The following is a 107,521-nucleotide window of genomic DNA, read 5'->3' as shown; positions in this document are numbered from 1 at the left end:
AGTGACAAACTGTAACTAGTGGGGTACCACAGGGATCAGTGCTGGGGCCCCAACTACTTATAATATGTATAAATATGTTATTCAATCAATTATTATCTGAAAAGGAAGAATGTGCAGGGGGGAGTTGGCTCTAGACAAATTGCTCATTCAGAGAGCTGGCGAGACATGATGGGCTGAATAGCCTTTTTCTGTGCTGCAACATTTCTGTGAATCATCTGACAATCTTTAATGTTTATAGAAAGTCACATTTCACCAAAGCAAATTGTTCCGAAAGACTCACTATTTTAGATCCATTTCCATAGGGATAGCATTCAAATTCAAAGGGTGAGATTTTAACTCATTCAAAACCCATTCACTTGCACAGAGTTATTGAGCCTAAAGTGTCAGGCTTCTGATTACACAGCAGGACAGACTTTACTTGCTGCCTCTAAGTATATAGCAAGAGGCTATCACTCGCATAACATAAATCAGGCTCCTTATTAACTCCAGCTTCATATTCAGACAGTGTGGACTCTTTGAATATTCCCTGTCCAGAATGGGAAAGGTTCTGATGAAAAGTCATACGGACTCGAAACGCTCACTGTGCTCCTCTCCGCAGATGCTGTCAGACCTGCTGAGTTTTTCCAGCTATTTTTATTTTTGTTTCCAATTTTGACTTTGGCTGATGCCCATGTATGTGTATTTTACAATAGAGGCCATTGAAGAATGACCAGGAGCAGGCACGTTGAATATTTTCTTAGCTTAGGGACAAAGAGACCAGTTATTGCATGACTAGCTGGGATCAGCTAATGAGGACAGGCCAAGAGTAGCATCTCCATGACTTGTTCATAGAAACATTAGGGACAGGAGTAGACATTCTAGCCTCTTCAGCCTGCTTCACCATTCATTTAGGTTATGGCTAATCCAAGCCTCAACTTCATGTGCCTTCCTTAGCACCTTATCCCTTACCTAACAAGGATCTATTGTTAGAAAGCTCCAATTAGTGCAGTATCCACAACCTTTCGGGGTGGGGCATTACAGATGTCTGCTACACTGTGAGTGAATCCGGATTTCCCACCTAAATGGCCTAGTTCTATTTTTAATGTTATGATTTCCCCCAAACATGAAATTTGTTTTCCTGTATCCCCCCTTTCGAATCCTCTTAGCATTTTAAACACCTCGATCAGACCACCCCTCAATCTTCTATACTTTAGGGAAGATAAGCCAAGTTTATGCAAACACACCTTGTAATTTAACCCTCTAAACCCCAGGATAATTCTATAGTCCACCCTCTGAGCCTTTGTGGAGCTTCTCTTTAATGATTTTTATTCGAATAAATAGAGCTGTGTTTGAATATGAAAGCAGTTGCTCCACATGCAATCACTTTTATCGTGGCTTTTAAATTGGAGCAAAGGGAAAATGGGATGAACTACAGTAAGATATATAATGGCTGAACTATCAGAGGACTGAGGTGGTATTTCTTTAATGGGCTATTTTACCAGATCATCAGTTGATAACTTAAGGCAGAGAAGGAAAGATTTAATAGAAACATAAAATCATGAAGGGTTTTGATAGAGTAAATAAGGAGAAACTGTTGATGTTCATCTCTGATGCCCTAGGGGGAACATTTGCTAGAGTGGTTGGGGAGGGTTTAAACTAAAATGGCAGGGGGATGGGAAGCTATGCAAGGAGTCAGAGGAAGGGGAATCAAAGACAAGAACAAAAGACAGAAAGCGGAATAAGAAAAGTGATTGTCAGAGAAATCAAGGACAAGAATCAAACAGGGCCTCAGTGAAAAATAGTGGGAATGGGACAAATAATGTTAAAAAGACAAGCTTAAGGCTTTGTGCCTTAACGCAAGGAGCACTCGCAATAAAGTGGATGAATTAACCGCGCAAATAGATGTAAACAGATATGTTATAGTTGGGATAACAGAGACATGGCTGCAGGGTGTCCAGCGATGGGAACTGAACATCCAGGGGTATTCAGTATTTAGGAAGGATAGACAAAAAGGAGAAGGCGGTGGAGTTGCATTGCTGGTTAAAGAGGAAATTAACGCAATAGTGAGGAAAGATATTAGCTCCGACAATGTGGAATCCGTATGGGTAGAGCTGAGAAACACTAAGGGGCAAAAAACGATAGTGGGGGTTGTATATAGACCCCCAAATTGTAGTGGTGATGTTGGGAATGGCATTAAACAGGAAACTAGAGACGCATGTAATAAAGGAACATCTGTAATTATGGGTGACTTTAATATGCATATAGATTGGGCAAATCAAATTAGTAACAATACCGTAGAGGAGGAATTCCTGGAGTGTATATGGGATGTTTTTCTGGACCAATACATTGAGGAACCAACGAGAGAACAGGCCATCCTCGACTGGGTATTGTGTAATGAGAAAGGAATAATTGGCAATCTAGTTGTGCAAGGCCCCTTGGGGATGAGCAACCATAATATGATAGAATTCTTCATCAAGATGGAGAGTGACGTAGTTGATTCTGAGACTAGGGTCCTGAATCTTAATAAAGGAAACTACAATGGTATGAGGTGCGAGTTGGGAGATGGATTGGGAAACGTTATTTAAAGGGATGATGGTGAATAGGCAATGGTAAACATTCAAAGAGTGCATGGGTGAACTGCAACAATTGTTTATTCCTGTCTGGCGCAAAAGTAAAACAGGAAAGGTGACCAAAACATGGCTTACAAGGGAAATTAGAGATAGTATTAGATGCAAGAAAGAGGCATACAATTTGGCCAGAAAAAACAACAGACCTGAGGATTGGGAGCAGTTTAGAATTCAGCAAAGGAAGACCAAGGGATTGATTAAGAAGGGGAAAATAGAATACGAGAGTAAGCTTGCAGGGAACATAAAAACTGACTGTAAAAGTTTCTATAGGCATGTAAAGAGAAAAAGATTGGTGAAGACAAATGTAGGTCCCTTACAGTTAGAGACAGGGGAATTTATAATGGGGAACAAAGAAATGGCTGACCAACTAAATACATACTTTGGTTTTGTCTTCACAAAGGAGGACACTAATAACATATCAGAAATGTTGGGGAACACAGGGTTTAGTGAAAGGGAGGAATTGAAAGAAATCAGTATTAGTAGGGAACTGGTGTTGGGGAAATTGATGGGATTGAAGGCCAATAAATCCCCGTGGCCTGATAATCTACATCCCAGAGTATTTAAGGAAGTGGCCCTAGAAATAGAGATTCTATAGACTCTGGAACAGTTCCTACAGATTGGAGGGTAGCTAATGTAACCCCACTATTTAAAAAGGGAGGCAGAGAGAAACAGGGAATTATAGACCAGTCAGCCTGACATCGGTAGTGGGGGAAATTCTAGAGTCCATTATAAAATATTTAATAGCTGAGCATGTGGAAAACAGTGGCAGAATCGGACAGAGTCAGCATGGATTTATGAAAGGGAAATCATGCTTGACAAACCTACTGGAATTTTTCAAGGGTGTAACTAGTAGAGTTGACGAGGGGGAGCCAGTGGATGTGATTTAATTGGACTTTCAGAAGGCTTTCGGCAAAGTCTCACATAAGAGATTGGCGTGTAAAATTAAAGCGCATGGGATTGGGGGTAGTGTATTGAGATGGATAGAAAACTGGTTGGCAGACAGGACACAAAGAATAAGAATAAATGGGTCTTTTTCCGAATGGCAGGCAGTGACTAGTGGGGTACCGCAAGGATCGGTGCTGGGACCCCAGTTATTCACAATATGTATTAATGATTTAGATGAGGGAATTAAATGTAATATCTCCAAATTTGCAGATGACACAAAGCTGGGTGGGATGGTGAGCTGTGAGGAGGATGCAGAGAAGCTTCAGTGTGATTTGGACAAACTGAGTGAGTGGGCAAATGCATGGCAGATGTAGTATAATGTGGATAAATGTGAGGTTATCCATTTTGGTAGCAAAAACAGGAAGGCAGATTATTATCTGAATGGCTATAAATTGAGAGAGGAGAATGTGCAACGAGACCTGGGTGTCCTTGCTCACCAGTCGCTGAAGGTAAGCATGCAGGTGCAGCAGGCAGTAAAGAAGGCAAATGGTATGTTGGTCTTCACAGCGAGAGGATTCGAGTACAGGAACAGGGATGTCTTGCTGCAATTGTACAGGGCCTTGGTGAGACCACACCTGGAATATTGTGTGCAGTTTTAGTCTCCTTATCTGAGGAAGGATGTACTTGCTATAGAGGGAGTGCAGCGAAGGATTACCCGACTTATTCCTGGGATGGCAGGACTGACATATGAGGAGAGATTGAGTTGGTTAGGATTATATTCGCTGGAGTTCAGAAGAATGAGGGGGGATCTCATAGAAACCTATAAAATTCTAACAGGACTAGACAGGGTAGATGCAGGAAGGATGTCCCCGATGGTGGGGGAGTCCAGAACCAGGGGTCACAGTCTGAGGATATGGGGTAGACCATTTAGGACTGAGATGAGGAGAAATTTCTTCACCCAGAGTGGTGAGCCTGTGGAATTCGTTACCACAGAAAGTAGTTGAGAGCAAAACATTGTATGTTTTCAAGAAGGAGTTAGATATAGCTCTTGAGGTGAAAGGGATCAAAGGGTATGGGGAGAAAGCGGGAGCAGGCTATTGGGTTGAATGATCAACCATGATCATAATGAATGGCAGAGCAGACTCGAAGGGCCGAATGGCCTACTCCTGCTCCTAGTTTCCATGTTTCTATGTTTCTATGTTTCCACTGGCATAAGGTTCTGCGACTACAATACACAGGCAATTGGAAAAGGAGAGATGTGGAGAATGATTTTATGCAGCCAGTTGTTATGATTTGGAAGAGAAGTGAAAGCAGGCTCAATGGCAACATTCAAAAGGGAATTAAATATGTACTTGAAGGCAAGAAAATTGCAGGACTAATGGAGATTGAGCAATGGAAAGGGGGACTAATTGGTTAGCTCTTTCAAAGTGCTGGCACAGACACAATGGGCTAATGGCCTCCCTTCTGTGCTGTAAGATGCTACAGTTCCACAAACGGGGAAAGCAGCATTTCAGCTCAATGCATGAACAATGATCTCTCGATTCTGCTTAATACAGTACCCTGTGAGACACCATCTGCATCTCGTTTTAATACAAGGTCATTTGGACTACATGCCATCATGTTGCAGTTTTAAAATATGCTTCACGTTTCACTCTGAGTTGACAGCAAGATTGAGAACAGATGGGATTGTAAGAAGAAATAGCATTGGAACCAGCCCACAATCCCATTCATCACACTGAAAATTATTATTTATATCTAATTCTTGTAATTTTGCTTAACGACTATGCAGGAGAAACAGATCAACAATGAGTAACCAAGGAATGTAATTCACATGAAGGTCTTAGAGTGTAATTAATATCCCACTGACGCCACTCGCTATAATTCGCTTACTAGGTCAGGGCATTCATAGAGAATAAATCACACCCCAGGACCTCATCATATAACCTCGGTTTATCAAACCCGGTCTTTCAACTTCTCTCTCTTAACAGTGCTAGTCAGCTGCAACGACTGTGCCCCAGTCAACAGCAATTATCACCGAGAGCCACAACTATTGAACAAATAAAGTGGAGATAATTGTGGGTGCCAATCATTTTAAATGCAAACGATGTTTTGGGCACAAGAGGAATTTTTGACCATCTTCCATGTGGATAGTTCTTTTCATTTCTGGAAACCGCTTCAGGGTTCAGTGCTGTTAGCTTTTAGACACGCAGAGAGAGTGCTGTAGGGTGGTCATTGACACCGTACAGTGGGAGAATAATACTTCTAGCTGCAGCTTTTGCAAAAGGAGTGTTAGAAAAGGAGCATTTTAATCATTACCATTTATTCTGCCTGAGAACCCACAGCACAATTGCACAGATGACCGAATTGTTGGACTTTTTTTCACAAATGACCTGTGCTCCCCTGTGATGTTCCAATTTCTGCTCTTGCAGCAGGTTTGCAATGCTGATTTGAACAACACAGGTACAACATCATGTTCCCAGAAAGCAGAATGAGACATTTTATTCTCAGTCCAGAGTAAGCAGTGCTCTTTTAAATTTAGCATTTCTGAACTAAGACCTTCGTGCAACTTTGAACATGGAGATGTCCCACCCCACATCCAGTATGAATCAAACATCTTGATTTTCATGTTTGAATTCCTGAATTGTGTTCCCACTGCACTGGGGACATCAACTCGTACTTTGACCTCTGTATCAGAGCTGTAACAGAGGGCAGAATTTAGCCCTCAATGGGCAAGCGGGCCCCACCCGCTCGGAGGTGGGCGGGCAGCTGAACTCCCCTGCTGAAACGGGCCCCGCCGCCATTTTGAGTGGACGGGCCAATTAAGGCCCGCCCAGCGGGCTGCCCGACGGGAAGCGCTATGCACTTCCTGTGCGGGGGGGGAGGGATTCCCCAACTGTCAAAGTGCGCTCTTTCGCGCATGTACTCAAAAGAGCACACTGCGCCCTGAGACTAAGCGCTGTCTCAGGGAGAGCACTGAAAGTTTAATAAACCTAAAAAATAGCAAAATAAAAAAATTATTAACATGTCCCCCTCATGTGACAATGTCAGACGAGATAGGACATGTTAATAAATATTACATAAAGTTTATTAAAGTTTTTAAAAACAGACATGAAATGTCAGCCTGCCAGTGGATGAGGTTTTATGTTTTATCAGAAGCCCGCTGGGGCTCCTGGCCTGCCCGCCAGCCTTAAGGTTGGATGGGCGGGGCCTTTAATTGGCTTAATTATCCTGTCAATGGCCTCAATTGGCCATTGACAGGTCGGCGGCCAGACAGCTGATTTCGCTGTCCCCACGCCTTCCTCAATATTTAAATGATGCAGGATGACGTTGGGGGTTCCTCCCAGCGTCATCCTGCGTCATTTTCGCGTCGGCGAGTTGGCGGTGGGGCCCGCTCGCCGACGGAAAAATTCTGGCCAGAGTCTTGTTTCTTGCACAATACAGTGGAATTTTCCTGGAGGTTACCCCAATCCCCCATCATATAATTGGAAGAAACTTCAGTGTAAAATTACCTGTTCAGTCCAAAAATAATATGGATTAGCACCCTGGTTTCCATGTTAAATGGACCTAACTCCCACCTGATTCATGAGCTGCCCAGTGGTAGGCCTCAGGGAATATTGCTGTGGTCATGGTGACGGAGGTAATGGGCCATTAAATCATCGGCCACCACTTTTGAGGTGCTTACACCCCTGCACTACTCCTCCATTTCCACTAGGCAAGAGACTTGAAAATCTCAGTCCTTCAAACCCTGTCAGTGGCAAAAAGCAAGAGGTTGGTTTCTGGCATCAGGAGATTGAATTATACAGAAACATTAGAGAAACATGAACTCTTTACCCTTGAAAAGAGCCAACCTTTCAGAGGTCCATGTAGGATAATAGCTCACGAAGGATCTCTGTGAAGCAACTTTTCAAGGGGCATAGGTTCAAACTGGCAAACTGCAAATTTAATACAGCTTTCAGGAAGATCTTCATGCAAAGAGTGATTAATATGTGGAGTGGGTGGAGTAAAAATCTTGAAGCATTTAAGAGACAGTTAAAGACAGTTGGCAGAGGTCTGGAGGGTTATGGACTAGGTGCAGGTCAATGGGACTAGCGGAATAATATTTCAGCACAGACTAGAAGGGCCGAATGGCCTGTTTTCTGTGCTGTAGTGTTCTATGGTTCTATGGTTCTAATATTGTGATGGAAGCATTATAAATTTTATTTCAAGGGATGAACTGAGATGGGCTACATTACTTTTCTCATTTGCATTTCCCTGTGATTTGTTTTGTGATATAATTGTTTTGTTATTCTGGCTGTTCTCTATGCTCTGTCAGTTGTTTCACTGGAGATTTGAAGGTCCTTTGAAGAATTTGACTTGCAGGGATACCCACAAACAGTGTGCAACCCATGCCCCAAAAAATAAATTAAAAGAAATGTCAACACTTCAGAACAAAGTAGCAGCTCCACACGCAGGAGTTTATAATTACAGAAAGAAAGACTTGCATTTATATAGCACCTTTCACAACCTCAGGATCTTCCAAAGTGCCAACGAAGAACATCTGCAGTATAGTCACTGTTGTAATGTAAGAAAATACAGCAGCCAATTTGCACACAGCATGGTCCCACAGAGAGAAATGTGATAATGGCCAGATAATCTTGTCTTAATGATGTTGGTTTAGGGATAAATATCAGCCAAGACACGAAAGAGAACTCCCCTGATCTTCTTCAAATAGCTCCACGGAATCCTTTACAACCACCTGCAAATGTAAACCATTCACACCAGCACTTTCGGTTATAAAGGCAGCTGTAGGAATTTATAATGGCAATATAAAAAATAAGAACAAAATTTTTGATTCAAAATGGAGACTGAAGGATGTCTGTATGGCCTGGATCAATGATTGCCTGGCTTCTAGTCCTCCTTCACATTAAAATGTACATTTGAACTGGCCACTGGTCCTTGATGTTGATTAATTATGATATAAGCTTTGTAATAGAAATCCAATCTCTACACTCCTATTAGCAACTATTACATTTAATCAATAATTGACTTTTCATTATGGATCAAGCTGTCCTCTAAGAACATTGTTACAATGTCAGGACCTTAATGAGACAATGGGCAGAATTTTCCATTCTGGAGACAAAGTCCAATGGCAGAAGCAAAATTCGGAGTTACTTCCGCTCGAGAGTGGGGCAGCTGAGCACATGAGATCTTGCACTGTTAAGCTTATTAATTATGCAGCCACGATGAGCACGTCGAATCTCGTGGCAGGGCAGGCAGGATGTGGCCCACCCCCACCATCACCTCATAGGCTCCAACATCCAGGCACCATATTTGAATGGCACCCAGACAGCCAATCACTCTTCCACTCTACTACTTGACTCCCCACCCCCTCCACAGTACTGCCTCGGTCTCGCCTCTCCCCTGTGCCCAACCTTGGTGCAGCCTGCCTGACAGGCAGCTGATATCTCTCAGTGACAGAGTGAAAGGAAGGCGAAAGCAGCATCTGCTGACGTGAAAGTCCAGGAAGAAGTCGACCTTGCCAGACACACGCACTTATTTACAGTCAAGAAACACAATGTTCTAAATTCCCACTGACGGGCATTAAATTTGGAGGGGGGACAAGGTTGCGGTGAGTTGGGCTTTGTAGTAATTATAGTTTTGGGAAACGTAGGACTGTAGCTTTAAGAATAATCCTCTGTTGTAAGATCACATGATCTGTGTAAACCAATGTGTTAGCAGTGCAGGGAACCTCTAGTAGGAAGTTCTTCTTTAGTTACGGAGTTTGATGCAATGTGTAGTTGCTGCTGCTGTCTTGTAAATCAAGTTAAATGTTTCCACTAAGCCAAGTTATCAGAAGATCAACTCTATAACAAACTGGCGATGAGGATAGAAGAATATATATTCATCCGAAATGCTACAGTTTGGCAGAATCGATCCCTTTGAGCCAGCGACAGACTATTCAACGTCTTGCTTTCTTTTTTCTTTTTAACGTTCTTCTTTCAAGCAAACAAAATCACAGTGGAGGAAAAGAGGAGAGCGATTCTCCTGAGTATTTGTGGAAGCAAGATCTACAGTTTAATTCAAAGCTTGATGGCCCCAGATTCAAAGACTTCCAGTGAATTAGTAGACCTCATTAAGGGACATTTGCAACCCAAGCCCTCAGTCACAATGCAGCAGTTCAGGTTCAATTCACGGAATAGAGCCCTAGGGGAGACGATTGCTAACTCCGTCGAAATTAAAACAACTAATGGAATATTGCGATTTTAGTGAAACTCTGAATGACATGCTCAGAGATCGTTTAGTATGTGACATGCAGGAAGACACTATCCAGCGAAGATTGCTGGCTGAAGTGAATCTTGATTTTAAGAAAGCATTAGAAGTAGCGTTGGCGATGGAAAGCACTTTAAGGGATTCACAAGCAATTCAAGGGGTGCAAAATGGTGCCATTCTCCTGGTCTGGCAGGAACAAGCAGCCAAAAGTGGTGCGAAAAGCCGGGACTCCACCGCAAAGTGGGAAACAATCCCCGTTAACCAAAAAATGAGAGGAAATCGCTTAGCAACTAAATTGAAAAGTAATTTTCATCAATGTGGAAACAATCAGTCTTCTAGCAATTGGTAATTTTAAAAAGTAGAATATTATTTTTGTCGCAGAAGTGGACACATAATGAGACAGTGCATAGTGGGATTTAAACTGGCCTCCAAACAACAAACGAAGTCCAGTAAAGTCTATAGTGTAAAAGAGCCAGAAGAAACCAATTATGACATTTATTCATTATTCAACATGACAGTTGGGAAGACAGAGCCAATATTTGTTACAGTGCAAGTGAATGGTAAACCATTAAAAATGGAAGTAGACACGAGTGCTTCTATCACTGTAATCAGAGAACACACTTTCAGATATTTAAATAAAGGTGACCAACAATCAAATTTGGAACAAGCATCTGCCAAGTTGAAAATGTGCCTCTACCAGTGATGGTATTAGAAGGCAGAAGACCAAGCCTTCTAGGTCTAAGTTGGCTGAGGGGAATTAACCTTGGTTGGCCAGTGAGATTTCAAAAGGAAGCAGGAAGAGCTCCTGAGTTGAAAAATGAACAAGGCAAGGTACTTCGGAAGGAGCCTGAAGGGTCCAGTGACCGCAACTGGATGAAAAATGAGTGCGTAAGGATTCAACAACCTGAAGAAATGAAGACTGTCTTAAAAACAACATGGAAGAGCAGCAAAAGAAACTTAAGGAGACTCTATGCTGAATGACAGAGTTCAAGATAAAGATAAACTTCACAAAGAAAAGGAAAACCTGTTGACAGACCTTCACCTTCGCACACTACAAGGTTGCCTCAAGTCGAAGTTTGTGCCTTTGAGAAAGTACAAAGGGAAATTCTCTTAAAACTTAAAATTTAATACCTCTCTGAATAAACTGAAGAACCAGTTGGCAGAGAAGACCCAGCAATATTGAAGTTTACAGGAGGAAGCCAACAGATACAAGAAGGAGGCAGAACAGCTGAAGAATCAGCTGAATGAAGCTTAACAGGCTTTGAAAGCGAAAGTCAGAGAACTTTCCAAGATGCAAGTAGGTAACGAAGTCATGGGTAGCTCAACCACTGAACTAAGACAAGTTGAGATTACATCTGAGAGAAGACAGTAAAGTCAAAAGGAAGGCCGAGACTAAATTCTGTGGTAAGAAGACATGTAGAAAGAGGATACAGAATTACTGATGAAGCACCATCTTCATATAAGACTAAGCATAATACTTCCCAATTTGGAAGGGAAGGTGGAGAACAATCAAGAGAACCAAAAAGCGACTCATGATTTGCATAGTCGTGAGTGACAATTTATTGTTGGAGAAGCAGTATATGGAAAGACTTTCAGTGGAGGACCAAAGTGGTTACCAGGTAAAGTGAGTTCTGTAACTGGACCATTGCCGTACCACGTGGATGTGGAGGACTGAATCGCTCGTAATCATGTGGGTCATTTAAGAAAAGGAGAGAAACCCCAATAAAATCATACTCCACCTGTAACCGTGGCTGAACCAGTGGTTCCTGTTGAAGCTGTTCAGCCAAGGACAGACATGCTTGATATCTTTGTCGGAGTGAAAGACACTGAGCTGCAAGTGCCTAATGAGGTACCTGATGTTAATGCGGTTCCACAGGTTGTGTTTCCCGACAAAGAATCAGAAGTTGTGGATCTGCAATGTTCCACACGGATCAGGAAGCCAACTGAAAGGCTGAACTTGTAATTTCATGACCTGTGTAAATATTGTAATGTCATGAGATAAATATCCTTGCAAATACGAAATATACAGAAAAGTTAAAGGGGAAGGAATGTAGTAATTATCGTTTTGGGAAATGTAGTACTGTAGCTTTAAGAATAATCCTGTGTTGTAAGGTCACATGATCTGTGTAAACCAATGTGTTAGCAGTGCAGGGAACCTCTAGTAATGAGTTCATCTTGAGTTATGGAGTTTGATGCATAGTTTCTGCTGCTGTCTTGTAAATAAAGTTAAATGTGTCCGTCGAGAAAATTTGAATGAAGATCAACTCTATAACAGGCTTTTAATGAGCATTCATGAGATGCAAATGGGGTTCCCAACATTGCTCTGCAGGACACTTGACCCACCTTTAACCCACCATGAAAGTCAAGAGCACAAGATTCCAAACTAATTTCCCAACTTCGGGAAACTGATTTTTAGCCTCCTGGCAAACCTTGCTCTGCCGCCCACCATGATTCCCGCTGCTGGCGGGAGTGGAAAACACCACCCAATACTGCAACCACCATCATCGTGTTTGGGTCTGGACTGAAGTTCAGTCCCTCCTTTAGCTGGGAAACTACAAACTCACAATCGTCGCCAGTCCTCCTGGAATTGAATTCATCAACTGAGCGGTCATGCAGCAGGTGACAGTCTATTAGATAGAGCTCTCACTGCAGAGCCCCTCCCCTGTGAAATCTGAAAGCAGTGCTGGGTTTCCGTGTAGAGTGCTGAGTGGGGAGCGGGGGATGGTAAATCCGATTTAATCCAACAAACTGTTGAAAGAATTTAAGTGAATCACCACATCCATTTCAACATCTGAGTCACAAGAAGATGATAACATTTAAAGCAATGCCGGCAGCATTAACTTTCATAGTTAGTCTTGCCTCTTTGATGTACGATAGCACCAAGAGCAGAAACAGCCAGAATTGGGATCTGAAGAAAAATAGAATTTCAATTCCATTTATCTCTGTCTATTTCTCATCTTCTTTGCTGTCAAGTAAGCAGCTTCTATCAGGAGTCCCAAACCTCATACTAAGCTGGTGGCACATCCTCTCCCACAACAGATGGATGTTCTGATGCCTCGGTCAGTTCTCATATTATTTGAAACGCTCTATTGAATACTTGTCAAGTCAGAACCCACTTAACATAAAAATAGAAGCAAGGTCCAGCAGAAATATCAATGTCCACTTTCATGTTGTTCAAACCTTATTTCAGCACTGATTTTCTGTGCCTTTTCTCTTGCTATAGTTTTGCCAGTCCTTCTGTATACAAGTATAATTTCATTTCACAAAAATAAGACTTCCTTTTGTAAGATTTTATGTTTGGGAGCCACAGATACCTAAGATAGGCAGTCATTCATAAGTAATTTTAAGATAGTTTATTAAGTTCATTAAGAAGCAACAGTTTAGTCACAATGCATTAGCTAAACAGTTAGAAGTATGCAACCCATAACAGTGGAGAATGGTTGTGGTAATTATAGTTTTATTTAGTGTGTAATGTACCTATAAGAATAAAACGTGTTAGGATAGATCACATGATCTGTAGTAACCAATAGGAGAGTAGCATGTGCTACCTCAGCAGACAGTCTAGAGATAGAGTTGGAGCTGAAAGCACATGTGTAGTTGCTACTGAGTATATTGTAAATAAACTTAATGTTTCCACTTAAAAAGCATCTGCAGTTCAACTCTACTACTAATAGTACAACTCAACCACCCTTACAACAAATTGGCGATGAGGATAAAACAGGGTTGAACAGAAGAAATCAAGTTAGAAAGAAATCGGCATTGTACGTCGCCCAGTGATTGTAAGTAGCAAGTTCTGTTAGAATTGAAGAAGTTATCCTCTCTCAAAATGCCACAATTTTGGAGAATTTATCCATTTGAACCAGCCTCTGACGATTGGTCTCAATACATAGAACGCCTCACGTTCTTTTTTCAAGTGAACGAGATAACAGGGGAAGAGGTGAATGATCCTCTTGAGTACTTGTGGGAGCAAAACCTGCAGTTTGATTCGAAGTTTGATGGCACCCAGTGCCACAGATTCAAAGAATTTTGATGAATTAGTGGACCACGTGAAGGGTCACTTTCAACCCCTCAGTCACGATGCAGAGGTTCAGGTTTAATTCACGAAATAGAGCCCCAGGTGAGACAATTGCATGCTACATGGCAAATTTGAAGCATCTAATGGAACATTGTGAGTTCAGTATGACCCTGAATGACATGCTTAGAGATCTAGTGTATAGCGTGAAAGAGGACACTATTCAGAAAAGATTACTGTCCGAAGTGAATCTGGGTTTCAAGAAGGTGCTAGAGATAACATTGGCCATGGAAAGCGTGGTAGGAAATTCAAAAGCAATGCAGGACGTGCAAAATAGCGCCGTCCTCCACATCGGGTGGGAAACCTCAAGCGAAAGTGGCGCGAAAAAGCGGGACTCTACCGAGAAGCGGGAAATAAGAAAAATAACTTAGCAGCAAGGTCGAAGAATAATTTTAAAAGAGGTCTTTTAGCGATTGGCAGTTTTAAAAATTCGAATGCGATTATTGTCATAGAAATTGACAATGAGGCAGTGCAAGGAAAGATTCAAGCAGGATTGTAAACAAAAGAAGAAGCCCAATGAAATTTACAATATTGGAACAGCAAATTCAGACATTTACTCGTTGTTTAATCTGAAAGTTGGAAAGACAGAACCAATATTTACCACAGTGAAAGTAAATGGCAAATTTGTTAAAATAGAAATGGACACGGGAGCTTCCACTACAGTAATTGGGGAACATACCTTCAGATATTTGAATTATGGTGAACATCAATTAAGTTTAGAACAAACAGCTGCCAAGCTAAAAACATACACGGGTGAAGACATTCAAACAAAAGGCACAAGCAGAGTAACTGTTCATTATGGAAGCCAATCGGCATACCCTTGATGGTGGTAGCAGGTGAAGGGTCAAGCCTCTTGGGATGAAATTGATTAAAGGAGATTAAGTCAGAATGGTCTGAAATTTTCCAGTTGAGAGCACGTGGGTTACCAGAGCTACTTAGAAAGTACGCCACTGTCTTCAAAGACGAACTGGGGAAAATCCAGGGCCTGCAGGCTAAGACTCATGTGGATCCAGAGACAACCCCTCGCTTCATGAAGGTGAGACTGGTGCCACACACCCTGCGAGAAAAAGTCGACACAGAGCTGAACGGACTTGAGAAATTGGGCGATATACAACCTGTTCAGTTCCCAGAGTGCGCAGCACCCATAGTCCCCATCCTTAAACTTGACCAAAGCATCCGAATTTGTGGGAACCACAAACTGACAGTCAATAGGGTAGCCAAGCTGGATAGGCTCCTCATTCCAAAAATCGAAGACCTGTATGCCAAGCTGGCAGGAGGGACATTGCACACAAAGTATTGTACATGAGTCATCCTTATCAACAGCTAGAACTGGATAATGACTCCTGGGAATTTGTCAATACCCACAAAGGGTTATACCAATATGCACGATTGCCTTTCAGTTTCTCTTCCGCTTACAGAGAACAATGGAAAGCTTACTACAGGGGCTGCCCCAGGTTGTAGTCTATTTAGACAATGTATTGGTGACAGGCTTCACTGAAAAAGAGCATTTGGCAAACTTAGAAGTCTTAAAACGTTTCTTGCAAGCTGGAGTGTGTCACAAAAAGAAAAATGCACATTCCAAGCGAGGGAACTAATCTATTTGGGTCACAGGGCCTCCACCTAGTTGAGGAGAAAGTGAGAACTATAAGAGAGGTGCCTGCATCAAAGAACACCTCAGAGCACAAATCATTCCTAGGGATGATCAACTATTATGGGCAGTTCTTACCCAATTTGTCTACAGTGCTGGCCCCCCTGCATTCTCTACTCAAAAAGAACCAACGTTGGTCTTGGGAGGCGCCCCAGAAAGAAGCTTTCATAAAGGTGAAACAATTGTTGCACTCGTCCAATCTATTAGTGCATTATGACCAGATGAAAGAATTGGTACTGACATGTGATGCATCTCCCTACAGAGTGGGAGCAGTGCTGTCTCGTCAGATGGACAACGGCACAGAACAGCCAATAGGTTACTTTTCACCACAGTGGAAAAGGGATACTCACAGAGAGAAAAAGGTCTGTCCATCATCTTTGGTGTCAAGCAATTTCACCAGGATGTACATGGCCGCCATTGTACAATCGTTTCAGACCACAAACCATTGCTAGGGTTGTTTAGTGAGGACAAGGCTACACCACCCATAGCCTCAGCAAGAATATAACGATGGGCTTTAATTCTGGCAGCATTCAAATACACTTTCATTCATAGGCCTGGCAATCAAATCACAATTTGTTGTTTGCCTTTACAAGAAAATGATGAGCACGTCCCAGTTCCACAGGAACTTGTTTTATTGTTAAATTTCTTAGAGTCCTCACTGGTATGTGCTCAACAGATCAGAGACTGGACAAGTCGGGACCCAGTCCTATCTCAAGGACAAGAAAAGTGCTACATGGTTGGTCAAAGGAGCCCTTATCTGATTAAATGAAACCGTACTTCGACAGATGACATGCAATAACCAGCCAGGAAGGCAGCTTATTGTGAGGTGCATGCGTGGTAGTTCCTCCAAGGGGAAGGGAGCCACTTTTAATTGAACTACATAGCGCCCATCCAGGAATTTCCCGAATAAAGACCATAACACGCAGCTATTTGTAGTGGCCTGAGATGGATGGCGAAATAGAGAGTTTAGTGAAGCATTGTGTGCAATGTCAGCAACTGCAAAAGTTGCCAGTGACAGCTCTGTTACACCCATGGGAATGGTCAAGTAAACCCTGGGTGCGGTTACACATTGAATACATTGGACCCTTCCTGGGAACAATGTTTCTGCTCATTGTCGATGCCCATTCAAAATGGTTGGACGCATATGAGGTGAAGTCACCAATGTCAGGTGCTACAATTGAGAAACTACATCAGAGTTTTGCCATTCACGGACTACCAGAAGTAGTCGTTTCCGATAATGGCACGGCACTTACGAGTGCTGAGTTTTAAGGGTTTGTCAGCCTCAACAGTATCACTCATGTAAAAACTGCACCACACCACCCTTCCTCAAACGGACTGGCTGAAAGGGCAGTACAAATGCTCAAATAGGCATGAGAAAGCTAACTGGTGATTCTTTGGCAACCAAGCTAGCACAGACCCCTCACACAAAAACCTGTCACACCTGCAGAGTTATTGTTGAAACGTCATCTCAAGATGAGATGGAGCTTAATAATGCCGAATTTAGAGGGTAAGATAGAAAGGAGTCAGGGAAGCCAGAAAACTAGACACGACTGGCATAGTCGCGAGAGGAAATTTACCATGGGAGAGCCGGTATACGTTGAAAAATTTGGGGAAAAACCAAAGTGGTTACCAGGTAAAATAAGTGTGGTGACTGGACCTCTAGCTTACCACATGGAGGTGGAAGGCCGGATTATCTGTAAACATCTGGACCATTTAAGGAAGAGAGAGACAAATCACCAAGATTTGGTTCCACCAGCAACTATGACCAGGTCTTCGTTTCCTATTGAAGATACTCAACCCAGGACTGACATGTCTGATGTTCCTGTAAGATTTGAGGATACAGAACTGCAAGTGCCCACCGAAGCACCTGATGTTCAGGCAGCTCCGGAAAAGGAGGTTCCTGACAAAGAATCTGAAGTTGTGGAGCTACGACGTTCCACACGGACCAAGAAACCACCTGAAATACCGAACTTGTAAATTCCTCACTCAGTGTAAATATTATGTTATCTTGAAAAATATGTACTTGTAAATATATGTGTGACCGAGTTAAAGGGGGAGGAATGTAGTAATTATGGGGAGGATTTTCCCCTCGTTGGGTGGGCGAGGCAGGCGGGCCCGGGAACGGTCGCAGGAATGAACGCTGCCTGCGATTGGGCTCTGACCGTGATTTCACACTGGCTGTCCAGTTAATGGCCAGCCAGCATGAAATGCTTGCTAAGAGCCTGAGCACTGCTGGGGTGCGGCGAGTGGAGCGAGCGCTGAACTGTGATGGGCTCTTCATGTTCTCATGAACTGCCAGAATCTTACTTCAATGTCACCTCCACAAAACAGTGCGGCCCAGATTTTCACCATGACAGAAGTGTCTGAAATTTCTAAGTTCCGCCCTCAAACCCAGCATTTACTATCCTCGTGGGGGTCATGGCTGGAATCGGGCCAGGGCTCACACATGTGTGATTCGCAGAGGCAGCCGGCTATTTAAGTCACCAGTTGCCTCCATTGACTTCCAATTTTTGAACCCTAGCTGCATGAATGCCAGTGTGTATAAGTTAGAACAGGTAAGAGGATCTCTGAATTTGGTAGATTCTGATGGATAGTCAGGGTACCCCTTTGGAGAGGTAAGTTGCCCCTTTTGGAAAGGATCCCAGGACACCTTTGGGAGAGGCAAGGCACCCTTTGGGATTGTTAGAATTAAACATGATTATGCAATTTTTATGTACAAACTTATTGGAACTGTCAAGCTGCCAAGGAACTGTCCAGGAAGTGTCAAAGTTGTCCAGGAAGTGTCCAAGGATACTAGGTGAGTTGGCATGGAGGGGGTAAGGGTGAAGGGTGGTGGGTGGGGGGGCATGGTTTGGCATGAGTTGGCACTAGGTTGACATAGGGGATGTGAGGGGCCATGGGGGAGGTGGGGAGTGGGGCATGGGTTGTCATGGGGGTGTGAGATACCACAGGGGTGAGTGGGGGGTATGGGTTGACATAGGTTGGCATGGATGGGACAAAGGGAATGTGTAGGGGTTAAAGGGGTTTAGGGTGAGGGCTGGATGGATGTTTTTTGTCCTATTATTACCTTTTATTTATTTAAACACAATGGCGGAGCAGAGGCAGGCCTTGCTCCCAGCCTGTTTCTGTACCTGGCAGCCCTCGCTCACGGCCTGGGCTCACCCGCCTTGACTCCTATTTCACCCCATCCCTCCCGCTGACTGCAAATCCGAGCAGCAAGTGGACATTTTTAAAGGTCAGGTTTGCTAAGCCGGGAAACCTGCTGGACTCTACACACCCGACGTGGGGATGAAAATCTAGGCCTATTTGTTCCAATTAGCACTCTTGCAGTGATCTGCAGGAGTACTGAGGAAGACTTAGGAGATGGCTATCAAAAGTAACTGGGGCATGTAAAGCAGACAGTTGACCAATCAGCACACAAAATAGGTGAGGCCTGGGATATTTTAACCCGACATCTGCAATTTTGGAGGGAAAGAGTTTCAGATTTCCACTAGCCTTTGTGTGAAAAGATGCTTCCTGATTTTCACTTTTATTTTATTTTTTTATTCATTCACAGAATGTGGGCGTCGCTGGCTAGGCCAGCATTTGTTGCCCATCCCTAATTGCCCTTGAGGAGGTGGTGATGAGCTGCCCATCCCTAATTGCCCTTGAGGAGGTGGTGATGAGCTGCACCCCTGCATTCCATGTGGTGTAGGTTTCAGTGTTCCAGCTTTCATTTTAAAATTCTGCTGACTCCACCACCAGAGGAAGTAGTTTCTCTGCACTTCCTCCTTCAGGTCCCATGCCCCTAAGAGAGGGTTGGTGACCATGGACTTGTCCATGATGATGCTTGACAAATTACTGCAGTGGTTTGCCATTGCCTTCTGCAGTATGGCTGACCAGAAAACTCTCCCACTCTTACCGCCTGCCATCAGGCATATTGGACGGATTTACATAGGAGCAGGGGTAGGTCAATCAGCCCTGCTCTGCCATTCAATATGATCATAGCTAATCCTCCACCTCAACACCGTAGTCCTGTGCTCTCCCCATACACCTTGACAGCTGATAATCAACCTGTTTGGCCACATAATAAATGCACCTTCTGTGGCCATCAAGTCCTGTAACGGTAGGTACACTATCACTGTGCTACAACACCACCCTCTCTGTACTGACCCTATCAAATTCCTTTACACTTCACTTAGGTCAGCCTTCACTCTGCTAAACTCAAGGGAATACAAACCAAGTTTATGCAGGTGATCCTAAGCCTCAGTATCATTAAATCTGCCTGGCTTGTATTTCCCACTAAAAATTCGAGTAATAACTATTTTCCCTTAAAATGAACATTGTCATTCACTAAAAAGTAACCTATCTAATCACCAAGTAAAGGGTGTTTTGAGCTGCTATACTGGGCCACCATATGCCACAAATAAATACGTGCATCCCATATTTCAGTCCATTTGCCTTCTGCTGCATCTCCTGAGCAGGGATTGTTTAATTGGGCTTTTGAGCCTAATAGTTCAGGTCTCTGCACATACACAACATCAGGGAACACAGAGCTTCCCTCAGGAAGATGTAGCTCTAGATCCAAGACAACATGATAATGGGAAATTTTCGATCAAATGTCCTTGCTACTTGATTTATAAAACATCCTTGCCATGTATCACAATGTGGTAACACACCCTGTTGCTCCTGACTCTGCCCTTGTCGCCTGTAGCTTCAGGCAGTTGTGCTGAAGTCTCTACCTCCGAGCAGCTGTCACGTAGACATGCAGTCCACACAAACAGGCCGGAATGTTTTGCCCCTCCCCGTTCTCAGGCACCAACCCTTCCAGAACAGGCTGGCAGGCAGGGGTGGGGTTTAAAATCACATGGCGTGGGTGATGCACAATGCCTGTCACGGATCCATCCTTGCTGAAACTTTACCAGCGGAGGGTAGGTGATGGGCAACCCATACACCTTTGGGCCAATCGAGGGTCTTAAATAGTCAATTAATGGCGACTTAAGGGCCTATCCCCTCTGACTCTGGTATTTTATCAGCAGCAAGGGGTGCCCAGACCATGTGGCAAGGCGCTGGAGAGCCCGCCCAATTTGTGCTTACTCTGGGCCCACAAGCACTGATTCTGATTCGAGACCTGTTGCAGTCTCAGCAGTGGCCACCCGACCCGGTGGCGCTGCTGGGACTGAAGAGCTGCCAGTCCTCTGATTGGTCAGCAGCTCCTGAAGGCGGGGCATCCTGCCTCTCGGGGGCAGAAGCTATGACCTTAGGCAACTAACTGCCCGATAAACATAAAATCCGGTCATAGCTTCCAGGGCTAGCAGAGGCAGGCTCGCCCCCAACTTCCTAGCCAGTTGCGCGAGCCCACGAGCTCTGCCACAATCTCACCTCCATGCCCAATAGGGTTTGCAAGCAATAAAGTGGAGACAATATTGTAATGAAGGGAAATGATTAATTATTTCTGAATTCATAGCTTTATGATGGATAGAGAAACCGCCCCATTAAGTAGACAGTATCTTTGAATTCACAGCATGAATCCTGATCCTGAACTGAAACAGATTGCAACAATTTGAATATCCAAATAGGACACAATTCTGAATATGTATTGATTATCGCAGCTTTGGAAGAGTAGTTTGGTTTGATTATTTTGTGGTAAAATATCGTAAATTTACTTAAAATGATAAGAACAAGAACCGTTTTATCTGGAAGAGCAGAGGAGTAACAATTGGGAACAATGAGGGTTTGTACTAAAAGAAAACTTCAAACAGGTTAAAGTAATGTGGACTTCCGCCTAATAATTAAATTAATTTGGTAATGAATCAAATTACTGACAGAATTGAAATAATTAAGCTAATGATTGAAGCTGGCAATTAATTGTCATTTACTGTATTTAATAATTAATTGTTGACTCAATTTAAAGAACCCAGGAATTAAATGCATTTTATAAATGAGCATAATTCTCACCACAATTTATAATGAAAACAGAAAGAGATTGCATTTAATACTGTACAGCACCAATCACACTCTTGGTAGTGATGTGTTACAGTTCACGCCAGTCATCCAAGTTGCTGTGATAACTGGCACTTTTACACACATGGGGCAGAATTTTTCGCTCGGTGTGCAGGCACGCGCCCGACAGGCTCGAGCGTAAAATAGTGCACAATGGCATCAGGTGAGCGTCCCGACATCATCTCGCACTCGCGCGATATTTTGCTTGGCGGGCATGCGTGGGTGTTGGAGCTGTGCCTTCCATTAATAAAGAGGCCAGATAAGACCATTAAAAAGTCAATTGACACCTATTTTTCGTTGCCTGTGCAATTTTGTGTTTGTCGCACAGGCAAATCAAGCAGGCAGCCAGCCGACTGTTTCAAAAACCTCATCCATGGGCGGGATACCAACAGAGGGCGCTGGGGAGAAGTGACTGAAGCATTCTGGGAGAAGTCAGTGCAGACACCGTGACTCAGGAGGGAATCGAGGAGGACCCACTGTCAAAGGACGGAATAGCCCCAAACATTACATTGCTGCAGTGTTTCCATCCCTCCCCTCCTCAAACCTAAAAAAAAAGAGAGAGGAAGAGGCAGTGCCTTCAGGAGTGCACCAGACTTGCGAGGGACACACTTCTAAAAGTGGATTTTAAAGAAAAAGCAGCTGATTGGTGAGTAAACCTTAGGATCAAACTCGGAGGGAGGAGTACCGGAGCGGTGAGTATAAATCTAGCTTACCTCGGGATTCGCGGGCTTGTCTCCAGGGAGCAGACTCAGAGGGAGGAGCATCGGAGCGGTGACCTCGGGGCACAGAGTAACTGAAGCCAAAACTGCAAAAGTGAAGTCACAGGAAAGCTGTGACCTAAACACTGCAAAGCTAATTAATAAATTAATTAACTAAGTCGAGATGGCTGGGCAGGTGATGTGTTGTAGCTGTATGATGTGGGAGCTGGCAAATCCCATTGCGAGCCGCAGTGACCACATCTGCAGCAAGTGTTGGTTGCTGGAGGAACTCCGGCTCAGAATTGATGAGCTGGAGTCCGAGATTCAGATGCTGCGGCTCGTCTGGGAGGGGGAGAGTTACCTGGACGCTTTGTTTCAGGAGGCGGTCACACCCAGTAGATTAAGTACCTCAAATTCGGTCAGTGGTCAGGATCAGCAGGGTGTGACAGCAAGTGAGGCAGGTAGAGGGATCCTGTGTTCTGGAACAGAGGAGCCTCAGCTCTTGACCTTGTCCAACAGGTACGAGGTGCTTGCTCCCTGTGTGGATGAGGAACAGGGCTGTAGGGAGGATAAGCCAGCTGACCATGGCATGTGGCACAGGAGGCCATTCAAGAGGGGGGAGCAAAAAGACAAGTGGTAGTTGTAGGGGATTCTATAATTAGGGGAATTGATAGCATCCTTTGTAAGCAGGATTGAGAGTCCTGCATGGTATGATGCCTGCCCGGTGCCAGGGTGAGGGACATCTCTGACCGGCTTGAAAGGATATTGGAGAGGGAGGGGAACGATCCAGTTGTTGTGGTCCATGTCGGGACAAATAACATAGGTAAGACTAGGAAAGAGGACCTGTTTGGGGATTATCAGGAACTAGGAACTAAATTAAAGAACAGGTCCTCAAGGGTTATAATCTCCGGATTACTACCTGAGCCACATGCAAATTGGCATAGGGACGCGAGAATAAGGGAAGTAAACACGTCGCTAAAGGAGTGATGCGGGAAAGAGGGGTTCCATTTTGTGGGGCACTGGCATCAGTATTGGAACAGGAGGGATCTGTACCGTTGGGACAGTCTCCACCTGAACCGATCTGGGACCAATGTTCTAGCGAAAAGGGTAAATAGGGTGGTCAACAGGACTTTAAACCAGAAAGTGGGGGGGAAGGGAAGGGTAAAACTCCAAGAAGTATAACTAATGGGAAACAAAGCAGCAGTTTAGCATGTGGGGGGGTGGATTCAACTTCATGGAAAATTATGAAAAAACTGAAAAGAAAGGAGAGCCCAGGAGAGGCTATATAAGTCCTCAAAACACAAAATAGGACAGAGTGTTTGGAAAGGGCTAGGAATCTAACTTCAAGCACATCAGATAAAGGGACAACAATGAGAAAGGGGACGGGAAATACAGGACTGAAGGTGTTTATCTGAATGCACACAGTATACGAAATAAGGTAAATGAGCTTGTGGCACAGATTGAAATTGACAGGTATGATGTGGTGGGCATCACGGAGATATGGCTGCAAGGGGATCAGGACTGGGAGCTAAATTTCCAAGGATATACATCCTATTGAAAAGATAGGCAGGTTGGCAGAGGGGGTGGGGTTGCTTTATTAGTAAGAAATGAAATTAAATCTATAGGAAGAAATGACATAGGGTCAGATGATGTAGAACCTGTGTGGGTAAAGTTGAGGAACCGCAAAGGTTAAAAAAAACCATAATGGGAGTTATGTACAGGCCTCCGAACAGTAGTCAGGATGTGGGGCACAAGATACACCAGGAAATAGAAAAGGCGTGTAAGAAAGGCAAGGTTACAGTGATCATGGGGGATTTAAATATGCAGGTAGACTGGGAAAATCAGGTTGGTAGTGGATCCCAAGAAAAGGAATTTGTAGAATGTCTACGAGATGGCTTTTTGGAGCAGCTTGTGGTGGAGCCCACTAGGGAACAGGCAATTCTAGATTTAGTGATGTGTAATGAGGCAGATTTGATAAGGGAGCTTAAGGTGAAGGAACCCTTAGGAGGAAGTGACCATAATATGATAGAATTTACCCTGCAATTTGAAAGGAAAAAGCTGGAATCAGATGTAACGGTATTACAGTTGAATAAAGGCAACTACAGAGGCATGAGGGAGGAGCTGGCCAGAATTGACTGGGAGATGAGCCTAGCAGGAAAGACAGTGGAACAGCAATGGCAGGAGTTTCTGGGAGTAATTTGGGAGACACAGCAAAAATTAATCCCTAGGAAGAAGAAGCATACTAAAGGGAGGACGAGGCAACCATGCCTGACAAGGGAAGTCAGGGACAGCATAAAAGCTAAAGAGAAAGCATACAATGCGGCAAAGAGCAGTGGGAAACCAGGGGATTGGGAAGCCTACAAAGACCAACAGAGGACAACTAAAAAAGAAATAAGGAGGGAGAAGATTAAATATGAGGGTAAACTAGCCAGTAATATAAAAGAAGATTGCAAAAGTTTTTTAGATATATAAAGGCAAAAGTGGACATTGGGCCGCTGGAAAATGACGTTGGAGAAGTAGTAGTGGGGAACAAAGAAATGGTGGAGGAACTGAATAGGTACTTTGTGTCAGTCTTCACGGTGGAAGACACGAGTAACATCCCAAAAGTTCAAGAGAGTCGGGGGGCAGAGGTGAGTATGGTGGCCATTACCAAGGAGAAGGTCTTAGGAAAACTGAAAGGTCCGAAGGTGGATAAATCACCTGGACCAGATGGATTACACCCCAGAGTTCTGAAGGAGATAGCTGAAGAGATAGTCGAGGCATTAGCGGTGATCTTTCAGGAATCACTGGAGTTAGGGAGGGTCCCAGAGGACTGGAAAATCGCTAATGTAACCCCCTGTTTAAGAAGGGAGTGAGGCAAAAGACGGGAAATTACAGGCCGATTAGCCTGACCTCCGTCGTTGGTAAGATTTTAGAGTCCATTATTAAGGATGAGATTTCTGAATACCTGGAAGTGCATGGTAAAATAGGGCAAAGTCAGCATGGTTTCATCAAAGGGAGATCATGCCTGACAAATCTGTTAGAATTCTTTGAGGAGGTAACGAGTAGCTTAGACAAAGGAAAGCCAATGGATGTTATCTGCTTGGACTTCCAGGAGGCCTTTGACAAGGTGCCGCACAGGAGGCTGCTCAGTAAGATAAGAGCCCATGGTGTTAGAGGAAAGGTACTAGCATGGATAGAAGATTGGCTGTCTGGCAGGAGGCAGAGAGTGGGGATAAGGGGGTCCTTCTCAGGATGGCGGCCGGTGACTAGTGGAGTTCCGCAGGGATCAGTATTGGGACCACAATTTTTCACTTTATACGTTGATGATCTAGATGAAGGAACTGAGGGCATTCTGGCTAAGTTTGCAGATGATACAAAGATAGTTGGAGTGACAGGTAGTAATGAGGAGGCAGGGAGTCTGCAGAATGATTTAGACAGGTTCAGCGAATGGGCAAAGAAGTGGCAGATGGAATACAACGTGGGGAAGTGTGAGGTTATGCACTTTGGTAGGAAGAATAGAGGCATAGACTATTTTATAACTGGGGAGAGAATTCAGAAATCTAGAGTGCAAAGGGACTTGGGAGTCCTAGTCCAGGATTCTCTTAAGGTTAACTTGCAGGTTGAGTCGGTAGTTAGGAAGGCAAATGCAATGTTGGCATTTATTTCGAGAGGACTAGAATATAAAAGCAGGGATGTGCTGCTGAGGCTTTATAAGGCTCTGGTCAGACCACATTTAGAATATTGTGAGCAATTTTGGGCCCCGTATCTCAGGAAGGATGTTCTGGCCCTGGAGAGGGTCCAGAGGAGGTTCACGAGAATGATCCCAGGAATGAAAGGCTTAACATATGAGGAACGTTTGAGGACTCTGGGTCTATACTCGATGGAGTTTAGAAGGATGAGGGGGGATCTGATTGAAACTTACAGAATACTGAAAGGCCTGGATAGAGTGGACGTGGGGAAGATGGTTCCATTAGTAGGAGAGACTAGGACCCGAGGGCACAGCCTCAGAGTAAAGGGAAGACCTTTTAGAACAGAGATGAGGAGAAACTTCTTTAGCCAGGGAGTGGTGAATCTATGGAATTTATTGCCACAGAAGGCTGTGGAGGCCAGGTCACTGAGTGTATTTAAGACCGAGATAGATAGGTTCTTGATTGGTAAGGGGATCAAAGGTTACGGGGAGAAGATGGGAGAATGGGGTTGAGAAACTTATCAGTCATGATTGAATGGCGGAGCAGACTCGATGGGATGATTGGCCTAATTTCTGCTCCCATGTCTTATGGTCTTATGGTCTTATGATAAATAGAGTCAGCGGCATTGCCAGTGTCAGTAGTGAGGAGTTTGGTAGATAGTTTGCTGCTGGTGACTTATTGGCATTTGGCAGCTTCACCTCAGTTCAGGACTTCATTGTTAGCATTTCCAGGCTTAATTTCAGGACTCCTGGGTGTCTCCAAGGACCCTGGAGGATTCAGGCCGTAAGGATCCTTCCAGGTATCAGATAGCCTTCCATTACCCTGGTAATGGGGATTGTGGTCTCTGCTGGTGGCACCTCCTCTGAGGAGGAAGAGAGGAGCAGAAGGGAGAGGAGGCCACGTGTCCCAATGTAGCTTCCAGGAGAGGGACCTGTGGGATGACAGGCACAGGCACAAGGGGGGCAGGGCCAGCAGGAAGTCCAAGGTGGAAGGGGCCGCAGAAGACACCACAATCCTGCTGCCAGGGTTTACAGGCGGCGATGCAGCTACCTCAATATGTCTGAGGTGCAATGCCGAGAGGCGCTGCCTCTCAAGGGAGACCGTGACCTCCATTTGTTAGAGGATTGGCCCTGAGATCAGCTCCAACTGTGTGGGTGGACACCCCATGCTAGTGGCGCTGAATGTCACAGTGACCCTCAACTTCTATGTCTCCGGCTCTTTCCAGGGGTCAGTGGGGGATCTTTGTGGAGTCTCCCAATCAGCTGTCCACAGTTGCATCAAGCTGGTGACAGAAGCTCTGTTCAGGTGGGTAATGACATTTATTCTTTACCGTACAGACGAGGCCAGCCAGGCTGAGCGAGCCAGGGGGTTTGCAGCGATTGCTGGGTTCCCCCACATCCAGGGTGCAATAGACTATACACATGTAGCCATCAAGGTGCCAGCGGGTCAGCCGGGTGCCTTTGTCAACAGGAAAGGATTCCACTCCATGAACGTACAGATAGTTTTTGACCACAAGATGCAAATTCTGCAAGTCTGTGCAAGGTACCCAGGCAGCTCCCATGATGCTTACATCCTGAGGCACTCCCAGGTGCCGAGGCTCTTCAGTGCTCCAGCCTGACTGGATGGATGGCAGCTGGGTGACAAGGGCCATCCGTTGAAAAGGTGGCTTATGACGCCTCTCCACCACCCAAGAATAGAGGTGGAGCAGCGGTACAACAAGAGCCATGGCTCCACAAGGGCGGCAATAGAGAGGACCATAGATCTTCCGAAGATGCGCTTCTGATGCCTGGACCGTTCAGGGGGAGCACTACAATACCCCCCAGAGCGGGTGTCACTGATAGTGGTTGCATACTGCGATCTCCACAATCTGGCCTGGCAAGGGAGGACCCACAGGAGGAAGAGGATCTTGATGCAGCTGCACAGGCCACAGAGGATGAATCCAGTAGTGAGTCAGAAGAGGAGCCGGTGAGGAGAACACTGAGGGTGTGGAGGCAGATCTCAGTAACCTCCAGGGAGACAGAGACACCAGGGATACCTTGATCCAATGCTCCTTTGGCTAGGCTACCAAAGATCTGCTTCCACCTCATGCCCGGGCTGCTGCCTCCATTCCAGATTTCTGACATGGTCCTTTCCTTTGACCCCAAAGTCTACTCAGTGCCTGTGCATTAAAGTTTTGAGCCACCCATGTCCAGCATTACATACTGGCGTACCCTGCACTACATTAAATAAAAAAGCTGAAGCATACTCAGGCCATTACGACAAAAGGAAATTTATCTCACGTTGATACTCAAAACAAATTAACAGAACCTTCTCTGGTCTTCAACCCCAGACTAGTTAAATTAAACAAAACATTGTATACCAGAAGATCACCCGTGACCAGTCCCTCCTGTGCTCATGGTGCCTTAAAATTACGTTTGTGAGTGCTACATCTAGGTGCTCCCCCCTCGCTGGCACCAGTGTTGGAGCCAGCCTGCTGACTCTGCTGTCCTGTTGGCCTTGATGACCTTGGCAGTCATCTTCTGGCCAGTGGAGCCTGTGCTGGCCTTGCCTGGAAAGGAGCAGTCTGTTCTACGGTTGGCATCTCCCCAGTCGTTGCAGCTTCATCAGATGCCACGGTCACTGGCAGAGGGGCGGAGGAGCTGCTGCCATCATCCAGAGCGCCCTGAGAGGAACCCGCAGATATAACAAGCAGCTCGTGCGCCAACGTGAGGTCGCTCTGGACCTCCCTGCTCACCATTGTTGGACGGGCACCTAACTGGGACACTGGATGCCTCACCCATCTCCCACACAGACACTGACCACCTGAGGTCAATGCCTGTGTGAGGGTTTGCAGGTCCGAGTGCACCCCAGGAACCCCTGATTCTGTTCCTGAAGCTGTCTCTCCATGAGAGTCGCCACTCTCTCCATGGAGGAGGCAGCGCGCTCGGCCATGAGGGTCAACGCAGTGCTCATGCTCCACATGGGCTCCTCCACAACACAGACCATGGCACAAATATTCTCATGGATCTCCGCCAGATTCTCCCGCACATCCCGCTGGACATCCAGCATCTGCCACCTAATGGACGACTCCAGAAGCTCATCATCTGCCTTTGACTCAGCATCGTCCTGGTACCTAGCAGTCCTCCGACTGCTGGCGCCCTGGGCACTCTCTGCCTCCACCTGCACCTCAAGTGAGTGTGAAGTGCCCTCACCGCTCTACACCATCATTCTAGCCAAAGATCTAATGTCCACCGAGGTACTTATATCTACGCTGGTGCCTGGATCAGAGAGCGGGTGTGACGCAGGTGCATCTGGAGCCTGGTGGTCCTCTGGCATCGAGGTCCTGCGACTGGGTGCGTGGTGGCAAATCTAAGGGAGAAGAAGGACATGTCATTAGTTTAAGTCATCACACTGGCACTGTGCATGCCAGGCACCCTGGTGAGACAATGGAGATCTGCATCACGGTGCCATCGTCTTTCAATGATCAACGGGGAATCCAGTTTTGAGGCTCCCATCAATGAAGAGACGACACTAGAAATGTTTGCACCATCCGAAACTCTCACCTCTGTGCACTGCGCTCTTATCTTCATCTGATACCCCAGCCTCTCCACGGTCGGTTGACCGAGGTGCACGCTGGCTCTCCAGCTCAAGGGAGTCCTGTCGTATCTGGTTAGTATTAGGAGGATTGGGGGGGGGACCACTGCCTGTCCGCAACCTTTCAATGCTGATATGGCTCATCTTCTCCTGAAAGGACAGAGGAGTATTGATTAGTCCACTCTCTACCTGTAGCGGCATTGCAACCTGGCCAACCCCACCTGAGGAACACCTTGCAGGGCATGTCTGAGTCATGGTATTAATCTGTAGTGATTTAAGCCTGTAAAGGCATTTAAAATTTTACCTAAAATACTTGCCCTTTTAAAGGGCAAGTTATGAAGATCATAAGAATAAAACAACAATCAGCTAAATTATTATAAGGAGAAAATGAAGAAGAGCCCAGAATGAGGGGAATAAAAGCAAAACACTGCGGAAATTGGAGATCTGAAATAAAAACAGAAAGTGCTGGAAAAACTCAGCTGGACTGGTAACATTTGTGGAGAGGGAAACATTGATGTTTTGAGTCCAATACGACTCTCCTTCAGAACATTCCGAAGAAGAGTCATATTGGACTGGAAACGTTAACTCTGTTTCTCTCTCCACAGATGATGCCAGACCTGCTGAGTTTTTCTAGCACTTTCTGTTTTTATTCTAGAATCAGAGGGCACAGGTTTAAGGCGATTGGCAAAACAAAAAGAGATAGAGATGACGTGAGGCAAAATCTTTTTATGCAATGAGTGGTTATTATCTGGATTGCACTGTCTGAAAGGATAGTGGAAGCAGATTCAATCTAGGTTTTCAGTAAGTACCTGCAGGGAAATCATTTGCAGGGCTAGGGGAAAGGGCAAAGGAGTGGGCTAGCTGGATTGCCCTTGCAGAGAGCTCACACAGGCTCAATGGGCTGAATGGCCTCCCTCTGTGCTGTAACCATTTTACAATCCTATGAAAAGGGGCATCAGCTGAGGCTTAGGGTTGCCAACCCTCCAGGAATCTCCAGGAATTGAAGATCAATCTCCCCAGGACACTGCTGTGTCCAGAAAAATCCTCAGGACATTAAATAAGATTTTTTTTTTCATTTTCTTTGAACATATCTCTTTATCAGATATGAAATACTGAAAAAATGGGGGGGGAAAGGGCTGTTTGGCTGACAGTCAAGCATCATCCAATTGGGTAATGAGTCTTTTTGCTTCCCAATTGGAATAGGAAGGCAGTGTGTCACAAGGATGGATGTGTTGGTCGATTAATGGCTGGAGCTTGGGGACAAGTCATGTGATGAAACCTCCAGGAATTGATTCAATCACAGTTGGCAACCCTAGTTTACAGTAAAATTTTCAATTGTGTTAGATGAACAATTCGCAAGGCCATTTGTTGGCAAAATAGTAGTGCAACTTGATCAATAAAGCTGATCTATATAGATTAAGAAATAGGTAGAGAAAAAAAACAATGTTTGCCCCAACAGGATGAATCTGCAGTTCATCCCTCATTGAAACCTGAAATGTTTAATTTATGTTCCTCTCTTTTTTTATTCAAAATCAATTAATACTTAAATAATATTATCTTGTGTCAGTAGCGTAGTAGCACAATGTGTTGGTCTCTCAGTGGGTCATGCCTGAAGTTCAGTTCAAACTGAAAAGTACAGCACAGAGGGTCTGGATGAATGCTGCCAAAGTTGTTCAGGGCCATCTGGTGGTCAGGGATGGGAGTAATATATAAGCACCATTTCCAACATTCAGACCTGGGAATATGCTGAAGCTGTTGGAACAACTATTTAAAATGGCTACTGCTGCAAAGACATGTTCAGACATTTTGGAGATTCATTTTTAAAGGGGAATGCCATAAGTAGCTATCAAAATTTAGTTGTTGAAGAGTTAATTCACTTTTTTTTTGCATTATTCTGTTGATTTGGTGATCTACATTGGCTCCCAGTCTTCCAGCCCTACAGCCCTCAGAGATATCTGCAGTTCTCCAGTTCCAGCCTCTTGTGCATCCATGGTATTTAACCACTCCCCCATTGGTGGCTGTGCCTTCAGCTGCAAAGGTTCTAAGCTCTGGAATTCCCTCTGTTATGAACAATGTATAATTTTAAGTTGAATTTATGTATATATTTGTGTGTTAAGAAAGGTAAAAATGGTTTCAGTTTCATTTAGGTTTTGTTTATGAACCTTGGTGCCTGAGAGCCTGAATAGATGTGTGACGAAAAGGTTTCAGGTCTTTTGGGTTTGTTTGTGTATGTACATTTTTAATGAGGTCTTTCAACCCCTGAAGTTATAGAGATAGGTTAAAAGGGGTTGAAAGTTCAGTGATTCTAAAAAAATGTTAGGATCTATCAAGCCAGGTTTCACTCTGGGATCTGACTTGTTCAGTATTAACAACAGCTGGGATTGTAACACCTCTCTAAACCTCTTCACCTGTTTCCTCCTTTAAGATGCTTTAAAACCTACGTCTTTAACCAAGCTTTTGGTCATTTTTCCTAATATCTCACTTTGGTGTCAAATTTTGTTTGATAATGCTCCTGTGAAACACTTCAGGATGTTTTAATATGTTAATGACACTAAATAAACACAAATTCTTGTTGGTGCAATTTAGGTGTCACATTTAGAATTATCCTCCTTTTTTTCATCTGAGACTTCTTGGTAGTTGCAATTTAAATTGGCTGAGCCATGATCCTGCTGGGAGAAACCTCTCCAGTTCCCTTCGGAAAGTAGAGGAAACAGGAGGCTGGAAGGAAGATGCGCCACACTTGCCCTTCCCCACTTAAACTACAGGGAAAGATGTTAACACATCTGAGGAGATCTTCCTCACGTTACCTTGAGTCAAACTTTCCAATAAATTTTGGAATAATATTGATGTCAAGATGACCATGGCCTATGCTACTGGATCCTTTCAGGTAATAGCAGGGGTATATGCTAAATTTCACAAGCCAATTGTGCATTGATGCACTGTTTGTCAGTATTAATTCTTCCATCATGTTGGGAGCAGCCAGCAGCATGAGAGAGCATGCACTGTGTTTCCCTAGTGTGCAGGTCATTATTAATTCATTAAGGTTGTGGCCCCAACTCCAATCTGACACCTTTCATGAATAGCAAGCAGCTGGTCTATGAATGCCTGTTACCTCAGTCAACGAAAACAGCAACAAAAATGACTTGTAGTTCAATATAACCTTTAATGTAAAATGTCCCAAGGTATTGCACAGGAGCATCATGATGATGATGAATTATCATGTGTGCTTTGCCAGAAGGCAGGTCCTTGGTTCACAATAGACTTTGTTAGACATTGTAGACATAGTAGTGTTTGCTTCCACTGGCCGGGGAATCTAAAACACAGGGGCACAGTCTTAGGATAAGGTGCCGATCATTTAGGACTGAGATGAGGAGAAATTGCTTCACTCAATGGATTGTGAATCTTTGGAATTCTCTACCCCAGAGGGTTGTGGATGGCCTATCGTTGAATACATTTAAGGCTGGGATAGACAGATTTTTGGTCTCTCAGGGAATTAAGGGATATGGGGAATGGACAGGAAATGGAGTTGAAGCCCAAGATCAGCCATTATTGTATTGAATGGCAGAGCAGGCTCGATAGGCCGTGTGGTCTACTCCTGCTTCTATTTCTTGTGTTCTTGTCTTCTTGTGTTTCCATATCTCTCTATCCTGTGCCAGTCTTTTCATTTTCCAATAACTTCCTTTAATTCTCAAACCATCCAGCAGTGATACTCTCTTCCTTCCCTCTTCCTCTTTTTCCTTGAAATCTTCCTCTAAAATATCTCTCAGGAGTGTTTTTCCTCATAAAATTTGTCCTAGCCAGTTTCCCTATCTTTTCCTGATTTCATTCAACAAATGTCTTCGTTCATTCACTCTCCAAAGCACTTCATCATTTGTATTTTTTCTGTCCAGCTGATCCTTTCCATTCTTCTCAAACCCACAATTCAAAGTTATTTAGCAAGTTAGTGTCCTCTTTCCGTAAGGTCCAGCTGTCACATCCAAACAAAACAACACTCCAAATCAAGCTCTTTATAAGTTGCTTCTTGAGTTGTTTATTCATCTTTCAGGTTAGTAACTGTCTCTTACCAAATATAGTCTTTCCCATCACTATCCTTGATTTTATTTCTTTGTTGCATCTTCCATCTGTAGATATTATGGTTCCTAAATACTTGAATTTTTGAACCTGGTCTAGTTGTCTTCCTTCTATGAATAAGTGAATATTTCTTGGTGATTTTGAGATATGCATCACTTTGGTTCTGCTAATGTTCACTTTTATTCCAAAGTTCATGGTTGCTGTTATTAGTCTTTCTTATGGTTCTTGTAATCCTTCTTCTGTGCTTGTTACAAGTGCTCTGTCATCTGCAAGTCTTACTGATGTAACCATTTACCACCACACCCCCACCCATCCCAGCCCCACCTTAAATGCCAGATTCTGGGTTTTCAAGCACTTTGATCATTGCTTCTGCATAGACATCGAAGAGGACTGGTAATAAATAATACCCTTATTGAGCTCCTCTTCCAATTACTCTCACAGTTGCTGCTTGTCCCATGTACAGATTTCTTACGAATTATCTATCTCTCCAGTCTACTCTAATGTCTTTCAGCACAAGCAAGAGCTTAATCCAGTCAACCCGATTGAGTGCTTTTTCAAAATCTACAAAACAAACATAGAATTCCTGTCCAAACTGCATTAACTCATTAATCTTATAATGCCGATTGCTTCTCTCATCCCTCTTCCTCCCTGGAATCCAAACTGGTCATCTCGATATAGTTCTGTGCCTTCCCACCCGCTCTCTTTTTTACAACTCTCAACACAACTTTCAATGCATGAGCAATCAGACTGACTGTGTGAAAGTCACATCAGCATGCTTTGGCTCCTTTCTGAGGGTGAACATTATTGTCTGCATGAAGTCCTCTGGCCATTCTTCTGATGAGTAAATATGTTTGCACTGTTTGGTAAACATTGATATTAAGTTTGTTCCCATGTTTTTGATTAACTCTGTAGGAATTTCATCTATCCTAGCTATTTTTCCAGTTTTTAACTCATTTATTGTTGCTCTTACCTCACACTCCAGTATTTCTGGCCCAATGAAATCAATGTCAACATCTTCTTCTATCTCAATCACTTCAGCTTTTTCATTTTTTGCATCTAGTTCTTCAATATGCTCCTTCCACCTTTTTCTTGTTTCATCAACTTGTTAATGAAACACCTTCCCTATCCTCTATTGCTGTCATTTTCAGTCCTTTTTTCTGAGTGCCACTGACTTCCTTTGCTTTTGCATACATAAGGTCGACCCTTCCTAGTCGATCCAATTCTTCGAGTATATCACACTGCTCTTTTAACCATTGTTCCCATCCCTTTCCCATTTCTCTTCTTAATGCATTATTCAAGCATCTATATTTCAGCTTGCCTTCTTCTGTATTGATTTTCTTCCATTTTCTCCTCCCTTCCATCTTTTGCAACATTGTGGTCATAAACCGTGGTCTGGAGATCCTTTTTCCTCTTAAAAACCCTGTGTTGTTTGTCCCTCTTTCCTTGACATATTTGTTACTCTGTTTCCAATGCTCATTTGTCTTGGTGGTATCCTTATCTTTGCTAGCTATTGCTTTGTTTACGGGGTCTTCATTTACTGCTTTCCAGCCTCTCTAGGTTCGACCGTTTTCTACGCATAATACCTTGGATGTTCTTCAGCCACCAACAGAGATGGTGACCAAATGTTCGGTCAAAGTGATAGCTTTTGAGGAGTGTCTTAAAGGAGGAGAGAGAGGCAGAGAGGCAGACAAGTTCAAGGAGGGGTTTCTAGAGCTAAGCAGTCTTCATTTAGTGCAGTCCGTGGTGCCAGGAGGACTGGGTAAATGATTCCTTGAGGAGGGAGAATATCTTTTCATTGCAAAATCAGAAAATGATGGAAACACTCGGCAGGTCAGGCAGCAACTGTGGAGAGAGAATGTTTCAGGTGGATGACCCTCATTCAGAACCAGATATGAACAAATTTCAAACAACTACAGAACCAGAGGAAAGGGGTGGGAGTGGGGAAGAAAACAAAAGGGAAGCTCTGTGATTGGCTGGAGGGCTGGAGTGATTAAATGACAGGGCAGATAATGCTGCAAGGAGGTGACAATAGGATTAGTATAAAAATAAAGAGGTTACAGCAGAATTACAGCAAGGGAGGAAAGCATCGGTAAATCTGGCAATGAGGAGATGGTTACCATGATGGATAAAGGTGGGTAGAACTCAGACATGCGGACAAGGGTGACCAGATGCCTCAGATGCGCCAGGAGAGTCTGGGTTTTTCACTAAACATCCCTGTGCCCCAACAATTTTTTTCCAAATTGCTCAAATGTCCAGGTTTTCAGCTCCACTGAGGCCCCTCCCCCTTACCCCACCCCTCAGGTTCCATTTTCTTACACGTGGTTCACCTTTCAGCGCTCTGATTGGTCATTCTATCAGAATGCTCTGATGGCCAATCAGGGATTCAATAGAGGAGGCCAGTGGGAGAAGTTGAGTGGCCTGCAGGAGAAAGTGGGAGGTCAGTGGGGGAAAGCAGGCAGCGTGAGCGGGAGGCCAGTGGAGGAGAGTTGGAGGCCAGTGGGGATGAACAGAAGGCCAGTAGGGGTGAGCGGGAGGCGTGAGTGGAGGAGAGCGAGAGACCAGTGGGGGTGAGTGGGGAGGCATGAGTGGGGACGAGCAAGAGGCATGAGTGGGGCTGAGCTAAGCAGATGTGAGTATAACACTGCTCAAAAGTTGGTACTAATTGGCAAACTTACTCATAAGGTGAAAAGAATGGCTGTGTGGGAAGTGAAAATGTCACACTGATGTAGCAGAGATGCCCTTCATATATATTGATGAATCAGAATAGAAAGAAACTTGTTCTACATTTAACTCTTACTGCACCTAACCTTTGCCTACAATTCCGTTAGTGTATATCAGAAAAAAATTGTTCTTCAGAAGATTTTGACCAAGTAAAAGATTATACAAATGCAAATTTTTGTTTCAATCTGGGACAGAAAGAAACTTCCCCTATTGTGCAATGAGGTTTAAAATACTGTACAGTAGGAGGAACAGTAGCAGTGTATTGCAAATTAATCCTCTTTAATTTTTCTTTGCCCAATGATAACACCAGGATTTATCTTTAAAACATGAAGGTTACAGGGCCAATGGGAGAGCCGCTGGGGAAAATCCCAGCACAGATATTTTGGTGTGTCTGAATAAGTCGAATTCCATTTTTATTATGAGATTCCAGGTTTTTAACCTAATCATGTGGATCAGAAGAATTGTGGCAGCTGCCAGCATATTTGACATTCACGTTCTGTTATGCTGGTCACTTATGTGTTGAACATTCAATGACAGTCAGCCTTTTCTGTGTGGGCAATTGAATGGATTAATTGATGGCGACATAATTGCCACCTATAACTCACTGGACCCCGGAGAAGCTAATCAATTGGCGTAACTGCACTGCTCTCTCATTCTCCTGCTGGTGGGATAGCCCAAAGTCATGAGTGTACTGTTACCTAGACAAATGGCCTCAAACTGACTTGTGTTGTTAAGCTCCTCTGCTTCACCCTGAATGGCGATTTTTCCAAAGGCCAGCAGGGGTTAGTGAAAGAGGCACTGAGTTATAAGAGCCACTGGGGTTGATTTATAAGAGTTACTGGGGTTAATTTATTTATTCTTTCATGGGATTGTTTTCCGTCCCCAATTGCCCTTGAACTGAGTGGCTTTCCACACTATTTCAAAGGGCAGTTAAGAGTCAACCACATTACCGTGGGTCTGGAGTCACATGTAGACCAGACCAGGGAAAGACATAAGAACATTAAGGTACCAGATGGGTTTTTATGACAATCAACAACAGTTTCTACAGCTAGTTTTTAATTCTAGATTTATTCATTGAATTTAAATTCCACCAGTTGCCTTGGTGGAATTTGAACTCTTGTCCCCAGAACATCAGCCTGGGCCTCTGGATTACTAGTCCAGTGATGTTACCACTACACCACTGTCTCCCCATGATTTCCTATAAATTAACCCCATGACCACCTTGGTCAACTTCTCCCACTGGCCTCCTCCTTTGAATCTCTGATTGGCCATCAGAGCATTCTGACAGAATGGCCAATCAGGGCGCTGAAAGGTGAACCACATGTAAGAAAATGGAACCCGAGGGGCGGGGTAAGGGGAGGGGCCTCAGTGGAGCTGGGTGGGCATCAGCCTCTGGGTGATGACAGAAGATTGACAGCGATTTCTGGCAACTGCAAGCTACACTTGAAGAGGGAGTCAGATGGCATCCATCGGTAAACCACCAAGCAGTGCTGAGGAAAGCAGCAGGCAAGTTCAATTGATCCGTGCCACGTTTAATCAAATTTCTCATTGAAAGATTGCTTGCTTTCCTACTTACAGTTCTGAGTGCAAACAAAATCTCCCACACTTGAGGAACAGTTGCTTGTTTAAAATCCAGCTTCTGGCTGAAAACATCTATTATTAGAACCCAGTATGCAAATGAAAATAAATGAGACTTTAAAATGGACATTGGTCTTACCATTGTGCATTGCACAGTAAAGTTAGGGCAAAATAGAGGATTTTGGCTGGAATCTTGTGAAAAACAAAGCCTTGGTTCAATTTTTTAAAAGAAAATTAGGCAGAAATACCATTGAAACAAAAGTCTGTGGTTTGTAACAGCTAGCTTTAACAACTAAATGTCTTAATAGGGTTGCCAACTCTGGCTGGACATATTCCAGGAGATGGAATCATATAACCTCCTATCTTCAGCTGCCCCTGCTCCAGACTTCTGCCATTGGTCGTCCAACATGTCAATCATCACAGAGCCCCTCCTTCCCAAGGCTTTTCAATGAGTCCCGGTTCTGACTTTTGAAAATCTGGGGCAGAATTTTTTTGTCCCACGGGCTGGTGCACCTGACCTGAACTGGAGTGACTTCGGGCGAGTGTCCCGATGTCATCGCACACTCTCATGATCTTTCGGTTGACGGGAGCGCGCGAGAGTCAGCAGTGCACCCACTGACAATTGAAAGGCCTATTAAGGCTCTAAAACAAGTAATTAATTTGTATTTTTCGCTACCTGCTCAACCGTTTGGTTGGCAGGCGGGCGAATAGGCCAGGCAGCCTTTGCATTTTTTACAAGTCCTCATCCGGGATGGTTACTAAATGGTTACTAAAAAAATATATAATTTTTTTAACGTCATTTTTAGCCTGTCCCTCTTCATGTGACTTGAGTCACATGTGGGGACATGTTTACATCATTTGTAAAATGTTGCTCCCTGAGGCAGCTCTGTGCATTCAGGGAGCTTTCAGTGTGTGCTCCCCCGCACATCCGCACACTTCAGCACTCGCACTCCACCCGCCCCCACCCTGGCAGCGCTGATACTCTCAGCGCACGTTTCACGCTGGCTGTTAATTGGCCAGCCAGCGTGAAATCGCGGTTAGAGCCCGATCGCGGGTGGCGGTCAGTCTCATGGCCGCTCCCGAGTCCGCCCGCCGCGCCCGCCTAACGAGGGAAAATCCTGCCCCTGGTCACCCTAGGCATGGACCAACCTGCAAAATGTGTCAGGAATTCCCATTCCAAGCACCAGCCAAACTTCCTGCACTCCCTGTGCAGCCATCCTCAATTAGCAGCTGTCCGAGAGAAAGGGAATGGTGGCTCTGGACTAGAGTTGTTGCAGCCCTAAAGGGGCAAATAGAAAGATGAGGTGCTGTTCCACAAACTTGCATTGAGCTTTATTGGAGCAGTAAATGAGGTCAGAGTGGGAATGAGATGGGAATTAAAGTGGCAATTGGCCAGCAGCTTCGAGTCACAATTGCACACTGAACGGAGGCACTGAACGTTTCTGGAATTTTTATTCCAAATTTCTAGCATCTGCAGATTTTTGCTTTTGTGTTCGAACTAGATCAGGAGCCAGAGTTAGGCTGACTAACAAGGGGAGGAAAAAGAGAAAGAAATGGGTGCACCATTTAAAAATGCTCAGACTAAAGATTGGCAAGGGGCAATAACAACACAAGAAGGAAATTCAAAGTTAATGCAGGGGAACTGTGGGTCACCTTCAAGGTGGAAACAGCCGAACATCCTTTATCCATAAACCCGAAAATCAAACACAACCAAAAGCCGCAGGTTTTTTGACCCTCGTTGGCAGTTAGCACTGGAAGTCTAGTTATTTGTCTGCACTGTTTACCTTGCGATTTTTGTGGTGAACATGTCAAAAAGAAACTTATCACAGGCATCCTGTATTTATTATTCAGTGATACGTCTCACTTTTCTAGGCATTTTATTTCCTTTTGACTATAGCTGGCTTAAGCTATTGAAATGTAAGTTTATATGTAGCATCCGAAAACCAAAATTATCTGAAAGCCAAAACGTAATCGGTTCTGAGGGTTTCGGATAAACTTGTATACTGATATTTTCCAGAAACACAGGGTGGAAGAAAAGGAGAATCTATGTAATGTGATAGCTGGACAGATTGAAACAAATAATGATCTCCTTGGCCTTGACAGCCCCTAATGCCTCCATGACTAGCGTTAATTGTTCCTCACTGTGCCTCTGAGTAATGAATGGAGACCTGTAGTGTCTGGTTCACAATCCTCTGGACTTGCTGCAATGTCTTTTTTTCCATAGAGAGGCGAGCATTGTTGCACCAGCATTTCTGGCATTCAAATAACCAGTTTTTGCCAAATTTACAATGTCACGATGACCTGATTAATGAGGTCACGATGGTTACAGATCGTCTGCCAGCTGCCCACATTAAAAAAAGGGCAGTGCCAAACAAAAAGGTCATTGTGAGCTCTGCGTTGGCCAAGTCAGCAATAACTAGTAATCCGGTGATTTGAGTTCAGATCCCACCCTGGCAGCTTGTGAATTTGAATTAAATAAATCTGAAATTAAAATTTAAAAAAACTAGAATTACTATCAGTAATGATGATCATGAAATGACCAGCTTCTCATAAAACTGGTTCACTAAGGTCACATAGGGAAGGAAATCTTCTGTCCTTTCCCAGTCTGGCCTATATGTGACTCTAGACATACTGCCATGCAGTTGACTCTTAACTGCCCTCTGAAATGGCCTAGCAAGCCACTCAGTTATACCAAACAGCTACAATAAATACAATAGGAAAAAAATCTGGACTGACCACCTGGTATCAGCCTAGGTATTGGATTCAGACACGACAAAGGTACACCCAGCCCAGCTGAACCTGCAAAGTCCTCCTCACAAACATCTGGGGCCTTGTTCCAAAATTGGGACAGCTGTTCCACAGACTAGTCAAGCAACAGGCAGATGTAGTCATACTGAATCACACCTTACAGCCAGTGTCGCAGACTCTTCCATCACAGACTGGCAGGACAGACCCACCAAAAGTGGCAGCACAATGGAATACGAAACAGGAGGGAGTGAGCCTGTCAATTCTCAACATTGACTCCGGGCCCCAGGAAGTCACATGACATCAGGTCAAACACAGGCAAGGAAATCTCTGGCTGATTACCACCTACCATCCTCCCTCAGCTGATGAATCAATACTCCTCCATGTTGAAGAAGCACTGAGGGTTGCAAGGGCACAGAATGTACTCAGGATGGGGGACTTCAGTGTTTTTCACAAAGAGTACTACTGACCGAGCTGGCCAAGCCCTGAAGGACATAACTGGCGAGCAGGTCCTGCAGCAGTTGGTGAGAGAACCAACATGAGGGAAAAATCAATTTGACTTCATTCTTATCAATCTATTTGTCACAGGTGCATCTGTCCATGACAGCACTGGTAGGAGTAAGCACCACACAGTCCTTGTGGAGATAAAGTCCCGTCTTCACACTGAATACGTCATCCATTATGTTGTGGCACTACCACCACATTAATTCGATAGATTCAGATCAGATCTAGCCACTCAGAACTGACATTCATGAGGTGCTATGGGCTATCAACAGCACAGAACTGGAATCCACCACAATCTATAACCCCATTGCCCTTTTCTACCATCAAGCCAGGTAAGCAATTCTGGTTCAATAAGGAGTGTAGGAGAAGGAGCAGCACCAGGCATACCTAAAAATGATGAGGCTACAACACAGGACTATTTGCATGCCAAACAGTGGATGCTGCATGAGATCGACAGAGCTAAGGACATCCCATAACCAACAGGTCAGATCTAAGCTCTGCAGCCCTACCACATCCAGTCAATGGTGGTGGACAAATTAAAACAACTAACAAAAGGAGGAGGTTCCATGAACATTCCCATCCTCAACAGCGGCAGAGCTCACAATGAGGATTTTATTTTTATTAATTATGGGATCACTGTATAGGCCAGCATTTATTACCCATCCTTAATTGCCTTTGACAAGGTGGTGGCGAATTGCTGCTGTCAATGTGGTGAAGGTAATCCTACAGTGGTGTTGGGAGGGAATTCCCAGATTTTCACCCAGCGACAGTGAAGGAACAGCGATATAGTTCCAAGTCAGGATAGTGTATGACTTGGAAGGAAACATGAAGAAGGTGGTGTTCTCTTACACTTGCAGCCCTTGTCCTTGTAGGTGGTAGATGTTGTGGACTTGGAAGGTGCTGTCAAAGGAAGCTTGGCAAGGTGCAGTAGAGTATCTTGTAGATGGTACACACTGCAGACACAGTGTGCCAGTGGCATAGGGAGTAAATTTTGAATGTGATGGGCAAGTGCAAAAGGCAAGGGTGAAGTGTTTTCAACTTTCTAAGTCAGAGATGACGGGATGATGATTCACCTCAGCCTCCTCCTGATGTCCCCATCTTCACAGATGTCAACCTTTAGCCAATACAATTTGCTTCACATGATATCAAGAAGTGACTGAGTGCACTGGATAGATGGGCCTGACAACATCCTGATGAAGGCTTGTTCAACTTATTCTTTCCATAAATGTGAAAACATTTCATCCATCCTAACTCCATGCTTGTATTTTCAGCAAATCCAGTAAAAACGTGAAAGAGTCTCTCTTCCTTTTAATTTACATTTTCATTCCAACATTCCCCCTCCTTCCAATTGACTTTGTGCAATTTTCATTGTCACAGATATCCCCAGTCTAATTAACCTCCTGAGGGGGTTAAATATTCACAGGTAAAACTTCCCAGAAAGTTCACTACTGACTTTTGCCCTATGCTGCTATTTTTACTCCGATAATACCTTCTATAATCAAGCCAATGGGAAAGAAGGGTGAATGTAGCTACAACTGCCGATTCCTTTTCCAGAGCATGATATTGAGAGGACATTTTATGATAAGGCCATATCTACAGGAGGAAGAAAATCTGACCAGACCCCAATTTTAAGTGCAGATGAGCAGGCAGCGAGATGAGTTGGAAATTCAGAAGTAAAATAGCCCAGGCCCTATTCAAATCCCACTGGCTATGTTCCTATCTCTTCTAGGCAGGAAGTGGCACAAAAAGAATACAATTGCATGGCCAAAAGGATGCCTATCAACAGTAGGATCATCTCCTAGGACACCCTTGCTGGGGTCTAGAATTTAGGAAGAGAATATGGGGAGAATCTGCAGCTGTGGAGCTTGTCTTGTGGGCACTCCTGTTATTCCTGACCCCACAAGAGAAGTTAAAAAATTACCTCTTTGGGCCTCTTCTGACCCTGGCTCCCTTCTTGCCATCTGGTGAGATAGCCATAGTGGTTTCCCGTCCTAGCCGTCAGATAAAATTGCAGTTGGTCACAATTACACCATTAGGCCCAACATGCATGCCTAAAGAAAGGGGCAACCAGCTTTGGGTGGGTTCCTTGTCACTTGAAGGAGAGCAGATTAAAATTCAGAATGGTGGGTTCCTTGTCACTTTTTGATGGGTAAATAACCTGGGTGATTTTAATTGCTTACTCACCCGGTTTCTGCCAGGTTCACTGGTCTGAGTCTGCCCTGTGCCTTGTCCTATGCATAGTCAGCATTGAATGAGCTGAGGGGTAATTGAATGCTTCGCACAGGTCAGCAGTAAACATGTTTCATGTTGACAGTGTTATGATGTGACAGGTGATATGTGCCAAGTAGACCAAATCCACAAGGGAGACTCGGCCAAGCTGTCACAATGGTTTTGCAATTTGTATTTATTATGAGAAGAGTTGTGCCTGAATTCAGAAGTAATGAGTCCACTAACACCTCTAATGATTTCAAACATTAAATTAAAACATTTATTAACAAAAGAAAATGATATAAACACTAACATAAGATTACAGTTCAGCAGGTCTGACAGCATCTGCGGAGAGGAACACAGTTAATGTTTTGAGTCCGTATGACTCTTCAACAGAACTAAGGAAAAATAGAAAAGAGGTGAAATATAAGCTGGTTTAAGGGGGTGGTGGGACGGGTAGAGCTGGATAGAGAGCCAGTGATAGGTGGAGATAGCCAAAAGATGTCAGACAAAAGGAAAAAGAGGTGTTAAAGTTGGTGATATTACCTAAGGAATGTGATAATAGGTGACATTAAGGGTAGAAAGCAGGACGAGCAAGGTACAGGTAGCCCTAGTGGGGGTGGGCTGGGGGGAAGGAATCGAAATAGGCTAGAAGGTAGAGATAAAACAATGGATGGAAATACATTTAAAAATAATGGAAATAGGTGGGAAAAGAAAAATCTATATAAATTATTGGAAAAAAGGGGGATCGGAAAGGGGGTGAGGATGGAGGAGAGAGTTCATGATCTAAAATTGTTGAACTCAATATTCTGTCCGGAAGGCTGTAAAGTGCCTAGTCGGAAGATGAGGTGCTGTTCCTCCAGTTTGCGTTGAGCTTCACTGGAACAATGCAGCAGGCCAAGGACGGACATGTGGGCATGAGAGCAGGGTGGAGTGTTGAAATGGCAAGCGACAGTGAGGTCTGGGTAATGCTTGCGGACAGAACGAAGGTGTTCTGCAAAGCGGTCACCTAGTCTGCGTTTGGTCTCTCCAATGTAGAGGAAACCGCATTGGGAGCAGCGGTTCCAATTGAGGGAAGTGCGAGTGAAGCGCTGCTTCACTTGAAAGGAGTGTTTGGGCCCTTGGACGGTGAGGAGTGGGGAAGTAAAGGGGCAAGTGTTACAACTTCTGTGGTTGCGTGGGAAGGTGCCGTGGGAGGGGGTTGAGGTGTAGGGGGTGATGGAGGAGTGGACCAGGGTGTCCCAAAGGGAATGATCCCTGCGGAATGCCGCCGGGGGTGTGAAGGGAAGATGTGTTTTGTGGTGGCATCATGCTGGAGTTGGTGGAAATGGCGGAGGATGATCCTTTGAATGCGGAGGCTGGTGGGGTGATAAGTGAGGACAAGGGGGACCCTATCATAGTTCTGGGAGGGAGAGGAAGGTGTGAGGGTGGATGCGCAGGAGATGGGCCGGACATGGTTGAGGGCCCTGTCAACCACCGTGGGTGGAAAACCTCGGTTAAGGAAGAAGGAAGACATGTCAGAGGAACTGTTTTTGAAAGTGGCATCATCAGAACAGATGCGACGGAGGCGAAGGAACTGAGAGAATGGGATGGAGTCCTTACAGGAAACGGGGTGTGAGGAGCTGTAGTCGAGGTAGCTGTGGGAGTTGGTAGGCTTGTAATGAATATTGGTGGACAGTCTATCACCAGAAATTAAGACAGAGAGGTCAAGGAAGGGAAGGGAAGTGTCAGAAATGGACCATGTGAAAATGATGGAGGGGTGGAAATTAGAAGCAAAATTAATAAATTTTTCCGGGTCCAGACGAGAGCATGAAGTGGCACCGAAGCATCTACATGCCTTTAGAAATGTACTTTTCCCATAATGTAAAAATCTTTCATGTTGTCAATATGGCCCTTATCCCTTTTGGAAAAAATAAACATCGTAACCTTGCCCTATTCATCTTGTTAGTTGTAAACATCCTACCATCCCTTTGAAAATTAAACAGCTCCCCATTTATCTTAAAATACAAATTTCATTCACACCTTATCTACTGATTCTTATACTCTAGCTCACTCATTAGCATTTCAAAAGCCTTTTTACACCTAATTTCTTTTGATAATTTCAATCTTGCTGTCTATCTGACTCTAAGTCAATTAAATCAGCCACACAGCCACAATCAGACCCATAGGCCTACAGTAATATTGTGAAAAATATGATAGTTTTGTGACCATAGGAAACGCTTGAAGCATGTCGTCATGAGGCTATGCCCCTTTATTTTTTTGAAAATATGATTTTTCATCTTTCAACTGACTGGAAATTTTGCACTTTGAACCAAGGCAGAGCAAACTGCTTAAAAATGCAAGGGCTACATTCCAAGGTGAAGGTGAGAAACAAACAAATCACCCTCAGAGGAGTGTGAAGAGAGAGACATTTCCTGTAATCCAGACACCCATTGAAACTTGTAACTAAGGAAGGGACATTAAAAAATGCAAAGTACTGGATATTGAAACAATGACTGCCACAGACAGACACACCCAAAACCTCTTGGAAATACACAATGGGTGAAGCATTTCAAGGCAAGGCTGCCCAGCTACTTGAGAGAGATTGCAAGTAACACAGGTGGTGTCAAGAAAGTCTTCAGCAGAGGAAACAAGCTGAGCTGCTCTCTCTCCCTCTCTCTCTTTTGAAATAAGTATGCCACCTGGTTCGAGAAGCCAACTGTACCAGAACACTACCAGAAAACTAAGATCTCATAACAATTGCAACATATTTTACATCTGGCCAAACCCAAGAACCATGCTAACCTAAATCAGCTGCAGTATTTAAGGACAATCAAAGGGCATTTAACCATATATTCTTTTACCTTTATCTATTGGACTCTAACTCCTTTTAGTTCTGATACCTGTGTGTGTATGTCTGTGTGTGCATGTGCATAGGCTCAAGTGACTGCATGACGGCAAAATGCTTAATGTCGCATTTTTATTATTTTTCTCTGATTTGGTAGATAATAAATTTGCCCTTTCTTTGACTCAAGTAAACCTTGTTTGATTGGCTCCTTTTTGTTCAAAGCTTAAATAGTTAAATATTTTCTGATTTTCTGAAAAGGACATATCCTCGTGAAAAAGAAACTTAAACCTTTGTTGTGACCAACTGAGGAGGTTGAATAGAGAGAAGCCAGTTCACCCCTTCTCACCTGGTTGTAACTATGTGTTTTTAGTACCATCTACAGAGATGTAGGTAGCCAACACACTAGTTCATTGGTGGTCAATACCTTATTAATTTGTCAATTCAGTACTATTTCAGTAATTCCTACATGGCTACTGGTCTAAAATCTATTCAAAGTTTAGTTTATAATGCCAACTACCTATAACATTTTCTCCAATGCTTCCTTCATAGGAAATGTTGTTTTATAGCAATGCACATCTGGCTGAGGAGAAGCAATGCCGTGGAAGATTAATATTCCTTTCCATGTAATCATATACCATGTGTCCTGCAATGTTGGTTAACCAATTGAATAACTAAAATTTAAAAATCTTTTCTGCCTGTTAGCTACTAGCTGCTGTTCAAAGCAAGTTTAAAACACTATTACCCATTGCACAATATGATTAATTTACTCATTGAATTGTCTTTCATGCCTTCCTTTTTCTTACTTCAATGCTTTTTTAAAAAAATTTTTATTGGATGTGGGCATCGTTGGCTAGGCCAGCATATATTGCCCATCCCTAATTGCCCTTGAGAAGGTGGTGGTGAGCCGCCACCTTGAACCGCTGCAGTCCATGTGGTGTAGGTACATCCACAGTGCTGGTAAGAAGGCAATTTCAGGATTTTGACCCAGCGGCAGTGAAGGAATGGCAATATCATTCCAAGACAGGATGACGTGTGGCTTAGAGGGGAACTTGCATGTGGTAATGTTCCCATGTATCTGCTGCCCTTGGCCTTCTAGGTGGTAGAGGTCCCAGGTTTGGAAGGTACTGTTGAAGGAGCCTTGGGGAGCTGCTACACTGCATCTTGTAGATGGTACATACTGCTGTCACTGTGCATTAGTGGTGGAGGGAATGAATGATTAAATGGTGGATGGGATGCCAGTCAAATGGGCTGCTGTGTCCTGGATGATGTCAAGCTTCTTGATTGGCGTTGGAGCTGCACCCATCCAGACAAGTTGAGAGTATTCCATCACACTCCTGACTTATGCTTTGTAGGTAGTGGGCAAGCTTTGGGGTGTCAGAAGGTGAGTTACTTGCCACAGAATTCCCAGCCTCTGTGAGCTGCTCTTGTAGTCATATCTCACCTTCAACCCATCTCCAAAGTTTAGGTTTCAAGTGAATGGTTAGTCTCCGCAATAATTGAAGACTTTTAACAGCATGCATGTGCAATGTGTTGAACTTCCTAGGATGCACAGGTCTGAATTAATGTTGGAGATCTTGTGTTTATCCTTATCACATTGAGAATTTGAGAAAGCTGCTTTTCTTTATTACAAAAGAGAAACCCAAGAGCAAGTCTCTGGAACTAGTGTTCTACCAAGCAGCACAAGGGAAGTAGAGAGGGTCTTAAACTAAATAGTGAGGGAAAAGGATCAAATTTGGAAAGGTGTCGTAAGTCAAAGAGTAGAGACAAGGCAAGAGAGAAAGGTATTAATATGGGAAATGATAAATAGACCATGACAGGAAGGGACAAAAAGTATAAATCTAAGAGTATATCAGCAGAAAAGGTTCGAGGTTACAAAAATAATAAAAGGTCAAAACTAAAGGCTCTGTATCTGAATGCACGTAGCATTCGAAGCAAAACAGATGAACTCATAGCTCAAATAGAAATAAATAAGTATTATCTGATAGCAATTACAGAGACATGGCAGCAGGGTGATAGATTGGGGCCTGAATGTTGAAGGGTACATGGCATTTGGGAAGGACAGGAAGCTAGGAAAAAGGTGGAGGGGTGGCTCGAGGAATGACCTAAGTTCAGGAAACCAGGATGTAGAAGTGGTTTGGGTAGAGATGAGAAATGATAAAGGCAAGAAGTCATGTGTGGGAGTGGTATACAGGTCCCCCAACAGTAACCGCATGGTAGAATGGGCTATAAAGGAAGAAATAATGGGAGTTTGTCAGAAAGATACAGCAATAATCATGAGGGATTTTAATCTGCATATAGACTGGGAAAAACTGATGGGCAAAGGTAGCCTAGATGAGGAATTCATAGAATGTTTTCAGGATAGTTTTTAGAACAGCACCTTCTTGCAAATCCAGAGTACAAGCTACATTAGATCTGGTATTATGCAACAAGATAGGATTAATTAATTATCTCATAGTGAAGGCACCCCTAGGTAGCAACGATCATGGTATGATTGAATTTTACATTCAGTTTAAGGGAGAGAAGAGTGGGTCTAAGACTACTACTTTAAACTTAAATAAGGGCAACTATGAGGTATGAAAGCAGAGCTAGCTAAAGTGAACTGGCAAATTAGGTTAAGGATAGGTCAATAGAGATGCAGTGGCAGACATTTAAGGGGATATTTCGGAATACACAGAATAGATTCATTCCAACGATCTGTGGTTAACTAAAAAAAATTAAAGAACGTATCAACTTAAAGAAAAAGTACATAATTACTCAAGGATGGGTGGCAGGTCAGAAGGTTGGACAGAATATAAAAAACAGCAAAGAATGATTGATACGGAGGGAAAAATTAGAGTACGAGAAAGCTAGCTAGAAACATTAAAGCACAGTAAGCGTTCCTATATTTGAAAAATGAAAGAGTTAACAAAGTGAGCATTGATCTTATAGTAAGTGAGCCAGGGGAATTAATCATGGAAAATAAGGAGATGGAAAATGAATTGAACAGGTATTTTGCATTGATCTTCTTTATCGAGGAAGTAACATCCCAGAAATAGCTATAAATCAGGGAATGGGAGAGACAAACTCAAGAAAATTAAAATCAGCAGGGAAATGGTACTGAGCAAATTATTGGAGCTGTGGGTTGACAAGTCCCTGGGTCCTGATGGACTTCATCCTATTGTCTTAAAAGAAGTGGCAAGTGAGATAGTTGATGCATTGGTTTTAATTTTCCAAAATTCCCTAGATTTGGGGAAGGTTCCATTAGATTGAAAAGTAGCAAATATAATTCTTTTATTCAAAAATGGAGACAGAAAACAGAAAACTACAGGCCAGTTAGCTTAACATCTGTCATAGGGAAAATGTTGGAAGCTATTATTAAAGACGTTATAGCAGGGAACTTGGAAAAATCCAAGGTAATCAGGCAGAGTCAATACGGTTTTGTGAAAGGGAATTCACGTTTAACCAATTTATTGGAGTTCTTTGAAAAAGTAACATGTGGTGTGAATAAAGAGGAACCAGTGGATGTACTGTACTTGGATTTCCAAGGCATTTGATAAGGTGCCACATCAAAGATTATTGGGAAATAAAAGCTCATGGTGTAGGGAGTAACATATTGGCATGGATAGCCAAGATTGGCCAGCTAACAGGAAAGAGTAGGCATAAATGGGTCATTTTCTGGTTGGCAAGATGCAACTAGTGGTGTGCCACAGGGATCAGTGCTGGGGCCTCAACTTTTTAGAATTTATATAAATGACTTGGATGAAGGGATCAAAGGTATGGTTGCTAAATTTACTGATGACACAAAGATAGGTAGGAAAGTAAATTGACATCTCATTTTTAGGTATGCCTGGTGGTGCTGCTGGCATGCCGTCCTGCACTCTTCATTGAGCCAGGGCTGATCCCCTGGCTTAATGGTAATGGTAGAGTGGGGGATATGCCGGGCCATGTTCCAGTACAACTCTGCTACCGCTGATGGCCCACAGTGCCTCATGGCTGCCCAATTTTGAGTTGCTAGATCTGTTTGAAATCTATCCCATTTAGCACAGTGGTAGTGCCACACAACACGTTGGAGGGTATCCTCAATGTGAAGGCAGGATTTCGCCTCCACAACAACTGCGCGGTGGTCACTCTTACCAATACTGTCATGGACAGATGCATCTGCGGCAGGCAGGTTGGTGAGGATGAGGTCAAGTATGTTTTTCCCTCATTGGTTCCCTCACCGCCAGCCGCAGACCCTGTCTAGCAGCTATGTCTTTTAAGACTCAACCAGCTCGGTCAGTAGTGGTGCTACTGAGCCACTCTTACTGATGGACATTGAAGTCACCGACCCAGAGTACATTCTGCACCCTTGCCACCCTCAATGCTTCCTCCAAGTGGTGTTCAACATGGAAGAGTACTGATTCATCAGCTGAGGGAGGGCGGTACGTGGTAATCAGCAGCAGGTTGCTTTGCCTATGCTTGACCTGATGCCATGAGACTTCATGGGGTCCGGAGTCAATGTTGAGAACTCCCAGGGCAACCCACCCCCCGACTCTATACCACTGTGCTGCCACCGCTACTGGCTCCATCCTGCTGGTGGGATAGGGCATGCCCAGGAATTATGATGGTGGTGTCTGGGACATGTCTGTAAGATATGATTGCGTGTGGATGGCTATATCAGGCTGTTGCTTGACTAATCAATGAGACAGCTCTCCCAATTTTGGCACTAGCTCCCAGATGTTAGTGAGGAGGATTTTGCAGGGTCGACAAGGGTAAGATTGCCATTGTCATTTCCTGTGCCTAGGTTGATGCCCAAAGGTCCGTCTGGTTAAATTCCTTTTTGGTGACTTTGTAGCAGTTTGATACAACTGAGTGGTTTGCTAGGCCGTTTCAGAGTCAACCACATTGGTGTGGGTCTGGAGTCAGATTTCCTTCCCAAGGACACTAGTGAGCCAGATGATTCACAATCGACAATGGTTTCATGGTCATCATTAGACTTTTAATTCCAGATTTTTTTTGAATTCAAATTCCACCATCTGCCATGGTGGGATTCAAACCCAAGTCCCCAGACTGGTAATCCAGTCTCTGGATTAGTCCAGCAACAATACCACTGCAGCATCACCTCCCCACCAAGGCACAAGTCAGGAGTGTGATGGTATACAATCCACTCGCCTGGATGAGTGCAGGTAAAACAACACTAAGCTTGATGCTTTCCAGGAAAATGCAGCCCACTTGATTAGTGCCCCATCCAGCACCTTAAAGGTCCACTCCCTCCACCACTGGCAGAGTGGCATTGTTGTGTGCTATCTGCAAGATGCACTGCAGCAACTCACCAAGGCTCCTTAGACACCACCTCCCAAACCCATGACCTCTACCATCTAGTAGGGCAAGGGCAGCAGATGCATGGGAACACCATGACCATGTGGTTAGTAGTACGTCACTCACCATTTTGACTTGGAAATATATCACCATTCCTTCACTGTCACTGGGTCAAATCCTGGGAACTCCTTTCCTAACAGCACTGAGTGTACCTACACCACATGGACTACAGCTGTTAAAGCTGGTAGCTCTCTACCAACTTCTCAAGGGCAATAAATGCTGGCTGAGCCAATAATGCCCAACAATCAATGTGCCTTTCCCACTAGGGCATAACACTCCTATTCCAATGTAATTTACAATCCATCATGCCCAACATACCAAGCTCAAAAAAGTGCAGCTTCTGACATCTAAAACCAAATGAATCTCAATTAAATCATGCTGTTTGGAGCACAAAGATTTATGTAATCTGAAAGTGCAACTGAAGGGGTTCATGCAACAGTCTCCTACCACCAGTTACATTAGGAACAGTATTGTGAACTTATTCCAGCAGAAGACATTCATTTTATGCCATGTTTCAAGCTACAAGATCCCTATAGCCCAACATATGCCCCTATTTAATTCAGTCCCGACAAAAGGTCACCAAGCTGAAGCACTGACTGTGTCTCCCTTTTTGCAGCTGTTGTCCAACCTGCTGAGCATTCCCAGCATTTTGCGCTTATATTTCTTATTCAGTAACTGATCATGAAGATGTGGCCCTGAACTTCTGGGCGGTGCTGGTGATTTCTACAGGAAGAAGCAGACATCTTATCTTGAACCAAAACACAAATGAAAACATTTGTTACTCTGAGAATCTGATGTTTAATTGAAAGCTAGGTTTGAGCAACCCATTAAATTTTAATCATTTGTTTTTTTTAGCCAACAATTAATGTCTACCACATATATGTTGTAGGTTGAGGGCTATTCATCATAAAACAAGTCCCCAAACTCTCATTCTTCTAAATGTGAGGGAGTACTGGACAAATTTACTCAGCTTTTCATAGTACAATACATCCTAGGAGCCAACCTGGTGAATATTCACTGTACCGTCACCAATGCAAGTGTCATCTTCCTTAGATAGAGATCAAAACTGTGCCCAGTATTCCATGTGCGGTCTCACTAAAGCCCTATATCATTGTAGCAAGACTTTCTTGTTCTTGTACTCTAATCCTCTTGCAATAAAGGCTAACATGTCATTTGCTTTCCTAATTGCTTGCATGTCAACTTTGTATTCATTGTATGAGTACACCCAAGTCTCTCTGGATAACATTTAATTTTCACACATGGAAAAAAATTGCACTTTTCTATTCTTATGACCAAGTGAATTACCTCACACTTCCCCCACGTTATACTCCATCTGCCACCTTTTTGCCCACTCACTCAACCTGTTTATATCTCTTTGCAGCCTGTGTCCTCCTCACAACTTGCATTTCCACCTGGCTTTGCATCATCAGCAAAATTGCATTACTCCCACTCTCTTTGTCCAAGTCATTAATGTAGATTGTAAATCGCTGAAACCCAGCACTGATCCATATGGCACTCCACTCGTTACAGCCTGCCAATTTGAAGATGCCCCATTTGTCTCCTCTGGGTTTCTTGTTCATTAACTAATCCTCCATTCATGCTAGTACCCCGAGCTTCTCATCTTTCGTAGTAACATTATGTGGCACCTTATCGAATGCCTTTTGGAAATCCAAGCATACGACACCTGCTGGTTCCCCTTTATCTGCCCTACTAGTTACATCCTCAAAACTAAAATTTGTCAAACACTATTTCACTATAACATTATTGGATTCTGTAGCCCCTTCTAGAATGAATGTGGAAAACTTTATGATGCTACACATCAAAGGATGAAATGCACAAATCTTCAATTGAGTGGGATAAAGCAAGAGCAGCTCATTATCTGACTATTTGCAGCTTAGAGGGAAGAATACACATTAGAACAAAGTTCAGCAAAGGAAAAAGCATAATTCAAAATCCAATGGCACTTAATGCAGGAAGCAACAGTAACAGCATTCGGAAATTTTACATCAAAGGCATTATAATAAATACAAGTTGTTGCTAGTGTTATAAATAAATCCCATAAACCAAAATTAGTTTCGAGTTTGTGTGTGGCATCCTTTGTAATGTCTGAAATGCACCTTTTTAAAATGCAGCATTGATTAAACACTGCTTTTATTGCATAAACAGTTTTTATTGGCACCCTTCAAGAATTCCAGGATATACTGTAAATGGTTCTTTTGAGGCAAACTTACTCCGTCATTAGTGACATTGAATGCAGGAATTGCATGGGTAAAAAAATTCTAATGATACAAATGCAGAACCAAATGTAACAAATGTACAGGTGTTTCATGTTCCAGTAACTGTAGCATTGGCATGGTTTAAGTCCATTAAAGTAATGATGCAAAGTACAATCCTGCACCATTTCTTAGCTTGGAGGCCACCTACAGAATTTCTCTTTTTAAACAGGTGTACTATAAATTCAAATTGATTACAGAAAAGAAAACCAAATTAGGTTACTTACTTTTTGAAAACATCAGAAAAAATGGAGTTCCTTTGTACCAAAAAGATACGAATATACTATACCCTTAAGATATTACCAACTGTCTACAGCAACCACAATCACAAATCTAAGCTTTGGAAATTGCCTAGAATGTGCCTCAACATTAATGCAACTGCACCAAGCTTCAAAATAAAAGTGTGACTATCAGAACCAATTAATTTAATTTTCACCCCTCTCATCACATGTATCCTAGATACAGAATATTACAGGTCACATTTATGCTTTTAAAGCTTTTACATTAGCCAATTTGTTGCCATTTACTTTAGTATTCCAGGAATATAAAATCAAAATTGGACCTCCAAGTTTCATGTTAAAACAGTATTTGTTCAAGACGACATTGATCTGTTCTGACCCAAAGCTATGCTAATAATATTGAATATTCACACACAAGTATATTTCGTTGTTCTTTAAATTTGTTCCATTAACTTGGGCATTCATTTTTATTCAACACCACTTGATGCTCAATGCAAGTGCACACAGGTAATGTCAGGATAAGCAATAATCAGTTAAGAATGTTAATTCAGTTGACTCATTGCGGTGCCATTTTATTACTGCTGGTGACATCCAGTGACTCAGACCACTATTGAAGTGGTTACAACTCATTGTAAGCATGTATGCCCAGGTTACTTTACTTGAATACCTACTCTAGTTAAGTGCTTTATTAAAAAAATCTCCCAATGAATGTACAGGACAACCACTCACGTAAAATATTTTACACTCTGCCCCCATTCTCATTATTGCACTTGCTACCTTGTTAACTGCTCCTTTTCTTTTAAATGTTACTTGTGTTGAATATACACTCTGGCTAAGTGAATTTTAAAAAAAATCATCTAATACATCATGGGAGTGTATTGCATCACCATGTCATTACAGTATCAGTGGCAAGATTGATAGAAGAGAATGTAGTGCAGTAGGAAGTGGCAATAAACTACCAAATAAATATCTCATCTCCGCCCAGTGAAACTTTGATCCTTGGAAATACAAATGATAATTCTTCTACCCAACTATTAGAGCTAGTGACTTGGAACCTTGGAAGTGAATTATAAAATAAGCTCTGAATATGCCAATTTGAAAGGTGCTGAAAAGTTCATCTGATGGGCCAGCAGGTTTCCCTGGAGAGTAGCCGTAATATAGACCAAGTTGGCTGTAAGTTATTCTGGGTGGAGTAAACTGATCCCAGTCAGGCCAGCAGTAGAGGCACCACAATTGTTCTCAGGACCCTGGGATAGAAATGGAAATAGCTAGAGGTCCAGCTCCAGATCATTTATTTAGCAACCGCTTCTAGGCATGCAAGCATTGAATATAAAAAAGGATTCGACTATGTAGTAATGCCCCATAGCTCAACAGCCTGCTGGCACTCAAATGAACAATGGCCAACTAGAGAAGATAGAAGAGGGCAGATGGGGTTCATGAAACTAGAAGTCAATGCCTTCAGAAAAGTGGGCAGGATAATGAAAGGGAAAACTGGCAAGAAAATGGCTAATGGCACTCGGGGATGTTAACAGATATAATGGTACCTTAAACTTTAAATTTAAAAATCAACCTCTGCACCAAAATTTTAGGTGATACCAAATGAATGCCATCACCAATCAAACTAACAATACAGACAACCAAAATAAATCCCACACTACTATCATGAATATTAGAAAACAAAGAATCACTATCTTCCAGGATGATGCTGCCTTTGCCACTCATTGTAGAATTATAACCTTTTCTTTTAGCCACATTAAAGCTTCATTTCTGAGTTGTTTAGATAAAGTAAGATCATGAGAGCAACACTGGCATATTTATATTGTTTTGCAACATCTCTCATCAACACCTCTCATCAACACAGTCACTGCTATTGTTTAACTCACGGAACTCCTCAAATGGCTGAAGATGTGGTGAAATTTAATAAGGCCCATAAGCCTAAGTATTAACTTATTGCCATTTCACAATGCAACTTACAGCAATGGAATCAAAAATTGAATTCACTGTTTTAGTGGTGTGACCTGCTATTTAAACAATGAGAAAACAGTCATCACTTTGTAGGGCTGGTTTGTGAGCTACCAATTTTTATACACAAAAAAGAAAGAAAAATTGGATTACAGCAATGCAATATCCTGCATTTAATTCTAGTTTCTAAATCTTTGTATTTTACCCTGGTCTTTACATTTTAATAATTGTCAAATGAGAAATTCAGCAGTCATTATGAGTGAAATTTAGTGCATTAATAGCTGCAAGGGATAGAAAAAGATGCTGCAATGTGCTGCATGCAAATCAAACTATTTGAAATATGGTATTTTACATTATAGGGCCAATTTTAGTACATTTTTTTCTGATGTGCACATGTACATCAATACATTTTGTTTATGCAAAGCATTTGCACATAGATTTGAAGTCTTAACAGCCAATTTCAAATGCAACATCTTTGAAGTGAAGTGATATATTTTGTTAAATCCCTATTTCAGTACTGAGTTTTGCAAATGGGTGTAGAAAGTAGTTTCAAAAACATCAAAAAATGTATAACGATTCACCACCTTTTACTTTCTACAGTAGTATAGCAGCAGGTTTAGATACTGTGTCAATGCTTCTCTAACACAGATATCACTTCCTTCCTCTCACCTATACTATACTACATTTCTCCCAGGTTTCTCCTTAAAGCAACGCATGTCTGTAAATAGCAACGGCACATCATCCACGTGCATCATTGCTCTACACGATCAAATAAATCTTCCCTTGGGTCTGCAGAATGAGGTCTGATTATTAACTGATGATTCGGCTCACAGACTGTAGAGTGGGAAACTCATCATCCTCAAAATGTGAAGTCTTGTGGGTGACAAAGTCTTTCTGGGTCAGCACCTGTTGGCACGTGGGACACACCTGGCAGTCAAACTCCGAGTTCACAGTGGTTTGCCACGCATTTTTCTTGTTCTTTTTCGATTTGTTTGACCCTTGTTTCTCTCTCAAGTCTTTATGAGCAGAGAGAAGTTCCTGTTGCTTGGCTGTATCCGGCAGCAAAACCAGCAGTTCATTGAATATTTTCAAGAAATTTTCTCCCAGAAGTTCTCTGCAACTCCTATAATAGTCTGCAGCAGAAATCCGACCCTATGAACGCAAAAGGACAGTGATGTAAAAATGAAAATTAACCATAATCCATCAGATTCTAAATGGCTTGATAATAATCTAGAGACTACTGTTTTGAGGGCAGAAAAGTTGTTTTAGGAATCAAGTTTTTTTATCCAGCAGACAGACTGTAGTAGGTAATCCTTTTAGTGCAGAGACAACCCAGTAAACCGGAGGAACCACAACACAAAAGCTACCACAATTCTACTGGACAGTTTCATTCATACTACAAGGACATTAATTATATTAGTGCAATAGATGTTCTGAGATAGCATTAAAAGGAAGCTCCATTTCAGAGTTGCTCGCACTACACTTGATCTGGGAGGGCTTCTAGGTGATTCAGGATACAGGACTGGAAGGGACTCATCCACTTCCCAGTCTGGGCATTAATGCACAAAATTAACCCTACTAAAAGAAAACATTTTAAAACAATACTGGGGTAGGATTTGAATTTACTGTCTGGGTATAAAACAGGCACAGGGCCAGCCGGCAGGGGGTGGGGTTCAGCTGCCAGTTATAAAAATTACTCAATTTTCATTTATTTCATTACCAGCGTTTCACTTGTGTTGCAGCCATAAAAAGAAAAATCCAGTTAGGTCGAAAATTCTATGCTGAACACTCCTTCAAGGATAGCTATAGGCCAAGAAAGAAAATAAGCAATGCATCAGCGTTATTTTACATTTTGTTAATGTAGCTTACCTGTCTGAATTGTCCAGATTGAGTCTTAAATTTGTTGAATTTTGTTTCGTCATTGTGCAAAAGTGTATTTATTGACTGGATTAGTTCAACATTCCTCTGCTTGAAGTTCTCAGGAAGGAGGTAAATATTTGATGGTAGAGATCTACATGAAAACAAATTAGGAATTATTTTTTAAACCAGGCCAAAGAAGCAAATCAGCACCAGCAGTCATTTCTTGCCTCTTATCTCCCCCTTCCCCACTGCCACACTCTAGATATATCAGCCTTGCATGTATGCTATTACCATGCAGGAACTCATGGATAGAGGGCACACTAGAAAGTCGCAAACTTTAATGAGAACCATTTCTACATTGACTCCCTTTACATTCAGAATAGGTACCATTAAATTGAGACTAGAACTTAAATCAGTGAACAAGCCACACAAGTACAGAGCTGGTAAAACCATGGAAAAATAGCACACATCAGATTCTATTATTCAATAAATATGAAAAACCTAAAACTTAAGTCAGCAGCATTTCATTGAAAAATACCTGTAATACAGGCAGAATAAAATTCTATGATCATTCATGGCAAAACAGAAATTTTACTTTAAACCACTGCAGTCAGGTCAATGAAAAGAATCCGCTATATATTTCATAATATAAATGGACTGTGTCGCTCCATCTATGGTTTGTAAAAACACTGAAGTATTTATGAAGCACCCCAGCAAAACTGCAATACCTAATAATTTCCAATTATACTAATATATCCATTAAACGTCTTGTATCACATCAGATCTTCAGAATCTACAAATTAGCACAATAATGTAGTGTAGATCTGTTTTGCCAACAGAAACTGATTACAAATTGGAGAATAACGGATACCTAAAAATCATTGGCAGTCAGTACTTTAATTCAGGGTTTCTGATGCCAGAAGCTCAAGCATTTTATGTGCAACTTTCCCTCCTGATGGCAATTCCACAGATATTCAGGGCCCCAAGTGCTGACAAATTATTTAGAAGCGGAGAGCATCCCAGCTAATTCTGATTCTATTCTCAAATGCCATCCACACTTCCTGGAGGGTGTCATCAGTTAAAGAACGTTAATGTTAATATTCCATGTCCAGGGAACAGTAAACATATATATAAACATACTAGCCTTTCCAGTCAGAACAATTCCAGTTAGTTGTGTCAGATTTCTACTATAATATTCCAGGCTCTCAGTTTATTTTTAACATGGCTCTTGCCTAGGAACAAATAGCAGGTTTCAATTCTGACCCATGGCCAGCATTGGCTTGCACGTGAAATATAGCTGGATAAATCTCCTTTAGCCTGGCAAAGCACTTGGCCCTCATTCAATAATTCCTTCCATGAAACACAGTAGATTTCAGTAGATTGCACCAACTGGTTAAGAAACCCAAATGCAGGCTTGTGCCCTAACTTGCAGTGAACAGGATCCCAAGATGTAGAGTCATCAACAACTTATACCAATATAGCACCTTTGATGCAATGAAACATCCAAAGGCACTTCAAGGAACATTAGAAAACAAAGTTTGACACCGAGCCACACAAGAAGGTATTAGGGCAGGTGGCCAAAAGCTTGATAAAAGAGGTAAGTTTTAAGGAGCATCTTAAAGGGGAAAAGCAAGGTAGAGAGGCCGAGAGGTGTAGGGAGAGTATTCCAAAGCTTAATGCCTACTAAACCGAGGGGTGGCCACCAAAGGTTGAGCAATTAAAATCGTGGATGTTCAAGAGATGTGCAGATATCTCGGAGGGTTTTCTTTGTATTGGTTCATGGCAATGGTTAGGCCAGCATTTATTGCCCACCCCTAAATGCTTTCTGAGCGAGGGCATTTTAAGAGTCAGCCACATTGCTGTGTGTCTGGAGTCATATGTAGGCCAGGCCAGGTAAGAACAGCAGGTTTCCTTCCTTAAAGGACACTAGTGAACTAGATGGGCTGTGGGCCTGGAGGAGACTACAGAGATAGGAAGGGTGAGAATTTTAAAATCAAGATGTTGCTTTACCAGAAGCCAATGTAGGTCAGTGAGAGTAGGGGTAATAAGTGAACAGGCTTGGTACAAGTTAAGACAAGAGTAGCGGAGTTTTGAATGACCTCAAATTTATGCAGGGTTTCAGCAGCAGAAAAGCTGAGACCGGGTGAAATCAAACAATGTTACGGAGATGGAAACAGGTAGTCTTAGTGATGGCACGAATGAAGTCAGAAACTTGTCTCGGGGTCAAAAGATGATGCAAGGTTGCGGACACAGGCTTCAGACTGTTGCTGCAGAGACGGAGATGGTCTGTACCTAAGGGGAGTTTGTAGGTGAGGCCAAAAGCAATGATTTCAGTCTTCCTAATATTTAACTGGAGAAAATTTCTGCTCATCTAGCACTGGATCACAACCTGATGCCTTTCCGGTTTTTGGCAGGAGCAGTTTTTTGGCAAATCCCAATTCCTGCACAACCCGGCCAGCTCATTCGACAGTTAATGGGCCTTTTAATCCCAAAGTCATTATCTCGAGACCCACATTGGTAGATTTTTAAAAAATTTCATATTTATTTATTATCAAGAACACTGAACAACTGTGGTGAATAAAGATCCTTGTCACAGGTACAAGAATTATAAAGCGTGAACAGGGGCTTCCTGGGAGGTGCTGGTGGATAAGGATAACAGGAGTCCTCGGGTTAAGGTGCTTAATTGGGGGAAGGCTAATTATAACAATATCTGGCAGGAACTGAGGAATCTAGACTGGAGGCGGATGTTTGAGGGCAAATCAACAACTGACATGTGGGGGGCTTTCAAACGTCAGTTGATAAGAATTCAGGACTGGCATGTTCCTGCTAGGATGAAGGATTAGTATGGCAAATTTCAGGAACCTTGGATAACGAAGGATATTGAGAGATTAGTCAAAAAAGGGAAGCATTTGTAACGGCTAGAAGGCTGGGAACAGATGAAGCCTGTGGGGAATATAGAGAATGTAGGAAGAAACTTAAGCAAGGAGTCAGGAGGGCTAAAAGGGGTCATGAAAAGTCATTGGCAACCAGGATTAAGGAAAATCCCAAGGCCTTTTATACATATGTAAAAAGCAAGAGGGTAGCCAGGGAAAGGGTAGGCCCACTCAGGGACAGAGGTGGGAATCTGTGTGTGGAGCCAGAAGAAATGGGAGAGATACTAAATGAGTACTTCTCATCAGTATTCACCAAAGAGAAGGGCTTAACGGTCGATTTGTCTAGGGAAGAGTGTGTAGATAGCCTGGATCATGTTGAGATCAAAAAAGAGGTGTCAGGCGTCTTGAAGAATATTAAGGGGGATAAGTCCCCAGGGCCAGATGGGATCTACCCCAGAGTACTGAGGGAGGCAAGGGAGGAGATTGCTGGGGCCTTGACAGAAATCTTTGTATCCTCACTGGCTACAGGTGAGGTCCCAGAGGCCTGGGGAGTGGCCAATGTTGTTCCACTGTTTAAGAAGGATAGCAGGGATAATCCAGGAAATTACAGGCCGGTGAGCCTTACGTCAGAGGTAGGGAAATTATTGGAGAAGATTCTTCGTGACAGGATTTACTACCATTTGGAAGTAAATGGGCGTATTAGTGAGAGGCAGCATGGTTTTGTGAAGGGGAAGTCATGTCTCACTAACTTAATCGAGTTTTTCGAGGAAGTGACAAAGATGATCAACGATGGAAGGCCAGTGGATGTTAGCTACATGGATTTCAGTAAGGCCTTATCGAAGGTCCCTCACGGCAGACTAGTACAAAAGGTAAAGTCACACGGGATCAGAGGTGAGCTGGCAAGATGGATACAGAATTGGCTTGGTCATAGAAGAGAGGGTAGTAGTGGAAGGGTGCTTTTCTGAATGGAGAGCTGTGACTAGTGGTGTTCCGCAGAGATCAGTGCTGGGATCTTTGCTGTTTGTAGTATACGTAAATGATTTGGAGGAAAATGTAATTGGGCTAATTAGTAAGTTTGCAGACGACACTAAGGTTGGAGAAGTTGCAGATAGTGAAGAGGATTGTCAAAGGATACAAATGGATATGAATCGGTTGGAGACTTGGGTGGAGAAATGGCAGGTGGAGTTTAATCCGGACAAATGTGAGGTAATGCATTTTGGAAGGTCTAGTACAGGTAGGAATTATACAGTAAATGGCAGAACCCTTAAGTGCATCGACGGGCAGAGGGATCTGGGTGTACAGGTCCACAGGTCACTGAAAGTGGCAACGCAGGTGGATAAGGTAGTCAGGAAGGCATATGGCATGCTTGCCTTCAATCAGCAGGTGTATTGAGTATGAAAGCTGGGAAGTCATGCTGCAGCTGTAGAGAACCTTGGTTAGGCCACACTTGGAATATTGCGTGCAATTCTGGTTGCCACATTACCAGAAGGATATGGAGGTGTTGGAGAGGGTGCAGAGGAGATTTACCAGGATGCTGCCTGGTCTGGAGGTTATTAGCTATGAGGAGAGGTTGGAGAAACTTGAGTGACGGAGATTGAGGGGTGACTTGATAGAAGTTTACAAAATTATGAGTGGCATGGACAGAGTAGATAGTCAGAAGCTTTTTCCCAGGGTGGAAGAGTCAATTACTAGGGGACATAGATTTAAGGTGAGAGGAGAAAACGTTAGAGGAGATGTGCGGGGCAAGTTTTTTTTACACAGAGGGTAGTGAGTATCTGGAATTCGCTGCCAGAGGAGGTGGTGGAAGCAGGTACGATAGTGGTGTTTAAGAGGCAGCTTGACAAATACAAGAATAGGATGGGAATAGAGGGATACGGATCCCGGAAGTGCAAAATGTTTTAGTTTGACAGGTAATATGACTGGCGCAGGCTTGGAGGGCCGAAGGGCCTGTTCCTGTGCTGTACTTTTCTTTGTTCTTTGATCCAGCTATCGAAAAATACATTCACTTGTAGAAAATAGCAAACATTAATAAATAATGCAGGATGCTTCTCAAAGTCTTCTTTGTAGCATCTGCAAAAGTCCTATTAAAAAACAAGACCCCAATGTATTTCTAATGAGAATTTTAATGGATATGACTGGCAAACAAAACATTTTGGGGAACAGTCAATCTTAATATGATTGTTTTAATTTACTCCATAATACCAGTTTGCATCTCAAAACTTAATTTAGGATCTCTGTCCAGTTGCAAACGATAAAGAGTTATAAGGCACCAGCTGCACTTAAAAGCTTCTCACACTCTGCGACTGACACTGCATCTGCGCATGTATAGGAATTGCTCCCCCTAGTGTTGTGGCACAAATAAACGCAGCCCATCAGATAAGCAGTCTGACAATTCAGCAACTGTTATGTCGTGGAGAGAGATGGGGGTGAGGTAGAGCTGGGTATCTTCACTGTATGTCAAAAACTAATGCTGTGCTTTTGATGATGTAACCGAGGGTCAGCATGTAGATGAGAAATAGCAAGGGGCCAAGGATCAATTCTTGGCAGACACCGTGAGTAATGGTGTGGGAGCAGGAAGAGAAGCCATCACTAGCAATTTCTCTAACTACAATCAGATAGATAAGAACAGAATCAGGTGAAAGCAGTCCCACCCAGCTGGACGACAGTGGAGAGGTGTTGGAGGAGGATGGTGGGTCCAACCATGCCAAAGGCTGCAGACAGGTTGAGGACGACAAGGAGGGAACATTTGCCTTTGTCACAGTCAGATAGGATGTTATTTGTGACTTTGATAAGAGCTGTTTTGGGCAGAAACCTGATGGAGGATTTAAACATGGAGCTCTGGGAAAGATGGGAACGTATTTGGGAGATGATGAAGTGCTCAAGGACTTGAGGGGAAAGGGAGGTTGGAGATGGGATGGTAGCTTGAGGATGATGGGATCAAGTGTTTTTTTTTTGAGGAATGATGATGGGAGATTTGAAGGAGAGAGGGACAACACCTGAAGAGAGAACTGTTAACAAGATTGGCAAACATGGGAACCAGAAGGAGAAGTTGGTGGTCAGCAGTGTGCTGGGTATAGGATCAAGGGAGCAAGAGGTGGATCTCATGGACAGCATGAGCTCAGACAGGGGATTAAGGAGAAAGAGAAAAATGAGAGTTCAGGGATGGGACCAGGAGAGGTGTGTTGAGTTGGGGGGCGGGGGGGGAAGAGTAGGAAAGCATGAAGTTTGACCAGTGGAAAAGGAAGCTCGCAACAGCAGCAGTCTTTTTCTTAGTGACAAAGAAATCCATGAGTGCTTGGCACTTATTATTGGAGGTGAGGGTGGAGGGAACAGGGGAGGGAAATTTAAGAATGCAGTTTTCAGCAGAGAAGAGAAGCTGGGGGTAACCTTTGCATTCCAGAATGATCCTGGAGCAGTGTGCAGTTTAGCAGATAAGAGCAGGACTCAGTAGTGTTTTAAGTGGTCCAGCCAGATCTAGTGATGTGGCTGCCCGTCATATCCTTTCAAGTCTGCAGCCCATGGACTTAAGGAGATAAGGGCTGCACCAGGAGGAATGGCCAGGCTGAGAGCGTGTAATGGTTTAATTGGAAATTAGGGAAAGGTCGTGGCAAGGATGCGATTGAGCAAAATCAGTAGCTGCAGAAGTGTTGTAGCAAACAGAGGGCTAGAATTGAGAATTTGAAAGAGCAGTTGTAAGCGAATTGGGGGATAGTTTTTTTTCCAGGGGTGAATACAGCAGGAAGTAGGGCTGGGGAATGGAAGGCGGATGAGGGTAGTGAGTGATACAAGGAAGCGATCAGAAATGGCCTCATCTGCAATTGATACGATAGGACCAGCAAGACTACATGAGATGGCAATGTCAAGGGGATGGTTGTGAATATGAGTTGGGGAGCTTACATGGAGGGAGAGATATTTAGGGAGAATAAGGAGGCAGTGAACTTCGAGGAGAAAGAACATAAGTTGAGGCTGAGATTGAAATCACCGAAGATGAGAAGTCATTCAGTGCTGAAGGAGGAAAGCAAATGAGAACATTTTTATTGTGCTTGGGAGGACAGTAGAGAATGATTTTAAAAGAGGGGTGGGTCAAGGTGAGGAGAAAGTGGAGGACTAGGAGGTTAAGCCAAGGTGTGACCTGGTGATACACCACTACCATGACGGTCTTGGCAAGAAAAGTGTGGAAGATGTAGCCAGGTGAAGAGGCTTCATTAAGTGGCAAGATGTCATAGTCACCCCTCAGCCAGATTTCCGTTAAGGCCATAATGTTGATGCAATCATTTACAATAAATTCATGGACAAATGAACAGGCATTCTGGAGGGGGATGCATGAAAGGACGGTGGGCGATGATTCATTGGCAGAGTCCACAGTTTCAACTGTGAATAGGACAGGAAGATGATTGGCAAGAATAGCCTCCAGCAGGAGCACTGGGCAAGAAGGTCAACAAGAGACGAGATGAGGTAATTGAGGTTGCTGCACATAATGAGCCAGCACTGAATACCTCAATGAGCCATCAGAGGACACCAAGAGATGCACAAAAGGAGGATGTAGGTTTGTTTAACAGGGAAAAAAGCCTGGAGTGGCAGCAACAGAACAGGAAGGTTGAGGAGTACTGAAGGGTTGGGGTAGGGAATTGGGAGGACAGAGTACCAGAGAGTGAAGAAGAGAAAGAGACATGATGAGAGAAGAGGGGGATCTAGGAGGGATAAAGAGAAAGGAAATTAAAAGAAAAATAGATTGATGGGTTCGGGCCCAGAGCGGCAACCAAAATGAACACGCAAATGGACTCAGGGAGAGTTACACATGTCTGGTTCAATGAAAAACTGATACCAAACACAATCGAATCAAAATCGAATTGATGACCTTTCTGCTGTATTTCCTGCATTAGATACATAAGACTATTGCAGTGTCTTAGCTTAAATAACAGTAGAAAATTATATTGCTATGGATATTTTGAAAGGGATGATCACTGGGCATGCAACATGCTACTGGATCTCAGTAACCTGTGTAATCTCCAATGGAGTCAGAAATAAAGCACATGGCTAGTCAAGCCACTATAATGTTCTGATATAAAAACAGCACATGCTGAAAATGGATTTTCAGCATTTGCAGTATTTTGCTTTTATTACACTGCAATGTTCCATTCCATTGATGCTTTGCAAGTAGTGCTCTCCACATAAATACAGGCAATACAGCAAAATCTTCCCAAAAGCAGTACTAGCCTGGGCTTTATGGTGGAACAGCTCAGTAAATGCATCAGGAATTCACTATTCAGGAGCTTTCCCAAAATTACCAGACTTGCACCTTCTAAAAATATAGCTCTCATACTTTGCAACAATGCAAGCTCAGTAGAGATTCTTTAGATTTAAAAAATCCAAACAAATGAAGCACCCCCAGAGTACATTCTAAGGAAATAGAAATTAATTGTGCTGTTTTGACAGGGAGATCCACCAGTACTGAACCCCTGATTTTTAAAGTGGATAACAAAAGAAGAATTGCCTCACAGTGGAAAGTAATTTACATACTGTTTTGGTGCTGGAATCATAGGCTCGCTGATGTTTGAATTCAGAGGGACACCAGTAAAGCCAGGAGGGGGTTTACTAACAGGGGCAGTCAATCCTGGTGGAGGAGGAAGGTTGGATGGTGGGCTCTTCACTTGTAATAAGTTGTTAAAACCTGGATAAAAAATAAATTCAGAATTAAATGTCTGAAATTCGCTACAACTTTAAATTGCTTATAAAAAAAGGAAAATCCAGATATTTTAGCTGTCATTACAGTAGTTTAGGCACTATCAAAGCAAAGCATTCATTGGCGCACTACACTGAAACACTAACAGCAAGCCTCTGAGCTCACATTTACTTATACACAGGGTTTAAGCCCCACCTGCCTTTTGAGAAACTCTTATCTCCATGCATTTCCTTAGTCGCCAAATATTGATACAAGCACTTACCCATTCTCCAGTACACAATCCTTAGAACCTCTTCTCCATAAAGAGATGGCTCCAATTTTGACTAGGAGCATTTAGTTCTTACAAATAAAATTTCAGTGACCCAAGTTTTAAAATGGCTGAAGATTACATACAGTGTCAGGAATATCCATTTCAAACCTGAAACACATTTTAAAACAACGCAGTGCATTGTTCAAATGATGGCAGACTGGAAGCCTGGAAATCTGTGATAACATGTCTATATAGAGCTATCAACAGCAAGGCAGACAGTTTAAAACAACATTTTCAATCACCTACGGCTAAAGATTTTGAAAGTTGCATAGCACTAACGTGTAAAGGTTTGGCCACAACTACAGATGATTATTTTAAGCCCTACAGTGGCAAAGACAGACAACTTGGGACTCCCATGACTGTGAATTTGAATTAAATATAGATTTTTTTGTTGTTGAATGTACAATCATCTTGTTACATTTTAACAAGCACATATAATGTTGACCAATTTTCCCAGAAACAAGCTAATGTGCATCATTTTTAATGAATTAGTCTGAAGTGCCAGGATGTAGGCAAACACAGCCATTTTAACAACAGCAAGTCCCACACTAATGAAATGAATGACAAGTTAACTGTTTACATTTGGTGGTGTTAATATGGGGTGTGAGGTGGTGGAAAATGATCAGCACAGGAGATCTCCCTACTGAAGATATTGGCGGGGGGTGGGGGGGGAAGAGGAGGCAGGTTTAACACCAACAACAGCACCGCTAACAATAAGCCAATTCCTTAGTGCCCCACTAAAATAGCAGTCTACATACACTAAAATCCTGATCTGGGGTTCAAACCCATAACAAAGCTGCAACCAAATCACCCTTTTAACAAGTTAACAATCATCGCACTAGAGTAGCATACATTGACTATTAAAAAGCTTTGTCTGGACAGTAGCAAAAGCCCCATGTTCACTTACTACAACAGGTTAAAAAAACATGCCCTTATTCCGACACTGGGCAGCAAGGTTACAAGGTTATACTCATTCAAAAGTACAATTACAGAAATGTTTCCTAATCATAAAATCTAATTGCTTCTTCCAATGTTCCCTTCAAGGTCTGAAATGTGTCACTAGGCCAGTAATCCAGAGAATACTGGTTCAAATATCACTATGGCTGTTTGAGAATGTGAATTCAGCACAGATACAGTGTCTCAAAACTGGCAACCTCAGGACCAAGGCTATGCCAGATTTCAGATTTTGCTGGATTTTGGGGGAGGGGGGGTCAATCAGAGTGCAGGAATAGGCCAGCACACAAGTGGTGAAGGGGATACCTAGTCAAGCACCACACCATGCCAATGCACTGCCTAACTGAATTGCCCAGGTGAGTTTTTTTTAAAAACTTTATTTAAAATTGATGCATAGCACACTAAAAAATGTCTGGATTTTGGACAGCTGGATTTGAGACATTGTATGGTGCTAAAAGTACTTTAAAATAATAAGTTAAATCGGGGAAAGTGACCACAAAGCCACCAGATTGTCAGTAAAAAAAAACCTAGTGGATCACTGTCTTAGGGAAGGAAACCCATTGTCCTTACCTTGTACGATCTATTAGTGACTTGCTGCTCGATTTATAACTGACCTCTCAAGTGGCCTAGCAAGTCAGTCAGTTCTATTACCCTGCTTCAGAGCAACTAAGGATTGGTTATAAATGCCAGTCTTGCTCAGGTCCAGAAAACATTTTTAAAAAAGTCACTTAAAATTGAGATTCGGTGAAAGGCTGAAGGATAACCAGGCAGGATCCTCAAGAAAAGAACAGGTAGTTGCTTGGTAGCACAGAACTTGAATATTTCTGAAAAAAAGAGACATTGATGAAGCTTTTCCTCTTGCATTCATCAGGACAAATTCACAAGAATACCAAATCTCAAAGAGAACAACAACTTATTACTGCATGCGAAGAGGGTGCTGATTCGTTGGCAAGTAGGCTCTGATTGGTGGAGGCACTGCCATAGAGAATGCACCAGGGAACAATTAACCACTAAACTTTTGTTTAAATTCAAAACAGGCAAATCAACTGATTGGTCAAGGCATTGCCATGGGTAATGAACCAGAGAATGGTTGTCCCCCAAGCTTTTGTTTAGTTGAAAAAGGCGCAATGCTTGGACATGTTCCTTTTGTTTACAAAGGACGGGGCCATGTGTGTAAACATACGTAGCTTGTAGCATGCATAAGGTGAGCCACACCTCAAGCCCAGCTGAATCTTAAATTGGTTGTTAGTGCAATTCTGAGCACAACTGGGATCTTTAGCAAGTGTTGTCCAATCGCAGGATCACATCTAATGTTGCAAGCTTGGCCTGGTTGAGTACAGTCAGCACTTTTGAGATTTGGTATTCTTGCATCTAACCTGATAAGTTCAAGACGAAAAAGTTTCAACAGCATGTCTCTTTTTTCAGAAATACAAAAGAACAGGTCTTGTGGAAAGTTATTAACAGCATTCTAAGCCAACTGAACACACTTAAATCCTTTGCTAGAAATTAGCAAATCTACCAATTCTTTAAAAATAATGTTCATGTATAGAAACAAGAGCAGAGAGAGACTGATCAAGGAGTAAATAAAAATAGATGTGTTAAAAAGTCTTCTCTATCTGGGGTTAGAGCAAAACAAAAAACATTTCAGGTCCCAAGGCCAGAACATCTGCTCTGCTCTAATGCAGTGTCTGGTACATACAGCACATTTATATCAATAATTTAAAATTCAAGATCAAAAACACAATTTCTAAATTTGAATAGGGGGGTGGGGGGGGGGCTACTCAGTGCTGATCAGAACTCCAACAGATTACAGGAGGACATTAATAAACTTGCAGAATGGGCATAATTGGCAAATGAAGCTCAACACAAATCTGAGGTAGTATATTTTGGTAGGAAGAACAGGAAAGTCACTTATTATTAGATTGCATAGAGGAACAAAGGGAACTCGAGTACAAATACACCGAACATCAAAAGATTATGCCACAGGTTAGCAAGGCCATAAAAGAAAGAAAAACAAACAAGCATTAAGCTTTAATTCCATGGGGATAGAATTGAAATGTGGGGATAGAATTGAAATGTAGGGAAAGCATGCTAAATCATGGTTAGACCACATGAATGCATGCAATTCTGGTTGCCACAGAAAGAATGCAGAAAAGATATTGCAAGGATGACATCAGAAATGCATAGGTATACATATTCAAGAAAGGATGAACAGGCTGGGTCTCTTTTCTTCTGAAAAAAGGTTGAGGGGTGACCCGATCTTGAAAGGTTTGGATAAACTGGATAGAGAGAGAATGTTTCTTCTTGTGGGGACCACTATAAACTAGAAGACATCAATATAAGATAGTCGCCAAGAAATCCAACTGGGTAAAAAATTTTCTTCCGAATTCCCCAAGTGTGGTGAGAATGTAATACTCGTTACCACAGGAAGAGGTTGAAGTGAATAGTGTAGGTGCATTTAAGGTGAAGCTAGACAAGTATAAGGAGATGGGAATAGAGGGTTACAATGATAGATTTAGTTGAGGAAAGATGGAAAGAGGCTCAAGTGGAGCATAAACATCAGAACTGACTGGTTGGGGCAAATAGCTTGTTTGTGTGCGTATACCTATGCAACCCTATATATTGTCACCCACACGTTCAGTTTTACTACCACATATCAATTCTATAGCCACATGCCTGACCAGCATATCCCCAGAAAGGGTCATCATTGACAGTGGCTTTCATTTTATAATACAGGGAACAGATGTGATAATTCAAGAACACTAGCCATTTTCTCACAAGCTCTGTTTATCTCAAACTAAAAACAAAGCCCGAGAATAACCATTTTAGGCACACCAAAAATGATCATTTCAACTCCAATACGTTTACAAATTTACTTACATACTAGAATTTGTCAATATAGTACAGCACGATCATTCCTAGAATTCTTACCTGGAGGTGGCTTTTTTGGTAAAACTGGATTGCCTAGAGCAGGAAAATCTTCTTCTGGTAAAGGACTTGGACTATCTTCAGGTTTTTTAAAACCTGGTGGTTCCTTTAGTGTACATACACTTTCAGTGCATAGTTTGTCAGTGTGACCATTCAACACACTGGTGACTGGTATACTTTGTTTAATTTCTGGAACATTCTCTTTTTGAGCTTTATTTATTACAGTATCACTATCTGGAGCTGGCGATGAATTTTGCTTTTCACCACCTATCTTTTTCTTTTTACCAACTTTAGAGACAGTCTGTGCTGAAGTAGTTAACAAAGAAGAAATATCCAACATTGTTGGTGCACTTCTGAACTCCTGAGCTGTCAATCCGCCATCATCATCCTCTTCCTCCTCATCAGATTTTAAAGCGGCTTTATTTTTTGCTTTTGCTTTGGTACTATGAGTTGGTAAAGATTTTTTAACAGCTTGATTAGAATTGCTGCTGCTGGAATGGATAGTTTTCAAAACACTTTTGCCAGGAACGCTAGTCCATGCAGATCCAGATGTAGACATTGACGGCTTTTGCTGTTTAATTTTTGACACAAGTGCAGGAAAGTCCTCCTCTTGAAAAGTGGTCTTTTTCTTGGTTGCAGAAGTATAAGTTGGAGTAAGGCCTGTGGTAGTTGCATGTGCTGAAGCAGATAAGCTGGGAAACTCCTCTTCATTTAAGCGAACAGGAACCAAATGATTAGAACTGCCAAAAAGAAAGAACATTTGTCAGATATATACTTAGAAAAAGCTACATAGCCTGATTCTTTTAGCTCATGCTGCCAAAGTGTTATTCATATCTCAGAAGAGTTAACTGATTTGAAGGGCTTAAATATAATATTGGAGTATGTCAATGGTTTTATGCTACAAAGTATAATGAGGAGGAGACTACACCATGAAAATATGGAAATGAAACATAGCACACCATAATGGAGTCAGCACTGTTCACAGAAGTAATATTCTCTGCACGTCTACTCCATATAGTTTCACTTCCAACAATATAGACAGGGATCAACCCCCACGCGAGGCGATCAACTTCAGTAACGTTATCAAGAGATAAACTGGCCAACTTAAAAAACCAAATTACATAGTTGACAAATCATATGTATCTCTACATATTCAACTTTTATTTGAAAACTGAATAAAAAGCACGTCCCTTTATCATACGTTTTAAAAAAAGAAACTCCCACTCTGTACCATCTTACCTCTTGAAATTCCAAAACAATTTCGCATGGCATTATTGCTGAACTACAGCAGAAATGTCATCACCAAAGATGTCTTTTTAAAAATTCTTTCACGGGATGTGGGCATCACTGGCTAGGCCAGAATTTATTGCCCATTCCTAATTACCCTTGAGAAAGTGGTGGTGAGCCAGAGTATTTAACATAAACAAATTTAAAATCAGAATAAAGCCATTGTGGAATCTTCACTGAAGATGTGTGAATTATATACAACTACTTAAAAAATGAATTTTGCAAATTGCAGAAAAACTTCAGTTATGTACCTTGGGTTAGGTGGAGCAGTTGCACCCAGAACTTGGAAATTCTCTTGCTTTGAAGAACCTTTAACAGCCTCTTTGGTACCTTTAAATAAAGACAAATTTAATTTACTCCCACACCTCTACGGTTACGCAATAAGCTTCATTTGAAATAAATCGAACAATGATTGAAACTTAAGAAAAATTACTTGGCATACTTTTCAGAAGTTTCACAAGCCATGTTTGTGACCAAAAATTGTATTATACGATGTTACTTAACAGTGTAAAGTCAATTCTTTTTCAAATTAAAAATGCGCCTCAAGGTTGGGAAATTCAAAGCAGATGAAATAAAGCCTCTACCACCTTGGACTTAATTCCACAAGTCAGGTACAGCATACTTCAGAAGCAAAATAAAACTTCCTCCACAATGGAATACATCCCTACTACAGTGCCCGCCCATTTTCTGATAACCAATGACAGACATAGCAAGACTCTTGTTTAGCGTCAAGTCATAAGCAATTCTGTGAAATTTACACGCACTCAGCAGAAAACTTCAGGACTGCACAAACTTGCTGTACCCAGGAACCTTATAGCTAGCAGAGGGGAACTCTTCCATTTAAATCCAAATCCTCCAACATACAATGCCCATTCATTTTATTTCTAAGTGCATATGCGTCACTAGATGTAAGGAATGAAATCTATAGATGAAAACACTTCTCTTCCCCCCCACTAGGAATGCTGTAAGTATTACGCCGGTCATTTTAGTGAGTCACCAAAAAAATACAAATCGAGTGTAAACTTCATCTCATTTTTCAAACGAGAGTCAAGTTGAAATTTCTGTCTCAGATTTCTCAATTTTCTTGTATTTGCTGACCAATTATTACCCAACACTTAGGTTGCTATCTACTTTATAATGATTACATCCTCTCCTTTCTGTAGCCAACATTTGTTTTTTGCAAGTAGGACATGGGACAGCCAGGAGTATCTCAATAATTGCAGACAAACTCCTAAACAGAAAACCACTGGACCACAATTACAGAGAGGGAGAGAAAGGAAATATACTGTTAGTTCAAGACATGGAGACATTTAAACCACTTAATACAAGTTGGAAAGGAAAAGCATTGGTGCAGAAACCCAATTCTCCTGCCCTTCAGGAAGAAGCCCAAGGTGCACAGCATCAATACTGGGTCACCCAGTCAGAACACGCCACTCTGTTGACATATATAGGTTCACTACTGGCACTCTTCTCAATGCACATGTTAGCAATCCCACAACAACAATAGAGAAAAAAGATGGCTCTGGCTGGGCCCCATCTTCCACCACCGCTCTCTCTCCCCCCCCCAATACAGCAAAAAAAGAACATGACAGTGGCAGCCTTCTGTCTCAGAAGGTGATGGTTTGCATTGTAGTGGTCAACTCTTAAGCATCACTTGGTGTGGTTCAGGAGCCCGCGCAGCATGGCAGTCTCTGTCACACTTGCTGGAGGAAGACAGTAGGCAGAGAAGGTGCCCCTTCGGTAGAAACATAAAACTTGCATAAAGCTATTGTCGCCCACCTGATCCTCCTACGTTTGTTCTTTCTCCTTTTATCTCAGGTGTCTAATTCAATTTAGCCTCCCTTCACTGTACGCTCTTCCATCCCAAGGTGTATCCATTCAAGAACATTCAGAACTGGCCAGGTAACTCCAGGTGTGGCCAGAGCAATATTTCATACAGGCTCATCATCACTTCCAGGGCTGATATACTCCGTCCCTAGCAATACACTCAACGAGCTTATTTATTTTCTTTACTGCTGTAGCAATGAACTAACAGTGTCAGTCATCTTTCAGCAAGTAACCACCTTGTTTATTAGGTTGTACCCCAACTGTCAATTTCCTTTCCCCAATATCATTACTTTGCACATTTCCACATGAATAAGACCAGTGCCAGCTAGCTTTTTATCCAGATCCCCCTGTAATTTGCCTATTTTCATTTCATTTGTAACCTCAATCAAGTTAGTATCAGCAAACTTAAACCTGTCCCCAACCCCATTTTGACACATTAAAGAATGACCAAGCACCGATTGCCAAAGCTTCTTCCATGCTAATGCAGTTTCATAAACAGGTATTTTTTTATGTTCTGCAAGTTAATCACCTTTCTGCTGACTTCAGAAACTATTATTCCATAATATTCACATGGTACATTATCAAAAATGTTCATAAAATATAATATCCAAGAAGCTTGCCCTGCCCAACAATTCTATTATTACATTAAAGAGTTCTATCAAATTTGTCAATCGCAACTTTCTTTCCATAAAATCCTGTTTTTGTGTTAGGTTTTTTTTAAAAACGGGATATGGGCGGTACTGGCTAGACCAATGTTTATTGCCCATTCCTAAATGCCCTTGTGAAGGTGGTAGTGAGCCGCCTTCTTGAACTGTTCCAGTCCATGTGGTGTAGTTACACCCACTGTGCTGTTAAGGAGGAGTTCAAGGATTTTGACCCAGTGATAGTAAATGAACAGCTATATAGTTCCAAGTAAGGATGGTGTGTGGTTTGGAGGGAAACTTGCAGGTGGTGGTGCTCCCATGCAGCCTCTGTCCTCCTTAGTTGCAGAGGTGGTGGGTTTGGAAAGTGCTGTTGAAGGAACCTTGATGAGCTGCTGCAGCGCAAATTGCATATGGTACACATCACTGCCACTGTGCATCGGTGGTGGAAGGGGTAGATATTGAAGGTGGTGGATGGGGTGCCAATCACATAGGCCGCTCTTTGGACGCTGTTGAGTTTCTTGACTGTTGTAGGAACTGCACTAATTCAGGCAAGTGGAGCTTATTCCATCACACTGTTGACTTGTGCCTTGTAGATTGTGAACAGGCTTTGGGGAAGTCAGGAGACGAGTTACTTGCTGCAGAATTCCCACCTTCTGACCTGTCATTATTGCCGAGTTCCTCATTATCGAAGTCAGTATTATCAGGCTCACCAATAGTGGCAAAATCTGTACATGGTACTTGTTACTTAAAACCAGAAATGCTATCTTAAAATTCTCGCCTTTGTCCTACAGTAAATAAGAATAAAACTAATACAAACCTACAGTTTCACTAGATGTTCTAACCATATTCTTAGTATTAGATGTATCGTCCACCTCCTTTTCACTCTGGCTATTTTTACCATCATCAGTTTCTTTCTTTGATGCAGCTTGCTTCTTTTCCTCTTGCCTTCGTGCTGCTATAGATGCCCGAACAGCTGCAGCAACATCCCGATCTTCCTCCTCTCTACAAACCAAAGCACCATCATTTAGTTACAAAGCAGATGCATTAATTATATCAAAATAGTTGTAACACCCAAGCCCTTCAACTGAGTTTTAGAACAATTTGCATTTCATGGGGAACAATGCAACTAACCATTTAGTGAGTCGTCCTCATGGTTATGACTTGATTTATCCCATTTGAGATCAGGTGGTATGCTAAAAGTTTCTCCAAGTTTTATCTGAGATTACTGGTTCTCATCATTTAAAGCATTTTCATGGAACTCACGATTCTGCCACCACCAATTTTATTTTCAATGATAAGACATTAAGATTGCTTCAGCTCTCCACAACTCAGGCCATTATCCATTCAAAATTGTTCACTACTGGTCTGCCAAAACCTATCTTGCAGGTTGAATTAATGCCTTAGTGGGCATACATGAATGAGGGTGGCACAGAAAAGATACCATCCATTTCTGATTACCAACCCAATTTCAATCCTGACCATGGGAAGGATCCCCCACATGACAATAGAAAAAAATGTAAAGCTGGAAGTTACAGTTTGCAGCACTTATACTGGGTTTAAAGGGAAACAATGCAGTGACCAAACAGCGAATAATGCTTGAGCCTAGAGAGGGTATCCCAGTGTTCTCACCAGAGATCTATACACCTGTACTTTGCAGTGAAGCAGCAATGGTCTCACGAGGACAAGCATTTGGACCCACAGAGGAAGAACCAACGTGCAAATTACACAAATAAGCATCCACAGAGGACGGGATATGGGAGAGTGGAACAACTGAGCTATTTGATGATGATTTAGAAGTAAAAGTGAAAGAGATCCAGAGTGAGAGACAGTGAATACCACTAACAATAGCTGGCTAAGTAAAAGATCTGAGTCAACACTTCACAATTTGGATAATTTATTCAAGAAGCTTAGCAAAGCAGTTAACGATTGAGTAAACACCTGTTCCTGCCCAAAATATCAGTTGTTAGAATGTGTGTGAATAATGGTATTCAGAGGTTACAGCATGATTGTTGAAAAACAGTTGGTCCAGTATCACAAGATTGGTGCAAAAATAAGAATTGGGTATGCATCTCACAATCACATCAAAAGAATGAAAAACTAAAGACTTCACTCCATGTGCTAGCTTCACTAAATAGGCGATTGAAAGCAAATACTCAAATGCACAGAAGCATATAAAAAGGTCAGCTTACATGCAAACAGAAAATAGGAGTGGGTCATTTGGCCCTTTAAGCCTGCTCCACCATTCAATATCATGGCTGATCCTCTATCTCAATGCCATACTCTCACTCTCCCCATACCCCTTGATGCTTTTGGTGTCTAGTAATCTATTTCCTTCTTAAGTATATTCAGTGACTTGGCCTCCACAGCCTTCTGTGGTAAAGAATTCTACAGGTTCAGCAACATCTGAGTGAAGAAATTTCTCATCTTAGTCCTGAATGGCCTACCCCATATCCTGAGATTGTGACCCTTGTTCTAGATTCCACCCCCCCAGCAACCAGTGGAAACATCCTCCCTGCAACCAGTCTGTCCAGCCCAGTCAGAATTTTATACATTTCAATGAGACCCCTTCTCATTCTTCTAAACTCCAGTGAATTACAGGCCTAGTCGACCTGATCACTCCTCATACGACAATCCTGCCATCCCAGGAATCAGTCTGGTGAACCTTCGCTGCAATATCTCGAAGGCAAGTATATTCTTTCTTAGGCAAGGAGGACAAAACTGCACACACTACTCCTGGTGTGGTCTCACCAAGGCCATGTACAGTTGCAGTAAGACAACCTTGCTCCTGTACTCAAACTCTCTTGCAATGAAGGTCAACATACCATTTGCCTTCATAACTGCTTGCTGCACCTGTATGCTTGATTTCAGTGATTGGTGTACAAGGACACCCAGGTCCCTTTGCACATCAACATTTCCCAATCTATCACCATTTAAATAATACTCTGCCATACTATTTTTCCTACCAAAGTGTATAATTTCACATTTATCCTTGTTTTACTGCATCTGCCATGTATTTGCACACTCACTCAACTTGTCTAAATCGTCTTGAAGCCTTGCATCCTCCTAACCACTCACATTCCCACCTAGTTTGTGCATCAGCAAACTTGGAAATATTAATTTGGTTCCTTCATCTAAATCATTGATATATATTGTGAATACTGAAGGTATTCAGAAGACAGCAACAGTTTGAAACGAGTGCAATAAATTATGTGGTTACTAAGATCTTCATAAAGGATATTTTGATCACAAATGGTTTCTTGTCATTATACACCACATTACCGATTATATTTCCATCTGCCTCTGCGGTTTTGTCCTCCTCGACTTTGGCCCCCTCTTCTATTAAATCTCTCCACTTCTTCATAATCATCTCCACTCACCATGCCTGCAATAAAAGACGAAATGTAATTGTGCATAAACGTTAATACCCAAAATTCAAAATTCTAGAGATACATTATTTCAAACAGAGTCATTCCATAACTTAAGAAAAGTTACTTCAGGTCAAAATAGAGGTTAACGGCCTAAAAATTGTTGCACCAATGCATCTTGCAGTGAGTGCCATGAGTTGAGTATTTTTATCCCATCCTCCAGGTCATAATTTTGAGGTACAAATTACTAAAAACGTGAGCCTATAATGGCACGGAGACATCAACGAGATGACTGGGACCACATGAAAGTTGGGTCCAAAGGTCTATCTCCTGAACCAATAAAATTTCAGGATAGAGAAAGAAACAAGACCATAATGACAGAAGGAAATAGGGTGAATTAAAGTGACATTATTTATAGAAAGAGAAAGAGAGAGCAATGGCTAATGGATTGATTGGGGGTGGGGGGGGAAGAAAGTGACAGGAGAAGAAAAAGAACAAAAATGTTTAGTTACTTCCTGCAATTACAATTTACAACTACTACCTGCAGGAGTGATACTCCAGTTTCATTGTTCCCTTTCTGGGTTTCCAAGGGCGAGTGGCATGTCAGGACCATAAATCACATCATTAGTAGCTACACAAATTACCAGCCTTAAATGGCTGCAATGAGATTCATTTGAAGTAATGGTGAAAATCCAGAAACTCTGACACAAAAAGGTAATTGTATCCCTCCCTCCACCCCGCAGTTTTGTTGATGTTTATGGCGGAGTGGTGCAAGTCACCTAGTGATTTGTGGAAAATTGGAATGCATGGTGTCTCTCTTCTCTGCCAAAAATTGCTGGGTTTTTGCACACTAATAATGGCAGATGTCATGAACATGCCATTAATTTTCTAGCAATTTCTGGGCCAATGTTAGCTCACACTCAAGAGACAGCTGAACAGAGAAACTGTTCACTAAAGACCTGTAGATTTTACACCATCCTCCAAGCAATGGAATGCAGCTGTGACAGCTACAAAGGTCAGAATTTAACCTGTAGAATGCAAAATTGCAGGTGGAAGGAAACAAAAGGGGTACGAGAGATTTCAGAGCCTATAAACAGCTTCCAAATACAAATCCATGTGGTAAATGATAAATCTATGTAAGACATTGTTTAACCGCAGCTGGTTAAGCTGGAGTTGGGGGTACTTTTGTACTCTTTTGGGCACTCCATTACACAAAGATCACGGAGCATGGCAAAAGTGTAATTCAGATTCACTGGGCAATAATCAGGAATGATGTCCTGAGACTCTCAATAAAACTAGAGTTGCATTAAATGGGAGATGGGGAATTTAAGTAGAGGTCTAACAACTATAAATTCTGAAAGGATCCCGAGAGTGTAGGGGAAAATTATTTCCAGTGGTTGACAAATTGGGAAAAGGGACATTAGCTCAGCTGAGTGCCGGAAGCGTAAATAGGCAGATTAGAAGCTTCTCCCCCAACACAAGAGTTACCAGAATGTGAAGCATTTTGCCAAAAATAGCTAATAAAGACAGTCAATGCAATTTAAGAGGAAATTAGATCAAACATTTTTCAAAAGGTATTGATGGGTACAAGGAAAGAGCAGAAAAGGGGGTAGATAGCCCCTGTGGTGAATCTACCACCAGCACAGGCATGATGGACAAATGGTCTTCACATGCACCAAAATTTCTACAATTTTCTAAATTTCTGGGGTGCTTCAGTTCCTTTCTCAGGGCTAAAAATGCAACTGGGCAACTATAAAGCAAAGTGGAGAGTAAGGCGGCAGTTAACTTTCATGGCTGCTTCTGAAATTGAGACGACTCAGTATTTCCCATACATCTAGCTAGAAACTGCATTCCCCAGACAATTAAAGCTGAAGCACCATTCTAACATTCTATGTATCTATCTCTAGAACTTCACCTTATATATGAAAGTATTAAAGTACAAGGTACAGTTCGTACTGAGGTCAACACAATTACCTTCATTTCGCCTTTGGTGCCGAGGAGCATAGTTAAACTGCAGGTCTATCTGTCTATTCTGCCGGGCCTCTGCTCTGCTTTTGCTATGAAAGGCAGCTTTATGTGCTTTGTAATCAATTTCTGAGCGAAAAGCATGAGTAAACTGCTCAGCGTTACACCGCCCTTCCTCACACAGATAATGCTTCTCACGGAAATGGTCACGAAGATAATCATAATCGCTGCAATAAAAGAAAGTGTATGTCTCAATTTTAGTAAAATGTTTCTAATAACTCAAATATTAAACACTAAAGTCATACAGATCAGACATGTCCCATTCTTATTCAGCATGGTGATAGCAAAGGGTTCCACAATTAGCCTCCTGGAACTAGGGGATGAAATGTAATGTGGGAAAAGCAAAACTAGCCAGGGTTTCTGCCACTGATTGCTAACCAGAGACCTGTATTGGAAAAGTTCCTTGCATAAAGACAGGTTTCAACTTTAGTCGCAATGTCCCTCTGCCCCACCAATCCTGTTCACACTTTACTTAAGTCAATCTTAGGTAAAGAAAGGGAGAAAATTAGAAGTAAAATTAAAGTTTGTAACTTCAAGGTTTGAAGTGTGATGGAATATTGTGCCTACTACAACTGATCGATAGCAATAGATCTAAGTCATGATGTGATGTTACTTTTTGATTACAACAGCCTGGTAAATTTAGATTTCAATACGGAGGATATCAGCTTGATAGGAGATGATGTATTTTTGATTTTTTGCACTCCAGGTCAACATCAAACACATTGCGTTCTGGGTAGAAGTTCCTTCTACACAGATCAATAGCAATTTTGAATAGGCGTTTATTAATATGTCATTTCTATTTCCCACTGGTCACCTTTACAGTCCTTGAAATAGGATGCCAAGCTAGAGACAGTTTTGTGCTGGGACTAACTATCTGCTATTAACTGGATGAAAACTATTCAAATTTATTTGATTTAGGACACTTACATCCTGATGTGAATTTTAACCCAGAGTACAAAAGGTAAAGTTAATGCATCACCAAGTCCATTGCTGCCTCCATAATTTATAGCAGAGTTCCTTTGTTAGCTCACTTGTTCATAAACTGGTTCAATGTTACTCTCCATTATGCATTTATGGCTGTTGTGGAACAGCATCCAAAACCAGAAAGTTTTTCTCCTACTTACCTATAATATTCTTGAGCACCATCTGAATCACAGAAGTGACAGAAATAGTGGTCCCTTCTTAAATGTTTTAGTAGTTCATCATTATCCAAGTAGCGGTCATCACAGAATTTACATAAAGGATGCCCACGATGTGAAGTATCATCCGGGTCACCATGGATTCGATGGCGTGCAAGATCCTTACGGCTGTACCATTTGCGTTCATAGGTAAAAATCTGAAAAGGAAAAAAAACATTTAACATTTAATTGCAATGGTCTAATTTTGTTTTAAAACGTAGCAAGTGAAGGCGCTGTTAAACAGGTTTAAGTTAACAAGACAGGCTTGAAAGAGAAAGCTATCCAATAACAGATTTATTCTGAAATAGCTTAATTTTAACATTTGTGAAGAAAGTGTCAAAATGAATTGTGTGCTCCACTGCAACTATAGTCAAGAACATTTGTGCAGCACAAGTCAAAAAACAAATCAGAACATTGAATTTCAGGTCAATAAAATGCCAAAAAACTTAAAAGTGCCAACACAGTCAAAGCTATGCATAGATTGTCAAAACATTCAATGAGACAATGGTTTGATAGTTTTAAAAATAAAACCCTCGAGAAGGTAGTGGTGAGCTGCCTTCTTGAGCTGCTGCAGTCCATGTGGCTCAGGTACACCCACAGTTTGTTAGGAAGGGAGTTACAGGATTCTGACCCAACGACAATGAAGAAATAGTGATATAGTTCCAAGTCAGAATGGTATGTGACTTGGAGGGGGACTTACTGCTAGTGGTGCTCCCATGTGCCTGCTGTCCCAGGTAGGAGTCGTGGGTTTGTAAGGTGCTTACAAGGAGCCCTGGCAGGTTGCTGCAGTGCATCTTGTAGATGTTACACACTGCTGCCATTGTGTATTGGTGTTTGAGGGACTGAATGCTGAAGGTGGTGGATGAGGTGCCAATCAAACGGGCTGCTTTGTCCTAGATGGCATCAAGCTTCTTGAGTGCTTTTGGAGCTGCACTCATCCAGGTAAGTGGAGTATTCCATCACACTCCTGACACGTGCCTTGTAGATGGTAGACAGGCTTTGGGAGTCAGGTGAGTCACTCACCACAGAACATTGCTTGTCAAAAATATCCAGAGTATTTAATAATGTAATTATATTTTTGATTACTAAAAATAAAGCTTGGAGCTGGTTTCCATCACAAGACAAATTCCTGAAGTTTCTCCCATATTCAAGTTGAACATTTGGAACCAGAAGGAAGATGAACCCAGTTAAGCAAAGTTTTAGAAGAATATATAAAAACAAAATGTTTCATTTTGCAATTTTGGATAATGACACTTAGTAGCTTTATTTGAAAAATAAATTGTTATAACATTGCAGTATGAAGGCTGAAAAATAATACTCAATATAATAAGTAAATACAAAGCATGCTATAGCCCAGACCTGCTAACTGGGTAGAAGTTAGCTTTCAAAAATATATTAGGTTTTTTGTTTGGCAAACTGATACCTATTGAATAAAATACAACATACGCAAAAAGAAATATGACTGATACATAGGCTCACACAACTGATTAACATTACTAGAGAACTAATTTCTCAAACAGGAGAGCAGATAGCTTACCTGGAGGTGTCTTACACAAAGCTTACAGCTGAACATCTCATGTTGCTTCCTCATGTGATGCTCTAGGTCCTCAAAAGTATTAAATGGTCTTGACTCAGCACATACTGGGCAGTCATGTTGCAGAAGTTTCCTAATGGAAATTATAGATAAAAAAGGAATCAAAGTATTAAACCTCAAAGGGAGTTTATAATTTAGTCTTATTTCTGTTTCCTGAAATACACATACAAGTTCAGCATTAAGTTACAGAACAGTAGCAATGCCTAGGCACTAAGCTTTGGTATGTCCTCCCCAAATCCCTCTGTCTCTTTTTCCTCCTTTAAGGTACTTCTTCAAAACCTACTTCTTTGACCAAGCTTTTGGTCATTTGCTCTAATACGATCTTATGTGGATCTGTGTCAAATTTTGCTTTAAAGTACACCTGTGTAGGGTTTTGGGGCATTCAATTACATTAAATGCACATAAGTTGTTGTTGTAGATCCTACAATGCATACATGCTAAATGAATCCCAAAGTTGAATATAATGCTCTCAAAATAGCAAACCTGTAACATATTCATTCAGCATTGTGATACATCACAATCACAGTGATACAAGTACAATATTCAGGTGTGAACTTGGGGAAGTGCTTTTTGTTTCTTTTTAATGACTTCAACTTTGAAATCCTGCATTGACTTCCTAATTCGGTAGAAAAGTCCACAAGTTGCAATGCATTTTGTTTTATATCTAAAGTCTTAAGCATCTTACATCTAGTCTTTATGGCCCTTTTACAGCACATGGGTGAGGGTACTGTTTCAAGGTGGAAAATAACAGTAATAACATACCTAGCGCATTTAGGTTACAGAGAATTAGATTTTGAGAGTTACCCATTTTCATGAATTTAATGATCACCAAAAAGGCAGGTTTGGAGTTTTTCTCCTTACCAGAAACTTTGGTGGAAGTAGAGTCCACAATTGTCTTTAAAAAGTGGAAGTAAATAAACATTTGGAAAATAAATTTCAAAATATGTAGAGAAAGAAGAAGGAAACTAATAACTTTCAGACAGCCAGCCATTCAGAGATTACAAATCACAGAAACTTGCACAATGAGCATGCAATTAAGAAGACTAATGGTACATTGGTCTTTATTGCCAGGGGGCTGGAGTAAGGTCATCTTGCTGCAATTATATGGCTTTGGCCAGATCACATCCAGAATATTGTGTTCAGTTTTGATCTCCTTACCCAAGGATAGCTATAATTGCCTTCAAGGAGGTGCAACAAAGGTTCAATAGATTGATTCCTAGGATGAGGGGGGCTATCCTACAAGAAGATAGAGTAGAATGGTCCTATACTCTCTGGAATTTGGAAGAAGAGTGATTGACGTAAAAAATATAGACGCATTTAAGGGAAAGCTAGACAAGCAAATGAAGAATGAAATGCATGGTTACAATAATATATTTAGGATGGGAGGAGGCTCGAGTGGAGCATAAACACCAGCATGGACTGGCTGGGCTGAAAGGCCTGTTTCTGTTGTTATTTACCACCATTATTTCATTGAAATTGACAGTAACTTCTGTAGACTGCATATAGGCTGGTATATTAAATTATGAGTATCACTGTTTGCCTAAAAATTCATAGGGCACACTTTTCTATTCGAGTCATACGGACTCGAAACGTTAATTGTGTGTCTCTCTCCACAGATGCTGTCAGACCCGCTGAGCTTTTCCAGCAATTTTTGTTGTGCATACTTTTCTATTCCTGGCCAGACTAGATTTGTCCAGGTATGGGGCATAGGAATTGGACAGCACAGGCTGTAAATCATTAAGACAATCGTGCAATTTTCTGTCCATTTTACATTGTACTGAAAAATCTCTCATGTACAGTTTTTCCCTGCCCCGATCAATTTTCCTCTGCATGTGATCCAATATGCCCAGGAACAAGAAAAAGTCCAAACATCTAAACTGGAGGTAAAAATCCACATGGCTTCCTTTTAACTTCCCTCATGGTTCTTCAAAGTTAGTAAAGCAAGGTCTCTATACAGATATAAAGTGTGACTAAGATTTGAACTGTTTGTGTGTTGTCCCGAGTGTTAACACTCCATATTTTGAATAAAGAGGGCAAGATACCTGAACTGGGCATGAATCCTCCCATCGGCAATATAAATATCAAATTTCTTTTCATGGTGGAACTGATGAGTTGCAATTGTTGAAAATGGGGCAACTTTCTTTATAAACACAACCTGAGTGGAACAAAGGTAAAACAGTGTTATTAATTATTCATATTCGCAAGATTTACAAGTATCCACAAGGGCTAAGATTTTACAAGAAAAATAATGGTAAGGCTGTCAGCAATCAGCATTATTAGAATAAATCGAACAACTTTCGGTGACCACACACGCAATTAAACTCAAAGCAGGAATTGCTTCCTGCTTTGCCCTGCTCCTCCAGGAGTTGAGTTTCACTACATTGATATCTCGCTTAGTATTCAAGTAAGTGAAAGGGCATAAAGTTGAGACAATTGTGTGATAAATGCTCACCAATCACACTAGAAAAAAATTTAGAGCTTGCCCATTCAAGTATGTGAATTTTTAACAGCTTGATAAGCCTTAATTGCTGCCGAACAACTTCCCTAGTACTGAAACTTAAAAAATGTGGAATCTCATTCCTTCAGATTTTAATTAATTTTTTAAAAAACCAATTTTACTTTAACTTGCCATCTCAAATTCTCTCAATCCTATCTTTCTTTCCCACTCCATTTTATTTTCTGTATATGGTTTGGCATTTAATTTACAAATTCTAAGATACACTGTTTAGTTCAGACTCTGCTTTTCTCAGTAAGGATTCTTCAATCGATTGGTTAAGATACATTGTCTTGACTCACAGATAAACTTATCTGTTAATGGTTAACAGGATACGAGCACCAGGTTTGTAAACTTCGTAAGTAAATAACTGCTTATTGAAAAAATTGTCTTTAGCCAGTGGCAAAAGAAAGAAATGTGAACTAATTTCTAACTCTATAGCTTAGACTCTCCTATACACACAAAGACACATAAGACACACAAAAACATGGATTTTTAGGGTGGGATAAAACAGTTCAATAGCACCAACTCCGGAGCACAGGATTCGATGGGTTGGTTTTGATCGAGGTCTTCCAAATTCCTTTCAGTTCTTTGCTGATGATATGAGGTGGTCTTCCCAGCACTGTGTGTGTAGTTCACTGGTTGAGCACTGGCTTTTCAATGTCTCTAACGGTGATTTTCCCCTTTGCCTCTTGACAGGGGCTTTTAGAGAGAGGTTATAGCAATATGGGCAGAAAAAGCCAGCTAGCTATTATTGTAGAATTACTGGAATCTTACACACAGGAGCAAGAGGTTTTTGGTCTTTTTCCTTTCAGGCTAGGAGCTATTCAACTGCACTATTCTCACATACGCTGGTCACCTGGTCAGGGACCAATTAAAACATTGTTGACAGGCAGTTCCCCATTAGAGTGGACTCCTCCTCAGCGCCATCCTGTCTTTCATGACACACATTGTTCCAGGATATCAACATTGTATATCCCTCACACTGTTCCAGTAGACATGTCCTTTAAACTGCAGCCATTGTAATTTTAATCTACAGTCCAACAGAAATAAAAAAGATATGTTCTCTATATGCCTCCATGCTTAAAAGAGATGAATCGTCATTTCAAAAATGCATTTAATCACAAAGTATGTGACACATGGACAACAAAACACAGACCGACTTCCATTCATCCTTCCTCCCCCTTATGCAATCTTCAGTATTTCTTAACCCTTTAACTTATTTAAGTATTTTACACCTGGGACAATGAATCCACAATCACATTATCTTTACTGGCAACGTGAACAATCTTTATATTGAATGGTTGAAACAATAGACTCCATCTAAACAATCTTGCATTTTGAGTTTTAAACTTTTCAATAAACGGCAACGGGTTATGGTCAGTATAGATTAGCATTTTTGTTATCACGTCGAACATAAACTTCAAAGAATTGAAGAGACAACAACAACACTAGAGTTTCTTTTTCTACTCTAGAGTACGTCCTCTGATATTGATTTAGTTTCTTGGAAGAGTACCCCGCTGGCTTCTCTATCCCCAATTTATCATCTTGTAATAGAACTGCAGCTACCCCCAAGTCGCTAGCATCAATTACCATTTTAAAAGATTTGGTAAAGTCAGGGGCGGCCAACACTAGTTCATTTATTCAGATTGCCATCAGCTTTTCAAAGGCTGCTTGGCATTCTGCTGGCCATTACCACGTTTGCCTATTTTCTTAAATTGGTAAGAGGTACAGCTATTATGCTGAAGTTAGGCACAAGCTTCCAATAAAACCCACACATTCCCAAAATCTTCATGATTTCTCGTTTAGTTTTAGGAATGGGGAATTCTATTAGAGCATTAACTTTTGCTATTCTTGGCAACACTTGCCCTTGTCCTACGATCTGACCTAGGTAAGTTACCCTTGCTTTTATGACTAAGCCACCCAATTGCAATTGCTTAAACAGGTCCTCTAATTGCTTTAGATGTTCTTCCTATATGTTACTATATATTACGACGTCGTCTAAATAAACCACACATTTATGTACATCAGCTATGACTTGATTCATAAGTCCCTGAAATGTAGCTGGGGCATTTTTAAACCCAAATGGCATGACTCAACATTGATACAACCCACTTGGTGTAACGAAGACAGGTATTTCTTTAGGCCTTGATGTTAACGGCACTTGCCAGTACTCCTTCAATAGATTAATTTTTAGAAAGAAATGAGGCACTGCCAAGCCTATCGATGCAATCTTCTAACTGAGAAATTGATACAAATCTGTCCTCCTTTCTGCATTCACTTTCCAGTAGTCTATACAAAATCTAGTTGATCCATCTGGCTTAGGAATCAGCACTACCAGTAAACACCAGCTGCTTTGGCGAGGCTCAATCAATTGATTTGCCAGCATATATTGGATCTCTGTTTCTAATGGAGCTTATTTCTCTGGGCTCAACCGATGAGGCTGTTTTTATGGCAAAGTCTCTTCCATTCACATCATGTCTAGCTAACGTAGCACATCCAGATGCAACCTTACAAATTCCCTTATATTTCCTAAGCAACCTAATTAGATCCTCCTGTGGTCCTTCCTCTAAATATGAGAACACACTGTCCAACTGTCCCAGTATTTTCGTATTGGCTAGTCGAATTGCAGGAGGTTCGCTCTGCACTGTCTACTTCTCTTTCTACCTTACACTTACTGTCTCTGTCATCCTCTATTACTACTACCACCTTTCCAATCATCTTCTCTGCAATGATACTGCTTCAACTTGTTCCTATGCTCAGGAGTATCAATCAGTAAGTCACTTTGCTAACCCGCCTAACTACCTGGTAGGGGCCACCAAATTTCGCTTTCAGGGGTTCACCCTGCGAAGGTGATAATACCAATACTTCATCTCCCACTTGGAATGTTCCAGTTGTAGCAGGTTTGTCTGCCCATTCTTTCATTTTTGCTTGGGAAATTTTTAAGTGCTCTCATCCTACTTTACATGCTCCCCCGAGTCTTTCTAGAAACATGGACATGTAATCCAACATGGAGGATTCGTCTTTCTGCTTTAGAAACTTTCCTTAAATCACTTTTAATGGACCTTTTATTTCAGGACCATAGATCAATTCAAATGGACTAAATCCAGTAGATTCACTCGGAGAATCTCTGATAGAAAATAGTAAGAAATCTAATCCTTTGGGTATTTATGGCAATAGGTCTTAATCATGGTTTTGAGAGTCTGACGGTATATCTCTAAAGCTCCCTGTGTCTGTAGCAATAGGCAGTAGACGTTATTTGTTCAATGCCCAAAGTGCTGATTATGTCCTGGAAAATTTTAGACATGAAGTTAGAGCCTTGATCAGATTGTAATTCAGTTGTTGGCCATAACGGATAAAAAACGGAGTTTTTTCCACTACCACCTTAGCTGTAATTGTCCTTAAAGGAATAGCTTCTGGAAATCGGGTTGTCATATCCATGATTGTAAAGATACACTGATGTCCTGCTTTTGTTTTGGGTAATGGTCTTACACAATTTAATACCCGACTGAATGGTTCTTCAAAAACTGGTATGGGTATTAAAGGTGCTGGTTTGATTACACATTGAGGTTTATCTACTACCTGACAGATATGACACGTTTTACAAAATTGCACTAAGTCCTTATGAAGTCTTGGGACACGTAAAATGTCTGTTTATTGATGCTTGGACTTTCTGTATTCCTACATGTCCTGCCATAGAGATTTCATTTGCTATTCACAAAATCTCCTTATGATATTTGGGCGATACCACTTTCTGACAAACAACCGCCCATTCCTCATCCACAGGTCTGTGAGGGTGGCTCCACTTCCTCAACAGAACTCAGTTTTTTATGTAATAGCACTCCGGAACTCCTTCCACCTCAGCTTCAGTGTGACCTGTGCTAACTTGTTTAACTCTGGATCTGATTGCTGAGCCTCAATTAATGAAGACATGCCAAACACTAATTTAAATGAAGCTTAAGCTACTCTTAACATCTGTTCATGGTATTACTTTGACCTCTGGTGATGGACTATGTTTAGCCATTGCTCTAGTCACCACACATGATGGAAAAATATCAGGAACTGGTTCTCATAACTGCTCCGTCTCGTTAGCCTCTCTCGGACTTTCCATAATTACGGGCAAAGCTATAACCTTCACTCCTGCCAAATCATTCCCCAGGAGTAAATCAACTCCATCCACGGGTAATTTCTTAACCACTCCTACAACCACCGATACAGACAACAAATCACATTCCAATTGCACTCTGTACAATGGAACCAGCAGGGCACAGGAGCTACCAAGCAAAAGAGTTTGGGTAGCTATGTCCCTTAATATAGTTATGGGTTTAGCTGCATCATTTGATGAAAAAGAGGTTATCTTTCCTTTAGACAAAAAAGTCTTTATATCTCTCATCTACCTTATTCACTTCACCTGCATTCACAGCAGTGGTTACCTCCAGGCCTTATTTGTAGTTAAAGCTACAATTTGATCCATGGCATTTTCTTTTGAGTTCCCTTTTCGGACTCACTCTTACGAACTCCAATAAGTCCTATGGGCTTCCCTCGCAACTTCCAACATTCTGAACGAATGTGCCCCACTTTATTACAACGGAAACATTTAAGCCTTCGAGTGTCACCTCCACCCTCAATACCTTCCTGATCTGGGCAGGAGATCTCAAGGTATTCCCAGCTATCCATTCTTTACCCTGGCTACTTACCTTCCTTTCACTCTCCCACTTTCTAACCTTTTCAAATTTAAGGGGGTGATGGAAAAAATGGTTTAGTTTTATGCATCAGCTTATAATCATCAGCCATTACTGCTGCCTGTCTAACAGTTGCAACCCTTTGGTCTTCAACATTATTACAGAAGGTAGGGAGTTTTTAAATTCTTCGAAGAGAATGGTCTCTCGGAGAACTTAAGGTAGTTTCAACTCATAATACTACTTTGTCAAAACTACTTTGCTTAATCCTTTCAAATTCAATGTAGTGTGCCCAGACTGTTCCCTTAAATTTTGAAACTTTTGTCTATATGCTTCAAGGGCCAACTCATATGCACGCAAAATGGTCTTTTTCACCACATCATAATTCTTAGACACCTCCTCTGACAGTGAAGCATAAATTTCCTGTGCTCTACCTGTCAATTTGCTCTGCATGGGCAATATCCAGTTTTCCTTTGGCCAGTTCATCTGTTTGGCTAGCTTCTCAAATGAAATAAAGAATGCTTCAACATCTCTTTCCTCAAACCTTGGAAAAGCTTGTACAAATTTAAACATCTCCCCACTGGGTTCTGATCTGAAAATAAGTCCTGCTTCACCTACTGGTGTCTCTTTTTTAACTGCCAGTATTCCAAGCTGGAATTCCCACTCTCTTTTTCCTGCCTGTCTAACCTCGCCATTTCTATCTCTCTTTGAAATGCTCTCTTTTCTTTTTCTTTCTTGGCCGCCTCTAGTTCCAGTTTTTTTTCTTTATTTACAACTGAATTTGAGCCCATTCCAATGTACCACCCCCTGGAGAACTCGGTCTCTCAGGTATTACTTCCAATTTCAAATGCTGTGTCTCTGCCTTCCTAGCTTTAGTAGGCAATCCTACTCTTAATTTACTTGCCAATTCGATTAACCTGGCTTTTAGGGTCCCTTATAAAATTGTCAGGGACATCTCTTCCACTTGCAGGAAAGCTTTAGCAGTTTCCAGTGCCATCTTATTTTTGAAAGTTCAAACCTGGTGTTTCCTTTTAGTTTTTATTACTTACTAAATCTACACCTAAATCATTGTTGTCTTTTGCTCCAAAATATCCCAGACCAGAACGCCCAAACTTTGTCACGACTCACCGGGGATAGTGCGCTGCAATATCAAGCCCCACTGCTCCCCGAGCCGTGATAAAATGTGAAAAAAGTTTGATCAACACATCTAATTGTTTAATTTAGGTTAACAGAATCCGAGCACCAGATTTGTAAACTTAGTAAGTAAATAACTGTTTATTGGAACAAATTGTCTTTAACGAGTGGCAAAAGAAAGAAATATGAACTGCTGATTTCTAACGCTATAACCTAAACTCTACCCCTTCTTAAATCCCTAAACACACACATACAAGACACTTAAAATCCATGTTTTTGTGTGTCTTAAGGGCAGGATAAAACAGTTCAATAGCACCAATTCCACAGTACAGGATTCAATGGGTTAATTTTGATCGTGTCTTCCAAATTCCTTTCAGTTCTTTGTTGACGACACGAGGTGGTCTTCCCAGCAATTTCAGTCTGTAGTTCACTGGTTGAGCACTTGCTTTTCAATGTCTCTAATGGTGATTTTCCCCTTTGCTCTTGACAGGGGTTTTCAGAGAAAGGTTATAGAAATATGGGCAGAAAAAGTCAGCTAGCTATTATTGTAGAATTACTGGAATCTTACACACACAGGAGCAAGAGCTTTTAGGTCTTTTTCCTTCCAGACTAGGAGCTATTCTGCTGCACTGCTCTCACACAAACCCTGATAAGGAGCCAATTAAAACACTGTTGCCAGGTAGTTCCCCCATCAGACCGGACTCCTCCTCGGCACCATCCTGTCTTTCATGGCATACTCTGTTCCAGGACAGCAACATTGCATATACCCCTCAATGGTATATGCAATTGAGTAGGCATGTCTTTCAAGCTGCAGCCATTCTAATTTTAATCAGCAGTCCAACAGAAATAAAAAGATATGTTCTTTACAACATCATCATTTTTCCGTGTTCACAAAGGCCCCAGATCCCAGAGGAGGGCACTGCGCTCTTTTGGCTTTCTAACCACTGCAAGTTCCAATGAAAAACCCCATAGAAAGTCCATCAGCAAATATAAGTGTAATGAGCTGTGCATTCATCACTGACTGCAAAACCTGGACCAGGATATTAGCATAACCACCCAAAAATTCAGACACTTTGGCTATTAAACCTCAAAGGACAACTATGATTTCTGAATTAACATAGGTACAGTTATGACAATAACTAGAAATTCAAAGCAACACCATAAAAGTTAGATCGGTGTTTTTGACTGAATTGTAACAAAGAGCCCCACCCAAAACATCAATCTTCCAGATCGATTACCCTGTTACATAGTTCCAACTTCCCGTGATTTCAAACCCTACTGTGATGTTAATTTCCTCTTGATTCCAGTTGCAGTAATGAGAAACAGAAAGTGCATTTTGAAAGCCCAGAGTGCTTTTTAATCCGGGTTGATATGACACTGCACTTGGGCAATATTGAATCATTGCCAAGCTAACTTCCACACGCCCTGCGAAAAGCTACAGGGTCAAAGTAACAAGTCACAGGTAAAGCACGTCACACACGGCCTGAGTTAAGAGCCAGACAGTACCAGAAGCAGGCAATCTCAGTCCAAAACAAACATCCTAGCCCTGGGAGAAACTCCTATTCCCCTTTTGGGGGAGGGTTTCACTGCCTCCTCCCTACAGTGCGGCACCGCCTTTGGAAACACTGACAGCACAAAGGGAGTGGTCTCCATTTAGAGAAGTGCCTGACTGAAGTTACCAACAATTACCACTCAAAGATGGAGACTTCAATGGACTGGGTTGGCTCAAACCCCCGGGGGCGGGGTGGCCAGCGGCTCAGGCCCCGGAAGTGGGGGGGGGAGGAAGAGGGGGAAGGGGGCCCGGCCAGCGGCTCAGGGCCGGGGGTGGTATGCGCCTCCTCCTCCTCCTCCTCTTCCCGGTAACATCCGCGGACTCTGGCCTCGCCTCCTGCCCACACAAAGTGCAGTAAACTCGGAAGCCTATCGATCCCTCCCACAGGCCGAGGCCTTCTCTCTCTCTCTCTTCCCCCAGGTTTACCTGGTCGAGTTCCAGCCGGCACACGGCGCAGTACCGCTGGCCGCACAGGGCCCGCATTTTGGTGGAGCAGCGGTAACACACCGGGTGGTCGCACTTGCCCACAGCGAAAATCTCCAGCTCCTGGCAGCACAGCACGCAACTCTTATCGGCCCCCGGGCCTGCGCGGCCGCTCCCTCCCTCCTTGACGGTGACGGTGGTGCTGCTGTTGGAGGCCATGCCGCTTCCCACTCTCTCTCTCTCTCTCTGTCTGTCTGTCTCTGTCTGGAGGCTCCGCCCCCTCGCTCCCACGGCCACTGACGTCACCACACCCGCACGCGTCGGAACTGACGTCACGCAACCTATGACCACAGCGCGCGCTCGGTGGGGAACGGTTGAAATTTAAACCAAATGTCTGTTAGAGTGGGGAGTTGGGGGAGGTATATGATTCTGAGGGAGGGAGAGGAGAGACGAGATGAGGGGCTTCGTGGTCACTGTCGGTCATTGGCTGTTGCTGAGAGATATACTTCAGAATGTTTCGTATTTATAAATACAATTCGTCAAGGAGTTGAAAGGCTTGGCAAAGAGCAGGTTTATTTGGCCGAAGTTTCCATCAGTAAATGTTGAAAACATACTATACGCTACAAATAGGAGCAAGAGGTGGCCATTATGTCCCTCTCGCCTGCTCTGCTATTCAATAAGATCATGGCTTATTCTTGACCTCAACTACACCTTCCTGACTGATCCCTATATCCCCTGATTCCCCTAAAGTCTAAAACTCAATTGATCTCAGCCTTGAATATACTCACCAGCTAAGGATCCAGAAGCAAAAGGAAGTGGGAATGTCGAAGTGGAAGGATGGCCAGCTACACATGGGTCTTACACAGTTTCAAGCTGTTCGGCCAAACTGGTCAACCAGTATTTATGCTTATTACACACTCACCATAGATCATCTCACTCTATCAGCATATCCTTCTATTCCTATCTCCCTCATGTACTTAACCAGCTTCCCATAAATGCATCTGTGCTATCCCATGTGGTAGAGAGATGCACATTATATTCACCGGGTAAAGAAATTTCTCCTGAATTCCCTACTGCATTTATTAATAACTATGTTCTATTTATGGCCTCTAGTTTTGGTTTCCCCTTCAAGTTGAACCATCTCCATTGCTACCCTAGCAATCCTTTCATATCTTAAAAGACCTCTACCAGATCATCCCCCAGCTTTCTCAGGATTTGATGCAACTCTTGTAAAGAAGCTGGAAGTTAAGGGAAGGGTGTCCCATTCTAAATTTTGGATTTTATCCAGGATGTGAATTGCAGTTCCAGCTATGTTAGTGTAGAGTGCAAGATAAGGAAAAAACTATTTGTTCCATCTTCGGGTTAAGTGCGTGGGCAAAAAAGTGGCAGATGGAATATAATGTGGGAAAATGTGAGGTTATGCACATTGGTAGGAAGAATAGAGGAGCTGAATATTACTTAAATGGAGAAAGACTGCAGAATGCTGCAGCATGGATTTGGGGGTCCTTGTGCATGAATCACAAAAAGCCAGCGCACAAGTTCAACAGGTAGTAGGGAAGGCAAATGGGATGTTGCCCTTTATTTCAAAGGAAATGGAGTATAAAAATAGGGAAGTCTTGCTAAAACTATACAAGTCACTAGTTAGACCACACCTAGAATACTGTGAACAGTTTTGATCCCCTTATCTAAGGAAAGATATACTGGCACTGGAGGCAGTTCAGAGAAGGTTCACTAGGGTATGGAAGGATCTTCTTATGAGGAGAGGTTGAGTAGGTTGGGCTTGTACTCATTGGAGTTTAGAAGAATGAGAGACGACCTTATTGAAAGATATAAGATTCTTAGGGGGCTTGACAGGGTAGATGCTGAGAGGTTGTTTCCCCTTGCGGGAGAGTCTAGGACTAGAGGACATAATCTCAGAGTAAGGGGTCGCCCATTTAAAACAGAAATGAGGAGGAATTCCTTCTCTCAGAGGGTAGTTCATCTGTGGAATTCTTTACCACAGAGAACTGTAGAGGCTGGGTCATTAAGTATATTCAAGGTGGGGATAGACAGATTTTTAATCAGTAAGGGAATCAAGGGTTATGGGGAAAAGGCAGGAAAGTGGAGTTGAGGATTATCAGATCAGCCATGATCTCATTGAATGGTGGAGCAGACTCGATGGGCTGAATGCCCACTTCTGCTCCTACATCTTATGGACTTTAATGCATCCATCCAGAATGGCTGATAATGTATATCGGCATTGGAGGCAGTTCAAAAGAGATTCACTTGGTTGATTCCTGGGATGAAGCGGTTGACTTATCAAGAATGGCTAAACAGATTATGCCTTTATTTATTAGAGTTTAGAAAAATGAGGGGTGATCTTATTGAATCGTACAAGATTCTGTGGGATCTTGACAGGGTAGATGTTGAGAAGATGTTTCCTCTAGTGGGGGAATCTCAAACTAGGGGACATAGTTACAGAACAAGGGGACACTCATTTAAAACTGTGAAGGAATTTCTTCTCTCAGAGGGTAGTGAATGTCTGGAATTCTCTACTCCAGAGAGTTGTGGAGGCTAGATCACTGAAAGTATTTAAAGAGGACATAGATAGATTTTTGAATTATTAGGGAGCTGAGGGTTATGAGGAGCTGGCATGAAAGAGGAGTTGAGGCCTGGGACAGATCAGCCATGATCTTATTGAATGGTGGGGCAGCTTTTAGGGGCTGAATGGCCTACTCCTGCTGCTATTTCTTATATGTTCTTATGGTGCAGCACTCCTTTTATTCTTGAATGAACAACTTGCATTAAGGTGACCGCTTTAACATAGAAAGACATCCCTAGGTGTCTCAGAGGTGTAAACAAATAAAAAAGGACACTAAGCCAAGGATGAGGAGGATATCACCAAAAACTTGGTTGGAGAGGTAATTTTAAGGGAGTCTTAAAGGGGGATATTGAGATGGAAGGTTTTATGTCTTGAGTCTATGGGGAGAATTTTCAGCTCGGTGAGCAAGGGTGGGGCCCGCTCGCTGAGGTGTAAAATGAGGCAGAGTGACGTCGGGTGTGTGTCCCAATGTCACAACATGTCATTTAGATTTCCAGTTCAGTGGGCACGCAGCCGAGTCAGCTGCGCACCCGCCAAACTGTCAAAGGCCTGTTAAGGCCATTAATTAACTAATTAAACCTATTGAGAAAGCTGCCCGTCCAACCTTGAGGACGGTGGGCAGGTGAAGAGGCCAGGCAGCCTTCGCATTTTTCATGGAACCTTATCCACAGGCGTGATGAGGTTTCATGAGGAGTTTATAAATTAAATAAAGTTTTTCATTAAAGTTCATTGACATGTCCCAGCTCATGTGTCACATGAGAGGACATATCTTAAAGTTTTTTAATTAAAATTTTTCAAACTTAAAACTTATCTCCCTGAGGCCCGCCCGCCCGCGCAGGGAGCGCACAGCGCTTCCGGGTGCATGTCATGCTGGACGGGCCTTAATTGGCTCGCCTACGTAAAATGGCGGCGTGGACCCAATTGGGTCTGCGCCTGCTCCCGCTCCAGCACAACCCCCCCCCGACAGGAGGAAAATTCTCCCCTATGAGTTCACTAGCCGAGTAAACTTGAATTGCACGCCTTCATATACACTTGTTAGTTGATGCTCACTATCAATGACAGAGAGAGACCAACCTAAGAACAAACCGTGAGTGTTTATCGCAACAGGAGGCAGAGCACTAAATCCTTACATGCTCCCACAACCACCTCCAGCTCTAGACTTATAGTTAACCAATAGCCCATGCTGTACAGTGATTGATCAGTACTGTCATATGGTTAATCCACTTGCATTCTCTTAAAGGTACACGGCACTCCACTTTACCACAGAAGGGCAATTTGAAAGTGTGGGGCCCAGGTAGTTGATCACATGGGATCCTACTTTTCAACTTGTCCTGTCACCTTCAGTCATGTGTGTACACCGTGTACCCGCTATGTTTTTGCACCCACTTTAAAATTGTACTATTATGTTTATATTGCCTTTTCTCTTTCTTCCTACTAAATGTATATCAAGGTATATGGAGGAAGCTGATAAATAGAGTTCAGAAACAAATCAATCACGATCTTCTGGTATGGTGGAACAGATTGATGGGGCTCCTGTTCCTAGGTGTGTCAAGTTTACTAAGACATGTAAGTCTCTTTCAACTGCATCAGGATTTCAAAAACATGATTCTGTAATTTCTAAGCTGCGTATGATGTCACTGTCTCTTGTCCTCTTTATTTTAGTATCATCTGCAAATGTACCAATTAGTATTAGGTTTGTGAGTCCAAATCATTAATGGAAATTTAAAACAGTACTCCTGCAACCCTACTTCTGCCCCCCCACCATGGCAATTCCTTTAATACATACCAATTGTTTTCCACCCATCAGCCAATTTAAAAGGATATGCTTGCCAATTCATAGAGTGCCTAACTGTTTATGTGCTGTAACTGTAAGAGACACAAACAGACAGGTTTCCTTGAGTTTTTCCAGAAGGAAAGAGGGTTATATGGTACTTAACCCAGCCCAAGAAAAATAATAAAAATGCTCCAACTTTCACACACACACACTCACTCAGGTCACACATGCAAAAATAGATTAAAAAGTGGGAGGATCGATTAAAGGATTATTTTTAAAGTCCAATAAAGATTTAAAGTTTTACGGTTCTTGTAGGTTGATGACTTGGACAGATGACAAGCTGGACTCGGTGGTCCTTCCGGTTTTGGCATCGAGGTAGTTTGAAGGTATAGATTTATCAGTTCTTCTGGAGACAGCAGCTGCCAAATTGAGTTCTTTAAAAGTCTCTCTGTCTGCAGCACGTGGATAGTGGAAAAACACAGGGACGGTTCAAACTTGTCGAAATAGGTGAAGAGAGGGAGAGCCACATGGGGATCTTGCCTATTGAGCGTCTCTTTGGCTTCTGCAGGGAAACAGTTTTTAGAACACAAAAGAGGGTTAGCTGGCTTGTCACATGACCCCTTCTCTCTCCAACTGACCAGTTACCCCAAATATGGTTGTGGCATAGTGAATTCTAGGCACATGGCCTACATGATTAGATTATGTCTGAACAAATTCTTTTCACAGCCAGAGTCCCATTGTCCAAGTGATTACCTTTAAAGGCTTGTTTCCACTCAGTTTAGTACCCAGGTGATTGTCTGGATGCTTTGCTAGTGGGGTATAAAATGGTCCCATTCACATTCCTTCAAGGTAGCTGTTCCTGGTGAGGCTTTCTAGACAGGGTTGACTCCATTTCAATGGCTTTTGAATGTATAGGGTACAGTCATGCAAATTTTCAGCCATCTTAAAAGCTATGGTTTCAAGTCAATGGAATGTAGCTTCAGTCTTTTTAAAATCCAATCTGTGGTTTCCAGCCAGTAAATTCACAGTTATTTTTCTGAATCTACATTGCTGTTGTGTGCATCCCTACTTTCTTCACCCCATCATTGGCAGCCATGTCCTCAGCTGACTCGGCCTTATGTTCTGTAATTTTCAACCTAAACATCACTGCCTCTCCATCTCTTTGCATTTAAGGCACTTCTTAAAAGCTATATCTTAAGCCAGGTTTTGAGTCACCTGTCCTAATATCTCCTTCAGTGCTATTTTTTGTCTGATTATACACCCATACAGCATGGATGTTAGGATGTTTTACTACATTAAAGGCACTGAATAAATGCATCTTTGTCAAGAATATATAAAAGCTGTTTGTCAGCTTTTTGAATAAGGACATTGCATTGGCCTCCTCTATCAACTGGTACATCCCCAGCATATTCCTCATAACGATTGTCAATGCCTGACAAAGGTCCTCCCTAAAACTTAGGAAATATAATAAAGTTGTTGAGAAGTAAGATAAAATCTGATGGAGGTGACCGATGGTATAAAAAGTTCATCGGGGCAAGAGCTGGAATCTTGAAGCGTATGGACTGCAGAAATTCAAGAAGGTGGTTCACCACCACCTTCTCAAGGGCAATTCAAGATGGGCAATAAATGCTGGCGTAGCCAGCAATGCCCACATCCCATGAATAATTACATTGGAAAAAAAAAGTAGGTCTATTAAAGTTGAGTAGAAGTTAATCACGGCGTTGTAATGCTAGTCATCAAGTTAATTAGATGATGTAACCTTCAAATCAAAGTATATTTGAACCAAACAATACTAATTATATGTAAGGGGATGTTTGAACAAATAGCTTCCTCACTCAACTGTAGAAGTAGGACTGGCAGGACAGAAGCAGGTCTGTTTATTGATTTTGCATAACAGTAGTACAGTGTAGGAATGTTAAGGTATAGCTAACAGGAGAAGGTGGAAAGGAGCAGGAACAGGCATTTCTGTCTTGACACTGAGTTGAGAACAATGAAAAGAACCTAACTGAGCCAACAAAGCATAATTATGATAAACTAACATCACTAAAAGTTGACAGAAATAGAAAAGTATAGAATAAATGGAGCTTGGCAAAATGCTGAGAAACGCAAGATTCAGCAACATTAAGGACTAATACAGATAAGCACTGGGTCCCTTAGTTCCCATGGCTCTGCATTGATATGAATGTGAGGTTTTATAAGATGATTATGTTTTGGGACTGTCTCTTTAATTCAAGGTAAAATGGGGCAGTGAAAAGAGACTTGTCATCTGTTCCAAATTCTGCCTGACAACAAGCCTCAGTGGCTTGGTTACCATAGGGATGGGGATGGGGGTGGTGGGCAAGATCAAAAGTTACTAAGAGCAAAGTGTAATATATTTGCACCTGAGCCAAAGGCAAGAGAAACTGAGGCTGACTATGGGCGGACTTTCTTTCTCCAAGATTTTGGACAGAAAGAGAGCACATGGTCTCACAGACAGAAAAAAAGGACTGCAATTAGAATGGTCAGCAGGGAGGAAAGTGTGGCTTTTCTCTGGACTACCAGGCAGAATGCTGAACGGAAAATCATCTCTGGCCAAAGGGATGCATCCTGTGGAAATCTAATGAATCTGGAAGATTCATCCTGGCATGGCCAGAGAGGGAGAAAGAATCCCCGGGGTGGGCCTTACTGCTGGTAATTGGTTCATGACTTCTCCGAAAACAGAGAGAAGCACCTTTTGACATTCACTCAATGTTACAACTCAGCAAAACAGGGAGAAAATAACCCATTGGAAGCTGGGAGTGATGTTGAACAGGTCTCTGTAAAACTGCAATTCTGTGGAGAGCAGGCAGTGAAGTATAACTTGTGGCATGGGGTTTTAGGTTTTGTCAAAATTTAAAGGGGGATTATCTTTTCTGTGGTTTAAAGTGTTAATTACCTACAAAATAGTGTTGCTTTTAGTTCATTTGTTACAGTAAAAGTCTTAAAACTTGAAATCTTGTGGTGAGATCCTTTCAGTCAATCACTGAGATTTTAAACATTCTTTAAAACTTATCAGTCTCTGCAGGGATCATAGAGGTATTATCACGATGATGGGAAATTATGACTGAGTAAAATCTACCTATAACTTCACCAGCTAACCAAAAACATACTAAACTGTTTAAAAATTATTTTTTTAAGACAAGAAAAGCCACTAACTAAAGATGGCTGCTACAAGTCACCTGATGTATGGAATTGTATGTTGACCTTTCTGGAAATTACTATATAGATTGCACTGCAGGCATGTCCTGAAATGTTGCTCATGGAATTCCACTCCTGAGGGTGTCGAGGTCCACTTCAAAAAAGGACTATTGAAAGGAATGGAAAGGAATCTTTATGAGCTCACCTCTCCAGCAGAAACCAAGAGTCCATCAAGACAATGTGGAAATGCTAGCCAGCCAGGGTATACAACCAACAGACACTCAAAATGCTTGTGGAGGATGAAATAACCCCATCTGCTGTTGGTCCCTACTATCTTAAAATGTGTGAAAAGATTCTGAAATGAAACATAAAAATGTGATCACTTGTTCTACAAACATGACTACAGCAGACATGGCAATCGCATTCTTTTGGAATATACAGTGGGCAGGACTAATAACTGGGTTTGCCAGGCAGTGACAGAGGAATCAGAAGAGGCTGAAAATGGAGCAGTAAGGAATATCTCTCTCTCTCTTAAGTTAAGTAAAGACCTATTTCTACAGTCTAAAAATCAAACAGATGAGAGAAGTCCATTGAGACACATCAGGGAGATTTTGGAAAAAGACGTCAGCAGAGAAATAGGCTGAAGACCTCTCTCCCCCACCCCACCTCCACCCCCCCCCCCCCCCCCCAACTGTCCCCTGGGAATAAGTGCAGCTCCCAGTTCAAGAAATCAGCATACCCAAGACCCACCAACAAACTGAGATCTTTCAAGAACTGCAACATCTTCTACATCCACCTGCTCCAAGGAGCCAGATAACTTAAATTAGCTACAACGTTTAACAACCTTCGGCTCAAAGAAAAGTAAAGGACTTCAAACTGTATATTCTTTTAACTTTCATTTGGACTTTTACTTTCCTTACTTCTGATACCTGTGTGTGTGTGTGTGAGACATGGCATTTTTTTTTTCTAGGGTTTAGTGGCTAATAAACTTGCTCTTTCTTTGACTCAAGAAAACCTCATTGACTGGCTCCTTATTGTTCGCTGCATAGAAAGCAAAAGATGCATTTGAATTTGGAAAAGGCATCGACAGGGAAAATAAATTTAAAAACCATTGTTGCGACCAACTGAGGAGGCTAAATAGAGAGGAGCTAGTTCACTCCTCCTCACCTGTTCGTAACAGTATTTAAACCAGTCATGTAGCATCTACTGAGTCAGTATAAGTGACGTATACAAAGAAACTGTACACCTTGGTGTGTTTCACTGACCCTGCGCTATTTTTTGTGTGGCCTTTGTGTGGGTCGTGAAGGCCTTGAGTGCAAACCCTATTCTTCTGAGGTCAGGGTCACCTTTGTGAAATTTGAATTTCCTTCCCCAGGCTATTTTCATGTGCTGTTTTTGGAAGCCCAACACATTTGAGAGTTTGTGACCACTGGTGAAAGCCTGCTGAAGAGACTGGAATTTTCTGACAGATAAGTGTTAAATGTTTTGACAACTTGAAACAACTTGTAATGTAGATGTGCTCTTAATGCAGTGAGTGATCATAGGGCTCTGATCCGAAAAAGTAAGTTGATCATTACATTGAGCACCATTGCGTAGGTGTTGACATGCATTACAGTACTTTCCCCAATGGAGAAAGTGCCAGAATGCATTCAACACTAGAAATATGTGCTGGAAAACTTTTATGTTTGGTACTCAGATTTAAATGCCCAGTGATCTTTAGTTCAAAAAGAAAAGGCCGCAGTTGAACATTTAAAATTAAATCTAAGCATCTGCTACACTCCATTGTTTGATAGGCAATCTGCTTTGAAATGGAAATAAAACATCATCTGCAGCTTAAACAAAAGGCCATCTGGGCCTGAATTGTTTTGGATGGCTGGGTCTCACTTCCTGTCATCCGAACAGTGGGCAGGGATGTCCCCAAGTGCCCTGCAGCCTTGAGTGTCCTGCAGCTATTTCATGCTCAAATGAGCGTTATGTGGCTGCAGGCGGGACTTCCGCCCCTCACTCAGGAGGAAGTCCACTTTAGAGAGCTGCCGGCCAATCTGATTGGCCTGCAGCTCTCCAATCTCTGCAGCGATAGTGCTGCAGTGGACAGAGGAAGAAAAGCAACAGGACATCAGAGCCCAAGTCCAGGCAACCAGGTAAATTCAAGAGATCCCAGGGCAGGGAGGGTAGGAAAGGCCTGGTGGGTGCGAGAAGAGGATGATCGGGATCTTCAGGGAGAGGCCAGTGGGGGGATGCAGGTCCGGAGGCCACCGGACCTTAAGGAGGGGGGGTGCCCAACTTCAGAAGGGGGCTACTGATGGAGGCACCCCTCCCACCCCACCGAGATGTAACTCTTCTTTTTCATGCTTCCGCCACTGGATGTTCAATCCTCCCACCAGCCTAAAAATTGAAGCTAGGCAGGAATCACTCCTTAAATGGCCAATAATTCCTGTATGAGATTTTCCCCCCGCCCAGCATAAAGTCGCTGTGTGGTCGGGGGGGACGGGAACCTGGAGGGAATCCATCCCTTCAATTTCATGCCCCTCCCCCGCCCCTGCCTAAAGACTCGCAGGTGGGAGAACGTAAAATTCTGGCCCTGGTGTTTCAGTTTCAATTGATTGCATTGTTGACATTTCCAGGATTTGTTTTGATAGCTGAGAATATTATGAATGCTTGGTTGAGCTTCAAAGGTCCAGAGCCATTTATCTCAGTGAGGGCGGTGGGGCGGGGGGGGGGGTGGGGGGGGGGGCGGTGCGGGTGGGGGGCTCTGTTCAAATTTTGATTTACAGTTTTAAGAGGTCAGTAGAGGATTATCTGTCTTTAATATTGTAAATGGATAAGTGTTTGTTTGTTTTACAACAGCTTGACCACTTGAGGGATTTACATTTTTGAACGGGTTTTTATGCATGAGACTTTTTTCAGTATAAAGTGTCTGAATATGACAGCATTATTAGATTGTTAGTTGTTATTTTTTTTAATGTCCATTTCAAAGGTATCCTGAGCTCTGCCCATAGTGGAGACTAGTTGAGTGGCTATGGAGGATACATGGGGGACATGGGAGCTATGAGGGAGCATGGAGAGGGTATGAAAGTATGAGGGGCCACCGAGAGGGCATGGGGGTAGATGGGGGGGGTGAGAACTGAGTGTTAGGGGCCATAAGAACTATGTCGGAGAGCTGAACCAAAACAGCCTTCTAGCCAGATCGCCATGGCAACCACACTCTTCCAATGATGCTCAGGACTCAGAAAACCTGAACCCTGTATCCATTGCCAAAATATGGCGGGTATGGACAGAGGTGAAGGGCTTGAGTTTCTGAACTCAGCAAATGGCTCAACTCACATTTCCTGAGCCCAACATGAAAATCCAGCCCATTGTATCCCAAATTACTCTTTTTTCTTATCTAATAAAGTCTCTGATAAGTTGATCTGACTCCTGGGTCATGAGCCTTTATTCATGGAATGTGGATCACTCAGAGAACAGATACCTGCCCAATGTCTCCCTCATAGTAATTGTGAATACCTCACAAATTTCTTCCCTAGTCTCTATTAGCATTTTGGGATACATATATTCATGCATTGTTTTTTTGAACGTATCTAGAACTTTATCACATTTACATTGAATTAATTTTTTCTGGGTTAATTGTGTTTGAGAAGGGCATGTTGCTCATGACCACTCACTGATATTGTCTTGAAAGAGGTGAGGCAATGTCCCCATGTTCTTTGTCAATGATCCATTGAAAGGCATCAACCAGGTGGCACAACTTGATAGTGTCCATTATTTGAATTTCTAAAGATGTTGTGGCTAATCAGTGAGAAAAGTTGGTGTATTTCCATAATTGTGGTGTTTTGCTTTGCGTAGCTCAATAGGACCACAAAGGGCATCTGTTCCAACAGGTTCATATCAGTACCTGAAGGTTTAATTGGATGTTATGCTTAGCCTGAATGCAATATTTGGGACCACACAGAGAAGAAGGGAAGGGTATTTTGATCATTTTATTTATTCAGCAAATACAAGGCCCTAATGCAGTTTAAGCTTGTTGACATATATGACATGTCCAAATAGCCCTTCGTTGTTTGGAATACCTAGGTTGCAGATTGGTTTCCTCTGGCCGTGTGTGTAATCTATTGAGTGGCTTTGTGGCAAAAAAAAAAACAAGCAGCTTCATGGAGGGAAGAGTCTATTCTGCAATAACCAGTCATTTGGACACTATCAAGTTGTGCCATCTGGTTGATGCCATTCAATGGATCATTGACAAAGAACATGGAGACATTGCCTCACCTCTTTCAAGACAACATCAGTGAGTAGTCATGAGCATTAGCTCCTTGTAGAATCAGACTTCCGTGTGGAATACCTCTTTCCTCTTTACTAAAATCTCATATGCAAGGAGTTAGTGATGAGTAAGCATGGTGAGTGGCACTGGACTTGGATCCGAAAAACATCAAGATGTTTGGCAGCCCTGCTAGGTCCTTCTATCAGATTGAAAGCAAATTTAATCTTAGGAACATAGGGTATAGGAGCAGGAGGAGGCCATTTGGCCCCTTGAGCCTGCTCCACTCTTCATAAAGGTCAAAGCTGATCTCTTCCCTCAACTCCACTTTTCTGCACTGCTCCCATAATCTCTTAATATTCAAAAATCTATTGACCTCTGACTTGACTGATTATCCACATTTCCTCTCGGGTAGTGAATTCCAGTGATTCACAACCCTTTGAGTAAAGAAATTTCTCCTCTTCTCAGTCTTAAAAGACACAGATCCCTTATTTTGAGACTGTGACTCTGATGTTGTAGACTCCCTAGTGAAGGGAAACATCTTTCCAGCATCTACCCTGTTTAGCTCCTTAAGAACTTATTGGGCCAGATCTTTAGGTCAGCATCGATTATTTGTCATTTATATAAATGACATAGATGACTATGTGGGGGGTAGGATTAGTAAGTTTGCGGATGACACAAAGATTGGCCGGGTGGTTAACAGTGAGGTTGAGTGTCTTGTGGCTACAGGAAGATATAGACGGGATGGTCAAATGGGCAGATAAGTGGCAGATGGAATTTAACCCTGAAAAGTGTGAGGTGATACACTTTGGAAGGAGTAATTTGAAAAAGAAGTATTCAATGAACGGCATGGCGCTAGGAAGCTCTGAGGAACAAAGGGACCTTGGCATGTGTGTCCATAGATCTGTGAAGGCAGAGGGGCATGTTAGTGGGGTGGTGAGAAAGGCATATGGGACACTTGCCTTTATCAATCGAGGCATAGATTACAAAAGTAGGGAGGTCATGTTGGAGTTGTATAGAACCTTGGTGAGGCCACAGCTGGAGTACTGTGTGCAGTTCTGGTTGCCACACTATAGGAAGGATGTGATTGCGCTGGAGTGGTTGCAGAGGAGATTCACTAGGATGTTGCCTGGGATGAAACATTTAAGTTATGAAGAGAGGTTGGATAAACTTGGGTTGTTTTCATTGGAGCAGAGAAGACTGAGGGGCGACCTGATCGAGGCGTACAAGATTATGAGGGGCATGGACAGCGTGGATAGGGAGGAGCAGTTCCCCTTAGTTGAAGGGTCAGTCACGAGGGGACATAAGTTCAAGGTGAGGGGCAGGAGGTTTAGTGGGGAGGTGAGGAAAAGCTTTTTTACCCAGAGGGTGTTGACAGTCTGGAATGCGCTGCCTGGGAGGGTGGTGGAGGTGGGTTGCCTCGCATCCTTTAAAAAGTACCTGGATGAGCACTTGGCACATCATAACATTCAAGGCTATGGGCCAAGTGCTGGTAAATGGGATTAGGTAGGTAGGTCAGGTGTTTCTCACGTGTTGGTGCAGACTTGATGGGCCAAAGGGCCTCTTCTGCACTGTGATTCTGTGATTCTGTGATTGTCTCAGCCCACGAAGATTTCTACGACCCAACATTTTTGCGATTTTTTAAAGCCAGGATTTCTGATCCCGGCAACAGCAGGGTGAGTCAGCATAGTCCCTGAAGAAGACTGACAAGTGTAGAAGAAGATGGGCAAAGAGACGACACATCTCCCTTTTACAACACTAGCTGCCGTATCCAGGTAAGTTTTTAAAGACCTCAAGTCTTTCAGCGGGTTCGTGAATGGATAGTGAGTGGGTAGCTGGGTGAGTGCGTGGCTGAGTGAGTGGGATGGGTGAGTGGGTAGTTGTGTGTGGGTGAGATTGAGATTGATTCAGAGTCACATTCAGAATGATTTGGATTGATGTTTAGAATAATTCAGATTCGGACTCCGATTGATTCAGATTCATTTGCATTAAAATTTAGATTTGGATTGAGATTGATTTTTGATTGACATTCAGGATGATTCAGATTGGTTCAGATCCGCTCTCATTATGATTTAGATTCAGATTGAGATTGATTCAGAAACACATTCAGAATGATTCAGATTCAGAGTGATTCAGATTTAGAATGATTCATTTTCAGATTCAATTAGATTCAGATTCAAATTCAGAATGATTCAAATTTGGATTTCAATTAATTCAGTTTCACATTCAGGATGAGTCAGATTTGAATTTAGATTGATTCACGTTCATATTCAGAATGAGTCAGATTCTGACTGAGATTGATTCAGATATACATTCATAATGCCTAATGTCTGGATTAAGACCGATTCGGATTTACATTCAGAATGATTCTGATTGAATTTTATTCCTATTCAGATTCATAATGATTCAGATTCACATTCACATTCAGAATGATTCTGATTCTTGTTCAGAATGATTCATATTGCATTCAATGCGATTCAGATTCAGAGTCAGAATGATGTATATTCAGATACAGCTTGATTCAGATTTACATTCAGACTGATTCAGATTCTTTTTCTGCATTGTGCAGATTTGGATTCAGATTGATTCAACTTCACATTCAGAATGATTCAGATTTGGACTAAGATTGATTCAGTTTTACATTCAGGATGATTCAGATTCAGATTCACTTTCAGAATGATTCCAATCTGGATTCAGATTCAGATTCACAATCAGAATAATTCCGGTTTTGATTCGGATTCATTTGGTTTCGGATTCAGAATGATTCAGATTTGGTTGCAGATTGATTCAGATTCATATTCAGAATGATTCTGATTGAGATTCAGAATGATTCCATTTGGAAGCAGATTGATTCAGATTCAGACTCAGAATGATTCAGGTACAGTTTCAGATTGATTCAGATTCACATTCAGAATATTGCTGATTCAGACTCAGGTTGATTCAGATTCAGAATATTTCTGATTCTGGCTCAGATTAATTCAGAATGATTCAATTTCAGATTCAGAATTATTCAGATTCGAATTCAGGTTGATTCAGATTGATTAAGATTTGGATTCAAATTGATTTAAATTCAGATCCATGTTGATTCAGATTCGCCTA

The 107,521-nt window shown here is 42.3% G+C and overlaps 1 protein-coding gene across 2 annotated transcripts; it reads right to left on the bottom strand.

Annotated features, from left to right (window-relative positions):
• Positions 1 to 55,783: 55,783 nt before the first annotated feature.
• Positions 55,784 to 92,918, bottom strand: znf598 (zinc finger protein 598). Of its 2 annotated transcripts, XM_078558673.1 has the most exons (12): positions 92,663 to 92,918; positions 84,420 to 84,532; positions 82,321 to 82,450; positions 80,730 to 80,941; positions 79,555 to 79,772; positions 77,495 to 77,597; positions 75,033 to 75,217; positions 71,996 to 72,074; positions 70,461 to 71,197; positions 66,103 to 66,253; positions 57,719 to 57,860; positions 55,784 to 57,001 (listed from the first exon to the last, which is right to left on the bottom strand). In XM_078558673.1, the coding sequence occupies exons 1-12, from the start codon at positions 92,876 to 92,878 to the stop codon at positions 56,660 to 56,662; spliced, it is 2,628 nt and encodes an 875-aa protein (XP_078414799.1). In that variant the 5' UTR covers positions 92,879 to 92,918; the 3' UTR covers positions 55,784 to 56,659. The 2 variants fall into 2 exon arrangements, with proteins under 2 accessions (XP_078414799.1, XP_078414800.1); XM_078558674.1 differs by lacking the exons at positions 55,784 to 57,001; positions 57,719 to 57,860; positions 66,103 to 66,253 and adding an exon at positions 66,528 to 66,683.
• Positions 92,919 to 107,521: the final 14,603 nt, after the last annotated feature.

The sequence above is a fragment of the Cetorhinus maximus genome, chromosome 15 (assembly GCF_964194155.1).
Source record: "Cetorhinus maximus chromosome 15, sCetMax3.hap1.1, whole genome shotgun sequence".
Taxonomy (NCBI): Eukaryota; Metazoa; Chordata; class Chondrichthyes; order Lamniformes; family Cetorhinidae; genus Cetorhinus; species Cetorhinus maximus.
The sequence above is the reverse complement of the archived record's forward strand: the minus strand, read 5'-3'. Positions and strand labels throughout refer to the sequence as shown.

Bases quoted from the DNA above. Each gene is read 5' to 3' on its own strand.
- znf598 (XM_078558673.1), bottom strand. From the start codon at position 92,878: ATGGCCTCCAACAGCAGCACCACCGTCACCGTCAAGGAGGGAGGGAGC. The intron at 84,533-92,662 runs GTAAACCTGGGG...TGTTCCACTCAG, and splicing joins GCCGGCTGGAACTCGACCAG to GTTGTGTTTATAAAGAAAGT. The intron at 75,218-77,494 runs GTAATGTGGTGT...TTTGGTTTGTAG, and splicing joins GGCAGATGGAAATATAATCG to AGAGGAGGAAGATCGGGATG.